A 144,179-nucleotide genomic window follows, 5' to 3' on the forward strand; every position below is an offset into this window, starting at 1 on the left:
AAGCACGTGTACTCAACTAGTCATCAGAAAATACAATTAGGGGGGTATAACACCTCAAACCCACCACTGAAGCTACATCCCTGGACGCAACGCAAATCGCTGTGCAGGGCCGGGCTGGCTACCGGGCATTTTGGTGTGCTGCCGAGCTGGGGGCTAATTTCGTTTATGGGGACCTGCGTGTGCTGATCAAAATTCAATTTGCTTTTTTTTATTTCAAAGGGCACGCAGGTCCCCATCAACGAAATCTACGAATGTTAAATATTTCCAAATGTAACCGTTTGAAATTTTGTGGATATTTAACCTAGAAAAATTATAGTGTCTACTCTCAGGTCATATTATATAAACGATGTGTGTGTGCACTACCTGTGCATACTTGTGGCCAAATTAAAAGAAGAACAACAAAATATGATATTACAGGTAATTGGGTGTGGGGTGGGGGAAAACTAGATTTGGATTGAACTGCGACTCTGTTTAGGAAAATGATAAGTCATTCGAAAGTGGTAATGACGGAAATCACAATATATCAGTCAGGCAGAGACTTAGGTGACTGCAAGAGACTGAAAAAAAAAATAATGGGGACGGAACAGCTTGCTGAAAAAGATGGGCCCCTCGTTCTAGCCGTCCAATGGCGCAACCAGGCCGAGGCTGATTTACTGGCTCCTCTTGAGGATGTGGCAGGATCCGAGACCAGGCAATGATGAGGGCACTCATACAGCTGGCGGAGCTTCCTTCAAAACATAGACTTTGCCTCGCTGGCATGCCCCGCTAGGCACATGCGGGGCTCTCCCCCCCCCCACTCCAAAGTACAATGCACGGTCATGAGTGAGTGAGGGACCAAGAAGAGCAGGTTGGTTGTGTTAAGAAGCAGGTGTAAGTCCCAGAGATGGGCCGGAAGGGTCTTCTGAGAGTTTCATTGACCAATACCAGCGCATGGGAAGGGACACGTGTTTACTCCCAATCTTGGAATCGATAATACCATTGGTGACGCAGGGTACTACAAGCAAATATAGACATAATGAGCACTGCCAACCTATATGGCCTGCTACTAACATTGTATAAATAAATGGGATATATCTATCGATTGTATTTTGTGGTGGCTGACTCCGGCAAAACTTGGATGATGACACAAACTTGTGGTACAAAACTGCAGTCATAGGCACAAATGAGTGGCTGGAGTGTAGTATTTGAATCTGAAAACATAGTATGATAACACCAGATCCCTAGATCAGTGTGCTTATCACATAGGATGGTATTGATTTTCTGTGGTGGACACCAGATGTCAGGAAGGAAAGAGAGAAGGTCATAATCAGAAGATGTCTGTTCTAGTAAGGTTCTGACCTTATCGTTCCTCCACCACCAAGACACAACCCCACAGGGACAAAAACTGGCAAGAGTACAATATGAAGTTCTAGGATCCAATGGAAGTTCCTGTCTCACAGTTGCCACCACCTAGACAGCAAGCAAGGTAAACGGGAAACATGTGGAGGCCGACATAATACATTACTGTCTGGTTTGTGAACTTGTGAAACTATACTGGAATTCTACCACAACAGGCGGCTCGGTAACACAGCTACCGGGTAATCCTCTATACAACTACTATTCACGGAAGTAGTGGGGGGCCCCAAAGTGGTAGCACAAGCAATTACCGCACCGACGCAGCAGGAAACAAGGTTGGGTTCCACAATGAAGGTACTAACTACAGTAGGTTAAAAAGTTGGTTCAATCAATTCTAGAATGCCAGACATGACAGAAAAGATAAGATCAGCCAGCGCTGATCTGAATGCCTTCCCCTCGAGGGTGGAAACTGTTGAGAAGACAGTTGGCTGTCCAGAAGACCGGACACTGTTGAGAAGACAGTTGGCTGTCTAGAGGACCACTTGAATACTGCGCAAGACTGGGGCCCTGAAATCTGGCAACTAAAACAAAATGTCATAGACATGGAAGATATGGTAAGGGAAGATAATGTGTTATTTAATGGAATTTCAGAAAAAATGGAGAATATAGATGAGGAAACTTTCCTAATGAAAACACTACCAACGCTGTTGAACATTTACTTTTCGCCACCTCTCAGATTTCACTGAGTCCACAGGATCCGTCCCAGAGACCTAACCAATTGCCATACTACACAGCCTAGGCCTACCATAGCTTGTTTCCTGAGGCACAAGCAGGTATGCGAAGTAATCTAGGCGGCACGCCTGGGTGGCCCACTATTATTGAATGGTACAAAAATATAGATCACTGTAGACCTGTCCTAGGAAACCAGCATGAAAAGGAAAGTGTTTCTTAACCAATGCCCTAAACTACAATGTTGGGACATAAAATATGGCCTGGAACATGCCAGGATGTTCACAAAGGACAACCACTTAAGAGACTATACAGATCCAGAGGACCTGAAGTGTTTTTGAACAGCCTGGACTTCACCCCCATGAAGACTACAAAAACAGTGCCTACCCCTACAGGTTTGCAAGACTCACCTCAATGTCAGAAAGGGAACAGCAACCTGAAAGACCAACGGTGAGATCATCCTTGAAGCATCCTGAGTGAGATAGGTTGATCAAGATTGTTACAGTCATTACGCATGACTCAGAAATGGATAAGTCAAGATCACCCCTTAAACCAATGACAGACACGATACCGAACAATAAACAGTGAACATTACCAACTTAGAATCTCCTGTACCAGAGAAAAGTTATTCATCTGTATCCCTCTCTATACCCTCAGTCTAGAATATGCCAAGTACTTGCTCTTTCACTCCTTCTCTTTCTCTCTTTATTTACCTCTCTCTTTCATCTTCAGGACTTTTCTTTCATTTTTCTCATTCTCAAGGAGACAAATACGATGGCTGTAACTCCAGAGGATCTTCCTGTCTTGCCTGGAAGAGGGAAAGTAGTGTAATGTGTTCCAGTCAGGGCCAGCTTTAGAGCTGGTGGCGCCCAGTGTGACAATCACTTTTGATGCCCCCTGACAGCCTCTTCGGATTCTCTGATGACCACTGGGCAAAAATGCCCCTCATCTCTCCAATCATAAAATTGCTAAACACAGTGCTCCCCTGAGGTCAGTGGCAAGTGCAGCCGCACCAGTCGCACTGCCCTAAAGCCGGCCCTGGTTCCAGCAGGGAGTCAATGAGAACCTGCAATTGTTTCTGTCATTTTATTTATTTATTTATTTTACACATTTATTAAGCGCACTGTTACCGAGAAGGTGTCCTGGCGCTAGTTGACCGCTAGAGTGCATAACAAAGTGGATTAGTGTATGAATAGCCAGGTTTTCAGGGCCCTTCTGAAGGGCAGCAGGTTGGATATCTATCTAAGGGCCAGTGGGAGAGCGTTCCAGGCCCTAGCTGCCCCCAGGGAGAAACTCCTTCCCCCCCAGCGAGCCTTCCTGACTCTAGGGACTAGGATCAGTCCTTGGTCAGAGGACCTAAGTGTCCTTGTCAGCTTGTACCATTGAAAGAGTGCGGACATGCAGTGAGGGCCCACACCCTTCAATGCTTTGAAAACTACACAAAGCGTCTTAAAGGCTATTCTTTTTCACACTGGTAGCCAGTAAAGCTTTACCAGATCTTGTGCTACCGAGGAGAATTTAGACGTTCCCGTAATCAGACGGGCCGCTGCATTTTGTAAGATTTGTAGTTTGTTTAGTAGCTCCTGTTGGGCATTTAGAAGCAGGCTGTTGCAATAGTCTAGACGGGATATTGCCAATCCTGTTACCACGGTCTTTCTGAATACTTCAGGGATAAAGGGCAGCACCTTACGTATGGTTTTCAGGATATAATGGATGGATGAGGACAGAGCATTAACTTGGGGCCTGAAGGAGAGTGTGTCATCCATCAGAACCCCCAGATTTTTCACCTTCGTAACTGGAGAGGGTGGTGACCCCATTTCATCTAGCCACCATCTTGGGGACCAAAAGTTGTCTTTGGCCCCAAATAGCAGTATTTACGTCTTCGCTGAGTTCAACTTAAGACAGTTTTCGGCCATCCAGGTACTCACCTCACGCATGCATTCCCTGAACCTGTCCGCTGTGTCATCCACTCCACCCGGTAGCAGAGACACTACAATCTGAGTGTCATCTGCGTAAGATGTTACGTTAAAGCCGAAGGATCTTATAACTGGCGCCACGGTGGAGACGATTTTGGAAAAAGGGGTGGTGATGGACAGAGTTTCTGAATGATGCAGAATACTCTTACCCAGTCAAGAGATCAGGGCTTGATCCATCACCGTTTTTTAGCTCACTGCACCATCCCAGCTCAGAACCTGGCTACATGCAAATGAGTCTGTTCCTGTCCCAGTGCATGATGGGAACAGGGCAAACCAAACTACCAAGCCAATTCTTATACTGGGAAGGAAACAAGCTTCCGGGGACCGGTTTCTGGCATTTCAGCCGTCGTCGGCCCGGCTTGCTTGAATCCTGATGGTGCAATGAGCAAGGGACTCACGTCTGAGTATACCCTCCCACACTTAGTGTGGACAAAATCGATTTTGGAAAAGGGGGTGGTGATGGACAGAGTTTCTGAATGATGCAGAATACTCTTACCCAGTCAAGAGATCAGGGCTTGATCCATCACTGTTTTTTAGCTCACTGCACCATCCCAGCTCAGAACCTGGCTACATGCAAATTAGTCTGTTCCTGTCCCAGTGCATGATGGGAACAGGTCAAACCAAACTACCAAGCCAATTCTTATACTGGGAAGGAAACAAGCTTCCGGGGACCGGTTTCTGGCATTTCAGCCGTCGTTGGCCCGGCTTGCTTGAATCCTGATGGTGCAATGAGCAAGGGACTCATGTCTGAGTATACCCTCCCACACTTAGTGTGGACAAAATCGATTTTGGAAAAGGGGGTGGTGATGGACAGAGTTTCTGAATGATGCAGAATACTCTTACCCAGTCAAGAGACCAGGGCTTGATCCATCACCGTTTTTTAGCTCACTGCACCATCCCAGCTCAGAACCTGGCTACATGCAAATTAGTCTGTTCCTGTCCCAGTGCATGATGGGAACAGGGCAAACCAAACTACCAAGCCAATTCTTATACTGGGAGGGAAACAAGCTTCCAGGGACCGGTTTCTGGCATATCAGCCGTCGTCGGCCCGGCTTGCTTGAATCCTGATGGTGCAATGAGCAAGGGACTCACGTCTGAGTATACCCTCCCACACTTAGTGTGGACAAAATCGATTTAGGAAACGTGGAGACGTACACGTTAAAAAGGGTCGGGCTCAGGGACGAGCCTTGAGGGACTCCACAGGGGAGTACAAAAGGGGCTGACTCAAAGTCTCCCATGGCCACCACCTGAGTTCTGTTGGCAGGGAAGGCCTGCAAGATCTTACACACTAGCTTTACACAAATTCATGCTCTCCTTACATTTTGGAACCTGAGACTTTTCTGAACTTTATTATATGACCGCCCTGTTTTTCCATTTTTGGGCCAAGTCTGTCACTATCCCCCTTCCCTTCATGGTTGACATTTCATGCCCCGCTTCATTCCAAACACTTGACCATGAGAATAGATACGTACCTTTTCAGGCAAATTGAGAATTAACACTGCAACTGTAGATGACCCTCGGGCGGCCATAATGGAAATGCAGTGATGAATAGGAAGGAAAGCACATCCACAATTGGGTATGGCTGTAACCCAAACCAGATATACAAATAGCATGGCTGGACAACCCTTATACCTTGACATTGACACTTAGACTTGGGTCTTAAGATCCTCTCCCTCACCCTCGTTTACTGAATGGCACACTCCTGCCCAAGGCCTCCAGTGCAAATTCATAGTTTTTATATGATTCGACTGAGAAAAGTTTTGGCTCGGGCAGGGCCGGACTGACTACCGGGCATTTTGGTGTGCTGCCAAGCTGGGGGCTAATTTCATTGATGGTGACCTGCGTGTGCTGAACAAAATGTGGTTTTCTTTTTTTAGTTCAGAGGGCACTCAGGTCCCCATCAACAAAATCAGCCCCCACAGCAGAGAAATTAGCCCCCAGCTTTGCAGCACACAAAAATGCCCGGTAGCCAGTCTGGTGCTGGGCTCGGGTGCCTCAAGTGACTGCAGATCTCTGCATTCTGAGGTTCGAGCCCGCAAAACAAAGGCAGTTAAGAGGTTAGGAGGTTTTTCTCTTCGCCTCTACCAATTTATCTTCCACTCCCATTTATATTAATATCCTGCATCACCACACCAAATATGCCCTCACTCAGTGGCATAACACAGGCCCCAGCGGAATGGGGGTCTCCAAGCTCCCATGGCCCCCAAGCTCCAGGGGCCCCCCTTAGCACAGTGCTCTGGCCAGAGAGCTCCTGATTGAGTCCGGAGGGGCCCCTCCACGTACCTTGCAGGGTAGTCCTCTCAACTTTCGTTACGCCAGTGCCCTCGCTCACACCTCAGATCTTTATTCCCCCATCTCTACTCTCTGTTTCATTTAACCACTCAAATGCACACAGCTTCCTCAGTGACCTACTGGCATTTGTGGAAACCTCTGGCCAAGATTAGTCTGACATTCGAGTTCATGAAAGAAAAACCCTTTTACCTCGTGATTTCTGACAGGATATGCTTTACTCTTTTACCCGCTGTACATAAATAACGTCTGCCATCTTGCCCTTATTACGTACAGCCACCACCATGACATCCTTCCCAGTTACACTTGCCTCATTAAATGTAAATGGTAGGTCTAGCTCACTGAAACACAAAACGGTCTTTACATACCTAGCATTCAAGCACACGGATTTTGCCCTGTTGCAAGAGACTCGCCTATATGGGATAAAATGAGAGGAACTCAAAAGAGATTGAATAGGTAGGGTCATATGCAGGAGCTGCATGGGCAGATCTAATAAAGATGCGCCAACTCACAACTCTGTGGCAATTCTAATACAACAGTCACAACCCTGTACACGTTTTAAAACATGGGCGAATGTAGAGGGCCGCTATATATTTGTTAAATTATGTATGAGCAATAACATCATCACAGCAGCTCCATTTATGCCCCAAATGGTGTAAAGCTCCTGTTTCTTGCTAAGATATCCAGAGTTCTTATGGCATTTAGTGGTAACTCATTGGTGATGGATGGAGAATGGAATTAGCCCAAGGCCTGTCCTAGACAGATCTGGTATGGTGGATACAGTGAATAATAATGGCAGAGCTGTGAAGGGAGATGAGAAATCAGTACATGGTTCCCTAGACATTTGATGCCTTATACATGCCACCCACAAAAACAACACTTTTCTCTTATACTCTCATGGTAAGTATTCCAGAATTGACTACTTTTTGATCTCATAATCTTTTACACTCTGAGTATTTCTGTTGGACCTGACATCCCTGGCATGGTTTTCCTCCACATTATTGCCTTCTATCCTCCTGTTTCTACTGGCTTTGCTTTTGCTGACTTTAAGAGTCTGCGCACTTTACTACTGCTAACCAGCGCCAAAGTGCTTGTGCTCCCTCCTTTAAACATGGTAAAAATTCGCTTACACCCAATTGGCATATTCAATTTACTTGTAAGTCCCTAGTACAGAGGTACTACATTTGCCCAGGGTCTGTAAATGAAATACAACTATTGGGCCTGCAGCACTTGTTGTGCGTGCCACTTAAGTAGCATTTTAAACATGTCTCTGGCCTGCCTTGCAGCCTGTATACAGTTTTAAACTGCCATTTCATGCTTGCAAAATAATTTTTTGTCAGGCCTAAACCTTCCTTTTTAATACTTAAAGTCACCTCTAGGGTAGGCCCTAAACAGCCCAGACAGTGGGTGTGGTGTATTTAAACATTCAGCATGTACTTTTGAGTTTTACATGTCCTGGCAATGAAAAACAATCACATTCATTTTCACTACTGCAAGGCCTACCTTGAATTTGAATTTAAAAATATTTATTAAGCGCAACATTCACTAGCAGTTTCTTGGCGCTGTGGAGGGCAGGGTAACAATGGGGAAGAGTGACTACCATACCAGACGACTGGTGGACCTGAAGAAAAGTGAGAGCATATCACAAAGGAAAGGCCTGTTTGAAAAGAAAAGTTTTGAGGTCTTTCCGAAAAGGAAGGTAGTGTGTTGCCAGTCTTAGGTGGTCCGGTAAAGAGTTCCAAAAGGTGGGTGCCAGCGTGGAAAAGTTCGACCCACCCCACTTCTTGCGCTTAAAGCGGGGGACCACCAACAAGGACTGAGACGAAGAGCGAAGCTCTCGAGTGGGGATATACTCCCTAATCATAGAAGAAATGAAGGCGGGAGCCAAGCCCCGCCGTGAGTGAACCTTTCCCATAGGATAACCTTAGGTTACAATATTACATCTAATAAGTGATACCTTTCAATAGGGGGCAAGTAGGAATGTCGACTCTGGTGTCTAAAGAATTATAATTCAAACCCCTCTTTAATGCTAAAGTCACTTTTTAAGATCCTACCACGCTTGCACATCATGACGCCTCTTCCTGGGCACACTCACAAAGGTTTTGACACTAGTATTGTGTACTCGCAGACCAGCCAGGGCCAGGTCAGGTAGGCAAGAAATTCCAAACACTTCCAGAGGTGGAAACTCCAAACACCTCTAGGGGTGGAAACCTCTAGAACCTTCTCCTACTTCAAAGCTGGCACCAGGTATAAATGTTGGACCCTCAACCTCAACTCTTCAGTACCCCTCTGGACCTGTGGAAGACTCAGGAAGACGGTTGCGTTGCTCGGCAAGAAGAACTGCTACTCTGCTGCCCTGCTGCCTGAGTGTGAACTAGACATGCTTCTTGAACCTACGACCACCAGAGTAACTCCAACCGATAGTTGACTGACCTCATGATCAGTGCCTCAAGGACAGCAAGCCTCCACCCTCCTTAAACCCAGTACTTTGCTGCCCTGTGATTTCTACCCCCCAAGTGGGGTCACCCTAGTCCTGGACCCTTGGAAGTGGGCTGGAAGGTACTATGTTTGCCCAACTGTGGTCCTAGAAGAACTGACATAGCGTGATGCATCGCCTCGCAGCTCCGCATCAGAGCCACCACTGCAAGACGCATCGCTGAGCTCTTCAGGACCGCTGCTGCATGATGCCTCCTCAGCACAGGACCTCAAACCACAGTCTTGTCACTCCTCGGAACCACTGCTGCGCAACATATGATCCACATGGGATCTTGCAATGCTCTGCAACCCAGATTTGAGGTACTTTGTACAGAGAGTTTAACCTGGTCCATGTATCTGGCCACACTCCATTGTGGTCAGCCTGAACTTGTGACTTTGTCCCAATCCAGCACGACCAGATAACCACAGTTAGCTTGGGCTTCTAGTCACTGTTTTCCCTTAAATCTTTAAAATTGCACATCTCTGGTTCTACTGATTAGATTTTTGTCATTTTGGTCTCAAATAATGTGTTAAATTTTACCCTATATTTATAAATTGGAGAGTCATTTTTCTTGGGTAGTGAGTATGCTTTACTTCGGTTTGAAGTGCTGTGTAAATACTTTACACATCGCCTCTAAGCTAAGCCTGACTGCACAGGCTAATTTGGAGTTTGCTTGTGTTTCACTCTGACAAGAATTGTATTTGATGCTTGAGAAGGATTTCACCCCACTCAACCAGTAATCGAAATTTCGACAATTACGATGTGACATTTTAGTGGTGTCCCATGCCCCAGTCTAAATACTCATATAACATGACCTGCAACGTTCGGTACACAAACCATGGTGACTAAACATTACCCGATACATACTATCAACATAAAGGGTTTCTCTGAAGGCCCATGTAATGTCATACCTGAGAGACAATGCAGACTCCATTGTTTCCGTTCATGTCCTATAGTTGGGAGGGAGGAGGCATTTAGGAGGCAGATTATATGGGATGCAACCACTGCAAATAAACATAAGCAAAAAAGACAAATAACATTTGGGAAGGATATTACACTACTAATTAGGAAGTTCATGGAGACACCCTCAAGTCCTGATAGACAACTCCTAGAACAGGCAGAATTATTGCTGTATTATTTATATATATCAAAAGCCAAATGCGCTCAGCACCATCTACAAGTGGCAGCTCAGTTACGACAAAGAGAGATGTCAATGACTATCCCTGCCACATCCAATTAACAGGATGACCTAAAATACCTCCAACAGGAGATAGTGAATACTTTAGCAGCCTACTATTGAACCCTAAAGACTTCAGAAGTCATAAAAAATATAGAGGGAGAAAATTGATTGTTTCAGAATCTTCATCTCCCACTATTTACACCCGAAGGGCATAAACTCTTAGATGGGGAGTTAACCACAGAGGAGATAGCTTTAGCCATTTCTGAGTTCCCACACCACAAGGCTCCAGGGGTAGATGACTTCCCTAGAGAATTTTAGAAATGATGTAGAGGAGATATTGCAAAGATCGTGTACAATATCTTCATGGAAGCAGAGGCTAGGGCTTGATTTATTCATAAATATATGAATTTTGAGGAGTGAAAGGACTGTGCCCTGAAAGTCCACACAGAGCTTTGAAGGAGACTAGCCTCCTCATTGGCAACAACAGATGAGTAATTATTTTTGCAATCTAACATAGAACAAAGGCAGCTCAAGGGTATTGGAGTGCTTTGCGTGAGTGCCAGTTATATTACACAAGTCAGATTCATTTTTGTAGGCACATAGAGATGAAGTACTTTGCCCAAGAGTCCAAGATGTTGAGCCAATGCTGAGACTTGTACCTGGTTTCCCAATTTCAAAGTTGGCAGCTCTGACCTTAAGGCCACATCATCTCCCATAAGAGCAGCTTATTGGATCGGAGAATCTAGAGCAATGTAAAAGTAGTCATTCCGTCGTATACCTAGTATCCGGCAAGTGGCCATGGTCTGAAGACTCTGCAAGCATCGAAGAAACACATAGCCACAAGATGACATCTTGATGACCTTGCAGTCAGAACTGACAATTAGAGCCTTCGATTAGCAAAGAGGACCCAACCAATGCCGGACATGAAGAAGGGAATGTACAATGTCAGTCAGTCAGTCAAACCACTTTATTCGATTAATTAAAATCATACAAAGTAAAAACATACAGTTATTTTTTTTATATATATATATTTTTTTTTTAAACACGATTATTTACAAATACTAAGATCAAAGAGACACCATATTTTAAAAAGACCCAAATGATCATCCTCCATTGTAAAAAGCCCCCCATCACAGATAGGAAAAACATAATTCATGGATCACTTGAAGCTATATTTCTAACATAATTCATATTGTCATGATACTAGGGAATCTCTTTTCCCTTGACCTCACCGCAGCAACCAGGAAACTGGCAATATTAAAAATGGACCATACATCATCAAGCAATTGGAGATATAATAAAGCTGGTTTTACAAGTTGAAATCCTTTTCCTCTAAAAGAGGAACTATAAATCGCCGTCGGATGGAATCATAAAAGCCACAAAACATGATGACATGCAATGTGTCCTGAATAGAACAATCATCGAATGTACAATGGAAGAGCCAAAGCACCACCTGTTTTGGGATGTAGGGGCTTTCATAAGCAAAACTGACTGAATGTTGTTATATAGTTCTTTGCCCTGATTCAACCATAGAAATCACCCATCCCATGAACTGTGTGCAACCTGCACCAGAGACAGGTGTATGGGTTGGCATGTGGAGAAGTCTGTCCTTAACAATGTGATGCGCAGATACATTTTTCACCGATCATCAAGTAAGCTTGGGTCTAAATCAATGATTCACAATACATCATTGATAACTTGAAAAACTGGTCATTTGGTTTTGGATATTAACACTGCAGATGGTGGTTTGCCTGAAAGATGAGTGGTTGGATTACACCATAAACTACCTAGTTGCTGCAAATGGATAGACGACCATCATCAGTGAGTGGATCCTGACAAAAACCAGCCCAATCCACAGACTTGTGACAGACTACACAAAAACTGACAGGCTAGAGGAAGAACTGGTGAATACCGAAAAGAATACGCATTCCAACATGACCTTTCCAGTGCGGAGCTGGAGGGGGAGGGTGTTCCAGGCTTTGGTAGCGAGGTGGGAGAAGGAGCGTGCTCAGGGGCATCTGCGGAGAAAACGAGGTGTCTGAATGAGGGCGAGGTGTGTGGAGTGGAGGTTTCTGGTAGGTAGGTAGAAGATCAGGTAGGCTGATCTTGAGTAGTTGAGGGCTTTGTAGGCATGGGTCATGAGCTTAAAATGGCATTTCTTCTGGACAGGGAGCCAATGGAAGTCTTTTAGGTGCTGGGTGATGTGTATCCTCTTGGGCAGGTTGAGGATTAGTCTGGCTGCTGCGTTCTGGATTGTCTGGAGTCTTTGCATGAGTTCAGTGGTGATGCTGACATAGAGTGCGTTGCGTAGTCAGGTCCGTTGGTGATGAGGGCCTGCATCACAGTTTTCCTTGTGCTGATGGAGAACCATCTGAAGAGTTTGAAGAGCATGCAGATCGTGTGGAAGCAGCCTGAGGAGACAGTGTTGACCTGATGTTTCATGGAGAGTTTGCTATCCAGAATGATGGTGAGGTTGCGGGTGTGGTCTTTCGGCATGGGGGTAGGTCCAAGCTCCGGCATGGGGGTAGGTCCAAGCTCCGCTGGCCACAAGGAGTCGTTCCAAAGGGTGGTATTTCTGCCAAAGATCAGAACTTCCATTTAGAAAAGATCCTTCTTGTTTAACTATTATTCCTAAAGTTTATAGACCTCTAGGCATATTTTCACGTATTTTGCATATTTGTTTTGTAGATTTGAACAGTTTCTAAAAATGCACTTGCCCCTGCCAGACCCGGTTTATATTATGTGGAATCATCAAGTTGACCTGCATGGAATCTGTTCAAAATGGCTTCAGCTTTGGGAAACTTCTCCTGGCACTTCACATTTTTCCATCATGCCCCTTCAATTGTTTTAAAACTTCCAACCCCCCTGCCTCTATCTCTTTTTGCATGCTTCTGATATGTTTTGGTGTTAAATTGATAGCGGGTCTCAAGGCATGTTGTAATATTGTTACTCCCAAATAAATACTTGTAAGTACAATTACTGTGGAGGATGTACCAATTTCATTTATCTAAAGGCTGTTTTGAGATAGCAAATCTACTACAGCCTGAAATAAGTTAAAGCCGAATACATAGGAATATGCTTGCTGACTTTTGATTTTTCCTCAATGAATGATTGTAAATGCAACTTCATATTTTTGCAAAAAATAAAAACCCTGATCTGGAAAAGATGACATGCTTCTCAACCGCAGTTGGTTACTATCTTTTGAGACAATGTAAGCCTGTGCAATTGGAATACAGCAGCCTAATGTAAATACTGGTAAACAGTAGGTGTATTATCCTTGCAAGATGACATGTTTGATCATTTGATATATCTGAAAAGAAAAACCCAGCATGTTTTGTATACAAAACAAGTATGCTCCCCTTCCTTGTACTTTTTATTTGCAAACAGATTTAGCAGTCCATGATTTTGCATTTTTTTGTGGAGAGGGATTATTAATACACTTTAAATCATTCTAGAGTCCCATTGAATAGAACAATCACCAGGCATTTTAAAGAGCTATGCAAAACAAGTGTTTCATAATATTATTATTACATTGCGGAGAAGTTTCACTGGGGCAGTCACAGGTTCGGGATGGGGATGGACGTTTTAAGGTTTTAACTGTACCCTATAATGCTTCACTGTATCTAGACATGTTTGTATATTTTTAATCTCGTAGGGTTAAGACTTTCCTAACTAGCCTTCCATCTATTCGAGCAGTTCTTCTATAGACTTCACCCTCCTCTGAGAAAAAATTCGGGCTAGTGATATTAGATCCTATTGTGAAAAGTATAACTATGTGGTATGCATTATATACTTCACGTTCCCAAATCCAACAAGCACATGCCATGACATGATGTATTCCAAGCCCCCAGCCTATGAACTGGCACAATATATTCTTTGCACCCCAACCGCTATGAGACAATACTTCAAACTGAAACATTGCTGATGACATCAGGTTAGGAAAATTTGACACCAGTATGTCGGTGCGTTGTTGTCACCAGAAGAGAAGTTGTGATCCAAAGCCTTAGTGACAATTAGTGGGCATAAACCTAAGTTCTACAAGGATTTTCGACTTTGTGTAAATTCACAAAAGCCCACCTTATTATGCATTGAAGGAAATCTGCACAAACTGTACACTCCTTTGCAAAGGCTTCTGACATTAAAATCACACTCCATTGGAAAGTTAAACTTTTTTGGGGATCCCCCTGTACTTCCATCCCCATGGAATTTGTAGTTGGCCCCTTTCCTTTTCCACCCTGGAAAGATGCTTACTCCTCCCTTTAGCTATGTGTGCACGAGCACGACCTTAAAAACTTGTGTTTATTACAGGTATTTTGAAGCACCACCACTACCACAGGCCTTTTCCTCCCATGACCTTTCCCATAGTATTGCTGAAAATGTTTAAAAGTGCCATATGTGAGGATAATCTCCACAGAGCCTGGTTCAGGCAGATTCAAAAAGAAGTCAGAAATGTACTGCTCAAGGGTTGCACCTATGAGCAAATTTCTGACTTCCTTGAAAATCACAAAGAATCCCAGGAGAACTGCTAGGAAGCTGTAACAATTGTAGCTTCCCGAGAGTACCCACAATCGCAAAAACTTACACATTTGGATACATATTGAGTGGACATTTCAGAATGCATACTTTTAACATATCAGTGCATTTACCCTGAGAAACTTTCATTTTTGATTTGCCACCAAGAAAGTATTTATCCCCGAAGAGAAATGGCATACTTTTATGGGCCCATTGGGTGGGTGGGTGGGGGGGGGGGGGGGGGCGAGGGGGGGGGGGATTACCTTTCATTTCGAGTTCTGAAAACATATTTGCTCCTACCCACAGTAGGAATACATCTGTACCTCTTTTCAGCATGGGAAACCACCTGCAATTGTCTGTGAAGGACCACAGTTGAGCAGGCTGATTTATCAGCCTACATACCACCCAAATACTCCCTTTTGAAGAGACTTACTCTAACTTAGTTTAGTTTGTATATTATGGGCATATTCAAGTTTTGAGAATCACAAGATTGAATTTTCACTTCTAAGTGATGCTCTTCGTGCATTTAAATCTCACTTGGGGAAGCAAATCGCTTTGTGGATCGTGCCCTCTGTGAATAAGGATCTTGGAATCTATGTCCCAAGATGTTTTTATGCTCCTAAATTGGGCTTGAGTGTGAACAAATATTTGTGAATCAGTCTTAAATGGTAAGCTATGAAAACAGAAGACCAGAATACTACTTGCAATCTTCCCACTCGGCCCTGTCTCGCTTTCCTTACTGGCATCAAGTAGAGAGCTTGTAAAATGGTACCCCGGAGAAGAGTAGTGAAAAAAGTAACTGAAAAGTAGCAGTTTCATTGTCGATGGCAATGATTCCCAAATGTTTTCGACCCATGTCTCCCTTGACCCGTTGGCCATTGCCCGTGGCTCCCCACTGTTACTTTTTTTGGAGGGTAGGGTGGATGTAAGCAAGGCTTCTGGAGTACTTGCGTTTCTCTCCCTGAAAATAATTGGGATGAAGCTGACGAAGGTATTATATTCATATACGCAGGATGTTTTGTATTATTAAGGCGGTGTGTTTAATTTAAAAATTCCTAGTTACACTCCTTTGCCCATGCCTTTTTTAGAGTAATAGCTCAAACTTTTTTATCACACTTACAATGCTAGATAACACCCATATGCATGTACATTCCTTTGCCAGTGCGTCTGCGCCTGAAAAATATTTGCATGCACTTCCATTTCTACCCATGTCATACGTGTCAACATACATGTCTCAGCAGGGATACTGACGATTTTTTTAATGACAAACAGCTTTATTTTTGCTGCCTCCTCCCTAAAATTGGCTACAAATCAATGCAAGTTAAATAAATTCCTCTGATTATTTTTTTTAAACGTCCCTCTTTCTTGCTTCCAAATGTCGTCATTATGCCGTATATGGTGTTTCACTTCCCTGTACTCAAGGAGAGAGCAGGCCTGTCTGGAAATATGTGTGTGCTGAAACAAATGTGTACTGGAAGTACCTATGATTCAAGTACAAATGTCAATACTTAATGATACTTAGTGTGTTTAATAGACAGGACAACTGTACTTTCCTGATAACTTACATTGGTGTAAAATACATTTAGAAAAAAATGAAACTATTAACTATTAACCAAATATTTCAGGCACCTTCCGCTTAATTTGGGTGTGTTGGAACGTGTGGATTCAGTGAAATATGGAGGTCATCTCCTTTGAGATGCCAGCAATTAAGCACTACACTTACAGCTTTAGGCATGTCACTTACAAATCATCAACATCATACTGTTAAGTCTAATTCGTTTAACTGAAATCAACAGACCCTTCAACATTAAATGCATGAAAGTACTTGGTGCGTGGCTCCCCTGGCTAGATTTGACAGCTCCCCAGGGAGCCAAAGCACACAGGTTGTGAACCACAGGTCTATGGCAATGTCGAAGAACTCCTGTTACTACAGGTCACCAGCTCTTAGATAAACACTGTCTAATTGCTTAATGAGATGAGTGCTTTATGGGAGTAACATTCTTTACCCAATTATACACATTAGTAAAGCGCCTGCAGCAATCACTGAGCCCACAATGACCATGCCTTTGCAATGCAAAAAAGCACTGGTACTTACGTGAGAGGGTTGCTGGTCTTATGATCTTTTCTCTCTGGGAAGGCGCCCGAACACCTCTACGATTGACAGTCAGTGAGAGTGGAATAAAGGATACAAATGTAAAACGGCCACGAACCTTGCATTCAGATAGGATACAGTGAGACAGGCAACCAGTCATTCTGCAGTCTGTGGTGATGTTTTTATGGCACTTTGGATTACAACTTTATTGAATTAGTGAAACAATAACTAACATGAATTTTATTTAGGATTGCGTAACGGGTATTCCAACCGAAAGAGCTAGATAGGCAATTCTGGAAACCATATAGGGCGAGAATTTCGCCAAGAAAGGAAAAACATCAGCGCTCGCTGGGCAACTACTGACATCTGCTGGTCATAATAAATAACTGCTCCGGCAATGTTGGTCATTGTTAAGTAAGTGCTCTTCAGTTCTGAATTATTCTTTAAAACGCGTTTCTCTTCTCGGGCATTGGATTTTGGATAATGTAGCATCATTTTTGGAAAAACAATATAATCTCCGACGACAGTGAATTGCCCACCGGTGATGTTAGGTGGAAACGTCCCCTCAGAATCTCATTTTAAGTCAGTCTGAATCTCAAATGCTAAATCATTTGCCGATCCCAAACCTTCTGGTCTTGCGAATCATAGCTATGGTTCGCACGATCATAAGGTTTAGGATCGGCGAATGCTTTTTTGAAATGTACTTAAACTATTCCAATTCCTAAGTGTGATTCGAAATTGTATGTGTCAAGGGTTTACAACTGCATTTAAGTTACTGACTCTGCCAAGGAGGTCGTAACAGTTGCACAAATGGCAAAGCTGATTTTGCTGGAGCGTTAGACAGCTTCCCCTGTGGGAACCATGTCATGCGTGCTCTGGAGCAGGTACTGCCTCCTCCTCCCGTGTTCCCAGATGGGATTTTATTTTTAAAGCTGTACCGGTTCCTTTAAGGGACACAAGTAGGTTTAAACAAGGTTTTTCATCCATGAATTCAAACACAAGGTTGGTGGGCCACTGTTCCTTGGAGCCCACCACCCCTGTAATTGTAGCTAATCACAGGAGGACACAAATATCGACCTACCTCCCTCATTACCTCCTCGTCCAGTCTTCCTCGCCACAGTAATCACATATGAGCCTCCGGCTCCACACAGAACTCCAAGTACAAAAACAGCGTTCTAGTCTCCCTCTCCCTCCTCCAAGATGGCCCCCAGTGGCTTCCAGCCAATCCCATAAAGGGACACAGAATCACCAACACGACCTGAAGAACCAAGCCGCAGACATGAAGCCACCACCAGGGCCGGGAGGGAAGGGAAACTATACTGTGGCGAGGAAGACATGGACTCGGAGTAATGAAGATTACCGGTAAGTAACCGGGGCATTATTATTCATTAGGTAAATCATTCTGCGACCCTTGTGACTGGCCATTATTCATTGCGACCTATTATTGCACTATTTACAAATTTGGCACAACATTTGTGATAACTCTTTTCATACATCTGCCCCTTCGATCTGGTGCTTGCAAACTGCCCTGTTTGCAGCAGCCGTGGGGCCTAACTCAAAGAATGCACCCTACTTAAACTCGTATTTGGCAGTGGATACATGTTTTCCAAGGAATCTGTATTGCATAAGAATATTAAACTAGCCACAGTGTTGGGAGAAGGGTACCAAGCCTGCCTGAAGGGACCTGTGTATTATCCATGTAAGTTGCTTTTTGTGCACATATTATAAATGTATTTACCGTGCAAAAAAAAAAGCAAGAAAGAATTTTCTCTTGAGTCTATTCCTGATTGTGCCAAATGTTGGGGTTGCCAAATACTAAGCCTGTCCATTCCTGATTCGACCTTATATGTTTTTCTGCAACAACCTTACACTTCTGTCTCTATCTCATTCTTGCAGGTCTTTTGCCAACCCTGATTTCTCCCTTTGTTATGTTTTTCTATCTTTCCCTCCTCCTTCCCCTTTCTTTTTTCATTTTTCTCTATTACTCTGGGTAGAGTTCTAATGATGAAAAGTCCTGGTCCCCAAAAATGGCCTGCAACCACAAGCACAAATTAAGCACTGCATGTTTGTCTCAAGGCACGTTACTTCAAGCCATTTGATAACTCAGTTCATTCATTCTGCCTACTCGCTAGCTGAAATATAAAAATATGATGTTTGGAGGGCGAGTGTGTGAATCTGAGGTGTTCTAAAATCTCTACGTGTACCCAATTAAAAAAGTTAGTGCATTGAGTTGAAGGTTGTGGGGTCTTATCCAAGGAAGGACACTTCATATCTTTGGTTTCATCAATGTATAAAGCCACAGCCGTTAGCCATAGCATTACAAGAATACAGGCCTAAGTTAGATTTTTAGCAATTTACTGACAGCAAAGCCAGTCAATTTCACTAGTTAATAGCCCTCACTAAAATCAGGGGTCCATGCTTCAGACAAGTGTCCATAATGGGAATAAAGGGCCATAAGTAACAATAGCTCCAAGGTCAGTATTGCTAGTTACACATAAATGATAGGTCTCTCTCTCTCTCTCTCTCTCTCTCTCTCTCTCTCTCTCTCTTTCTCTCTCTCTCTCCATAGTTGTATTTTGTGACAGCTGAAGTAGAGGGCTTATTGATACTATTCTTGGAATCTGACTGACTGTCTGAATGAACTAATGTGTATCAAAATTATCAAAAGTGTGGTACAGTCAATAATAAGAATTTTGGGCCACAATGGTTACAATGTTCACACCATCTGTTACTGAATGCATTGTTATTTTGAGAACCAATCTATCCACTCGTAGGTCAGTTCACAAAAATACGGAATTGTAGTGGGTCACACTTTGTTCTACCTCACTAATATTAATGGGGTAGGTGACAAATTGTAACCCACAAAAATTCGTTATCATCACAGGGATAGAGTTCTGCTGACTTTGATTGCTTTTAAATAAAACATTATGGGCCAGATGTAGGTGGCCATTTACCGACCGGTAAATGGTCATTTGTGATGTAGGGGCACTTTTTACAGATTCGGTACATTTACCGAATCGGTAAATTTACCGAATCAGTAAAATACCGAATCAGTATTTTTACCGATTCGGTAACTGGCAGATGTAGGTGGGACTCTTCTGAGTCCTACAGGCCTTACAGAATCGGTATTTTACCACCCAATCCAATTGGGTGGTAAAATACCGAATCCAGGTGTGCATGCACATGTGTGCATGCACACCTATGCCATGTGACAGACAGACATGCCCTTAGGGCATGTCTGTGTGCCACATGGCTCACGTGCCTGAATTCGGGGTGCTAGAGGGTGTCAAAGTGACACCCCCTGCACCCTTGCAACATTCGGTATTTACTGATTCGGTAAATACCGATTTGGTAATGCCCATTGATTCCTATGGGCTTGAATGCCCATAGGAATCAATTGGCATTACCGAATCGGTATTTACCAATTCGGTAAATACCGATTCTTACAGAATCGGTAATTCAATTACCGATTTTCCCTACATCTCCCCCCTTCTATTTTACCGATTCATAAATACCGAATCGGTAAAATTCGGTATTTATGAATCGGTAAAATATACTTACCTACATCTGGCCCTAAATTTTTTTTAAATGCAGCTTGTGGTAATGGGATGTGTTAAAAAATGAAAAGTTTCACAAACCTTTCTGAGGAGTAAGCAGAGGTCCCATGGACCACTGCCTACCCCTAAAAATGTTTTATTAAACATTCCCCAAGGGACCCGTTCCCATTTGCAAATGGTTTACCACCTCCTTTGTGTAGTCAGTAAAATATGAATGTTTTGCAACCGGATGTCTGTCACAAAATATTTGTACATGCCATAAGGAATCAGTATTTAGAAGGGACGCCCTAACAATGCTCCTTCCAAATACTGATTTACTATGGTTTTCGAAACCCATTTAGTGATTCAGAAAAGCCTTTCAGAATCATTAAATGGGCAACTTAGTGCATTTAAAATAAGGGTTTAGCATTCACAAACACTCTGATTTACCGAATCAGAGGATTTGCGAATGCTAAAACCGTTGGACATCTGGTGGTTGATTTTTTTAAAGTTTAATATTGGTGCAGGTATTCTGCTTGGTACAAAACTATGCTTGGGATCATAGGCCATCATCATGTAGAGTCTGAGTCATCATACCACCTCAGTATCTACGAGCCAGAGTCTGACTAACTATAGTGCTTCACTGGTCCTCCTAACCTTACCAGAGAAAAAAGTGAATTGGCACCCCAGGGCACAACATACTCGATCCTCTCAGGGATCGTGGTAACAGGACACACCCTTTCGCTCTCTCACTCCTTCTTTTTTTTTATCCTCATTCACCACCAACCTCATTTCACTTTGCACTCAAGATGTCTGTACCCTTACTCAGCATGGTGAGAAATGTAGGCGATTGGAAGTGGAGACCTCAGAGAAGACCCTCCTACAGGTAGCATGACTTGCTTGGGTGCCAATGAAAACCAGATGAGATAACTCTTCCGCAAAGCTCCAGGAGTTTGATGACAATCATCGTAATGCTTCCAGGGGAAACTGGGAGTACCGTCTTAGCCCGACGAGTGTTGAGGCGGCATAATCATAGGACTCAGAAAAAAAAATAGCCTATCAGCTCTGAGCCTAGTCTGAGTTGCAGCAAGTCCCAGAATGCTGTCTTCTTCCTGCTGCAAGATCCAGCTAGGTCCAACTTAGAGACCACCAGCACTGAAGTCAGCCAATCTGAGAAGGAAAGGGGATTGGATTCTGTCCATCCTTTGCAGATTTGGCTCCTGGCTAGCAGGATAGCATAGAAAAGCAATGGACAACCCAAAGTGCTCATCGAGAAATTGCTAACACTGTCCCAAAAGGTAGTCAAGGCAGGGCATTCTTTAAACATGTGAATATCTGTAGCTAGAGCTAAACCACATTTCTTGAAGCTAACTGTTGGGCCTATGCTGAGGTAGGGGAGCTTTTGGGGGGAGAAATAAATCCTGTGAAAGGTAAACTGGTGGTTCTTTTTCAGCCAAGCTGGTTTGACTACCTCGTGGAGGATCTTGCAAGAATTCTGCCATAAATAGTCGCAATTTTGTGCAGGTAGGGAACCCCCCACGATTCCTCGGCCAGTTTAAATTGACTGTCTACAGACTCGATTATGGCTTGATACCTAAAGGAAACCTCCTTCCTCCCAGGTGGCTTAGACAAAAGCTGATGTTCTAAATAATTGCAGCTCCCTAGTGGGTTTTTATGATTTAATTGTAATTGGGCCCAACTCTTCAACTGAAGATATTTAAACCTTGAAAGGCCTACTCCAACTTTATCTTGAAGTTGTCCCCATGAAACAAGAATGCCATCAGAGGTCAGGTCCCCCCAGACCTTAAACCCAGCTTCTCTCAAAGGTACTGCCAGTCTATCCCTCAGGCACTCTGAGGCACCAGGAGAATCTCAGAGGGGGCCAAGCTTAAAAAATAACTAAGCACAGCCGTACCCCTGAGTTTAGCCCAAGTTTTGGCAAGCCCCTGGAGGACCTTCAGCTTAACCTTTTAAAAAAACTTTGGGTCTCCAAATTTAAACAGAAATCCCTCCACAGGCAATCATCATCATCATCATTAATCTTTATTCGGATATGCATTATCCATAAAAGTGCAAACATTACTCATAATCACATGCATTGTCCATCATCATTAAAATATAAAAATAAAACTCATCAATAAAACTAGTCAATTAAAATATTACTAAATTATCCATATCTTCGATATCATCTTCGATGCTAAAGTGACAATGTGCAAAGTGCAATTTCACGAAAGAGCAGCTAAGAATGGGCAAGTCATTAAATCTCAAAAAGGTTACAATTAGCAGCATTGAATAAGAGTGCAAGTGTGCATAGTGCAAAATATAGATAAAAACAATACAAAGTCCAAAAGTACATATGGTACAACCTAATCCAGCAATCATCAATTCATAGAGGAACGTGAGCAGATGGCCATTTTCAAGAAAGTGCACACTCGATATGTTATGTCATCGTCTTTAAGCTGGAGAATAATTTTGTATGCAACCTTAAAATCTGTTATTCCCTTTGCCCTGAAAAACGATATCAATAACTGCATACTATAATTTTGAGCAAAAGAACAAAAAATGTAACAAAGACTGTTTCCCTAAGTTGCCACATGGGCACACCAGATTCTCAATATTAGGTTGATAACCTAGGGGGAAGCACAACAGATACTTTATTGAGCCCGATCTAAGACGAAAAAGAAGACTTTGCTCCCAGCGAGTAATGTCCTTTAGAGATAACTAATAGGAGAGCATAAAGGGGATCCGCCCTCGCCTGTCATTAAAATATATTGTTTCACAGACGCTTTGGCGGATTCCTGAGCATATCTCGCATCCCCGTAATATTTATATAAAACTTTACGGATAGTCTTTCCATCAATTCCATATAGTTGCTCAGGATTATTAAAAATATGGCCAAGATTGACCGCAGTCAGATTTGCCCGTACTTGGGCCAGCCAAGGGATATCACCACCCTTATCACATTTTAGGCAATCAGCCAGAATCTCCCTTGTTAATGCGGTGCTGGATTTTTCCAAACCTTTAACCAAAACAAGACAGGGCGGGACCTAATGTATTCCTCCAGATATGGTATTCTTAACTCATTATGGCATACAAAGGTGGACGATGAAATTGGTAGGCCCAAAAGTCTCCTACAAAATCTATTTTCTTCAGCCTGGACACTTTTCAAATTTATATGGCCCCAAATTTCAGCCCCATAGGTCATGATTGGTACACGTTGTGTCCTATGGATTTTAAGTAGGGACAGTACCACCTCAATTCTTTTCGGTTGGGGGAAATTTATTACTGAATTTATGGCTCTTAAAAATGTAGTCCGTCGATAAGCCAAATGTGGTGTCCAGGACCCATTATCAGAGAATTGTAAACCCAAATAAGGGAAAGTGCAAGTGCATATCAAAGAATCAGGGCCCAAGGTAATAGTATTAATAGAACGTTTCTTAGGGCCACAACACATTAAAAAAGATTTCTTAAAATTTGTGCAAAGGTTCAAATTATTCATAAAAACTACAAATCCCCTGACTAAAATTCTCAAGGCATTAGGTGTACGATCCATTAAAACAGCATCATCTGCATATAGTAAGGCGGGCAGATTGTTACCATTAATTATGGGGACATCAGTGGTTTGGTTAGACAGGACATTATGAAGTTCATTAATATATAAAATAAATAAGAGTGGGGCGAGAACGCACCCTTGTCTAACGCCTCTCCCAACTACTATGTCTCCTGACCTTGCCCATCCATACTTATCCTTACCCGGGCCCTTAGGTCCCTGTGCAGATATGCTAAAAAATACACCAAATCTTTATCTAACCCATAATCTAAAAGGCATTGCCAAAGCCTGCATCTATTGACAAAATCAAAAGCAGATGAAAGGTCCATAAATGCCAGGTAAAGAGGACTGTGTCGAGCGATGGTGTCAGGGGCGGCTGGTGACATTTTAAAGTGGTGGGGCGTAAACTAATTTGCATATTGCACCGCAGCGATTGAGCGCAGCGAGCGAGCCCGAACCACCTTGCATCCATCCATACATCATTCATGCATCCACCCATCTATCCACCCACCCACCATCCATACATCATTCATGCATCCACCCATCCATCCATCATGCATCCACCCATCATGCATGCATGCATCCATACATCATTCATACATCCACCCATACATCCACCCACCCATCCTGCATCCATACATCATTCATGCACCCACCCATCCATCCATCATGCATCCACCCATCATGCATGCATCCACCCATCCATCCATCCACCCACCCACCCTGCATACATCATTCATTCATGCATCCACCCATCCATCCATCATGCATCCACCCATCATGCATGCATGCATCCGTACATCATTCATACATCCACCCATACATCCACCCACCCATCCTGCATCCATACATCATTCATGCACCCACCCATCCATCCATCATGCATCCATCCATCATGCATCCACCCATCATGCAAGCATCCATCCATACATCATTCAGGCATCCATCCATCCATCCATCCAACAAGTCCCCCAAAACAACTGACTTAGGGGGACTTGATTTAGTTTTCAGGCACGTAAATAACATTCCTGTAAAGATTGTAAAAACATCTAGAAGTTTGTTCAACTGAACACACTCTAGGACGCTGAATCCATCACACTGAGATTCTGTCACGATAAGGAAGACCCTCCGGCGATTCCAATACAAGAACTTCACGAAGTGTAAACACAGCACACATTACTTCTGCAGTAGTTATTTTTGAAAACATTACGGCAGGATTAAAATAATGGATCTGGTGGCAGAGTAGATAACTTCAAAATGTTTCTGCCGTGTTCCTTTCAGTCACCACAAATGTGTAGAGAGTCACGGCCGGCATGAATCCGGGTGGTACGCGCGAATGGGGGGGGGGGGGGTGGGATGTGGGGGGGTGTATTTAATTACATTTTTACAAACAAATAAACTTACCAGGGTGAGAAATCTCCTCTGCCGGTCCCGCCGCGCATCCCGTCTCCGAGTCCTCTCATGGCAAGTGGCAAATCATGAGACTGGATGTGACTCAAGGGCAGCTACTCACCTGTATCCTGCCTGTTGACAGGGCATGGGGCGGCCATACGTCACCGCCCGTGCCGGATCCTATCTTCAGGCTCCTGTACTACATTAGGCATGCGCAGCATGCCTAATGTAATGTCAATGGAGGGGGGGGGGCTGAAATTAAGAGCGCCCCTTGCAGATGCGCAGTCGGAGTCTGCTGGACTCCTGCTGCTCTCGCCTGGTGCACGTTTGTAGTGGAATGACCACTGACTGTGCTCATGCGCAGTTGAATCTGTGAAGCAGCTGCCAGCACAGGCAGGAAATGTAAACAGACGAATTTCGTCTGCCGTCTGTTTACATTTCCTGCTGTCCGTGGGCAGTTTTGCTTCTTGAATCTGCCTAGTGGGGCGCTGCCCCGACGCCCCTATGGACCAGCCGCCCCTGGATGGTGTATTTCACTATGATTAAATTGAGATTCAAACACTGTTCCACAGTACCTAGGTGACTACGAAAACCCAGATGGCATTTATTTATTATATTTTCATCCTCTGCCCAAGTTCTGATCTTGTTAAATAGAACTCTCCCCAATATTTTAAGAGTGTTAATGATTAGCGAAATGGGTCTATAACAACTTGGGTTAGATCTATCTCCTTTTTGAAAAATGGGGATAATTACAGATGTGGACCATGTATTTAAGATTTTTGTTATCATTAAGTTATTAAAAAAGTTAAGTAGCAAAGGAGCCCAGAACTCTGGCCTGGATTTTATTAGGTCAATGGGCAGCCCGTCCGGGCTTGGGGTTTATTTCCCGCACTCTGGAATATTGACTCCTCGACCTCAGTCAAAGACATTTGAATTTGAGTAGGCATAACATTTTCCAAAGTGTCTTCACATTGGGGTGAGGAAGCATATATTTTCGAGAAATGTGCGACCCACGCTTCACTAGTTATATTGCAGCTTAGATGCGTAGATGTATTCCCAAAGGCTCTCAAGGACTTAGTGGCTGACCAGAAGTTGTTTGTATTATTAAGTTTAGCAGCACAGGCCAGGTTATTCCAATACTCTTTCAAGACCACGTCTCGCCTTAATTTTAATACACTTTTATAATTGTGCCTTAAGGTTCTGACAAGAGTAGGATCTCTAGGGGAAACTGATAAAGCTGCACTGAGATCCCTATTAGCCCTAGAGCAGATGTTGTCAAACAACCTGGGGTCCGATTTGGGTAGGGCTCCGGGTCTGGAGATCAGTTCTTTAATGCATGCACATAATAGAGTAAAAGCAGAAACTGCCTCTGGGTTGGGGTCAGCCAAAGTGAGACAAGTCTCACAGATGGATGGATATGTTTTTACCATCTTCTGGAAGACCTCCCTGCAATCCATACCTTTCCATTTAACTCTTAAACTATCAGTTGAGAGTTCTATGTTTCCCGCTCCCAATTCCCTTCTAGTGTTGGGTCGCGGGGCTACCCTTACCGAGACTAAAAGGGGATTATGGTCTCCAAAAGTGGATGCCCTGACTTCTGCCTCAACTAAGTAGTCTTCTAATGATGGAGATATGAAGACATACTAATCATGGGGGAAGGGATCACTTGTCCTGCATAGCCAGGGTATGCAGAAGGAATCCGGGGTGTCTCCGGTAAAAAACCCTCATGAGGTTCTGTAAATTCTGTCTTGTCCTGTGAGGTTATTGTTCCGTCACGATTTTGGTGATGTTGTACCGCATCTAGTAAGTACGGCTAATATGGAGTGAATTTGTCACGTTAACTAGCGAGTTCATTACGCATTCAGAGACTTCATCTCGAATACGGGTTCCATTTTGTCCGTGCCTTCATTTTGTGTTGCCATCACGTAGGCCGATGAATGTGATCGAACGAATAAAGCGGCCTGGCCTTTTCATGCACGCATACATTAACTGGGTTCTTCTTGACTCTAAGGTGAACTGTAAGGATCTGAGCGCTTCACCTGGAACTGACCCTGCTAAGCCAATTTTGGGGCGACTTCAGCGGTACCGGACCAAGCACGAAGATTGTGAGGAGCTTCGTGAGGAAATTCTGGAGGAGGGCCCCCACTTCAGTGATCCCTGCATGTCGACTGTGGACCGAAGGTTTTTACTGCGAGGCTTCCCCCTTTCCGACGGCTATGAAGGACTGCTGCCCCGACTGTCGCCCTGTCTTGGACCCTCTTGTGACGATTTGTAAGGCGAGACGTTAGACGGTCTTCTGGTGGCGTGACAGACATTTTGGTTAAGTACAAGTGGGTCGCTCCCACAACTTTGTTTGGTTTCTTGGTTTTGATTTGGTTATTACAATTACCAAAGCTAAGGGGCTCGTATATTTGCGGGTATATCGTTTATTTTTTGATAACCCCTTGAAGTTTTAAGCTAGATTAGTGAGCTATAAGATGCCTGGTCTTAGCAAATTTAGGAAATGGTTTTGTTGTAGTTGTAACAGAGATTCCCGATTGGAGGACTCGTGTCCGATACCTCCGGTTGGAACTCCAACTTATGAGCTCTATTCAAAGCATGGCATGGGTCCAATTACATTTAATGAAGTTTGGATCCGCTATACGAAGAAAGATGGTGTCTTACGATGGCCCCAACATGGTAGTTTCGAATCAGAGGTTTAAGATAACCTAGAAGTTACACTATTTAAGAAGAAAGCCCGGCCGGCGATGCTTGACTCTTTCCGCCTCTGGCGTAAGGAAGCCAAACAGCGAGAAATTAAGCAAGCTAAGAGAGATATGAAAGAAAAGAATATATCGATACTACAAGCTGCATTGGCAGTTTAAGGAAGATGAAGAAGATCGTGTGATTGAGGTGTCAGATAGACAACATTGCATGGCCATTGGCAAATGTTATCTGGCTTTGCCACCTCTTCTTCCGAATGCGACAAATGACCCTGAAAAGGATCCTTTGATATCGCATTTGTTGAGATTACCACCTCCTTATGTGCAGAGTGCTACGGCACATCGGCAACCCCCAGTTGTTCAATCCCCTGTTGTTGTCCAGCCACCAGCTCTTCCCCAGGTGGTTCTTCCTCCATTGGTGCAGCCTCCTCTAGGGCCATCAGCTTTGCTAACTGTTCTGCCTCAAACTCCTTTGCCTTACTCTCCTTTAACTTCGACTTCCATTGCTACTGACCCTACGTCTCTGTCACCTCAAAACACTTTGTCTCCTGTCCTCATGTCAACTTCTTCTCCTTCTGCTCGACACGAAGACTGAGACTGTCACTGGCCTTTTGTCTCCTTTCTTTGGGTCATTGAGTATGACCCCTGTTTCTGCACGTAAACAAACACGTAGTCAGCTTCCTGGTCCCGAAGAACAGGCAGTGTTGGATCTCCTTGCTCGTAGATGAGTTTCGAATGCCTCCAAGTATAGTCCACAAATGGTTATGGATGTTTTCCTACAGTGGGAGGCACCAACACAGAGGTATGTTTTTGATGTTATGTGTACTTTCCTTTGTGAAGAATGGGCAGATAATGAATTGGGTTCAATTCCATTGGAATTACTTAATGTTCAGTCTGAATTTGCTAAAGGGACGATAGTGAGTCCCGATGTTGATGTTGATGTTGTGAAGCAGTACCCGATGAGAGAAGTTCCCACTGTATGGAGAGAGGAAGTTGTGGCTAATGTTAATCAGGGAATTGCGGCTGTACCGGCTCATTTTCAGCGAGCATGGGTACATGTCCCTTGGAAGAGAGCTGAGGTCCTGGCTCTTAAGCAGACTTTGCCTGACCCCCGTAAAAATCCTGCTGGTTATTACAAGGAGTTGTCTCAGACAGTTGATGTGTGTGTTATGAATTTAGCTGACATGGATATGTTGTTGGCTAATGTATTTCCTCAAACTTTGTGGGCGAAGAACCGTACGAGGATCATGCGGCAGAGTTAGGAGATACGTAGGTTAATATTGTTGCTGCGGATGGTCGACAGGTAGGAGGTGCCAAACCTGAACCCTTAGTTGCAGAATTACCTGGTAGGATTATTAATTTAATGAAAACAGTGATGCCTCCTCTGCGGGTGAATTGGGACAAGTTAGCAGCATGCAAACAAAAGAAAGACAAGAGTGTGTCTGATTTCTTCACCAGGTTTGAGGAAACATTCATTGATCACAGTGGTCAGGACATGAGTACAGAAGGTGGTCAAAGGTTATTCGTAGATACGTTTGTTTTTAATTTGCTCCCTGAGCTTTCTAATAAGGTAAAGGACCCTGAGAGTTCATGGGCTGTTTCTTCCTCGGCCCAGATATTGGCTACTGCACAATACTACAAGAATGGAGATAAAGATGAGAAGGATAAAGTAGAGAAGAAGACTAAAGAATTGAAGACAAAGGTTCTTTTACAGCAGGCGTATCCGCCTCGCCTTAATCAGCGTCAGCAACCTTCCCAGTTTCAGCAGCTCCCACAGTTTCAGAGATTGTTGCAGAAGCCTGAGTCTTTTCCTCTGCGACTTCCGCTAGGCCCTAATCAGTGCGGCTAAGAGTTCTATCATGCACTCTAAACTCCCTGGCGCACCTTTGTCTGGCTTCACAAATGTCTCGGTAGGATTTTCTGGCGCCCCAGTTCATAATCCGGTCTCTTGTCCTTTGCCTCTTTCTATTGGGCCATGTGAATTGGAAGCACCCCTTATTCTAATGACAGGTTGCGGTGAGAATTTGTTGGGTCTGGATTTGTTGAAAAGATTGTATGCGACATTACATTGTTCTCCTTCGGGAGTCCATCTTACGTTGGGTAAGAGAGTGATCTCTCTGATGTATTTGTCTAAAGATCGGCTTCCACAGGAATTGTGTTCACTCCTTATTACTCTCTGGGTTACAGGTCCCAATGATGTTGGCCTCTTGCAGATTCCACCCTATGTTGTTACCCTCAAGTCGAATGCTAAGCTACCTCGCATTCCCCAATACAAGATCTCTAGTGATGGTGAAAGAGCTCTTTTAGCGATTATCTATGATTTGGTTGAAAAAGGTGTAATTGAAGAAACGAGAGGTAATGTGTGTAATAGTCCTGTTCTGCCTGTCCTTAAGCATACTGACTCTTCTCAGCCACCTGTGTATCGGTTTGTGATCGACCTTCGAGGGGTCAACAAGATTGTTGTACCACAGTTTCTTGTTGTCCCGAACATTACTGCGTTCTTGACTATGATTCCTGCCTCAGCTGCTTGGTTTTCTGTTATCGATCTGAAGAACGCTTTCTTTAGTATTCCGATTGCTGAAGAAAGTAGGGATATTTTTGGCTTCTCTTTAGGAGGCCGAAGTTTCAGGTTTAAGCGCGCTCCTCAAGGTTATTGTGAAAGTCCCTCCATCTATAGTCAGGTTTTGAAAACTCAGCTTGATGCTTTTGTCTTGCCTTCTGGTGCTACTCTTATACAGTATGTTGATGATCTGTTGGTTGCTGCTGATGATGAAGAGATTTGTAAAGCAGTTACGCTTTCTTTATTGCGACATTTGTCTGACCTTCACCATAAAGTATCACCTTCGAAGTTGCAGTATTGCCGCCAAGAAGTGACCTACTTAGGTTATCTCTTGTCGAAGGAGGGAAGACGATTGACCCCAGAGCGTATTCAAGCAATTGCTCAAATGACTGTACATCCACACAGAGTAAGGTGCATGCCTTCTCAGGTATCACCTCGTATTGTAGACAGTGGATTCCGAATTTTTCTTTGTTAGCGAAACCTTTGTTGGCACTTACTCTTAAGGACACACCAAACCCTCTTCGGTGGTCTGATGAATGTCAGAAGAGTTTTTCTGAGTTGCGTGATGCATTGTGTCCTGCTCCGGTGTTGGGTACTCCGGACTACAGTAAACCTTTTACACTTTATGTGCAGGTTGTGCATTGTCAGTGTTGACGCAACAATTTGGAGACAAGCAGCGCCCATGTGCGTATTTTTCAGCTACTTTTGATCCGGTAGCTAGGGCGATGCCTAGTTGTCTAAGAGCTACAGCGGCAGCGGCTGTTTCTATCCGACAGTCTGCTGGTTTGGTATTGGATAATACATTGATTGTGATGGTCCCACATGCAGTGGATACCTTATTGAATAAAACAAAGACTCAATATCTTACTAGTGCGCGTTTGTCAGGTTATGAGTTGACGCTTTTGGCTAGTCATGTGCACATTAAGCGGTGCAACACATTGAATCCAGCTACATTGTTCCCGATTTCCGTGGAGACAGATGCTCAGGACAGCATGATTGTTTTCTCCGGACAGAGGAGGAAACGAAGGGTAGAGGTGATCTGAAAGATACTCCTCTTTCGAATCCAGATGGTACCTTATGGGTAGATGGTTCATGCTTTAAGCTTCCGAATGGTGATACGACTGCAGCAATTGCGGTTACGACTTTGAACACGATTGTTGAAACTGCACGTATTGCACAGAATTCAGCTCAAGCAGCAGAGTTGATTGCACTGACGAGAGTGTGTGTGTTGTCGAAAGGAAAGAGAGTGAATGTGTATACTGATAGCCAATATGCATTTGGCGTGGCTCATAGTTTTAGACGTTTGTGGAGAGAGAGAGGATTTCTTACTTCCCATGGTACGAAAATTCAGCATGGACAATTAGTGAATGAACTTCTTGAGTCACTTACTTTGCCGACACAAGTTGCGATAGTGAAGTGCAGCGCACATAGGAAAGTTACGGATGATGTTGTTTGTGGCAACGCGTTTGCGGATGAAGTAGCGAGAGAAACGGCTAAAGAAGTGACGAGTCGTATGTATGTTGCAGGTCCTGCCAGATGGGTTACGGCAGTAGGAATGTGTAAAGACACAATAGAAAGTGTGAAATCAATTCAGGCAGAAGCTACTGAGAAAGAATTGAGTGTGTGGAGAGAGACTACGGGAATGTTGGATTCGACTGGCTGTTGGATTGAGTTGTCAGGACACCAGCGATGGTTGTTGCCTGATGCGTATGTGCTTCCAGTGGTTACGATGGATTGGCTCACATCAGTTCAAAAGGGATATTTAAGTTGTTGGCTCCGGTATGGCAGAATGCTGGAATTCCTAAATGTGCTGAGAATTTGGTTAGAAACTGCATGATTTGCTTGATGCATAATCCTGGCAAGGGAACCCCAACTCCAGCGGGTCATTTTGCTCCTCCAACATATCCGTTTGAGGTGCTACAGTTAGCCTTTATTCACATGGAAAGATGCAAAACCTGAAGTATGTCCTTGTGGTTGTTTGTGCCTTTTCCAGATGGATAGAGGCCTACCCCCTCAAGGATAATACTGCTTTATCTACAGCCAAGGGTTTGCTCAAAGAGTTTTTCCCTAGGTATGGTTTGTCGAGAATGGTATGGAGTGACAACGGAAGTGAACTTGTAGGTCAAATTATGAAGAAAGTGTGTGCGGGTTTGGGCATCAAACAGAAATTCCACGCTGCGAATCACCCCCAGTCAGCTGGCCTGGTCGAGTGCTGCAATGGCACTCTTAAACTTAAATTGGCCAAGATACAGGCAAGCACTGGCCTTTCATGGCCTGATGCTTTACCGTTGGCACTTTTGTCTACAAGAACGACAGTACATTCTGGTGTGGGACTTAGCCCATACGAAATCGTTTTTGGACGCCCGGCAAATGTCTGGGGTGTGCCGAGGCAGAATAAATATAGTGACATCGAGTACCCCATGTTGGTTGATTACTTACATGACTTGACTGCTAAATTGCTTGTTCTTCACCAACAGGTCTATGATACCTTACCTCCAGCTTCTGTGGATGCAGTTTACTCGATTCAACCTGGCGAGTGGACCTTGGTGAGAAACTTACAAAGGACCAAGAATCTGGAACCGAGGTGGACAGGTCCATACCAGGTGTTATTGTCAACCCGGACTGCCGTGAAAGTGTGTGGCAAGAAAAATTGGGTGCACGGCACCCATTTGAGACTTGACACTACGTAACCAGAGACACTTTTCTAGGATCAGACGGTGCCTGGTAAAGAACGCTATAATCTGCAGACTAGAATGGACAAATAAAATTTGAATCTTTTTGAGAATTATACTCTTTCAGACAAGAAACTTTTTGTTCTATTTTTCTTTTTCGAGCTACCATCCGAGCTCAGCTGCAGGGTCACGGTATAAAGTTATTAAGGGATGAAACTGCGTATTTACAAAAGGTCTGCGGTTCTAGGGATGTCTAGGACGCCTGGACGCACACTTAAGTGAAGAAGGAAAATTGCCGTGAGCAGCACGTTAGAGGATGGAGTTTTTGTAACTGAAAGAGTTGTTGAGAAAATGGATTTTAAGACAAGATTCTATACATTAATACGTAGCAAATGTTTTATCATATTGTGTTCTTTAATGTTTTTAAGTATCACATTAGCTTGTGTGGGTTGGATTGTTTACGCTACACAACAGAAATCTGCACCCACCTCCCAACCTATGCTTTCCTCTACTACTGTTTCTTTGCACCAATTTTATACATTGCCTGAGCATGAATAGACAAGGAGGTCAGAATTTGTCAACAATTTGTTTATACAGCTGTTGCATCAGCATCAGTTGGTAGTAAATACCACTAATTGCTGGGTCTGTGGTCTTATGCCTCATACGACAGATAGAGGTATGCCCTATCTGGTTTTGCCTTTTTCTTTCAATAGGTCTGTATGGGCTTTTCAGACTATGTTCATTTATGCAAATGAGGTATATCCCTTACGTTCCGTGAAAGACAATCCGAGTAATAATGCCTTGATAAAGGGAATAGTAGATATGATTCGAGATATTGATGCATATAATACTATCCCGAAGCATGAGGTGCAGGCTTACGTTGGTTGGAACGTGACTGGATACAGTACCAGCTTGACAGAGAAGGAGAGACGAAAAAGGTCTCCCCTGATTTGGATTGTACCCCATCGAGGCCACTTTTGTTTGTAAGGTAGTGGTCGGAATCCGAGACCTCAGCTAGGTAAGAGTGTGTGTGCTTAAACCTATGTCTATTCATCTCAGACTTCTCCTCCATTTGTACCAGCTAAAGGCACATATTTTGTTTGTCACGACAGAGCCTAAAGATGGTTGCCGCCTGATTTTTTGGGAACTTGTTATGTAGCATTTTTGCTTCCCCCTACATACACTACTACTTCGGACTATCATAGGACAAGATTTGGTAGAGGTGTCTTCGATCAGGAAGATACCGCAGCACAGGAAGTAGGAGACTTTTTCAAGGGTTTCCTTCCGTTTTGGGGTCCTATGGCTAATAGTAGGAACATCCGACAACTTACAAGAGTGGTTGAGGCCACTATAAATGAAACTGAAGGTGCCCTTAGTAATGTTACCGCTGAGCTTCAAGCGGATCGCCTTATGACGTTGCAGAATCATATGGTTTTAGACGTCATACTTGCAGATTGAGGAGGGGTATGCAAATTGATCCAATCTAGTTGCTGTGTTTTCATACCAGATAACGCCCCTACAGTATACCAAGCCATCTCTAGACCGCATAAGATTTCTGAGTCTATTCATGTGGACGAAGGAGAATGGTCGGTGACTGGATGGTTTTCGGGACTACTGTCTAAATGGGGATGGAAGATTCTGACATTCCTTGATATGGTTTTAGCTATCCTGTTCTCCTGTTGTCTTTGCATCCAGTGTGGTCCCACCATATGTAGTCTTTGTGCTACCTTGTGTGTGCGGAGACCTGTCTCGAGAGAAGTAGAGAGTAGTAGGATGATGCTCCAGCAACACCTTGATGATCTGATGAATATTGACATAGACCTAGATTCAGGCTAACATGAGTTTGGGTTATTGCCTATGTAATGGCAAAAGGAGGGTCTGAGGTTCTGTAAATTCTGTCTTGTCCTGTGAGGTTATGGTTCCGGCACGAATTTGGTGATGTTGTACCGCATCTAGTAAGTACGGCTAATATGGAGTGAATTTGTCTCGTTAACTAGCGAGTTCATTATGTATTCAGAGACTTCATCTCGAATACGGGTTCCATTTTGTCCGTGCCTCCATTTTGTGTTGCCATCACGTAGGCCGATGAATGTGATCGAACGAATAAAGCGGCCTGGCCTTTTCATGCACGTATACATTAACTGGGTTCTTCTTGACTCTAAGGTGAACTGTAAGGATCTGACCCCTTCACCTGGAACTGACCCTGCTAAGCCAATTTCCCTGGTTGATCGTTGTCTGAGATTGCCAATCAAAGTTCAGGACATCGTTAACTTTTAGTTTCTTTACACATGCCTTATCTTGCTCGTTATCTGTCATTATTTCCTTTCTATGTTTCTTCATTACATGCATTGTGCTTTCAATTATGGGTTTGTCCGGCTTGTGGAGATTGAATTGATCTAATTTGGTATATATGCTGAAATGTCCCTGTGGAAAAATTTACGTAGGACAGACCGAACGAAAAATCAAAACTAGACTTAATAAACACAAATCTAATATTAGAACAAAACAAATCAAATCTATAGTGGCCCAACACTTCATTGAAGGAGGACACAATATCAGCCAGATTAGATTCTGTGTTCTTGAAAACGTTGCGAAGATGGAAGGAAAAGACAATCATAACTCTCTATTACAGAGAGAGAACTATTGGATTTCACTATTGTCCAGCATGAAACCACATGGTCTCAATGACCGTATGGAATACAGTTGTTATTTATGAACTTTTTTCCTTTGTCCGAAATGTGGCATAGTTTTAGTATCTGAATATTTCACTTTACGTGTCTAGCATAAGTATAATATTTCTCTTTATTCTTTTACCCCATCATGTGGTTATATATTTTGATTATCGGTATTATTTTCCATATATGTTGGCAGACCATTTTCAGATTGTTACTCTTCTTTGCACCTCAGTTTGATTAATCGACCACCAACACTTTTTTCTATTAGCCACACTTATGGAGTCCGTTATTTATTTTCATGCCCTCACACTGATCTTCACGTCCTCACATCCGTATTTATGGCTTGTTTACACTTCCGGGGCAAACTCATGCAACTTCCGGGTCACTCGCGAGCAAACGCTTCAACGAACTATGCGGTAAGCTAATCTCTGCTTTTATAACTGGCACATCTTTTCACTTAGCGCTTACGCATGCATTCTGATTAGATCACACAAACACGGGATTTAATTGCACACTGTCTGTAACTCGGAACCAGTTTATATGCCGGTCCGCGTGAACATTCACCATTTAAATACCTCACTCGTTGATTGTACAGTACCAGTTTCACTTGGTTTGTTTCACTTTGTGTTTAGATAATAACCTCTTGACGCTTTCAAAATAACGTCCCGCCTATCCTCATTTATATCTCGGGGAGCACCATTTCCACCGTTTGACTTTATATCCATGCACCTTTGTAACTTCTAGTTTTCACTAATTCCTCATAAGAGAGTGCTAAAGCAACATTCCTCGTTTTTTCTTTAGAAATATCCCCGGATGAAGGCATTATATGCCGAAATGCATTGGGAATTACAAGATGACATAATGGATATGTGATTTAAGAATGAACTATTCATATGTATTACAAAGAAATCTTGTGAAATACAACGAGATCATTGAATAAACAACATACAGCGAACAAAAGTATATGTTTCCAACCGTTACTTTAAAAGGATAAACCTTCATATTTGAAGGCATCAACGGAGCCTGGGGGACATATTCCACGCTAATGGATATGCTACCTACCTTATTATTGATTACACTCCCTGTCAGAGAGTGATACTCCAGAGCACCGAACAACCTAACAAACAAGGAACAACACGTGTAGTGCGCCCCACCAATACCCTTTTGTGAGATTGAATTTGGGACATTCCTAATAATTAACTTGTGGGTTGGGACAATGTAAATTGAGATTTTTGCTATGTGATGCTGCGTGGTAAAATGCATCTTATTGGTCAGAACTTTGTACAGTGGGTGTGCATTTATAATGTGAATATTGGGCATAAAAAGAGACGCATCGCCTTACAAAAATGAGCAGTCTCCTGAGAATTTACACCTTGATGTATTTCTAGGATCACTGTTACTAGCTGCAGCTAATAAATTTGGTCTTTGACGCCACCCAGAAGTATTCCGTGTCCCTGTATACCAAGACAGGTGAACCCGAAGACTTTGGGCGTGCCCCTGGCACCGCTGGGTTTAAAACCCGGTTCTTCACTCATGCACGTGTTTGTAAAGTCGTGGTAGCGGTATATGTTGGTTCTCCGCTCTTCATACACGTGTGTGCATAATCATAGGGTTAGTTTTGTTATGCGACCTCCACCAGGAGGTTCTTACCCATGGTTAAAAACAGTAGTGATCTAGTGATGTGGGTAGTGCTCGTCTAAAATACCCGGACAGCCAGATGTTATGCTTTATTGGGTCTGGATTCGGGTAGCCTAAGAGGGGATGTTGATGGACGGAGCATCTGAATCAATCAAACACTCACACCCAGTCAAAAGATCTGGGTTTAATCCATCACCGTTCTTTAGCCCACTCTCCCACCTCAGTTCAGACATGGCTATATGCAAATAAGTCTGACCCTGTGCCTCATGGGAACAGTCCAGCCCGAACTGCCAAGCCATGTCTTCCCTGGACCGGAAACAAGCTTCCGAGGACCGGTTTCTGGCATTCCAGCCGTCTTCAGCCCGGCTTGCTTGAATCCAGTGGCAAAGTGAGCAAGGGACTCTCGTCTGAGCATACCCTGCCACACATATGGTGGCCAAAAGCGGTACAAAAGGGTGTGGTGATGGACAGAGCATCTGAATTAATCAAACACTCACACCCAGTCAAAAGATCTGTGTTTAATCCATCACCGTTCTTTAGCCCACTCTGCCACCCCAGTTCAGATATGGCTATATGCAAATCAGTCTGACCCTGTGCCTCGTGGTTACAGTCTAGCCCGAACTGAAAAGGCATGTCTTCACTGGACCGGAAACATGCTTTCGAGGACCGGTTTCTGGCATTCCAGCCATCTTCAGCCTGGCTTACTTGAATCCAGTGGCAAAGTGAGCAAGGGACTCACGTCTGAGCATACCCTGCCACACTTATGGCGGCCAAAAGTGGTACAAAAGGGGGTGGTGATGGACAAAGCATCTGAATCAATCAAACACTCACACCCAGTCAAAGGATCTGTGTTTAATCCATCACCGTTCTTTAGCCCACTCTGCCACCCCAGTTCAGACATGGCTACATGCAAATCAGTCTGACCCTGTGCATCATGGGAACAGTCCAGCCCGAACTGCCAAGCCATGTCTTCCCTGGACCGGAAACAAGCTTCCAAGGAGCGGTTTCTGGCATTCCAGCCGTCTTCAGCCCGGCTTGCTTGAATCCAGTGGCAAAGTGAGCAAGGGACTCACGTCTGAGCATACCCTGCCACACTTATGGCGGCCAAAAGCGGTACAAACAGGGGTGGTCATGGACGGAGCATCTGAATCAATCAAACACTCACACCCAGTCAAAAGATCTGGGTATAATCCATCACCGTTCTTTAGCCCACTCTGCCACCCCAGTTCAGACATGGCTATATGCAAATCAGTCTGACCCTGTGCCTCATGGGAACAGTCCAGCCTGAACTGCAAAGCCATGTCTTCCCTGGACCGGTAACAAGCTTTCCGAGGACCGGTTTCTGGCATTTCAGCCGTCTTCAGCCCGGCTTGCTTGAATCCAGTAGCAAAGTGAGCAAGGGACTCACGTCTGAGCATACCCTGCCACACTTATGGCGGCCAAAAGCGGTACAAAAGGGGGTGGTGATGGACAGAGCATCTGAATCAATCAAACACTCACACCCAGTCAAAAGATCTGGGTTTAATCCATCACCGTTCTTTAGCCCACTCTGCCACCCCAGTTCAGACATGGCTATATGCAAATCAGTCTGACCCTGTGCCTCATGGGAACAGTCCAGCCCGAACTGCCAAGCCATGTCTTCCCTGGACCGGAAACAAGCTTCAGAGGACCGGTTTCTGCCATTCCAGCCGTCTTCAGCCCGGCTTGCTTGAATCCAGTGGCAAAGTGAGCAAGGGACTCACGTCTGTGCATACCCTGCCACACTTATGGCGGCCAAAAGCAGTACAAAAGGGGGTGGTGATGGACGGAGCATCTGAATCAATCAAACACTCACACCCAGTCAAAAGATCTGGGTTTAATCCATCTCCGTTCTTTAGCCCACTCTGCCACCCCAGTTCAGACAAAAGTAGACCATATGGATGATTATTATAGATCATTCAATTAACAGTGAGACTATTATTAAAAATGTTCTGATGTTTCTGTGTGGGTATGGTGCTGCCCATCTCATTCAGTGGTGTTACCACTGCTGCAGGTGGTATACACCACTGAATGAGATGGGCAGCACTTTTCTCTGTTAACAAATGTATGCAAATAAGCTCGAAAAAAGACTTTCGTTCAAAAACCAAGTCTCTTTACAGTTTTCATTGCAGCTCAAATTAAAAGAATGATCTTGATTTTCTTTTGTTTGAGCACAGCATGTTCATAGTTATTTGTAACTCTAATTAGATCATTAACCACCGCATACTCGCATTAGTTGAGTGAGTCTGCTTTTAGTGGCTATTACAGAATGTTCCATAAGAAAATACCCTGTAGCGAATGATAGCTACTTCCGGGTTACGGTGGCAGAGTCAGCACATGCGACGCTCGAGGACAGGAGCTAAAGGGACCAGAGAAGTTCTTCCATCTGGCCTTATCAACTCGGAATCGCAAGTATAAACAAACTAATGTTCCTTTACTAATCTTTATAGTTTAGCCCCCTCGACCCCCTACAAACCCGAAGGAAGTGTGGAATTTTCACACAGAAGGCATGTTTTCTAATGGCTGCCCTTACCAATAATTGCGCCACGAACTTAGCGCACACTGTGATGATAACGCTTCCGCATGTTCTCGCTGGCTCAGTCACGGTACCTTAAGTGCACACATGTCCATTTCCTGAGGAGGGCACTCAAGTGATCACGTTAGTTTTAACGATTCATTGGCATGCTTTAATATACGGCCAAAACACCTCGCAATGAGACTATTTTATGCATGTCTCACTTTGTGGAGAAAGAGAGAGTTGACATTGCCATTTACTATGGGGTCTGTAAAGTATTGCCATCTTTTAGTTGCCACAAAATCAATCATGATTTTGGAACGAATGTAGTAAATCACTATCTTGATTGTGTCCCCCCCTACCCTTACCCTTGTATTATGTTTTTTATGTTTGTATATTTTACAGGTACATTGTGACCACATTGAAAAGAAACAGGTTGAAAATTCCCTTTTTCTCACACTGTTTGCAATAAGACAATTGATTGTTGTAAACTCTTGTTTTTTCACTAATCACAGTTGGTCCTGAAGAAAGCCCATAAGTCCTAACCTGGCAGAACGGGCTGAAACATGTCGGCCATTTTTAATTAATGACTACTACTGCGTTAGAATACCTAACATATTCACAGAACACACGTTTATCAACATCCCCTCTTGGGCTACCCGAATCCAGACCCAATAAAGCATAACATCTGGCTGTCCGGGTATTTTAGACGATCACTACCCACATCACTAGATCACTACTGTTTTTAACCATGGGTAAGAACCTCCTGGTGGAGGTTGCATAACAAAACTAACCCTATGATTATTCACACACATGTATGAAGAGCGTAGAACCAACATATACCGCTACCACGACTTTACAAACACAGTGCATGAGGGTTTTTTACCAGAGACACCCCAGATTCCTTCTGCATACCCTGGTTATGCAGGACAAGTGATCCCTTCCCCCATGATTAGTTGAGCTTAAAAAAAAAGGAAACTGAAGGGATCAGAATTTCCTCCTCTCCCATTTGATTGTTAGATATGAAGACATAATCTATAGTTGAGGCTCGTCCTCAACCTCTATAGGTGGGTGGTGGATTGTCGTTAGAATTTACTGGTGCAATATCCATCACGTTTAAAAGACTGCTACTTGGTAGGTGGTCTATTAGCTCATATCCTCTCTTACATGGGTTGGATGAAATAAGCTGGGAAGAACTCCCAATAATTCCTTCTCCTATCTTAGCATTAAAATCACCCCCAGACATATCCCTGCCAGTTTGTACTTTCCCAGTGAGTTATCCAAATCCTGAATAAAGTAAAAAAGGTGAACAAAATTAACATTTGGTATAGTTGTGAAATCATTACTATAAAAATTAATGAAGCAAATAGAGGCCCCGTGTATAGATCAGAACTTGAAAGTTAACATTCTCGGTGGGAATTAATTTTACTCTGCCACCTGAAGCGATGCTGACCCATATTGATAAACCACCTGAAGGTCTGCCATGTTTAGGATTAGGGGGTATAATATTAAAACACTCATACCCTTCGAAATATAGCTCTTTAGTTGCCCAGGTTTCTTGAAACATAAGGATGTCAAATTTATTTATAATATTTGCCCATTCTTCTATGTTTAATTTTGAGGCCAGGCCTGCCACATTCCAGCTCAGCACCCTTAATATTGAGTCAGAATAATCAATTAATGGGGTCGTTTCCACCCCGGGGCTGGAATTAGAAGTCTCCATGGTTACCGTGTAGGCCTATCCAGTAGATTGAGTTTTGGGTAAAGGTCAATTGAGGGTGTCTAAGTCAGAAAAAGCCGAAAATCTATTTGCCGACTGATAAAGAGGGCTAAGGAGTGGACACTATATAGGTGGTGGTTTATAGAAGAAACCAAGGGGTAATGCGCAGATGTTTGTAGAGAAAAAGCAGTTGGTCTCTTTAACTGCTAATATGGATCCAACGGTCCTAGGCCGGGAAATATTAATAACAATGAAGTCACCCCTAATGGTTTTCGCTGCAGGTCCCACCCAGCCTACCCTTCGTACCATTAGGATTTCATGTATATCAGACCTCCTTTACCTTTTGGGTTTAGCCATCCAGTCCACACATTTATTCCGCAATTGTTCCCAGGACTCTGATTTATTTTTCTCTAGTGTGGCTACCCCTGCAAGAGTTAGCACATATGGGCAAGATGCTGGGGGTAAATTTAAAGCATCCTTGTTTGGTTCTGCATGCCCCCTGGTACCAGTATCAGCAGTACTCATGCTAACTGTCGAACCAACTTGGAGATCATCAGAGTTTACATTTTGGATGTTGATAGATCGAGTATGTAACTTAGGTGCTAGGGGGTTTCTCGTTTTACTATTAGGATCGAGGGGGACAAGCAACGACTTTACAGTTTGGGGCACTTGTACCAGTTGCACTTTCTGAGGTGGATTTTCCTGGATGCTAGCCTGTCGAGGTGGCTGATTGTGTTCCCTACAGGGAGATGTTACCTTAATAGTTAGGGATTCCAGGCGGTCTAATCGCTTCCATAACTTATCAACACTTTTATCCACAAGCCCTTTAACACGTTCATACAATGTGTCAACAATAATACCTATAGCAGTATCCCCAAGTGTGAAGTTAGAAAAAGCAGTCTGCGTGGACTCCATATGAGTGGAATTACTTTGGGTATCCACAGCAACTAAGTCAGTAAGTTGGCTCCCCAGAGCATGGCAAGAAACTTCCCTCCGCTCTGATGCTAACCTGCATTTTTAAGAGCATACGCAAATGAGTGAGTTGAAAGGCCCAAGCATAGAACTGAAGATCTCGCAGGGCAAGGCCTCTTTTCTCTCTCCTCCGCCTCAGCTTTTTCCAAGCTATTCTTGTTGATTTGTACGCCCAGACAAAAGAATTTATATCCCGCTGTAGCTTGTCTATAGCAGATTGTTCGAAGTGAAGGGGAATCCAATTAAAGAGAAAGGTGACCTTGGGGAGTATCGACATCTTGACTAGATTGCCTCCCCAAGAATGGATAAAGGAAGTTGAGCCCAGGATTTCATCAACCTCTAGCACTCCCTAGCCACTATAGTTAGGTTGGTCTCAGCAATCTTTGTAATATCTTGCACAATGTTGATCCCCAGATATCTCATCCTAGAACTAATCTGGTGCTGATGCTGGGTCCCCCCAGGGTTCCAAACCATGATTTCTGTCTTCACGGCATTGATCTCATAACCTGAGACAAGACCAAAATCTTGTGCCATGCTAATAACGGCTGGAAATATTGTTAACAGGTTGGCCAAAAAGACGGGGACAAGCAACGACTTTACAGTTTGGGGCACTTGTACCAGTTGCACATTCTGAGGTAGATTTTCCTGGATGCTAACCTGTCGAGGTGGCTGATTGTGTTCCCTACAGGGAGATGTTACCTTAATAGTTAGGGATTCCAGGCGGTCTAATCGCTTCCATAACTTATCAAAACTTTTATCCACAAGCCCTTTAACATGTTCATACAATGTGTCAACAATAATATCTATAGCAGTATCCCCAAGTGTGTAGTTAGAAAACGCAGTCTGTGTGGACTCCATCTGAGTGGAATTACTTTGGGTATCCACAGCAACTAAGTCAGTAAGTTGGCTCCCCACTCCGGTGCTAACCGGCATTTTTAAGAGCGTACGCGAATGTGTGAGTTGAAAGGCCCAAACATAGAATTGAAGATCTGGCAGGGCAAGGCCTCTTTTCTCTCTCCTCCGCCTCAGCTTTTTCCAAGCTATTCTTGTTGATTTTTACGCCCAAACAAAAGAATTTATATCCCGCTGTAGCTTGTCTATAGCAGATTTTTCGAAGTGAAGGGGAATCCAATTAAAGAGAAAGGTGACCTTGGGGAGTATCGACATCTTGACTAGATTGACTCACCCAAGAATGGATAAAGGAAGTTGAGCCCAGGATTTCATCAACCTCTAGCACTCCCTAGCCACTATAGTTAGGTTGGTCTCAGCAATCTTTGTAATATCTTGCACAATGTTGATCCTCAGATATCTCATCCCGGAACTAATCTGGTGCTGATGCTGGGCCCCCCCACGGTTCCAAACCATGATTTCTGTCTTCACGGCATTGATCTCATAACCTGAGACAAGACCAAAATCTTGTGCCCGGCTAATAACGGCTGGAAATGTTGTTAACAGGTTGGCCGAAAAGACTAAAATGTCATCAGCATACAGGGCGACCTTCCTCTCCCACTCCCCATACTTAAAAGACTGAATGTTAGGATCGTCCCTTATCCGTTGGGCAAATGGCTTGATGTATTGACCAAAGAGGAGAGGGAGAGTGGGCAGCCCTGCCTGATCCCCCTCAAGATCTGAAAAGAATCAGTGATATTACCATTAACAAAAAGTCAGGCTGTAGGTTCCTGGTATATCAACTGAACTGTTCAACAGAACTTTTTCCCTAGGTTAAATTTCCCAATACTTCTGTCAGGTAGGCCCAATTTACCCTGTTGAACGCCTTGGTGGCATCTAAGGGCATAGCCACTAATGAAAGTGAATATGTAGAGGCCAAATCAATCGCCCCAATAAGGTCATAAATAAGGTCTGATAATTGCTACCCCTTGACAAAGCCCTTCTGATCCAGATGGAGAATATCACCCGCCACAAGTCCCAATCTGGCAGCTAAAAGTGAAGCGAAGATTTTATAGTCTGCATTCAAAAGTGAAATGGGCCTATATGACCCACAACTTGTTGGATTTTTCCCAGGTTTCAACATTTAAATGATTTTGGCGTCATTCCATGAGACTGGGAGCTATAAGCCTTCCTGTAGTATCTGATTAAAGAGCTTTGTCAAGGTGGGAACAATCATATCACTCATTAATTTACAGAGTTCGGCAGGGAGCCCATCGGGTCCTGCAGCTTTTCCGTTCTTGCAGAGTGATATAGCTACCTTAACCTCATCTTGGGTAAATTCTCGATCTAAATGATCCTGCTGTTCAGAATTCAAGGAGGGGAGACAGATGCTATCCAGCCAGCTCTTAACATTAGAAATATCCACCAATTTGTCCTCTCTGTAAATGTCTTGGAAAAATACCTGAAATGCATCACGGATTTCCTCATCCGAAAAGAGAGTAGCATCCCCACTAGTAATTTCTTTGATCTGGTTTCTTGCCTGGTCTGTTTTAGTTTTCCACGCAAGGAGTTTTCCTGCCCCTTCTCCATACTCGAAATGTGCAATTTTGCTTGCCTCCCATCTTTTGGATGAGCCTAGTATGCAAAATGTTCACCAACTGACCCTTCAGTTGATTAAAATTGAGCTGACATTCTTGCTGGGCATCAGGAGAAGCCTGGCGGCTTAGATCGACTGCCGCTGCCTTCAGCTTCACTTCAATTAATGAGATCTCCTCTTTATATCTTTTATTTCTGTAGCTCAACCTACTTGTAATTTGAACCAGCAGGAAAGTCTTTAAGGATTTCCATACAACTGATATTGAGGCAGAGTCTAAAATCACCCTCAGAAAATATTCATTTTCCTGGGATAAGAAGGAGAACTCCTTTTCCTCCAGAAGTAAGGTTCGGTCAAAGGACCATGACCTGGTGGGACTAGGTAGCGGGCACTCCTAATCCAGCGAGATGCCAGAATGATCTGAGAGATGAGATGCCAAATAAGAATTTTTTTTAACTGTGCCTTTTAAAGATTGACTTATCAGCACATAATCTATTCTTGATTTGTGCTGATACTTGTAATTTCTGTAAGAGACTCCCAACTGATGGCCTGATCTTTCCCTCCAGATATCAGAGAGAGTGAATTGCTTCATCGTCCCCAATATGAAATCCCGGGATTTAGAGGGGACCACAGCTCTATTGTTTGGTGACTTATCTAGTAGAGGATTTGATACAGTATTAAAATCACCTGCTAGAACTACTGGTTCAGGAAAATCCAGCAAATGAGAAAAATAGTCTTAAGAAAAGAGGGATCATCTTGGTTGGGTCCATATTAGCTGACCAAGGGAAACTGTATCCCCAGAATAATTGCTTTCACAATGACCCATCTGCCTCATGGGTCAACTAGCAATTTAATTAATAAAAACGAATTTCGTAGCGTGCCCTGCATCACAAAATGTGATGCAGCGCGCGCTACGAAATTCGTTTTATTAATAAATTGTTTACTTACCTCCAATTATCCATATGCCGATTTTTAGCACCCCCCACCCTGCCCCTCCCCCGCCCCGCCTCTCTGCCCCACCGCAACTCCACGGGCCACGGCTGGTCCCCTGAGGACCGCTTCCCGTATGCCAGTGGCTTACCACCCATTTGAAATGGGTGGTAAACTGCGAGTGTTTTGCGGCCTCAAATGTGGCCGCAAAACAATCTTACATTGCAGTGGGACTCGCCATTAGGAAGGGATGCCCTTGACACACCCCTTCCTAATAGCAAGTCACAAACCCTATTTTGCAACTCGGTAATAGGTTACTGACTCGCAAAAAGGGCAGACCTTTTTTGCGGTTGAAAACAGGCCGTTTTTCCATTTATGACCACAAAAACAAAATCGTACATCCGGGCCATAATGTATACCCAGCATCTTGAATGTTGGAAATGATGAGGAATGCCGTAACCCCAGTCTGATCATCTCCTTTCTTTTCCTAGGGTCTCGGGATGGTGGCCGCTAGCATCCCTGGGGGAACTGAAAATGGTATGGGTAAGTATGAGTAAGGATTGTCTATCTTTTCTTTAAACTAATGGGAAAGGAAACCAGTCAACAGCCACCCGTTAAAAAACGAGGGAAAGGGCTCCCATCTCAAAGGGATACCGAGGTTATGCTCCTGGTTCAGTGTATAAGGCTCTCTTACCTTAAAACCTTACTGGCAAGCAATACGGGAGGGATGTTCACCGCACCTTTCTCACTAGTCTGGCATTCATGAGTGTCACAACAAACATTAGAAACCCACTAAGTGTAGATGACGGCTAGCTTATAAATTATAACCACTATGAAGAAAGAATATAGTGCCAGAAAATAGAAATAGATGTACAAAATAGGACCCGGGAATTGTAATGCCCCAGGAGGCTGCGCTCGATTCACTCACCCAAGTAGCCACAACTCTCCTGAGATGTGGCGGCTAGCAGCCGAAAGCTGTCAGTATCCACCAGTACTCAGTCCATTCATCCAGGTCTTCCTTGGTCTCTTTCACGTCTCCTTGATCTCCTGTCACTGGTTCCTTGAGGCTTGCAGGGGTTTGGCCATGTGTGGTCATCTCAGGGCAGCGGCGCTGGTTTCCTTTCTTCGACGTTTCTCATTTTGGTCAGCGTCTTCCTGGTTGAAAGGGAATGCCCACTCCAAGTACTTATTCCTTTTTAATGGCCCTGTCTCCTCCATGTGCTCCTGTAAAGCTGAGTCCACCTTCACCTTTGCATATGGGAGGTGCAGCATCATCCTCTCCTCCCCTCTGACATTTTGGTTTCTTTTCTTTTGCAGGTGGTGCATATCGGACGTGTCCACACTCCCTATTCCAGGCAAGTATCCAGAGCAGATGGACCCCTCGCCACAGCGCCTTACTTGTAAGTCCCTAGTATTTGGTACCAGGGGTACCTAGGGCCTGTAGGTAGTGATGTCTCTCATGCACTACATCACCGGTTGTGCCTCCACGAGTACAACAAGGTAAAATATGGCTCCCAGTCTGCCACCTGCAGACTGGAAGGACAGTTTAAAACTGCTAACTCGACTTTGTCATTTAAAGTGATGGCAAATCCCAAAACTCCCTTTTTAATGTATGTTTATCTCCCTTATGGCAGCCCTAAAGAGCCCTAAAGTAGAGTGCTGTATGATAAAGTGTGTAACCTTTGATCAGAATGAGAGAGTGCAGACTGCGCATGTGAGTACGCAGGACAAACACCTGTAGGGGGGATGAAGGTACGGTGTCTGCAGGGCTTGCTGCACAGGTGGCATGCAGTGACCAGCAGTGCTGAGAGGAGGGAGTACTGGGGAGTTCTCTAGTAAATTCACAAATTGAGGAAAAAGATTGGATATGTATTTTTCTTGATGTGAGGGGGCATGGCCTACCTGTGGCGATGGAGGTGATTGTTGATATTGTAAAGCTGTTGACATTGATGCTAGTTTCTTGTTGTGTATCAATGAAAACAATAAAAAACCTTTTTGTAAAGTGGAACCTTTACTTTCACATGTCACAGTAGTAAAAACCTCAAATTGTCTTCTTTATGTGGAAATGTTAGTGGCCCCATCAGCAAGTATAGAGTTACAGCCTGGCAGCCCAGCCTTGTTAACTTCTGAACGGGACTACTAAGGTTGGTACTGTTTGATATCAAAAGTATCAGTGCTTTAAATCCAATTTAATAGTTAAATCAAATTTAATGTCACTGATGGGCAAAGTGCAACATTAGAAGTTGCCACTTTAGTTGCCAAAGGTTTGTAGTGTCCCTTTACTGATGTGCATGTGAATGTCCTGCAGATAGCTTTCTGTCCTCCTGGAGAGACGTGCTAACGTCTCCCAGGAAAGGACACAATAGGGGCCTGCATAGGAGAGATATACTAGCTACCTCCTGCAGGAAGCGATATGGGTGCCTCCCCATAAGGTGAGCCTCAAAGGAAACGCCGTCCTTGAAGGGCAAATGGGTAAGCCTTAGATGAAAGGTTCTCTAATGTTTAGGCAGACAAGCTGGCACTGGGGACAGGAAAGAAGCCAGTTTTCAAACCAGATTTTCCATATGTGTGTAACCCCCTGGTAGCCACACCTCTGGGTTTATGCTAGTGGGCTCTGAGTGTTGAGAGAGAGGGTTTGCCATGTTGGGAGTGGACAGAATGGTGCATCCTGAGATAGCCACATGCCACATATCCCAGTAAGTGGTCATCAGGAGGGAGGAGACCTGGTAGCCCATTCGCTACCAATCACATACTACCCTGAGGGTATTTCTTTAGATAAATAGAGCATATTTGGCACCAAGGACCCAGATAACAGACAACTTGGAAGAAGGACCAAAAAAGGACTGCCCTGCTGCACCGAGGGACCAGCAAAGAGAGACTGCGCTGAAGAAGACTGCACCTGCTGCACCTCATGACTAGCGAAGAGAGGGATCATGCCTACTATGTCATGAGCCCAGTGTAGTCAAGAGAGCTCCAAGTACCAGCTGACTGCCCTCCTGTTTGCAGTACAAGGACACAACAGCTGAAGAAGCCTAATGTGGCAAGTATATAGCCCTATGTCTTTTAACAGCTACCACTGCCTCTGTCCAGCATTGTGGGCCAAGAACCAACACAGAGTTGCATCCGAGTTCACTGAGCCTAAGAGTGCTGTCAAGGTGTCGCTGGGACCCTCAGAAGGAGAGTTATTGGCCCAGGAAGGATTGGCCTGTGATCACAATAAGGGGTGACTGGTTTTCCAGTGGTGACTGAACTTCAGCCAGGCTGGAGAGGGCTTCATGAGTCCTTGACCCTGCAACCAGGACCCTCTCACCATCTCGTGGACTGAGGAGCCCCTTTAGAAAGAACCCTGTCAACCGTATCCTATACACAGCATCTTTACATCATTTGCAGCATCCTTCATCCCTTGCATCAGGACCACTCCATAAGAATCCATTGCAACCCAGATATGGTATCTAGAACTGCTGAAGGAGTGCTTGTTCTGTGAAGGTAACTCTTCTTAGGGACCTTGCTGTCCCCCTGACTAGCTCCCTGTCGGAGTTGGTCACCTCAAGTACTTCTAACCAACTGCATTAACACTTACCTACGTTTTCTTTGAAAAAGTTTCTAAGTGTCCAATTTGTTTGACTTTTCCATGGCTTGTTCGCAGTTGAGTGAAATTGCTTACATGTATTATCACTTGTAAAACCATATCTCCTGAACCCTTTGGTGGATCTTTTTCATTCTAGTGCCTAAATTCTTATAAAAATGCAGTCTATTTTTATAAAAAATGATGCTGGATTTCTTGAGTGTTGTGTCGACTTCTTCAATTTGTTTGATGCTGTTTGAATTCTTTGCACTTGTTCCTTTGTATAAGCCTTGCCACTCAGTGCTGCAGCTGAGGGTTTTACCGACGAAACCTACAGGACCAAAAGGGGTTGGTAAGTGTATTACATGGGGACGTCACATAACCACACAATATAATGTACCCCTTATCCTCACACAGTGCAAACAGAGATAGTGCAACTTATTATAGCTAATTAGCTGCCCCAGAGTACGTTTTCATTGTAACTGTTAGAATTAAACTAAATTAAGTGGTACCTTAAGAGCTTTGTAGTCAAGATGTAACTATTTGTGATGTAGATTTAATTTAACACAAACACATGTAACTTAGATGTGATTGGAATTGTTAAAGAATAAACAACAAAAACGTTATATTTTTTTCCAACCTATTTGGGTGGCCATAGCTCTCTATTGTATGTCAATCAAGTGATAATTTTAGAAAGGTGCCTGGGGAGTTCTCGCCCTTCTGCACTTTTGCCCAGTTTTTGGACAAAGTAAACTATACCACACTAAACTTGTTTGGTATGTGTAATTTAATATCTTTTTGACTTTTCCGATTCCCAATTTGATATGTATTAGATTTATTACGTATATTCTTGCTTTACGGTACTGGAATTTTCAGTAGGTACTAAAATAGGTTACCTTTTAACTCCTGTTGCTCTTTCTTCTTTCGATTAAGTGACTGATTCTTTGATCAGAAACATGGATTTTGCTATTGTATATGGTATTTATTACTCAGCTATTGTCTCCTACAAGCCACATTTTAGCGTGGCTTATGTGTCTGTCCCTATTGTGGATTGTTGAGATTCATGGTTATATTATTGACATTTTGTGTGTATATAAACTGTGATTGTTTGTAATTGTGTTATAAATACATATATATTCACTGAAAAAAACAAAGGTTAAAGTAATGTTATAGTTAGGTGAAATGTTCACTAACAACATCATGTTTTAAACTCTACAAACTACAGAAATTCAGCTGTTATAGTTATAGTTTAAGCTACCTCAAGTAACTATAACTTGTGCCCTGAGATAAGAATAAGTCTCACCTCGCCTTGCACAGTTTTTGTCATCAATAATTTAATTGTAAATGTTGCAGTGATATTATCAATGATGTCATAGAAGATGTCATAAGTGATGTAATATGTGGGGTAATTAGCAGTGCATGGAAAGGGTGTGAGTTATAGTTACCTTATGGCACGAGTTATAGTTACATGTATATTTGCTCATATTTGACTGACCTTTTTGTAGCTTCATATAAACCAGAATTGATGTACTATTGTCACCAGAATCCTTTCCCTTCAAATATAACACGGAAGCACAACATCAATGATGGTTTTGAAGTATAGCAGTGTTTTGGAGATATGTTGAAACTATCACATGATGATCTAAATTGATAGATTCCAGATCGAATATTCCCCATGGACTACAACAACTACATTTTCTGGATGTAACTTTAATACCTGAACATAACTAATTGTGCACTGCACTGTAGAATAAACTCACTAATAAGAAGTATTCATTGTGTTTCTTAAGATATTATTCAATGATTCTCAAGGACAGTCTGCAGTTGTAGCAATTAGCAATTCCTATCTAGAAATCCTCCGGGTTACACCCCTCTAATCATTTCTACTATGATCTTACCCCTGGTTGAACTATCCCGTGTCCCAAGAAGCATCCTACAATTTTTTAAGTCCCTCTTTCTTTACCCTTATCTTCAATTTTTTCCAAGAGACTCTGGCCCCACCAGTAGCCCAAAAGAACCTTGGTGCCCAAAGTTTTTTAAAAAAGGTCAGTTTGAAAGTTTTAAAAACCTCACTAGGCTTGCGGTGTAGAGCTAAGAAGATACTGGGTATCAGTTAATGCTCAGATTTTTCACGAGTCTGCGACTCCCTGGGTATTGCAATGTGCATGTTGGATGTCCTGAGTGATCCCCTACAGAAGACTGGGATAGCAACCTGGGTAGAATTGCTTACAGCTCAGGGGCAATTATCGTAGGAGATACTAATGGCAAGGACTGGGGGCTCCCTCTCTAGATTTAAATACCTGCAACTCTCCTCATGGTATGTAAGCGTTAAGCAGGAGTTTGGCGGAGACTGGGAAACAGTCACTCATGCAAGAAACTCATCCTATTAATAATGAAGTATCCATATGGTATTGGAAGTTTTTGGACGCCAATGATAACGCTTTGGAGTCTTCGTATGTGGTTCGGGAGTGGTTGATTCCAGAGGTCAGTTTTCTGCATCTGTGGTCAGGATCTTTAAAATTGTTGTGCACTATGGTTAAGCAGGCTAATAAGGAACCATTTCTTTACTCTCAGTAGAAATTATTGAGCTCCACAAAGGCGAGCTAACTTTGTACAGAACTCAATTGATAGATGTAGACGATGCGGCCACCCCAAAGCAAACAACGAACAAATGTTTGCCACCTACTTCTTGATTACCAGTACTGGGACATTTTGTGTAATCTTATTTCAGAGATTTGGGGAGTTAAAATTGAGTTGAATTCGGTGCTGGTGTTGTTGGGAGTGGACACTGTTTCTTTCTGCATTCCTGGGAGAACACAGAGATGTTTGATGTTTTATTTTGTGCTGTTGGCCAGACAGGAGATATGTAAATGTTGGTTAGATCCAACACCTCCTTCCCCAGAAGATTAGCTCAAGGCCATACATCAGATCTGTGGGATGGATTTGGAGATTACCTCAGAAGAAGGGGGGCAAGGCTATTTGGGCTGATTTCTTGAGAAGGAGTGGCGGGGTGTTGGCCCCGGAAAGTCGATCTGTCCTATAATTTGATCTAACAGGAAATTGGTATGGGTGTATTAGCCCAGTTTGGAGTGGTGGGGCCACCGCATGTGCATCAGGTTTAAGAATGATCTTCCCCACTTAACTGTTCACCTGAGATGGCAGGAGCTTTGGTGGTATGAAATAGCAATTTAAAATGTTTTAGGCATAACTGTTTTAAAGAGAAACTCATTTCAGAAATTAGAGCTTCTGTACAACAAATGAGGTATTTGGGCCATCTAAAGGCTTGGGTCAGAAAGGCAATGAAGAAAGACTTGTTCTACAATAGGCAGGCCATATTTAATCTATGTGCCAAGACTAATAAGACTGGTGATTAATTATTGGTTTGTGTTACTGCCAATTAGACAGGACACCATGATGGTTTAATGATTGCCCACCTACTTTTTACCTTCAAATACAGAAAGAATCCGAGAGAGTATTTTGCAAGGGCTAGGAAAGCACAATGTTCACCAAACACTGTATCAGAAGCAGCAAGCCTTTAACACAGTGCTTGGCCACTTTATATGCAAGAACTGCACTGTTTGAGAACGGATCAAAACTTTAACATTTGGAACCAGTAAATATGTCCATGAAAGCAATACAATTTATAGCTCCCAAAATGTTATCAATGCAGTAATGTGGTTTTGCAACATAATATACGCAATGAAGGCTACAAAAGAGATCTGAAGCAAGGTAAGCCAGTGTCTTTCCAGAACTGGTCGTCAGACCCCAAAAGACCTCTTCTTCAGCCTTTTTATTTTCCCTCCCTTCTTCAACATTATCTAGCTTCAATCAGAATCCAGTTATAAAAAGGCGATTTTCAAGGTTCTGCAATGGCCATGCAGTCATTGGTATGACATGGATCAATCACCCCTTTCCTGAATTTCCTGACACATGCCACACATGCAAAGATCTCCTAAACTAGGACCAGGGCAGTACAACACTAGCTATCACACTGGCAGGCATAAAGAGCAGCACAACTCAAAACCACAGGTCTACAACCAATGTTTGAAAGTTAAAATTACTAAGTGTAAACATGTGGCAAATATCTATTCCGGTCAGGGGGTTCCCTTGGGTTGGACTTCACTTGTACATTGCCTCAGTCTAGATTTGACCATTTTTGGTGGCCCAGGCCCTTATTATGTACAGGGCCTACTGCTAGTCTGCCCTATTACAATTAATGCGCTGTCCCAGAACTGGTAATTACTCTTGGCTGCACTGGGGACGGTGCATTGGTGAAACATGGACCAGCTGTTTGAAGCAACTGTGCTGTTTTATTGTGCAGGCAGCAACACAACCTGTTTTATAAAGGGGGGCAGCATCTATAATACGGTACAAGCTCAAGGGCAAAGTGTTCCCTCATTTGCATGGCCCCACCAACATATAAATGAGGAAACACCCCCTTAGGATCACACTGGTGCTACATATGTGCTGGCAACATCTGTATTACAGAAAGGGCTGCACAAGCATCTGCAACTTCTTCTGTAATAACATAGTACCACTGGAGCGCTGAAAGCAGGCCCACATGCTAGTTACATCTCTGTGAACTTACTATAATATGGCCTCTGGTATTTTTCCACTCAGGAAACTGGTTGGCAGTATCATAATTCCTGCATATTAGACCAGACCAACTCTGCAACACTAGGAGAATGCAGGCGGGGATTGGGTGCATTGATATGGGACAAGAGGAAAAGGCATATCATGCATGCATAGGTTGACATAACATAAGCTGTATGTCCTGGACTATGCTCATAATAATAGTGAATAAATACTATATCTGGCATAGTAGTACTGGTTCAATGCAGGGTAAGGCAGATGCTTTGGCATCAGAGTATCCCACAAAGTTGGAGCAGGGTGGGTAGAAGAAGCAAGACTGGCCCCAAAAGCAGGCATCATATGCTAGTTGCACTCTCTTATGCTAAGGAATTGCAAACCTAACCCTGGAGTAGTCCCAAATCCGTATTACATCCATCACATGGTTCAACATAAGCCCATTAGATCTAGCGTATTGTAGTTTAGTTCCTATAGTCCCAATAGGCTCTGCACATTGGAATAATATATCCTATAGATGTAACGTAGGACTTAGGTCGACTAGGTCTCTATCGAATATATTAGACTTAATTGTGAGTGCCAGCTAGCTCAGAGGTCACGAGAAACTTTCTTGAATAAACAAGAAGGGATTAGTTTCTGACAACCGCATAAACATGACAACTTTGTTTCCCCAAGATAAAATGTATCTTCAGAGTCATGGAAACAATAGATAGATATTTCACTCAGTCATTCGTGCATGCTTCGTTTTACCAGAAGTGCAGAGAAATAGAGAGATGGACGTTTTCAATAAAAGTATTTATTGAACAGTCTTCTTTCTCATGCAGAAGAAATGAACTGCTACAATCGTAATACTGGCTGTAAAGTATAATTCATACAGCAAGAAGAGTATAAAAAATAATACTGTAAAAGCATGGTATGGTTTCTAAGCCAAAAAAATACATACATAAATAAATAAAGACTAAAAGCACTCAACTGGTGCTTCTAAAATACGCATACCTGTTGTTCCTAACCTCTAGTACGAGGGAAGGAGTAAGTGTGGTGTAGTATAAGTTTAGTATTATTTTGCCAAGAATCTATCCAAGATTTCTCTTAGGGTCTAATCAGCTCCGTACCTTGGTTTAGAATGAAGGAGGTCTGGTATCTCTTTGTCTTCGATTTCCTAACACCCCGCGAGGGGAGCTTGGAAACACTGGAGCTGGATTTCTTGGCAAGAGAAAAGACAGCGTCTCTCTCAGTTCGTCAGCTGGAGGGTCGGCTTCCTTTGGCACTTGCTGTAGCGAGATGCGTCGGGCAAGTAGATAGTCGAACTGCTCCAAACCACCGTGTGTTTGCTAGGGCAAGTGTGGGCATTTTTATACCTTGAAGGTGCCAAGTTTGACGTAAAGGTGGACATAATAACGTCATCAAAGAGTCGCAGTTCTTTGAAAACTCCATGAGTTCTTGGACAAATCAATATTCAAGCAAGGGGAAGTCCCTAACTGCTGAAGCCGAGTTTTCCAAGAAATCGTTGTGGCTTTTCGGAACTAGTGGAAGTATCCATGCCTGTATTTGGACTGCATGGGCTTGGGCTGTGTCTAAATAGGGTTATGATGTCTATGCCTATATAAGGACAAGGTGGTTTATACCTATATAAGGGCATAAATTCAGAAAATTACACTAGGGCCCTAAAATGCTATACAACACCCCCTCCATTTCATTATGTTCGACATTACCAAATTCAAGCACTAAAAAATATCTAAAGCATGTGTTAACAATCCAACCCAAAAATACATAAAAATGCATTAGAAATGGTTGTACACAAAAAATGAGCATTGGTACTGTATGCATTTGTAAGCATTGATTTCATTTTAAGCATATACTATTATAGTGGTAATGCTAACTGAATGAATCACATTTATGAAATGGCTCTTAAAGACAGAAGAAAAAATGTAGAGACCATCCCATAGCAGAATACATAACTGGTTTGGTTTGTGGATAAGGTCAATATTGTTACTAGGAAGTATTCAAAAAAATCTTGTCCTCTTAAGAATAGTTCTACTTTAAGTAGATTACTTTGTGCCAAAGTTAAGTTTTTGAAAAAGTCAAATCAAATCGTAGAAATTTTTGTTTTGAAAAACGAAGGTCGAATTCAAAGTTGATAGAACGCTGTGTGCTAATTTCAAAAGTTATTCTCGGGTTCAGGAGAAAACATGAAATCTTCTAAGCTGGCAAAGAAATCATCTACCACAGTAGGTGAAAGTTGAACCACTTCATCAAGTAAATCAATCGTACACAGATGAGAAGCATCGCCTTCAGCGTCAGTCGCATTAGCAATGTTCGCAGAAGATGGTACCTGTGTGCCTGTTGATCCACGTATCTCACCTTCAGCTGGAATTGCTGGTGAGACCTCAATGAATGCCATCATCAGGATTGGTAGCCGCTGGGGACAACACAATGCATGAGCCATTACCAAACCAAGCAAAGCGTCAACATCCGTTGGCAGTGCTGATGGAAGTGTCAGACAAATATCCAACACGCATTCCTCTCCACAAAGCAGGCATCGTAGAACAGGTAAGATGCAATCTTGCCAGATTGGTCTGAATGATAGGAACCACGTGGTATTCAGATCTCTCAAATGAGCCAAGCCAAGAATCTGTGTTATGCGCTCACGATACTTCATTGCCAGAAGAATGTTCTCCATGGTAATCTGGGTATCACTGGTGACTGGACTTGCCATATCGGAGCAGAAAGAACAAAAATAGTATCCTTGCTACGAGTCCCAAAATGAGAGGCAGGCCGCCAAACACAGAGTGCACGAAGTTTGGAAAAATGCCTAGGACTGCTTCAAAGGGTGCTAACAGTCCCGAAAAAAATCATCTTAAATGCATGTACAATACCACTGGTATCAGACATGTTTAAGATACGACCTAACATTTCTGCGAAATGTATGGGACAGTTTGTTGATAATAGGGCATGTATCTCTGCAGAGGACCTTGCAACTTGCAGATCATACGTCTCTTTGGACGAGCTCAGTGGCACAGTTTTTTGTAAAGGAATGGCTTTCATTCTGCTTAAAGTACCAATCCGTATAGAAGACATGTTCAGTGAAGGCCATAGCAGCGACTCCCCGTCTGTCTTAGTTTTAGGAAACAATACTTGCATACAGCAGGTGACCCTGGCTGACACACTAACAAGATAGGCTATTCCTGGCATCATTCCACAACAGCTGTGATCATTCAACATTATGTAGCTCCCATTGGATAGCTGCCTCAAAAATTGGATCTATCACTGCTGCTGGAGAACCTTGCAGGTGGTAGGATAAGTTGGTCGAAGAACCATCGCAGGCTCCATGTAAATTAATACTCTGACATAAAAGTGTACCGCTCAGTGTGTTTTTGCAATTTTACCACTAATAAATACCTCCTTTTCCCCACTTCAACATTTGTGTGTGTATGGTAAATCCCACGTCGACTTTATGTATTCTGTACCCAACCTTTCTTACAGGCCTGCTGGTATGTGTTTCAAGCAATACCGAAACTGGAAAATTGTCACTGGCATCGTGATGGTGCCATGTATTAGCCAATCTATGGCGGGTTTATCAGAAATGGTTAATGGTAATCGCTCCAGTTTTTCTATGCTCAGCACCATATAGTCTGCTCCCCTTTGTGCCAAAGAGATTTGTTTATCTGTAAGGTTAAACCCAGCAAACAATGACGTGGTGTTGATTAGACGCCAAGGCGCATAGCCTGAACGAAGATTTTGTAACGTCCAGCCTAGCAACATTATAGAACGCAATTGAGACTGTCCATGTTGTAACATGAGCAAGTCCTGTTCCATTATGTCTATGGCAGAGGATACAATGCTGTCCAAAGAATACATTCTGTATGACTGAGTCGTTAACCCATTGTCAACTACAGAGAGAGCTTTCTCTAAATGAATACAATCAATTTCTCGTATTTGTTCTTCAGTTTCCATTTGCGTGACTTTCCATGCTTCATTATAAGCAGCATAAATACAGGCATATATGAAACGTTTATGACGTGGTTTACAAGGTCCTAGTAAGAAGTCTCTTAAATCAACGCCATCTTTAAGTAAAGTGAAGTGTTGGTACTGCAGATTTTTATAGCCACTCAAGGCACAGTTTTCCTACACTGTATGTTGTTATTATGCCTGGATGTTGTCTCTGGACATATCTTGGATCTGGCCTAGTTACTGTAAACCCTTGTGTCTTATTCAGGTGTGGTATCGGGTTCTCCAGGCCTACATACTCCGCAGAAGACCCTCTACACCATAAGAACTGTTGGCACGGAAACTAGAAAATATAAAAGACAAGTTTATTAAGACCCCATGGGGTGGTGGTACATTCCTACAGCACCCTTCGGCAATGCAAGAAGTATCACACCGAACATCGGTGTAAGTCCTTCTTTTATACAGTTTTACAAACATTAAAAGGTGGGCAGTACATGGTTACAGAGTTTTAAGCACATATATGGTCATTTTTGGAACACAGCCAACTCATGGGAGGGGTTACAACACCACTGGTCAGTTTGGCGGAACATTCCTAAGTGATGACTGGTCAATCGGAACTGCGCATGTGCAGGCTTGACCGTTACTAAAAATAGCCTGTTGCTGGGCAAACTCAAGTGGTCAGTGGTACGGACAAAGGACTAAAGGGCACGCTGACCACGAGGCGACTCATTCTCTAAAATGGCCGCCGTAACATACAAAAAGGCGTTTACAAGTAAGGCCAAGATAAGGGAAATAACGTGTAGCGAAGCTTAACGCTAACCCAGTCATTGTCAAATTACGACAGACGACCCTTTTAGCGTTTAGCTGAAGCTACCTCATAATGGACATAATCAGGATACTCATCTTCTATATCGATGGACATAATCTGGGCCACTTCTTTATGAAGCATTAATTCATTTTGGGCAAAAGCTCGCCTAGATGGAATACAACCTGATAAACACATAGAACATAATGCAGGGCCACATTGTATACATAAACATAAGAAGAATAATACCCCAATTATTATACATAAGATCGTCAGTAGCTTCCAACCCCATGTGCTAAGCATTGACCAGAACCACCCCGAAAAGGTCCATGTACAATTATCCGGATGTATTTCAGCAGCAATTTTATGTAATTTGGATATGGCGTCATATACAGATGGTGAATTGTCTGGCACGTAAACACAGCAACTACTTCCGATAATGCGGCATGCCCCCCCTCGATCGGCTAGAACTACATCTAGAACCATCCGGTTCTGAAGCGTTCCAATTCTAGATATTTGAAGTTCCTCAGTTATATTTCCCAATGCAAAAGCAGTATCATTGGCAACAGCTTCAACAACACAAGTTAGTCGTCGTATTTTCCGACTGTTTAGAGCAGCTCCCACAAAAGAAAACAAACCCAAATTGAAATCTACATATTGTTGCAATGCGGTATCGGTCTGGTCTATGTATTCAAGGACTACTGCTCTTTTGACTCTGTTCAGTACAAAGTCGTGGTACAAAACATAATCATTATGATACATTGGCGGGGCAATGAATACAGGGGGCAATACAAAAGAGATGTAGCAGTTCCTAGCCATCCTAACGGGAGACGATGATAACCTTTATTGCCACATATGAAGTATGTATTTCGGGAGGCTACAAATGAAATGCCATTCGGGCTATCAAAGGTAAGTGTGGTGTTACATTCACTTCTGCCAACTGGGATTGTACCTTTATTACGTATACAGAGATCAGCCTTTGTATCAATGACATTAATAACATGAGAATTGGACATGTTAATATTTCGTTGATTGCTGTAAATTCGAGGTGCAGATACATTATCGGGGCGGTACTCTTCCCATTCGAACCTAGTACCCTCAGCTTGTGGATAGCCGTCCCGATCATTGAAACATATTTTATTTAAACGGAAGAGTAGCCCCCCTTTTGTTGGCCAGCGCAAAGTGAACAGGAGAGTGTACCAGGCATTGCAAGACCCATTGTGGGAAAACGGGAGTGGGATAAGCGGTGTGCCTCCTTTCTTTTGATGTCCAGGCAACATCCCACATACCCAACAGTTAGAAGTGTTCGTCATATTGTGGGTGTGATGCAAGATTTGAATGAAGCTATTGTTCAAGTAAGTCTGTCGGTGCCGTTCTTCATGATATGGTAAGGTGAAATGAAAATGTTCAGATGGAGCCGGGGTAGTCGGCAGCAAATGTTCTTGCACAGGTACCACAAGTTCTACTACCCAGGCTATCACAGCTATTACCACAATTGTCAACACAAATAGTACAGCACCAAGGATTCTTTTTTCTCGTGCTGCAGAAGATGCCATAGTTCAAAAAGTTCACAATGTCTCAAAATGTACAACTAAAAAAATAAAAATGTGAGCGCTGAGCTCCGAGGTAGCCGTTGTTTTCTTCTCCGGGGTCAAGACGGGTGTCGCTACTCTTGGCAGAACTGATCCCCCCCCTTGAGATTTCCGGCTTCCATTTCACAAACCTGGAGCGGTAACTCAACCAGTCTCGCACCAAAAAAAAATTCTTCTTATCGTGGTCGCAGATTGTATCTTTGTCGTCCAGAAACAGTGTGGTCCGGGAAGGCTCCCTCCGATTCGGCAGACGTCACAGCTGGGCTCTTTTCCTCGTCCAAGATATCTCTGTAGTCAGATAGCACAGTAGGATTCACCAGGTCTGGAGAGACACGGCGGCAGTGAGTAGAGTGCACCCACCGCTTCCTGTTGGTCACTCGCACAGCCGTTCGAGTTGCAAGCAATACCTGCTCGGGGCCACGCCACCTCGGTTCCAAGCTGTTCGTCCTCTCAAACGAGCGGACCATAACGTAATCACCAGGACGAAGATTGTGAGCCTCACCAATGGAGTTGTCAGGGAGCGCTTCTCGAACCTGTTGATGAATAGAAAGTAAATCATTTGTTAATCGTGCCAAATAATCGTTCATCATTATACAAGGCACATCATGTAACAATCGAGGCTTAGGAACTCCCCATATATTCATCGGCCTTCCAAACACCACTTCATAAGGTGTGAGGCCAGTTCGAGAGTGGGGCACTGATCTGATAGAGAGTAATGCTAAAGGCAAGGCATCCGGCCACTTCAAAGACGTGGATGCCACAATCTTAGCCAACTTTAGTTTTAAAGTAGCATTGTACCGTTCAACAAGACCTGCTGACTGAGGATGGAACACAGCATGAAACTTCTGCTGGATTCCCAATCCCTTCAACACGTACTCCACAATTTTCCCAACAAAATGGGGACCATTATCGCTCCACAAAAATTAGCAAACGCCATATCGAGGGAAGTACTCTTTGAGCAAAACCTTAGCTGTTGTCAAAGCTGTATTATCCTTCGTGGGGAAGGCCTCAACCCATTTGCTAAAGGCACACACCACCACTAAGACATACTTAAGGTTATTGCAACGCTCAAGCTGGATGTAATCCATTTGTAGTACCTCGAATGGTGCAGAAGGTGGAACGAACCCTCCTTTCGGAGTATGCGTCCCTTTTGCAGGATTGTGCTGTAAACATATCAAACCGGTCTGCACTACTCTCTTGGCCGTGTTAGCAATCTCAGGATGCTCCCAAACTCGTGTTAGCAATCGAGTAATTGCAAGAGCTTCAACATGTGCCAACCCATGTGTCATCTGGACCATCGCTTGCAAGTAAGCTGCAGGCAATTTCCATCGTTCCATATCTTTGCTCCTCCAACAACCCTCATCATCCAGTACTCCCTCTGCTGCCCAAGTCACAAGTTCTGCTTCAGTCGCTGATTTCTGAATGTCTAGTATCTCTGCTCTAGCATCATGCCATCGCTCGGCCTGCGACTTCACTACATACATTGGGGAGTCATTTCGTGACATAGCCGTTTGTCTTGCTATACTGTCTGCAAAGGCATTACCTTGTCCCACTTTGTCAATGACCTTTTTATGTGCACTGCATTTGATTATCGCCACTTTCTTTGGACAAAGTAACGCGTTTAGGAGATCACGCACTAACTCTCCGTGCATAATGTGTACTCCATGCGAAGTCAAAAACCCACGCTCTCTCCAGAGTAGGCCAAAGTCATGCGCTACTCCGAAGGCGTACCGGCTGTCTGTGTAGATATTCACACATAGGCCAGCACTCAGTTCGCAGGCTCTTGTCAAAGCTATCAGCTCCGCTGCTTGGGCCAATTTCTGTGGTATTCGTGCTGTTTCTACCACCGTCTTAAGTGTCGTGATCGCATATGCTGCAGAAGTTGTGCCATCTGGCAGCCTCAAACACGATCCATCAACCCACAGTTCCCCATCCACATCTGGAAGTGGCATATCCTGTAAGTCGACACAACCCTTTGTTTGTTCCTCGGTCAGGAAAACACAATCATGGTGTTCTTCCTCCTGGCCCTCAGCAACCGGATACGGCAATAAAGTGGCAGGGTTCAGGGTAGCGCATCTTTTTAGTGTGATATGTGGCGCCAGAAGTGTAAGCTCATATCCTGTTAAACGTGCGCTTGTAAGATACTGTGTTTTCATTTGATTTAGCAGGGCATCCACTGCATGGGGAACTAGCACCAACAGTTTGTGCAACAAAACTATTCCCTCATTCTGCCGTATAGCTACTGCTGTTGCTGCAACTGCTCGAAAACACCCAGGTAACCCTCGTGCTACAGGATCAAGAATGGCTGAGAAGTAGTGGAGAAGTGTGGCTCAGGGGTTAGAGGCGGCAGACCCGGAAGCTGAGGTCGGCCCTGGACCAGGGTTCAATTCCCCGCCTCGGCGGGTCTTGGGCTCAAAAATTCCACGGACTCGATAATTCTCGCTCCGGTGCCTTCTCGACTCACGGGTTCACACTCTGCGACTCTGGGCAATAGCTTGCTTAATCTCCACAACGGCCCCTCGCGGCGGGATGCCTGGCTTTCACCTTGTGGATACCCTGCCGGGGTTATCTCACAGGGGAATACCAGGACGGGTTCCCTAAGCAAGCGCCGGGAAACCCTTTGTGGGTAGCTGTGCGCTATATAAGCTCAAATACATTTACATTTACAAGTACGCACATGGCCTCTGCTTATCCCCGTGTGTCTGCACTAATACTGATAATGCGCACCCATCTTTCTCGTGCACGTACAACGTGAAAATCTTTGTGTAATCTGGTGTACCTAACACGGGTGCAGAGCAAAGGGCCTGTCTCAGTTGTTCAAAAGCATTTTGACATTCATCTGTCCTTTCAAGGGGCATTGGTGTAGTTTTGGACAGTAACGCTAACAAAGGTTTGATAATGTGCGAAAACCCCATTATCCACTGTCTACAAAAGGATGTTAGTCCTATGAAGGCGCGTACATCTCTCTGAGTGCGGGGGACTGGTGTATCTAAAATCGCTTGAATTCGATCATATGTTAATGCACGCCCCTCCTTAGACAAAAGATGACCGAGGTAGGTCACCTTGGGTTTACAGTATTGTAGCTTTTTCTTAGAAACTTTATGATTATTCTGAGCCAAAAAGGAGAGCAAGGCAAGAGTACTCTCCTCACATTGTGCATAGGTATCTGCAGCCAATAGGAGGTCATCAACATATTGAATAAGGGCTACTCCAGATTGCAATTCAAATGAATCGAGCTGTCTTTTTAAAGCCTGGCTATAAATGCTAGGGCTCTCTGTGTAACCTTGAGGAACACGACAAAATCTATACGATTTATTATTTAACGTGAAGCCAAATAGGTATCTGCTGTCAGGATGGATGGGAATGGAAAAGAACGCGTTTTTAAGGGTACTGGGGAATGACAATTTTGTTTATTTCTCTCAAATCAATAATAAATCGATAGACTTTGTCGTCAGTGTCTTTTTAAGGATCGGAAGAATAGGGCTGTTACAGACATTGTAAGGAACTTCCTCCACTACTCCTGCAATAATCAAATCCTGAACGATGTGCGTCAGGGCAATTTCACCTTCTCTGGATATCTTGTACTGCGGTACACGTGGCAAAGATACTCCCTCCTTAACAGTAATTCGAATAGGCGGGATGAGCATCTGTCCCACATCCGTATCTGATGTCGCCCATAACGTGTGTGGGAGAGAGGCTAATGCTTCAATTTCCTGCATGGTACAAAGTCTGCCTGAATCTGGGTAATTGTCATTCAAAATAACCCGCACTCCTTCCGGACCAGGAGTCGGGGAGATTAGTGTTCTTTGCCGCGTTCAATACTTTGGTTAGGAGGGGGGACCAGAGGTCAGGTAGAAGTTTATAGAGGTCCATTGGGACCGCGTCGGGTCCTGGTGCCTTTCCTGTTTTAGCCATCTTTATTGCTTTTGTTGTTTCATTCAATGTGAAGTGAATGGCTATTGGGTAATTCACGGGGGGAAGAGAATTCTGGGCGGTGAGATCTACAGATGTATCCTCACCAAATACTCCCGAAAAATGTTGTACCCAGTCCTGTGCGTTTATTGCTACATCCAGGGACGGATCATCATTGTTGTCTCTTAAGAAGGGGTTTTTTACTATCTCCCAGAAGGCTGAGCTGTCTTTTAAGGAGCTACTTTTCAGTAGTTGTATCCAGAGATTTGTTTTGAGATCCTTTTTTCTTTTCCTGATTGCTAGCTTATATATTTTTCGTAGATTTATTACTTCTTGTCTGTTTCTGTCTTTTTTTGTTAGTGCCCTCTTTAATTCCGAGTAGGCTTTGGTGCATTCTGTGTCGAACCATCCCGTTCTTGTTGCTTTATTAGGTTTTTAAGGTTTAATTAGTTCATTCCTTATATTCAGTACGATCTCTTCGTAGTTAGCCATGATTTCTGGTGAAGATGTCGAGGGATCTAGGCACTTGTCTATTTGATTTTTACACGTATTAATTATTCGTGTGTTGACGACTTGCTGGTCTATTTTACTCCATTTGAGCGTATATCCGTTTAATCTATCCAGTGTTAGAGCATCCTGATTAAGCAAACCAAAGTTGACCTTGTCTTTTTCCGTTCGGTAGATCAGTTCTTGATAGGTCAGTCTTATTGGAAAATGGTCACTAAGTACATTGTTAAGCACCTCGAAGGTCTTGATGCGTGAGGCTTTGTTGGTAGATATTAGAATATAGTCAATTAAAGTTTCAAGACCTCTTCCATGAAAGGTGGGGGTAAATTGAATTGTAGGGGTTATTAGCAGGTTTGCGAACCCAATATCTAGTTCGGCCATAATTGCCTGCATGTTATTGCCTTCAGTAGTATGGGAGAAGTGGGTAAGGCAGTGTCCTTGTTCGTCTGGGGTCCCGCAGATGAAGGTGTTAATTTCCTTGCATATGTGAAGGTTGAAATCTCCACCCTAGATTATTGTGTGAGATACCTTAGCGTGCTTTATTATGAGATCGTTGGTCTGGTTCAGAATTTCGTTTAGGGCATTGGACAGCTCCATCGAATTCATATTGTTATAAAAGTTTATGATGGTGTAAACCTCACGGTTATTTCCTTGAAGGTTGGTAATTTGAAAATTCTGATGAGTTACTGTAAAAGTTGTTTCAGGACAAGGCCAGAGGTTGGAAACTTAGACTGTTAGACCTCCTTTACTTCTCCCCGAGTTTGATCTTATTGCTTGAGAGAAGAATGTTTTATACCCCAGTAAGTGGATGGGTTGTTAAGCCATGTCTCCTGGAGACAGATTACATCGTTCGAGTTAATTAGGTCAAGGAAACTTTTTTCTGCACATTTGGTCGCTAGTCCTGCAACGTTCCAGAAGAGCACCCTCTTGTCCGTCTTCTCCGGGGCTGCAGTGGGTGTCAAATTTTCAGCGATAATTTCATCGTATTGGATGGATTGCAGATCAGATGTCGTATTTAATACAGGTGCCTGCAATTTTTGTGATGCTTGTATTGTTGATGATGGACTCGTATGAACCTTGAATGGACATTTTAATTCATGTGTCATGTTTGCCTTGATTTGGGGCTTTTGCCTCCCAGTTTGTTCAATTGACCTAGTTTTTAGCGTAAGGTATTCCTTATTGGGTAGATTGCTTGAGGGAGGACTTACTGCGTTGTTTGGTGGAGGACTGTTTTCCCAAATGAAAGTCTTGTCATTAGACTGTGGTGATGGTCAGTCGACCATCTCTAGGCAACTGTAGGTGTTAAAAGTTGGAATACCGGCCCATGCTTCCCTCTGTGGTAAATAGTGAGCCCTCCTGCCGTAGGTGTTCCATTCGTTACGATCTTTTTGGTCATACCCCCATTCTCCTTGGAATCTACTCCTTTGATTGTTTCCAAAGCCCCATTCGCCCTGGTTCCTGCCACTTTGCTCGTGCTGATTTCAGGACCAATTTGATGGCCAGTTTAAGTCCTCTGCGTGATGACCTTGTCGAGGGTAAAAGAAAGATAAGCGTTTGGTGTTAATTCCACCACTGCCTTCCAATGAGTCCCAGGAGCATATATAGTCCACAGCACGGGGATTTTCTAGGTTGACTATAATGCAATCACCTGGGATCGTTTTTGGTTGATGACCTATCCATGGGACCCTTCTAACCGTGGTAATTCTGGTAATATTACTGGGATGATTAGGTCTGTTGATGTTCAGCCAGTACCGGGTTTTGTTTAACAGAGACCAGGTTGGTTCGTCTGTGTCATTGTTTAATTCTGGGACCCCTGTTAGAATGACTACAAAGGGGGCGGCCTCAGGGGGGAGGTTTGCTGGCTTGGTCCATCTCTTTTTTGATCGTTCTGGTTTATTAAATTGCCTTTGCGTACGATCGGGATGGGGGGCTGAAGAAGCTGGTAGTCTAGGAGACGCGATTACTGGGGGGCTTTAGCTGAGGGAGCACTTGCTGAAGGTTGGTTTTGACTGTCTAATGGTGTTTAGGAGGTTCTTGACGAGGCTTAGTTTTGATTGATGAGGTGGAATTTTGTGAATTTTTCTCTGGTTGGCCTGTTTTTGTGTTTGGAATGTTTGCTGCAATTGAGTTATTGGCTAGTTGCTTTGAGTTGTTTGCGGAACTAGCATTTCCAGTTGGGGCTTTGGGCCCTGCCTATGTTGATGGAGCTAAAAGACTTGAGTTTGTGGGCTTTTTTGAAAGAGCGATTAATACCGCTACTTGTTTTTCTAACAGTTCTAAGCTTTTTTGAATGGGTTGTAGCTGATACTTGACTATTTCCGCTATTTCTTTTGTCAGAGTGGATAGAGTCTTATCGTTAATCAAATTTTTGACTTGCATTGATGCTGATTTTTTATGATGAGTTTGGTTAGTTTTAGTTTCATTATTGTGGTCTTCTATTGTAAGTACGTCTGTATTAATGTTACTGCTATGTACTGTAACTGCTGTGGTGTTGATATTGTTTGAGCTCTGAGGTTTATTTTTATCACGGAAATCTGATGGTAAGTGGGATTCTGAGATCACGTCTATTTTTGCGTGATTTCCTGGCTGAGTTTCATTGCACGTTGGGTGTTTTGAGATTGCTCCTTCCCTTATCCCTCTGGTTTTACTCTGTATAGGATCGATTTGAGGTGGCTGAGGACTTGCAAAGATGTCAGGGGTTTGTTCAAGTCCCTGAGACAGTTGTGAGTCAGACAATTGTAGGGATACTGACAGATCAACAGTGTTTGGAATTACTTGAATGTCAGCTTGTGAGTCCAATGTAGTGATATTGTTATGAGGTTGCGCACTAGGTATTCGTGCTTGTGCAAGCAGGCCCATTGATGAGCGTCTTGCTTGCTCAAGTTCATATGAAACACGTCTGTCTATCAGCATGACAGTTTGATCTATTGTTTGGTTCACCTTGGTGATGAATTGATCTATGGGACCTGTAGAAGTCGTCATATTTTTCAGTGTTTTACTCCTGGAACCTCTTGTAGACATTATATTTGAATTGACCAGATATGTTGTTGAAGGTGGATTATTCTTAGAAGAGAGAAGTAAGTACCAGGCGGTTCCTCCCCAAAAAGCGCGTATGGATTGTATATTCGTATTACCTGGTGGCAGATGTTAGGGGAGTGGGCCCAGCCCAGTCTCCTCCGGTCTGTGACGGGCTAGGACGGGCCCACCCTTGGCCCAGGCTTCGCCCAGCGTCCCGCTCGCATCCCGCGAGAGGGAACAGTGATGCCCTTTATGCGCCTCCTGGCGCAGCGTGCTGGGGGTGTGGCTGGAGACCTCGAGGGCTGCCGGGAGTTGTAGGCAGCCCCTCGCCTCGCTCCACTCGGCGGCCCCGCTGTAGGTGTTGAGAAACAGCAGGACGGCGGGAGGGAGACGGTGGGGGGGGTCTCAACAGCCTGAAGATGTATTTGTTGAGGGGAGCCTTCCCCTATCGGCGCGAAGCAGCTCTGGGTAGCAGAATACAGGTATGGGCAAAAACAGCGTGTCACTGCTCCATGTAGCAGTGACGCCCTTTATGCGCCTCCTGGCGCGGCGTGCTGGGGGTGTGGCTGGAGACCTCGAGGGCTGCCGGGAGTTGTAGGCAGCCCCTCGCCTCGCTCCACTCGGCGGCCCCGCTGTAGGTGTTGAGAAACAGCAGGACGGCGGAAGGGAGACGGTGGGGGGGTCTCAACAGCCTGAAGATGTATTTGTTGAGGGGAGCCTTCCCCTATCGGCGCGAAGCAGCTCTGGGTAGCAGAATACAGGTGTGGGCAAAAACAGCGTGTCACTGCTCCATGTAGCAGTGACGCCCTTTATGCGCCTCCTGGCGCGGCGTGCTGGGGGTGTGGCTGGAGACCTCGAGGGCTGCCGGGAGTTGTAGGCAGCCCCTCGCCTCGCTCCACTCGGCGGCCCGCTGCAGGTGTTGAGAAACAGCAGGACGGCGGGAGGGAGACGGTGGGGGGGTCTCAACAGCCTGAAGATGTATTTGTTGAGAGGAGCCTTCCCCTATCGGCGCAATGCAGCTCTGGGTAGCAGAATACAGGTATGGGCAAAAACAGCGTGTCACTGCTCCATGTAGCAGTGACGCCCTTTATGCGCCTCCTGGCGCGGCGTGCTGGGGGTGTGGCTGGAGACCTCAAGGGCTGCCTGGAGTTGTAGGCAGTCCCTCGCCTCGCTCCACTCGGCGGCCCCGCTGTAGGTGTTGAGAAACAGCAGGACGGCGGGAGGGAGACGGTGGGGGGGTCTCAACAGCCTGAAGATGTATTTGTTGAGGGGAGCCTTCCCCTATCGGCGCGAAGCAGCTCTGGGTAGCAGAATACAGGTATGGGCAAAAACAGCTAACTCAAATCATAGTCATATTCATAGAACCACAGTAAGCGTCCGCAGACTACCTTACCAATCACAATTCTTACCCAAATCTCAAATATCCAGGTCCCAACTGCCAAGGTCTTTGATCGAATAAGCCAAACAGGCACTGTACAGCAGCGCAGACAAGCAGGATCTCAGTCGGGGACCGGCGCCACCTGGAAGGTCAGATCAGAAGGAAGGGAAGAAAACACAGTGGGTGCCAAGACTCGGGTCACTCAGTGGCAGCGTACGCGTCCATGGCGAGTTTCCAATCCTTCGTCACGACCTCTCCTTCGGGCATCCGAGTCGCCGATGAGTCCCTTCGTGGTCGCCAATTTGTGGTATCGGGTTCTCCAGGCCTACATACTCCGCAGAATACCCTCTACACCATAAGAACTGTTGGCACGGAAACTAGAAAATGTAAAAGACAAGTTTATTAAGACCCCATGGGGTGGTGGTACATTCCTACAGCACCCTTCGGCAATGCAAGAAGTATCACACCGAACATCGGTGTAAGTCCTTCTTTTACACAGTTTTACAAACATTAAAAGGTGGGCAGTACATGGTTACAGAGTTTTAAGCACATATATGGTCATTTTTGGAACACAGCCAACTCATGGGAGGGGTTACAACACCACTGGTCAGTTTGGCGGAACATTCCTAAGTGATGACTGGTCAATCGGAACTGCACATGTGCGGGCTTGACCGTTACTAAAAATAGCCTGTTGCTGGGCAAACTCAAGTGGTCAGTGGTACGTACAAAGGACTAAAGGGCACGCTGACCACGAGGCGACTCATTCTCTAAAATGGCCGCCGTAACATACAAAATGGCGTTTACAAGTAAGGCCAAGATAAGGGAAATAACGTGTAGCAAAGCTTAACGCTGACCCAGTCATTGTCAAATTACGACACAGGAATCTATCTTGACAGTTATTTGTGTCTGTGGGCTAGTTTAACCATTTCTTCCAATCAGGATTAGTCCTGTTCTGTTGTAAAATATATTTCATGTCTACCTCCTCATCTGTAGTTCCATTACTATTCGGAGTGGGCTTAGGTATGGACGTTTTGTTTAAGTCTTTTATCTTAGCCAGGCCAAGACAAGATGTCTGTTGAACAGTTTCATTTAAGAACATTATTTGTTCTAAGATGTTGCAGGCTCTGAATAAGGCTTCTAAACCTTGCACCTGCCAGTCTTTTGTGCCACAGACAGTTTTTGCCTCAATATTGTCGTTCCAAAAGTCAAAACCTAATGTGGACAATTGAGCATAAAAGGCCGTAGAATAAATTTGCTTAGTATTAGTCAACATACTTTTTATTCCTGTTTTATTAACATTTTTAAAGTAAAATGTTTCTGGATTTGTGACATTAAATCCTGAGAATTATGGACATTTTTCATAAAATGTTTTTGAGTTACCCTTTGGTGGCCTCGGACAATGTTCTCGTTAATTATAAGTAAAAACAGTTCTAGGGTTTTCAGATTTGTAAATAGTGATGCCGATAATTATTAAAACAATACATTTGTTCATAATCGGTTGAACCTTCTAAGTATTCATGTTTTGTCAATTTTGCTGACATTTCTAAGTCTGCCATCATGTTATTAACAGTCTCAAAGTCCCAATCATCAGAAAATGTGCTGGGTCAAACAAAATCACTTAAGGAAACCTTAAATTGGTGTGGAATCTTCAACAGCTCTACAGGACCATAAATGTCATAATCAGTTCTGTCCCATGCTATACCACCAGGTATAGGAACGGCTGTGATGTTCACTGATGACAGGTCTCTTTGTTCACGATGAGATGATTTGTGTGGCTTCAGGAGCAAGTTGATGTTCTTACTTGCTGTGTCCATTTTACTATATTTTCCATCTATCGGCTTTCTCAAACTTAAAACAAGAATGAGCCATAGTAGGAGAAAAAGTACACCTAACACAATCCAAAATTCAACCCAAAGTGAAAACAGATATGTATTTGCAAGCTGATGACAAAGTTCTGTTACTTGTTCCTTGAAAGTTTTATTTGCTGGTGTTGTTCCGGGCTCACTGGGATCCTCAGAAAATGTATCAAAATTGATGAAATAGCCAGAGGCAGTTCTGTCAATTGTTGGTATTGCATCCGGATTATTTGAAATCGCTGGAGCTGCTTGGTCCTTTGACATATCAGTATAGTCAGATGCTACATCATTGTAGACGGGAGTTTCTTGATGAACTATTATTTGGGTTTCAAGAGGCACAAGTTCCATGGCTTTGTTGCATAGTCTTTTTTTTCTTACTGCACATTTTTCAAAGGTGATGAGTCTCTCAGTTTGAACCTCTTGGATAAAAGTGAGATTTGGTCGTCTGGTATACCTTTGGAGTCCACTGGGCCTACTACTTATTATCGGCCACATGATGTGGTTTTACCAGGCCGATAGACACAAACTGGTTCTCCTTTCTTCCAGCAAGGGGCGGCAGTAACACTGTTCTTGATCCGTGGATTGCTAGCACAGGTAGTGGTTTTCTGTAAGAAGGCCCAAATTCCTTCTTATCCGCTATTTTTTCTCTGACCAGATCCCCAATCTTTGGAATCCAGACCGGTCTTGCTGGGACAGTTGGTTTTTCTTCAGTGATGGTTGGCTTCTGTAATGTTGCATAGACTTCTTCTTGTTTCATTTAAGTCCTGTAAAACAGCCAAACAGTCTTTGATATCAAAGAGGTTTTCTTCTACCACTGAAGTATGACGATCGAGGTCTTCGACAATCATTCTAGTACCAAAATGGATTTCACATGGAGTGATTCCACCAAGAGAATTTCTTGGCAGATTGTTGAGACTATGTTGGACGCTTATTAGATGTTTGACCCACCCATCACCCGAGCCTAATTCCCTTGCTGGTGTAGAGTGCTTTATGTCACATTTTTTTCTTTCCACAACTGAATTTCCCTCAGAATGGAATGGACTTGAGTATCGCAATACAACGCCCAGGCTGGCCATGGTCTCTTTGTAAGCTTTGGAGCTAAATGCAGGACCCTGGTCAGAATGTAGCGTGCCGATTGCGTATGTGCCGATAAAGACTCGCAAAAAACAGTTCGGGTGTCAGCTGAGCGCTGAGGCCACATCCAAATGAATCTTGTCCTAATAGTTGTTGGGACCGCATTCGTCCATAGTGACATCTGCGTGTAGAAAGTCTAGTGCTGTCTAACAATGGTGTCTGTACTGGGCTGGCTATACTGTAGTCAGGTATCTGGCGGCATTAAATGCTGTGATCTCTGTATCAGACATCGCAATTAATTGCAAATTCGTAAATGTGGGCATTCATCCCTGGTCACCAGTACATCTCTTTTAATTCTAGTCGAGATTTTGAGATCCCTTGATGTATCAGACCCTCTCCCATATGTGCTTCTTGTATCAAGGCACCTCTACGTTTCCTGTTTGAAATCACCCTATCCCCCACTCCAGGGATTCGAGCAAAAGGAACGGAGTTTACATCAATTATGTATGAATATTCGAGTGGATAGTTTAGAGGTAACGCTGCACCTCTGCCTTTGCTTGTGGCATTGACAGCTAGCATTGTTTCACCGGCTATTTTTGTTTTTGAACAAGGGATTGCAGCTACGGAAGCCGTTTGCACAGCTGCCTTCGCAGCTGCATCAGCCAATGAATTCCCTTCAACGTGAACGCCATCACACTGATGACTCAGTGTATGGATCACATGAGTCTTTTGTAGTTCTTTCTGTAATAGAACTACTTGTTCCCAAAGCAACTTATGCTTGATTGTGCCACCTTTTGTATCTCTGAAACCGTTTTGAACCCAGTTCTGCAAGTATTCATTGTAGGATTGGACGCAGTAATGCAAATCGCACACTATGAGTGTGGGGAATTCGCAATCAGTATTTCCAAGCACCATCTTGAAAGCTTGTAGTTCAGCTCGCTGAGCTGTACAGTCTCCTAGAGATTGAGTTTTTGTGACCATAGGTCGGAATTTACCATCGCTAGCAGCATGTATGATGGGACCCCCTCAAAAAGATAAGTTGTGGCCAAGGAACAGAGGGGAACAAAAAAACATCACTGTAAAGGGATTTGTTCCTTCAATGGCCATACATTTCAAATATTCGTATACATCCTACTTTTTCAAGCTTGGTGACACAATTATTCTAAAGAGTCTTTATTCAACAATTACTTTATTTTCATTTTATATAGTTTCTTCTTAGTAAAAATTATTTCATCAAAAGTGCATTTTTTTGGGAGAAAATATTTTTTTCTTAATACATGTAAGCAATTATAACAAAATAGACTATAGATATATACAAAATCAATAAACACAAATTATTTTAGAAAAACACCACCTGATATCATGCACACCAATTCAAAATACTAGCATTCTCACACCCATACCACAATCAAACCACAACAACAAGGAAAAAGGAAAAACGGAGTTATAATTGGCAAGATCTCAGTGCCAATTCTAGGGCCTCAAGATGCAATTACAGGCCCCTGCACCAGGTCCTTACCATCGCGCCAGCGACCTTTAACAGTCGCACGCGCTGCACTATAAGCTTGTTTTCCCCCAATTGCGGGCTGTGCTGATCCGTCTGTATAAATTATACATCCGTAATGTTCTAGAGGCAGAATCTCAGTGGGCATATGACATTCTTGTTCGTATTGTAGAAATTCTTGAGTTTTCAAGTAGGGGTTAAAAAGGTATTCACCGCCTGTTGCAGCAAGAAAATTAACCCATTGTATCCATCTTGGATGTAAAGCTTTTGCATTAGGAATGCTCGCTTTTGTCACTGCCTCTAAGGCAGGTACAGGCGTAACGACAATTATGCGTTTTCCCTGTGCAAGGGCTCTCTCTTTTACTACTGCAGTTTGAACCGCTGTCAGAATTTTTTCTATTGAAGTGAAATTAATTTCAGCTTGTGTGCACAAGTGTGATTTATAAGCTATTCGTACCTTTTCACCTTCATTAAAGGTAAGTATGTGAAGGGGGGCGTGGCCAAGCCAGCCAAGATGGTGGACGAACCTCCTTAGTGCTCCGGGTCGCTGCCCAGTAAATAATGCGGTAACGGTGCCTACAGCCAGTGGTTTATCTACCCATGAAGCCCTGCTGACAATAAGAACTTGCTGGCTCCTGGCGGACCCTCGGTGGGTGCTACACGGCATGATATCACCGCAAAACGGCTCCGGACCAGGCGCCCACGCCTGCTGACAAAATGGCGCTGTCTCCTGCCGACCCCTGACACAGCTATGATGGCCCTCTGAACAGGGAAGCGGGACCCCATCGGCGAAAGAGCACTGCCGATGCATGGTGGACACTCGGATCGGGCATAAATGACACTGCATGAGTGCCAGAGCAGCAAAACAGCGCCTGACCGGGAGCCGGAGTCCTCACGTAAGATGGCGGTGCCCAGTCTTGATCCCCGCACCTGAAGCACTGATCGTCTGTGCGGGCTGGATCCTACATCGGCAGCACCCAGGAGAGTCATCGGACCACGCCACGACCGTCCCACGACGGAGGATGAAGTAGACTGCACCTGGCCCGCGATCACCAATCCAAGATGGCGGTGCCCACCGGCCTCTGGGTCGGACACTAACCCCTGCCATGGCCTGCACCCCTGCCTACACGGATCTTTGTGTAGGGATGTCCTCTGAGCGCCCGGGAGAACTGTGGGATTGACACCATCTGCCAGCGTGACCCAGAGCCGGAATCCACCCCCTGCTGCAGTTCCGCCCGAGACGTCGCATGTTTGGCGGGTAAGCTTGTGCGGCGTGAGTGCCGGTGCGACCCCCCCCGCTAGCTGACACCTGTAGGTTGTGCCCAGAACGTGTGGCCGGGACACCAGCTTCCTGAGCGGAGGGGAGGAGGCACTTACTCTGTGGCGCCCCCCATTCCACCACTCCCAGACCCACCTCACCGGCAGCTGCATTCTGTGGAGGGACACGTGGCACTCATATAGGAGGGACAGTAATAACCGCAAGGAGCCCCCAACTCAGGGACCTTGGCTTTAGCTGCCCCCCTACATATGGTCATCAGTCGCGACACGAGCCCATAATCGCACTTATCTGAGGAGGAGCACGGGGCATTCTGCAGCAGGAGACCTGTGAAGGAACTGGGTAGGTCAGCACAGACTGCATTTCCAAATGGCAGAGCGGGTGAGTCCCTAACATCCGAGATCGTTCACAAGAGCTGTGGTAGCAGGCAGGCGGAGACTGCACCCCCCCACGAACCATGGGGCGACGACTCACCACCACGGTCTCGGCCCCAAAACCTAGAGGATCGCCCTCGCCGACCCCTTCAGGAACAACCCCATTGGAAGACTACACGCAATCGCAGGCCATGTCGGCCAAACTGGACAAAGTCCTGGCGGCAATAGAACTGTCCCGAGTAACTATGGAGAATAAGTTTGGGGACCTCGCCACAGACATTAACCTACTCCGGGATGATCAGAGGAAGCTCGTGGATCGGGTCACACAGGGGGAGCGGACGCTGCGGGAGTTGGAACCACAGGCGCAGATGCAGCAGGAGGCTGTCAAGGAGCTGCAGGTTAGAGTGCAGGCCCTGGAGCGCAAGACAGAAGATTTGGAGGGTCGCTCCAGACGTAGCAATATATGTATCCCTAATCTGCCGGAGGGAGTGGAGGGGTTGGACCCCGTACAGTACATGGAGACATGGATCGGCACATTTACCCGTGCACAAGATCTCTCACCCTTCTTCTCCATTGAACGGGCGCATAGGGTCCCAACCCGAAGACCTCGCCCGGGTGCCCAACCCCAACCATTCCTCCTGAAATTGCTTCACTATCGTGACAGGGATACAATACTACGGGCAGCCAGACACGCAAAGATGCTCAAAGTGGAGGATAAACAGGTGATGCTATTCCCGGACTACTCGCAAGCAGTACAACGAGAGCGCGCCACGTTCCTAGCAGTGAAACGCACTCTCCGCACCAATAACATTCAATATGCATTGCTGTTCCCGGCTTGCCTGAAGATCATCTACAAAGAGTCCACACACTTCTTCAATACCTCGGCGGAAGCAGGAGACTGCGTGGAACGACATATCGGAGATCTCACTGCCGCACCAACCTCACAGAACCACCAATCCCGTAGAGGGCGACGACGGCAGCCTAAACGAGTGGCCCTGACACAGCTCCACTGGCCCTCGGTTCCCACCACTAGAAACTCCCCTGGTCTGGAACAGATAATCGCGGAACGTAGGAGGGCTCTGCAGGTGGCAGCGGAGGCCAAGCACATGGGCGAGGGCTCGGACGAAGATAGAGGCCCACACATCTTCTCATCTGAGGAAGAACTCAGCGAGACACATACCTCCCGTGAGGGATCCTTAACGCCACCCCTGGTGACCCCGCAAACGGCGGACACTCTGATATGACGGATTGCGACTGAACGACTGGCTCCAAACAGAACGCCTCAGGTTGGCAGGGCTTCTGCAGTACCACTGGTTAGTCATGAGCTGCGACCACGGCGACAGGCATCATCCCCTTTTTTGCAGCTTGACATGGGCGGCGACGGCACCGATCACCGGTGGTGATGCGCTAACACCCCCCACTGTAACGAACTAGAGACACTGCAAGATGCACAGTTTGGACGTATTGTCTTGTACAATAGGCCCTGTTAGTTGGGACGGTTCCCCGAATACAGTTACAATGTTTCCCTTGATACCCTACTTTTCTATGTTCCTCGGGGGGACACTGACGAGGATGAAGCGAATGATAGGGCGGGTGAGGACACGGATGGGAAGAACAGAGACGATAACTAACGACACTCATGACAGCGAGGGTTCCTAACACTGACTTTACTCTTTTTACACTGAATGTACGGGGTATGCACACGGCAAGTAAGCGATACGCAGTGTATGCCTACATAAAAAGACAACAGGCACACATAGCTCTCCTACAGGAGACCCACCTGACAGCGGCGGAGGTTGCGCGTCTTCAAAGAAAGTGGAGGGCTACGTTATGCGCCACAGGGTACTCAGCGTTCGCTAGAGGAGCGCTAGTATGGATTAGGCCAGGCACCCCCTTTCAGGAGCAAGTGCGTTACGCAGACAAAGAAGGCCGATTTGCGATGATAGGGGGTCTGCTGGATGGACAATCGGTGCAGATAGGTAGCATATACGCCCCGAATGTAGAGCAGGCCACCTTCTGGGACCGTCTCACGGGAACACTATCCCAACACACACTTCTCCCATGGATCCTAGGCGGGGACTGCAACTGCGTCTTGGACACTAGTCTAGATAGGTCCCGCCCCCCGCCGGCACATTCACCGATCTATAAACAGACCTCTTTAAAAGGTGGGTGGAACAATGGTCACTTGTAGATGTGTGGAGGGCGCGCCATGCTGACACCAGGCTTTACTCCTTCCACTCGGTTCCTCATGACTTATGCGTCCGTCTGGACCGCTTCTTATGCTCCACGATCATACTCCCCAAAGTACGGCACACAGATTATCTGGGTAGGGTCCTTTCGGACCATGACGCACATATCCTGACCATTACATGGAAACCGCCTCACCCCCCTATACCCACATGGAAACTGCCACGTGAGTGCCTCACGGATCAGGTGTTCAAACAAGAACATGGAGACCATATTCGTGATCACTTTACATTGAACAGGGGAACAGCTTCCTCGAGATCACTGCAATGGGATGCGCATAAGGTAGTAGCAAGAGGGCACTGCATACAGATGGTAGTGGGAGTGCGCAAAACACTTGAGGGAGTGCTACACACCGCAGAACAGACCCTAGCAACTCTCACCAAAAAGGAGGACACGGGGAGGCCACCATTGAGCAACTGGCCGAGGCAAAGACGGCCTATGCTGCGGCCCTGAGGGACCTCCGTAAGTATAACTTCCGGTTATATGCCGCCAGGATGCACCGTGAGGGCAACAGGGGAGGAACACTCTTGGCGTGGCTGGCCAAACAAGACCTGGAAATAAAACCGATTACCCAAATTAGGGATCAGGCGGGCAGACTCCGACAGTTGCAATCTGACATACTAACAGTTTTTCACACCTATTACGCCTCGGTTTATCGCTCATCGTGCCAGGAGGATCCACACGCGGTTGACGCATTCATACACCCACTGACACTTCCGCAGATCCCATCGGCGGATCAAAAACAGCTAGATAACAAGGTGACGGCCGCATCGGTCAAGCAAGCGATTTGAGAGTTGGCCCGTAACAAGGCCCCGGGTGTGGACGGCTTTCCTCTTGAATATTATAGCGCATTCTCGGTCCAATTGGCCCCACATATGGTTACCATGTACAACGAGTCCCTCGACAGGGGTGAGCTGCCAGGATCCTTGAGGGAGTCGGTGATAGTTACATTCCTGAAGCCACATAGAGACCCCACTGCCCCCTCTTCTTACAGACCCATTACACTCCTTAATGCGGACTGCAAGGTATTGGGCAAAATACTGGCTGATAGAGTGGCTCAAATATTGCCCCCGCTGGTCCACCCAGATCAGTGTGGTTTTGTGCCGCGGCGTAACACGCCGCAGAACATACGCCGATTATTCCATGTACAGGACACCACGGGAGGCCGGTTGCCCAATGCTGCTTGCCTAATATTAGACCTTGAAAAGGCGCTTGACACCCTGCTGTGGCCCTATTTATTCGCAGTCCTCCAGAAACTCAACATGGGACCGAGACTACTTGCATACATTAGACTCCTCTATACCAACCTTACCACCCGAGTCAGACTGGGCAAATACATCTCCCCGGGGTTTGCGGTGGAACGAGGGACCAGACAGGGGTGCCCGCTGTCTCCCATACTTTTTGTCCTGGCGGTGGAGCCCCTGGCGATACGCCTGAGACTAGAGGGTGCGAACTGGGGAATCCCGCTTGCAGACACAACACACTGTGTCTCGTTGTACACAGATGACCTCCTCCTAAACACTTGCAACGCCGCCCGAGACCTAACGAGTATCTGGGAAACGCTGGGAGATTTCATGAAGGCCTCAGGTCTCAAGGTGAATTGGGACAAATCCACGCTCTACCCGCTAAGTCCCCATTTAGCCCCATTCGAGGTACGGATTGGATCACAATCACTTGCATGGAATGGAGACGCCCCTAGATATCTGGGAGTACGCCTGTACCATACCCCGGAAGATCTGTATGAAGGGAACCACCGTAAGACGTTAGCGGGGCTTAGAACCGCGGTGGGGTTTTGGAAAACATTACTCCTTGCTCCAATAGGACGAGTGGCCATCGCGAAAATGATCATGGTCCCCCGCCTGCTATATCATTTCACTAATCTCCCGGTGATCCCGCCGCGCTCCTTTTTCAAAGAATTAGATCGACTTCTCACAGAGTTGATCTGGGGAGGCGGCAGACACAGAGCAGCATTAACAACACTCTATCTGCCCACGACAGAGGGAGGTCTGGGTGCCCCGGCCTTTGAGGCATACTTTTTGGCAGCACAATCACAGTGGCTCTCGTATTGGACGGCGGGGTAGCACATGGGGGAATCGGTCACTGCGGAGGGCCCTACGCCATCGCCAGCACTGCATAGACTGTTGCTTCATGGAACCAAACCGGTACGCTCCCGGCCGCGCCTGGTTTCCATAGCTCGCACCTGCATGATGAGAGTGCACCATCTGTCGAAGGACACGCCCCTCTATTCCCCCTACTGCCACTAGTGGGTTTCCCCAGAGGGGACGCATACTACACGGAGGGCTCCCTTCGCACCTGGACGGAACTAGCGGTTACAGAAATGGAGTCCATGTTTGAAGACGGGCACCTTAAGACATTTGCTCAAATGATGGAGCAGTACAACCTCCCACCCGGGTAGTTCCTGCTTCATAGACAGCTTGTAGACAGAAGTTGACGGTTTTGGAATCCCGACGTAGAGGAGCCCCCAGCACATCCAGCGATTCATACTATCTTACACATGGGGGTGGGTTGTCATCTAGTCACTTGGCTCCACAAAGCGGTACGTACACTGGTCCTCCCGACATTACAGCCGCTACGCCAGAAATGGGAGACAGACATAGGAGGGTGGTACACGACAAGGAATGGGACACTGCCTTAGAATACCCTAAGAAGGTCTTCAGAAATGCACAGTTTCAAAATATACAATTTAATATCCTTTACAGGGCGTACCTCACACCACATCATCTTCAACAATTCTACCCTGACATGCAATTTACATGCCCCCGCTGCCTCGCTCCTGCGGCGGACTTTAGACACATTTTCTGGGACTGCCCCACCATACAAGGGTACTGGGATAGAGTGCACCGAACACTGATGGACACGACCCAGGTCACAAATATGACAACATGGGAGGCTTGTGCTCTGGGGATATTCCGCAGAAAAAAAACTGAGAAGGTACAATACCGTTTTATGTCCCTAGCAATCCTGTTGGCGAAAAGGGGGATAGCCATGCACTGGAGATCCCCAACGGGCCCACCAGAGGCAGCCTGGATAGGCACGGTAAAAAAGTGGGGGAAGGCAGAGGAAGAAACACTTCGGGAGGAAGAACTGAAAGGGACCCATAAACGCCCTATTTCCTTAGAATGGGCGCACTTGCGACACACATTCACATACGAGACTGACCCCCCCGAGCTCCCACCTGATGGACAACCCCAAACTCAGCAATCCTCTTCGGCCCCACTCACTGCGAGACACATCTGAAGGCCACCAGACACCCAGGAGCATGCCTGTTCGGGAGCTGACCCTAGACTACGCCCTAGTTCACACCACATTCGGAACAGTATTTGTGTAGCTACTCCCCTCCTCATGCGTTCCGGCGCAGCACCTATGCCCCGTGGAGCTCCTACGCCTATCCGAACAACAGAAATCCGACAGAACCATAGTCAGAACCCCCCCGACACCCCACTTCCCCTGTTGCTGATTCCCCACAGTTGAGAATCGTTGAATAATAGACCGGCAGACAGCCCGGGCGCAGTTATATACTGAACACACACATAGCATTGATAGTTCCAAAGAGAATCGGAGATACACCTGCATCACTGGCCCCACCTAACATGCCTGTAGTGATACCTCACACCTGACTGAGAGTTACTATCGGAAAAGGATCAACAATGCGGTCAGAAATACATGCATCGCCGTTTACTGGCGGGTGACACACTGAAACCTCTCCGATACATCATGATGTCTCTACGACGAGTCACATACTGAGCACACAAGGCTTTGACACATGGAAAGAGAAAACCTGTGGTCACGAGACATGCAATTTTACCTATCTGATGTAAGACTGTGGTAATGTATTGCGATTATTGTCTGTTCTTCTTTTTGTTATGTGATGATTCAGACCCAATAAACAAATTTAAACAAAAAAAAAGGTAAGTACGTGAATCCGCATCTTCCTGTAATGATTCGGATCACAAGGTTGCTCATGTTTACGCGTGTCTGTAAATGTGTTGTTGCTAACATGCCTGTTTGCACTGAACGCAAAATTTCTGTGTGTTTTTGAGTCCAGTTAGTTGATTTGAATTCAGGTTGGATCAGTTCGTAGAGAGGTTTAACCCTTTCTGCGTAATTTAGAATGTAAATTCTTCGGAAATTCAGGAAGGCTAGAATTGACTGTAAGTTTTTCAGTGTTTTTGGAGGGTGGAACAGCGCACACTTTTCTAAAAAGTTTGCTGCCAGGCTTTTGCCTTCACTTGAAAGTTCGTATCCTAAGAATAGGACGTTGAGATGGGCAATACTTGATTTTTTAAAGTTGAATTTGTACCCTTCAGAGGCGAATCCAAGTATTATGGTGTTCACCCTGTTCAAGTGCCTGTCCAAGTCATCGTCTGTTAGATAGATGTCATCGACATAAGATAATGCCTCATCAACATACTTTTGTAATAACTCTGTTACTCTGGCTGAATATAACCCTGGACTATTCTTGAATCCCTGGGGGAGACGACAGAAGTGACGCTGTGTCCCCAAAATTGAGAAAGCGGTCAAGTACCTGCATTCAGGTGCAATGTTTTGACAGAAGAAATCGTTAGAAATATCTAATGTGGTTTTATATTTTTTGTGCACAATGTTATTCATTAGTGCTGCACTGTGTGCATTTTGTACTGCAAAGGTTTTGCAACAACAATTTAAATGTCTGTAGTCCAAAACCAGACGATATGTATTGTCTGGTTTGGAGACAGGAAACAAAGGATTGTTCATGGACGAGGTGCATGTTTCAATCAACCCTTGGTATTCAAGTTGATTGAGGATCTCCCTGACCTGTTTTTTAGCTTCTTGCTTAACTGGATACTGCCTCTGAGCAGTAGGTTGATTTTTTAACTGGATCTTAGGGTGAGGAGAGTCCTCATCCCATCCCACATGATTTTTATATAATGCTGGAGCCTGGGCTAAAGCCCGTTTTCTGGCATAGGTGTATTTTTTATGAATAGGAATATGATTTGAGAAGGTTGGCATAATGATCTCTTTGTCATGTGGGCACTTCCTGACAAATTCAGGGGGCCAGTGTTTTTCAGCAAGAAGGATGTCATAACTCTTAGACAGTTTTCCCCAAAAGAGTGCTCTTATTTTTCTAGTTATGTCCCCCTCTATCCGGAGTGTTACTTCATATAACTTATAAGGTACACTAACCCTGGCAGCAACAGTTTCAACTTGAATGTATTCATTCAAGTCCACTGTCTTTAGATGATCTTTCAGGATCTTGCGAGCTATGGTAACTTCTGCTTCGCTGTCCAGCATTGTCTGGGCCCACTCCCCGTTCTTGAGTTGTGTCCTCAAGATCCTCTGCATGTCTAATTTTTAGACCTGCTACCTTCTTCTTTGTGAATTGGGTTTCCTTATTTTTAGGAACGTGTTGATCGTCTTTGGACTTCATGCGTTCTTCCTTGTGTTCTGATCGTCCTCCTCTTTCCGATTTCTTTGAGGAAGTCTGAAAAGTACGAGAAGAACGTGTATCAGTATCTTGATATCTATCAGGTTTTCTCAAATTATTCCTGTTTCTGAAAGTTATACCCCTTATCAGAGGGCTCCTTTTGAGGAGACCTACCTCTGGATTGAGAACGCTTCTCTTTAGGAAGTGTCTGTCTAGTATTTTCCCACTTCTTTTTAGGAGTAGTGAGTGTGTTTTTAATAAAAAACTTTTTTCAGGATTTTCTGTTAGTTCGGGCTTCACTGGTTTCCCACCCAAACTATCTCTACCTAGTTCTTCATAGGATTTTTCTATTATTCTGGCCAGTTCATACGGTTGCTCAGTTACATCAAGTTCTTTTAGTTTTTGGCAGATTGCCACGGATGCTGCTTCTCCTTTAATATTAGCTAATATTATAGCTGAGACCTGTTTGAAATCCTTCAGTAACTTCATACCGAGATTTAAAGCAGGCTCTGCCCTGTATTCATTTTGAATCTGTTTCAGGATGTCTGGTATTACCGCCGTGGACGGAACACCATGTGTTTTTGTGTAGATTGCAGCAAAGACTGTACCCCAGGTGTCACAGTGCTCCAGGTGTGGTGCGATTCCCATTGGTAAACAGATTGTTAGAATCCTGTGTTTCTCATGAGGTCTACTATCGGGAAATACTGCCTCGATTTGAGTCATTTTTTGAGCTAACCAGAATGGAATTTGTTCCCTTTTTGTGGGTAATTTACAATGACCGATTGTATAGTCTGTGGTGTAATTTTGTTTGTGTTCCCCTGATGAGGGTGTGCTGTTGAATTCTTATAGCAGGTTGGATTGTTAGAGTCCGCATAACATATTGAACCAAATGTCTATATATTTTAAATTAATTGTTTTAGCTGAGCTAATAGTTCTTCACTTGGCATTCTTTCAATGTCAGGATGTGGTGTATAGCTGGCTAGTACCGGCCATGTTGCTCCTGGTCTACCGAGTGGACAGCCTGGTAATGTGATTTTGATGTTGTAGGGTGCCTTTAAACCAGAGCGCATGCTCTTGGTATGTTAATGGAATTTCATTATCCTCGTAAGGAGTTTATTCCGCTGGAGGTTCCTCTATCTTGTAGGAGTGAAACACATGTGTTCTTGGATTTGCTTCAGGGAAGATAATCCATGAATAGAATACCTCTGTCTGCCGATATTTGTGTGCCTCTATGACAAAAATTACCCTACCACCTCTTGATGATAGGCCATTTTGTATAAGCTTTATAGCGATGGTTTTCCGTACGTTTTCCGGGATGATTATAGCATCTGCAACGGTTTCTTGGAAACCTGTAAGGTTTAAACCCGGTTGGTTTGCATTTACTGCATCTCCACCGTTTTCTTCATCACTATTCAACATTTTGTTGACTGAAAGTTTGCAGAGCAAGTTTCAAGGAAACAAAGATAAGGTGCACAATATTTTGGAGCATTGTATCCTGCAACGTTGAACAAAACCAAAAACTAATACGTAGGATTTTCGTCCTACTCAGTTATGGCGGATATTTTATCCTTTAACCCACTCCCACAACAATTGGAGTATTTTATGAGAAAAAGGGGTCTCTGAAAAGCACGGCTGAGTTACTCTGGTATCTAGCGTTAAATTAGTGCCTTGTTGGGCGCCATGTAGTGTAGTTCCTATATTCCCAATAGGCTCTGCGCATTGGAATAATATATCCTATAGATGTGACGTAGGACTTAGGTCGACTAGGTCTCTATCGAATATATTAGACTTAATTGTGAGTGCCAGCTAGCTCAGAGGTCACTAGAAACTTTCTCGAATAAACAAGAAGGGTTTCGTTTCTGACAACCGCATAAACATGATAACTTTGTTTCCCCAAGATAAAACTTATCTTCAGAGTTGTGGAAACAATAGATAGATATTCCTCTCAGTCATTTGTGCATGCTTAATTTCACCAGAGGTGCAGAGAAATAGAGAGACGGGCGTTTTCAATAAAAGTATTTATTGAACAGTCTTCTTTCTCCTGCAGAAGAGATGAACTGCTACAATCATAATACTGGCTGTACAGTATAATGCATACAGCAAGAAGAGTGTTATAAAATAATACTGTAAAAGCATGGTATGGTTCCTAAGCCATAAAATACATACATAAATAAATAAAGACTAAAAGTACTCCACTGGTGCTTCTAAAATACGCCTACCCCGATGTACCTAACCTAAGTCTAGTACGAGGGAAGAAGTGGTGTAGCATAAGTTTAGTATTCTTTTGCCAAGAATCCATCCAAGATTTCTCCTAGGGTCTAATCAGCTCCGTACCTTGGTTTAGAATGAAGGAGGTCTGGTATCTCTGTGTCTTCGGACTCGATTTCCTAACACCCCGCGAGGGGAGCTTGGAAACACTGGAGCTGGATTTCTCAGCAAGAGAAAAGACAGCGTCTCTCTCAGTGGTTCAGCTGGAGGATCAGCTTCCTTCGGCACTTGCTGTAGAGTGATGCATCGGGCAAGTAGCTAGTCGAACTGCTCCAAACCACAGTGTGTTTGCTAGGGCAAGTGTGGGCATATTTATACCTTGAAGGTGCCGAATTGACGTAAAGGTAGACATAATACCGTCATCAAAGAGTCGCAGTTCTTTGACAACTCCATGAGTTCTTGGGCAAATCAATATTCAAGCAAGGGGAGGTCCCTAACTGCTGAAGCCGAGTATTCCAAGAAATCATTGTGGCTTTTCAGAACTAGTGGAAGTATCCATGCCAGTATTTGGACTGCATGGGCTATGTCTAAATATGGTTATGGTTACTATGCCTATATAAGGACAATGTGATTTATACCTATATAAGGGCATGAATCGGGAAAATTTCACTAGGGCCCTAAAATGCTATACAACAATATGCCCAGACATCATGTGACTAGGTACAGCTTCCTAAACACATTTACAATCTAACAGAGCTAGCACGTGGGTATTGCCCTAAGATGCACAATGCTGCATCATATACCCATGTCCTGATCCATTTGCCCCAGCACTCCCTCCTACACTAGGTGCACTCCTATAACATGCCTAGGTGCAACTTCACAATCCATTTACCACCTTTTTCCAGGCTCAATCATATGCTCAGCTACACCTTTTGTGTAAGGTGCAGCCTCATATGATATGTAGATTTGTCATTTTCCTTGTTCAGATTCATATACAAAGGTGCAATCATCATATTCTAGGTACGTACTCATCTGTTAAGCTACAGCCAACATTTGTCCATGTACTGTGCCTTATCTTCACATGCAGGTTCACATGTCCAGGTCCAACAGCATGGACCCATCTTTAGCCATCTTATGCCTGTGTACAGTAAGCGTCCATTAGAACGAAGCCGAAATTCTGCTGTGCCTACACAGCACTGGCAATAGAACAAACACGTCTTTAGTACGCATTTGTTCAGCACGCGAGCTGTTATAACGGCTTACTTTAGGGACGTCACATTGGTGGAATGGTGTAGGATTTAAAGTCCAACACCTTCCCTACTGTTGAACAGATTGGAGTTGCAATAGTAAATTAACCTATTCCAAAATCCAACGCCCCTTTAAAGCAAGTCGTTACGACGATTTGCGTGCTTAACGAATGCGTACTAAAGACTAGTTTGTTCTAATGACAGTGCTGTGAAGGCACAGCGTGATTCAGGGTACCAGAATACCATCATACATTCCCTGTGTACAGCTTAGCCTGACATTACAGTGACATCATATACCAGGTATTGTCATCATACCTGATGTGCAGCCTCATAGTGCTAGGTAATGCCTCATATTTCTAGGCAAAGCTATCCTTGTTTAATGCCCTCATTCATACTTGTTTTTGAAATAAAGAATGCAGTGATTATGAGTACAAAAAATCAGATCTATTCATAACCTTTCCAATCTTGTGTTAAAAGGGTGCTGTTTTTGAGCTAATGTATTAGGATTTCATGAGGTAATAATGGGGATAATGTGGAGTGAAATATCAGATCTTGTCAATGCGGTTTCACAGGACATTATCGCATTCTCACCTATTTATGCATGCTGGAATGTCTTCAGGAGGACCAGAGACTCAGTCTATTAACCGCTTGCTTTTAGCTGTTGGTTTATTTAGGAAAAATTACATTCCTTCAATGTATTAACTGAAGTGGTTGTCAGCCTCTGTTTGCTTGTTATGTATTCTTGTAGTTAAAAATATAACCCCCCTCCTTTTTCTCAGCCCCTGGTTGACAGATCAGTCAGAATGCATATAATACACATATACCACTCCGTGCCCAATGAATCTTCAAACATGCCACCAAAATCTCAGGCACCATCACCACCCTCAGCCCTGATGTTATCTACATTACAGAGATCTTGCTCAACCCCTTATCCATCCTTGACATCGCCACCACAAAGCCCAGCATCAACAAGATAATACACAGGGACTACACCAACAAACACCTAGGATGCATCGCTATCATCTACAAATATACCAACCTCTTCACCCCCACTGAAGACGACACTACACCCATCATGGAACACCTCAACTTCCAGCTTCAAACCGATGGCAGAACCATCATCAGAAGCACCCTCCCCTACAGACCCTCAGCACCATGCCTTGGATTCTGCAACACCATTCCCAATTTCATTGCGCCACTCACCATGACTCCAAGCACTACATCTACCTTGGGGACCTCAACTTCCACCTTGATGACACCAAAGATGCAAACACTTCCAACCTTCTGGAAAGCATGAGCAACATCAACTTCTCCCAACTGGTCACCAACCCCACACACATCGCAGGACACACTCCACCCGATCTTCGCAGCCAGCGACAGAGTCAAGTACATTCATGTCACTGAACTCACTTGGACCGGCCACGCAATCATTCACTTCACCATTACAGGATCCTCATAAAGCACCACCAACCTCCCAGCCCCCCCACCACAGATGGAACAAAGCGGCAGAGACCCAATGGACGGACTTCCTCTACACCACACCTCCTGACTCCACTACTAACCTTAAACAAGCCTTCAAGAACTTTTCTGCATGGATCACCAACTGTGCCAAGAAAGTTGCCCCTATCAAGCCTGTTATGACCAGTAGATAGCCCAAACAAGCCAGTTGGTATACACCAGAACTCAGGACAATGAAACGCAACTGTAAACAGCTAGAAAGATGGCGGATCAGCAAAGACCACACAGACCTAGCTACCTTCAAGTCAGCCCTCAACAGACACCACCAACGCCTGAAAGACATGAAAAGAGACACCCTGGCAGACCGCATCAAAGCCAGCTTCAACAACATCAAAGAACTTTTCAGCCTTTTCAGAGAGTTCTCCCCCCGACAGGCACCAAGAACACTATCTCACCTTCCCAGGAACTCTACGACTCCTTGGCACACTACTTCCACAACAATATATATACCATCTACAGAAACTTTGCACCCCCACCCACCGACTGCTACAACCTCTTCAGACCAATGGAAGCCTCCCATAACCACACGCCTGGAGAGAAACAACCTGCTGGGCACCTCACAATCCAGGTTCCACACCAGTCACAGCACAGAGACCGCCCTGATCGCTGCCACCAATGACAGCAGAACCCTCCTCAACTAAGAAGAAACAGCATTCCTGATCCTCATCGAACTCCCTGCAGCGTTCAACACCATATCCCACCATACCCTCATCAAGAGACTTCATCACACCGGGATCCAAGAAGATATCCTCAAATGGATTACATCCGTCCTCACATGACGAACACAGAGGATCTGCCTACCACCCTTCACCTAGGAACCCAAGAACCTCATTTGTGGTGTCCCTCAATGTTAATTATTCAGCCTCACCCTGTTCAACACCTGCATGACACCCCTGTCCAGCATCATTAAAACCCAAGGCCTCAACATCAGATAGATGTTGTTGTCATCGGTTTATAGGTGGAAAAGTACTGCTGAGTTCCTGAGGATTGTACAGAGGGGTTCGATGTAGACGTTGAAAATGGTTGGGGAGGGAATTGAACCTTGTGTGACCCCTTGTTGCAGACTGACTGGATCTGAGATGGCATCCCCAATTATTAGAATTCGGGAGCAGTTAGTTAGGTTACTGCCTATGTAATGTTCGCTTCTGTAATGTAATATAAATATAAGCTATGTATAAAATATATGCATTTTCTGTCTGTCTACACTGCTAATAAAAAAAAATTACCTCCCCACCAGGCCAAGTGGGCAGGGTATATGTAAATCACCCTGTAATCCACTCTCATTGGCTTGAATTCCAGAAATAGACAAATCGTCGATTATGGTGTATGTAAACTGCTCCACAGGCCACATCAGTAATTCTGGAGGTGGGCCACCACCTATTGCCATACAAGACCGCTGGCGATTTCTTAATATGTCCCACACTATTCTGCCACCCGTTTGGCCTTAAATCATTTCATTGCTTCTTTATTTCTTGAACGGTATGAACAACACTTACCACAACATTGGCCATGTTGGTTAAACTTTGCCTCAGCAAACATTTCATATGTCCAGTAGTATGTGGGACAAATCGTCCAAGACATCTATTAAACACTGCGTCCAGCCCTTACACCGACGCCTGAAGCTTTGTCTCTGTATATTTGGTTTGACTACACTGGTGTGGTTTGGATTTGTTGAACTGGCAAATCTGTTCAGTTTCTGAAAATTGAAATGAATGTTGATGTCAATGAAATTAAACAATCTCAGTTTATAATGCATACATCTATAAAGCAACAAAAAAATATATTAATGAGAACACCAAATGCAAGACAACAAATCAAGGGTTGAGCAATACAACCCAACCCTTGACATCTTGTCTTTTCAAAAAAGGTCTATCTCTATTTAAATTATTAACTTTAACAAAATATGGCAAGGTACAGCAGTTATCAGAAAAATGGCACATCTCTCTCTTAGACTAGCCATTTCTTAAAGCGGTGGGTGCCAACTACTCTTATGAAATTAACACTAGCTTGTCAGTAACCCTATGTCAGGATTGATGCATGCATATGCTACTTACATGGCAAATATACAGCTGCCTGAGCTCGTGTTATGACTTATCTAAAGCCATGGCAATTTCATTCGCAAGGATAATGTCTAGCTGTAATGCAACTTTTCTTATATATTTGGTTTAATATGATATGACACACAGCTGCCATTGCTGAAACTCTATTCAGCTAGACCTAACAATAACTGCATCAAAGGCCTTTTCATAATCATCCTGCGGGTTAATTGAGATCAGAGAGGCAATTATCCATTTACTTGTTTGTTTGATGTCAATTTAACGTGTTATTATTTTAAGTTGTAGCCACTCATAAAGCAGCAGTTTCCAGTTTTGTCACCATCGTGGCAGGTCTGGTTGGTAACAACTGAAACAGTGAAATATAAAATTTGCTGACACAAACAGTGCTCTGTGTAGCTGTTTCTCTCTTTCCTGTAATACAGTGGGCCACAATTAGTGTACACTCTTTAATATGGCCTCTAGGCTCCTACTGGGATGAAGTGGCGCATTCTTTATGAAAAACATGCACATAACATTGTCCTGTAGATTCAAAAAATTGAACTGAAAACACGTTTTTTCGGTATTAGTTTGTGATTGCAACACCTACGGAATGCCTTTCAGCATTAATGCAATGCTTACACATTAGTGTTGACAAAATAAGGAATTATATATATATCAAATAATTACTCTCCTCACTGATAAGATCACGCATCACAACAGAAATGTTCCCAGATTCGCTTGCATGTGAACAGGGTGTGCTTGTGTGATCCAAATAGGTTTTGTTTACATACTTTGAATGCGATTAATCTACTATACAGAAGTTGAGATACATTTTCTGCAAGGTTGCTTTAAATTAGGGACAAACCAGAGTGCGCCTCCCACATGTTTAATCCACTTGGAGGGATGGCGACCTAATTTTAAAAAAAAAGGCATATGGTAAAATGCACTAATCTTGCTTTGAGAGTGGCGTGGGAACCCCAGTGTTACAACCTCAATGTGTGCAGGTAAGGAAGGGTGATGGATATAAATTGTGCACTTAAACGTCGTGTTGGATCTCCATGGTGTTAAGCTCATTGGTTACTAATCTATGGCATTTAAACATGGCCGACCAAGGAAGAAACTCACAGCATGCACAACCAGTATAAGTCGAGCCCCGGGCGGTGCACATATTGAATTAAACTTTCAAGGGCACGTTTTCTCATACTTTATGAAAGGACTAGCTGACCCACAATTTATAGTACTGGGTCTTTACCAGTGCATTTTTTATGTTTCTAAGTACTCAAAATAACAGGTGTTACTAATACCGAATGGAGTGGTGCTTGACATATTACCTTGAAAGCATGAAAGGCTGTGTTGGCTCGGCTTGCATTCAAACTCACAACTTTCTGGTCAGCATCAAGCACTTAACTCACTGAGCTATGTCTTCACAACTGTAAAATCAAGGCGGCCTTTTAGAATGCTTAATAAATATGCACGCGCTCATTGCTGAAATGGGTTTTCATGCACATTAATCTGATGCGGTTCTTGGTGAATATTCAGAAAATCTGACTGGATTGTACTGTTTGGTAGGTCAACGTGCCTTCCATACCTACCAATGACGTCTGTCCTTTTGCACCCTCTGCAATCAGCACTAGCTCAGCAGTGCCGGATTAAACCCTGTGAAGACCCCTAGGCAGTGGAAATTTTGCCCCAACCCCCTCACAAGTTATCGCCTAATAACCAATGTACCAGATTTTTTACAAACTGCCAGTTGCCAGAAGATTAGCTTTTAAGAGACAAACTGTTGGGGCATATTTACAAACAAGTATCACCATGGGAACGTCCCTTTTTGCGAAGTTCCCATGGCGAAAGGGGCTTTGCCTTATTGACAAGGCAGCGTTAAGCCACTTAATGTGGCTTAACGCTGCCATGTAAATAAGGCACTCTTTCACGCTATGCTTAGCCTGAAAGGGGTGGGCGTTCCAAAGCAACACCCATTGATTTTGACACTGCCCCGTATTTGCAAGGGCAGAGTAAATAGGAGGCAGCGCCAAAATTAAGACCAGGGAATACCTGGTCTTAAGTTCCCGAATCGAGGAGAAATGCTTTATTTCTCCTCGTTTTCGCTTTTCCCATGTGTGCTGCCTTATGCAGCACACATGGAAAAAGCAAAAAGCCTTGGATTGTTTCTGTACAGGAAGGTCTCCCTTCCTGCACATAATCAATCTTAAAAAAAATACATTTTGTGACTTCCATGTGTGCTGCATTAAGCAGCGCACATTTATTTGATTTATTTGCAGAGTTGTATATAGCTCTGGCTGGACTCGGAGGTATCAGAGTGCTTTACATGAGGATTAGCGATATACAAAATTACATCAGTTACAGAAGCCTAGTTTCGCATAGGAAAAAACAGTGTTACACAGTAACAAGAGTTACTATAGCATAGAATACCATGTACACACGACTTAGGGGGAATAGAAGGTAGAGGGGATAAAAGTAAAAAGGGGTGGGAAAAGATCACAATCAGCGGCGACGCCGTCGTCGCACTCTATGTCATCAGACGTCACCATGGTGGCAAGTCGACATAGGAAATAGCGATGGGATCCACATCGATCAGCAGCACGGATGTCGCAGGCTGAAGAGACACCGACGCCAAAGGTGTGAACCCAGGAGGGCTGTGTACCGGCAACATGTTGAATCCGCTAACAAATTCAGGGGGTCACGCGGTGACCGAAGCTACAGGAAATGGTTCAGCTGGGACACTTCCTATTTCTTTGGGGCTGGAAAGCGCACCAGAGGGAGTCAGAGGGTCAAAGACCTGTTGAAGCAAAATCATTTTTTTAATCATTTGGTTGAAGCTTGCCCCAGCTCCAGGGTATTCAGGGCGCATTGAATCGCCTAAAAAGTCTGTAAAACTGGTAGGCTTGAGGGGACGTCCAACGGAGGCTAGGTACATTGCGTTTTCTGCGTCGTAACCCGACCAGTCTATCGGTTCATCCGAAAGCCACACCACGAGAAGGTTCATGCGACATTCCTTCAACGCCTTCGGATGGAGACGCTGGATGGAGCTGCAGTCGACGGAATCGTGGTGCTCTCCCAGACACCGTAAGCAGACATAGGGGCCGATTATGATTGCGGAAAAACCGCAGCGGACCCACCAAAGACCCACCGCCACATTAGGATGGCTGGTGGATCCTGGTTTCCGTCCGCAGCTTTTCCGCCGCGGTTGGCTTACAACCGCGGCGGAAAAGCTCTAATATGGTGGCGGTGTTTCTCAGACACCGTCCACCATATTAGGATGGGCTTCCAAAGATGCTTTTCCGCGGCGGGTTTTCCGCCGAGGAAAAGCATGTGTATCTTCACTGCGGGGGCCCGTTGCGGGCCCCCTAGGTGAAGGGGGGGGTGGGGGGTGCACATGGGGGGTACCTATGGTACCCCCCTGCATTTGTATACAGAAAACGGCAGGCACCGCGCGGTGCCTGCCGCTTTCTGCATACAAATTCATTGTATGCATTTTTAACATTGCGGCGGGTGCAGCTTGAAGCTGCACCCGCCGCAATGTTAAAGATATAGGATGTGACCGCCACCATGGCGGTCACATCCTAATCAGCACAGAGGGAACGCCGCTGCCCATGCGGACGTTCCCTCATACTCTGGGGTCGTGGACGGACTCAAGTCCGTCCGCGATCCTAATGACCCCCATAATGTGGATCCTTGATCGACATCTCTCTCACAAGAACAACAGAGCTTAAAAGGAGATGACATAGTTTTGGCACACTGTTCCTGAGGTATAAAAGGGGAAGGGGCCACTAACGGCCCGAAGTCCGCTCCGGATATGCGTTGCAAGCGCGGAAAAGAAGGAATTGGCGTCATTGCATCGGCAGAGGAGTTATAAGGACTCCGCTGACATCACAGACTGGGACGGAGTCGCTCGACACCTTCTGCTGGCGTGCAGACTTACTGTGGGAATTTTTTTTCTGTATCCAGTATGCCACCTGGGGAATAATATACAGTAAGGAATCTTCAGCTAGATGTCTCTATCAGGTAAATTACTCAGAAAGTTGCAGTTGAGTCACTTCTTCGGCAGCCACAAAATGCTGAAAAAAAGGAAGGGTAAAAGCTGAAGAACATGAACTGCATTTGTGTCCAGAGTAAGAACCTGGCACAGTGGATGGGCAAAGCTATAGTTTGCTGTTGCAAAATGCTACATTTCATTGGCAATTAAGATGCGCTCCATTGGTGGTCTCTTATACTGCTTGTTTGTATCGTCATCCCCAAAACTTTGTTATTATATTACTGAAACCACCTCACTTGTTCCTAATCAGGGTAGGATATTCATTATCCAGCCTTTCTCCGCAGAGATCTTTGCTTGTTACCCCTTGAGCCCCCATGGGTGACAAATTGTGATCTTACTCTTGAGACTCCATTTACAAATAATGCACTCTAACTTCTAAGATCTGTTAGACATAATGTGTCTTACTCCTGAGCTTCTGTGCTGCAGAATGCTCTTACCCCTAAGCTTCCCTGCTATATAATGCACTCTTACTCCCAAGCCCATGTGCTATTAGTCAAGACCAATAATGTGCTCTCTTACTTCTGGACTCAGGCAATTATTTAACATGCTAAGTAGTCACACTCTGTGCTCGCTTATGTCTAAATCTCAGCGTTACAGATTGTGCTGTCTTCAAAATTTATATAATGAGCTCTTTTCCTTTAGGCCTTCCTGTTCAACACTCCGTCCATGATCCCCTTTGGCTTTGCTTTGTTCGCCCTAAGTTGGCAGGGTATGCCCAGACATGGGTCCCTTGCTCACTTTGCCACTGGATTCAAGCTAGCGTGGCTGATGACCGCTGATTAGCCAAAAACCGGTCCCAGGATGCTTGTTTCCGGTCCAGGAAAGATATGGCTTGGCAGTTCGGGCTGGGCTGTTCCCATTAGGCACAGGGTCAGACTGATTAGCATATGGCCATGTCTGAACTGGGGTGGTAGAGTGAGCTAAAGAATGATGATGGATTAAACCCAGATCAGTTGACTGGGGGTGAGTGCTTGTAATGTTCAACACTCCGTCCATCATCGCCTTTGGTTTGGCTTTGTTCGCCCTAAGTTGGCAGGGTATGCCCAGACATGGGTCCATTGCTCACGTTGCCACTAGATTCAAGCTAGCCTGGCTGATTATCCAGAAACAGGTACCAGGGTGCTTGTTTCCGGTCCAGGGAAGACATGGATTGGCAGTTCGGGCTGGACTGTTCCCATGATGCACAGGGTCAGACTGATTTGCATATGGCTATATCTGAACTGGGGTGGCGTAGTGAGCTAAAGAATGATGATGGATTAAACCCAGATCAGTTGACTGGGGGTGAGTGCTTGCATTGTTCAACACTCTGTCCATCATTCCCTTTGGTTTTGCTTGTTCGCCCTAAGTTGGCAGGGTATGCCCAGACGTGGGTCCCTTGATCACTTTGTCACTGGTTTCAAGCTAGCCTGGCTGATGATGGCTGATTAGCCAGAAACCGGTCCCAGGATGCTTGTTTCCTGTCCAGGGAAGACGTGGCTTGGCAGTTCGGGCTGGACTGTTCCCATGAGGCACAGGGTCAGACTGATTTGCATATGGCCATGTCTGAACTGGGGTGGCGGAGTGAGCTAAAGAATGCTGATGGATTAAACCCAGGTCAGTTGACTGGGGGTGAGTGCTTGCATTGTTCAACACTCCATTCATCATTCCCTTTGGTTTTGCTTTGTTCGCCCTACGTTTGCAGGGTATGCCCAGACGTGGGTCCCTTGCTCACTTTGCCACTGGATTCAAGCTAGCCTGGCTGATGACGGCTGATTAGCCAGAAACCAGTCCCAGGATGTTATGTTATGTTATAGGTGGTTTTGTAGCGCGCTCAATTAGTCTGGATTATCCTGGCACTAATTTTGATTAGAACGAAGAGCCAAAGGGAGGGAATACCAGGCAGCTGCTGCTTTCACAGCAATGGATTGTCCTTCAAAGCCGGAGCGCTTGAAGCGTGGGACCGACAGCCGGTGTTGAGTGGCAGAACGCAGGGGACGATTAGGAAGATATAGAGAAAAACGTTTCCTCAGGTAAAGTGGGACCTGATCATCAATAGCTCTGTGGGCGAAAGTAAGGGTCTTAAATATGATCTGTTGAGACACTGGAAGCCAGTGCAGACTGCGCAGATGGTGTTGGACGCTAGTCATCCTAGAGATGTTAAAAAGGAGTCTGGCAGTCGCATTTTGGATTATCTGGAGACGATTAGTCAAGTACGCCGGGGTGTCACTGAACAGGGCATTAGCGTAGTCAAGGCGAGAGAGAATGAGCGCTCTCGCCACTGTTTCTCTTGCCGCTCTGGGAAGAAGAGGAAAACATTTGCGGAGAGCTTTAAGAGTGCCAAAGCAGCCGCAGGTGAGTTTCTTAATGTGTACCTCAAATTTTAAGTCTTCCCCAAACTACACCCCCAGATTTTTAGCCGGATTGCCCACGGAGCTAGGGAATGGAATGCCCGCAGGCCACAGGGATTATCTGAAATGTGAAGGGAACTGCCCATTGAGTAAAATTTCAGTTTTATCTTCATTACATTTTAGCTGGGCAGAAGCTAGCCAATTGAAGACTGAGGAGAGACAGGTCTGGGCGGAAGCAGTGTCCAGATCCGTAGCAGACCAGGTAAACAGCAGCTGCGTGTCATCGGCGTTTTTATTTTTGCACCCAGGATGCTTGTTTCGGGTCCAGGGAAGACATGGCTTGGCAGTTCGGGCTAGATTGTTCCCATGAGGCACAGGGTCAGACTGATTTGCAGATGGCCATGTCTGGGGTGGTGGAGTGAGCAAAAGAATGATGATGGATTAAACCCAGATCAGTTGAATGGGGTGAGTGCTTGCAATGTTCAACACTCCGTCCATCATCCCCTTTGATTTTGCTTTCGTGTAGCACAGTGCATTATTTAATTCAAGGTCAAAGTCCATGCACCTCATCTCAGGCATCTCCAACTCCTGAGCCATTCAGTCATGAGCGTGCTTTTACGCTAGGACCACCACTCACATGCTGTGACATTATTGATCACATTCTCAAGACTTATTGTTTGATCTGTAGTTCTAGTTTTCTTCTATAACTAGTCTTCCTCTCCACAGGATAAGCATGCTGGCTAGTCTCAAACATACACCACCTACTGCCCTGTTATGCGTTTTTCAATCGGGGTTGGAAGTGACACTGGCATTTAAAGATTGTTTATGTAGAGGAAGAGGGATCTTTCCCCTGCACACAGACACCCTTGCACTATGGTGCAAGGGTGCCTGTGTTGGTGCTACACTGCTAAGTGTAGCACCAGTGCAGAGGAAAACACAAGGCTCCACCATATTCTCGTAATTATGGTGCAGCCTTGCATTTCTGAAGTGGCGGAGTGAGGCATTAAGCCATGACAGCTAATGCCTCACTCCCCCTCTTCAGTTGTAAATATCCCCCAAACTGTTATGTGAAACTAATGTCTCTGGTTTATGTACTTTAAGTTGTTAGTAAGTGCATTACATTAATACAGTATTTTCTCTATAAAGTCTTCAATGTAAAGTTTTTGTTTCTTTGCGTTGATTCATTTTTTTGTCTATCTTTTGGAAACAATATTTAAGAAAACTTGATTGCAATTTTCTTTCAAGATAAAATCAATATTATTTTGATCCCTTGTCACGAGGCAGCTAATTTGCCTATTTGGTAATCCAGAACTGTAGCTCAGTTCTTTCTTTCTGCATCCGGGGCACCTGAGATTGCATTAATTGATATGCTTGGATAAATTCCCCCTCGATATGATGGCACAGAGCCGATACTTGTGTCGCCAGTCATTGATTATGGGGACGTTTAGTAACTGTGCTTGATTTTTTGCGGTCTGTAGTCATCATTTGGTATTGTGGTACTTGAGTGTTGGAATATCATTGTATCAATTAATGTGATACAGCAGATAAAGAACATCATTAAGCTCCTTTTTATAATGAAAGAATTCTAAGGTAACTTTCAATATAATTTTGTTATAGAGTATGGAGTGTTAAATGTCCTATAATACATGGTTTTGACACCACTCTCCACCTTAAACCTTTACCTGCCCTTCATCTTTTGTGCCATCTAACGAAAAAGCAAGAGGTCACTGATCAGATGAATAAAAATGACATCTGTAGGCAAGGGGGGCTTGGTGGGGGGGCAGCTGACTGGAGGGAGGTCCCCCCAGGACTCTTTGGGAGGGGCATGCGGGGGGGGGGTTTAGAGAGCAGGCTCACTTTGGGCTTCTTTTGGGCTGGTTTTGGGCTTTCCTATTTTCTACTGAGGGAGCCCAACTATAAATTCTGTTGGCTCCTCCTCCTGGCCACCATTTTAGGCTAGGTGACCTGGTGGCCGGGAGCTCAATTAGCTTAATAAAATTTTTTCCTTTGTGAGTGTAGGTTAGTGTTCTTTTGCTATATGTCGGGTGAAGACTATTGTGTGCTGGAGGCAATTCGCCTTTTGAGCGAGGCGGGACGCCTGGATCTTGTTTTGGGGGATGCAGCTGGGCCGCCGCGTCCTCAGCGGCAGGCCTCAGCTCGTGTCTCCGCGGTGGTTGCGGCTTGTCTGTCCCCGAAGAGGTCTCGCCGTGAGGCGGTAAGTGATAGGGGCCGCCCGCGCTCTAGGAGAGTGGTCCCCGGAACTGTGGTACCGTTGCAAGCAGGAGCAGATTTATCTAGTCAGGCTGGGGTGGGGGAGGGAGGGGCATCTGCTTCTCTTGTCCCCGTGGTGCCGCCGGTGCGTTCCCTTTCGGTTCTCGCTGGGAGGGGTAAGCGGGCCGGTAAGCGGGGAGGTAGGAAGCGCTCTGCCTCGGTTTCAATTCTCCCAACCGTTGAGCAGGCGGGAAACGCGCCGGCGGTTGGCGCGCATGCGCAGGTTGATCTTTTGGTGCCTCACGCGCATGAGGCCTTGATGTTACCAGCTACAGGGCCGGTTGGGCAATTTGCTGACCAGTCGACACTGGGGACACACGGTGCTGGTCAGGAGGTCGAATTGTTACCTTCACGTGATGGGGTTGAAGGAGTCCGTTTTTCTACGCCAGCTCGTGTTTCTAGTGTGCCTCGGTTTGGGGGCGGTAGCATTCATGATACGGTGGCATTTTCTGAGGGCGACTTGGCGCCCGTTAGCCCCCTGTTGTTTTCTCCTCCTGTGTCGACTCGTGGTGAGGTTTTTTCTGTTCTCAGTGGTTCTGCGGGGGAGTGGGCGCAGGTTGAAAGGAGGGCGAGGGATGTTTCACATGGATTGGAGGCTGATATTGGTGTGTTGGGTGCTGCTGCGTATAATCCTGAGTTAGGTGAGACTGGGCTTGGGCCTGCTCTTGGAGGTGATGTTTTTGGGTCTTTGCAGGGGAGTGGCAGTAAACAGGTAGGTGCCAGGTCTTGGGAGGGTCTGGATGTTTTTCCTTCCTGGGCAGAAGGAATTCGGGATGCGGGCGGAGTTCCACCTACTCAAGGTACTGACATGTTGAGTGGCTTTGGGGGCACTTTGAAGTTTCCGGGCCTGCCTGTGGGGGGTAGGCCTTCTGGGAGGGTTGAGAGGTCCATGTCGGATACGCGGCAGGGGGGGCATAGCGGGCAGGTTTTGGGTCCCGCGTCGAAGTTAGTTCAGGAACTGTTGGATTGGAGTAGCGATGGTGACGGCGTGGAGCCGTCTCCTCCTCAGCGAGTTTTGTCCGGTCGGCCTAAGGGGTCTGTTTCTGGGCAGGCTGGTCGCGCGCAATTCCAGGAGTCTGGGTCTTGTGTAGCTAGTGGTATTGATATGTTTGGAAGTTTTCGTAATAAGGGCCCCGGCACATCAGTCCAGCCTTTTTCTTCACAGGTTGGGGAGCATTGTGGACCGGCAGACTTGGTAGGGCGGAGTGCGGCCCAGTGGCACCGAGGAGAAGGGAGGGTGGAGCCTGGCGCGGCATACCCCGTACCGGCGAGGGATCCCGGCGCGGTCAACATAAGCAGGTCCGAAGCGACTTTGTTGGCCCCAACGTCTTTGGCTCAGGATTTCGGCACGGTCAGCAGAAGCAGGTCAGGCGCGACCTCGCTGGCCGCAATTTCTTTTTCCCAGGATTTCAGCGGGGTCGGCAGAAGCAGACCCGGCGCGTCCTTGCTGGCCCCAACGTCTTTTTCTCCAGTTCTCGGCGGGGTTGGCAGAAGCAGGACAGGCCCGTCCTCGCTGGCCCCAATGTCTGTGAGTCGCTCTAAAAGAGAGTTGTCATTGGACAAGGTGTCCAAAAGTGGTCAACATTTGGGGGAGTACAGACGGGTTCAGTCGGCTCCCCCGCCTCGTGTTTTGAGACAGGGCGGGTAAGGCCCATGTTGGTTTTCAAAATACGTCAGTGGTGGTTGCCCCTCCTAGAGTGGAGGAATCTATGGTGTTGGATTATGGTGAGGACAGCCCTGAGGAGGGCGAGTTACGTGCTGAGGGCACGGAGGGGGGGCATTTTCACGTTTCTGATACTGTTTTACAGGCGCCAGTGGTGGTGCGTCCGAAAACTGCAGTCTATAGACCTACTCGAGAGAGCGGCCCCTCGGTGAGGGTTCCTCGGACGGTCGACGATGTGGAGCATCTGGCCTGGAGAGTGCGGCCGGCTCAAGTTCCTTTACTAAAACCAGGTGAGCGTTCTGTGCCACGGGCCAAACCTACTATGGTGTCTGTGGGGACAGGTGGTGAACCGGTTTCTGAAGGCCTGGACCTTAAGCTACACAAGGGTCGTTATGTCAAAGATCAAGGGGTGGGTACGAGTGATGGGGGTCTGGGTTCCAAGGTGGATTCTAGCACTGGTACTGAGCCCATGGAGGTAGGTAAAGATCCCCCGCATAGTAAGGAGCTTAAGATAAAGAAATTACCTTACATGGGCGTTACGAAACCTTTGGGCGCTCATTTAATGTTAGCAACTAAGGAAAGGATTTGCAAGGGGGAGTACATTGAACTACTGAAGCTCTTACATAGGGAGGTTCGCTCCAAGGACGGGTCTAAGGAAGAGGAATACGAGCTGGCTAAGCGCCCAAAGGTTCCTTTGACGATAGAAAACTGGACAGCGGCATTTCTGATCTATGCTAGCGTGTACTGTGAAAAATTCCCTGAGCGCTGTGTTGCCATTTTTAAGTATATGGATGTGATCAGAAAGGCGCAGATTACTGGCAGTGGTTATGCCTGGTCACAGTATGATGAGGAATTCCGAGCACGGATGGCTTGGGATCCTGAGGCGAAATGGGGGGAGTTGGACAATGACTTGTGGCAACACACTATGGGTGCATCGGCTGGTGGTAAGACGATTTTTACAGCTAGCGGCTATCTGTTACTTTACCGGCCCTTTCAGGGGAAGCCCACCCGGGGAGGGGTGGGTGCAGCAGCGTCAGTGCAACCTGCCAATGGGACCTGCTGGGATTTTAACAGAGGTCACTGCCCAAGGGAATATTGTAAGTTCAGGCACGAATGCTCCCAATGTGGAAGAACGCATCCATTGGCCAGGTGTTGGGGGCCTCGCGTTACAGGAGGTCGGCAATGGTCACAGCAGCCTGCCAATGCCCCTGGTCCTGCACAGCAGCCTCAGCCTAACAGGGGGTGAAAGAGCGCTACAGGAGCTGGGCCCAAAGGCTCGTACTCCGGTTAAAATTCTTCAGCTAGCAGTGGCTCTGAGGGGTTATGGGAATGCCGAGGCTGGTAAGTTACTGCTGGATGGTTTTCAGGAAGGTTTTCGGCTTGGTTATACAGGGCCGCGGTTGCGGCGGTGGTCTAAAAATCTATTGTCAGCCGATGAACATCCTGCTGTAGTGCAAGACAAATTGGATAAAGAAGTGCGTGAGGGAAGGATGGCAGGTCCTTTTGATGATTGGCCCTTGGAGAATCTCATTGTGTCCCCCATTGGTGTAGTCCCTAAGAAGGAGTCTGGGCAATTTCGTCTAATTCAACACTTGTCATGGCCGGAGGGCTCTTCGGTTAATGACTTCATTGACGAAGAAGCTGCTTCAGTATTGTATTCCTCTGTGGATGTGGCCATGGCCCTGGTTGTGTCTGCTGGCTCTGATGCGGAAATGGCTAAATGCGATATAAAATCTGCATTTCGTTTGCTACCAGTACATCCCGGGGATTGGGACCTTTTGGGGTTTCAATTTAATGGGAATTGGTATGTAGATAAAGCTTTACCAATGGGCTGCTCCATCTCCTGTGCACTATTTGAGACTTTCAGCACTTTTCTCCAATGGTTTTTCACTAATTGTTCAGGTCACCAGTTAGTAACACATTACTTGGATGATTTCTTTTTTGTGGGCGCTCCCAACTCCCCGGCATGTCAGAATGCTTTGCGGACATTTCAGACTTTGATGGATTTCTTAGGTGTGCCTTTGGCACCGGAAAAGACAATGGGCCCCTGCGCGACCATGTCTTTTTTGGGTATTGAGATAGATTCTCATGTTATGGAAGCACGTTTACCTGTGGAGAAAAAGGCTAAAATGTTGGAACTCTTACATTCCATGCTGGTCAAGTCAAAAGTAACAGTCAAAGAGATTCAGGTGCTGTTGGGCCACCTTAATTTTGCCTGCAGAGTGGTCAGGGCAGGTAGAACTTTCTGTAGGCGTCTGGGTAGGGCTCTATCAGGGCACTATTTACCTCACCATCACGTTCGCTTATCAGCAGGGGTTAAGGAGGATTTGCGGATGTGGGTAGCCTTTTTACATTCCTTCAATGGCATTCCTCTGTACAGGGAAGAAGATTGGGTTTGGGATGTCCAAATTTTTTCTGACGCTGCAGGAAGTGATGGTTTCGGTCTTTATTGGCAGGGCAGGTGGTGTGCGGAGCAGTGGCCGGTTCAGTGGAGGAATGGAGGCAGGAGCATTGCATTTCTAGAACTGTTCCCGGTGGTTGTTGCTTTGGCTCTGTGGGGTCATGAGCTGGCTCACAAAAAAGTCCTGTTTCGTATCGATAATAAGGCTGTGGTGGACATTATCAATAGACAGTCGGCTAGGGATGCCCAGATTTTGAAGCTCTTGAGGGTTTTTGTGTTGGGGTGCTTGAAGTACGACATCAGTTTTAAGGCCTTGCACATTCCTGGTGTGGACAATGACATTGCGGATGCTTTGTCTCGTTCACAGTGGGAGAGATTCGATGGGCTAGCCTCGGAGGCAGACAGGACGCGGACCCCCATGCCAGATCATCTGTGAACGGTAGGCGAGACAGGGTCTTACAGTTGGTGGTAGGTTCCCTGGCAGTTTCTACTAGGACAGCATATGAATTAGCCTGGAAGGAGTTTTTGGAGTCTGGAGCTTGCTGGCGCGTGCCCGGTTGGAGACGTTCTGAGGATGTGGTACAGTTTATTCTTCACTTGATGGACAAAGGTCTGACCCGTGTTACAATTGCAGGAAAATTGGCTGGTATTGCGTTCATGGGCAAGTTATTTTGGGGCTATTCTCCTTCGGCAGGGGAGGTTGGTAAGCGCATGTTGGAGGGTTGGTCCAGGGAGCAGGGAAGGGAGCGGTTGGTCCGGCAACCTTTGTCATGGCAGACTTTGGCCTGGGTTTTGCAAGTATTGCCCTCTGTTTGTTTGGATGAGTTTGATGTTTGTCTTTTTTCGACTCTCATGGTGTGGATGTTTTTCGGTGCTTTTAGGGTGTCGGAATTGTTAGGATCTAAAGTTACTTTTGGGGTGGGGGGATGTTCAATTTTCTGAGACTGGATTGCACATTTGGTTGGCTCGCGCGAAAACTGATCAAAGGAACAAGGGGAAGGGTATTTGGCTGGAGGCGTCTTCTCCTCCGGAGACGTGCCCTTTGCGGTGGGCTAGGCGTTTGAGGGCTTGTTCGGGGGCGGCTGCTGAGTGTTCTGTTTTTCAACATTTGGATGGTTCCAGGGTGACTGAATACCAGCTGCGCATGGTGCTGCGTAAAGCTCTGCGTTTTCTTGGTTTGGATGAAAGTCGTTATGGTACTCATTCTTTCAGGATTGGGGCTGCAACGGAGGCTTATAATAGGGGTTGGTCGCAGCAGGATATTATGTCTTTAGGGCGCTGGTCTTCCGACTGCTTTCAGCGCTATGTGCGGACTGATCCTGGTGCTGCGCTTGCGACTGATGTCTCTCCTTAAAATTTGATGCTGCTTTTCTTTTTTCAGGTTCAGTGGCCGGCCCCCGTTCAGCTGTTATGACGATCTGGATTGTGGGGCATTCCTTCATAAGGCGTGCGGAAGATCAAGCTCGGAAGAGTTATTTTGGTCCTAAGCTTGGTTTTAACGACCGTTTGTTTAATGTTGTGTGGAAGGGAAAAGGGGGTATGATTTGGAGGGAACTTATTCCTGCTTTGAATTCATGGTTGGTAGGAGGTATTTGTCCGGATGTGTTGCTTTTACACCTCAGTGAAAATGATCTTTGTGGGGTCAAAGGGGTGGTCCTTCTACGGACTTTGAAGAAGGATCTCTCCCTCATAAAACAACAGTGGTCAGGATGCCATGTTTTGTGGACTGAATTGGTCCCCCGTAGAACTTGGAGGGGTGCGATTAAGCCTAGGGCAGTGGATAAAGCGCGCAGGAAGTTAAATTTAGAGGTTTCTCCTTTTTGCAGGGATTTAGGTTTTGGACGGGTGTCCCATAAGGACATTCGCTATGATGCTTTGGAGGTTTTTCGCAGTGATGGAGTTCATTTGTCTCTAATCGGGATGGACTTATATCTTTTGGAATTGAGGGAGGTACTTTCCAGGTGCTTGAAAATTCAGAATTTTCTTGGTTAGACCTTCGATGGTCACTTGTTTGGTTTTTGGGGGGCAGAAAGAGAGGGGTGTGATTATTCCCCCCCCCCCTCTTTTCTGGGTGGCGGAATTTGGGGGTTTTTTGCCAGCAGGAACATGAAGGTTGTTGGGTTTTGTGAAAATGGGGCTATGGCTGGAGAAGTTGAAATAGATGTTTCGTGGGGTGGTTACACTGTTTTGGTTAACGTAAGTTCTTGGTGGGCAATTTGGGAATGTGATGTTATGCTTTTGGGTTGGGATGATGTTTAAATGATTATGCAGGTTTTGTATTGGTTTGTATTGTAATTATGTTGTACAGGGTGGGGGCAGGGACTGTGACGTATTAGGGGAGGGCCTGACGTTTGGGGTTTGTAGTTAATTATTTAATTAGTGAGGTTTAGTTTTGTAAGGCGTTGGCCAGGGTTGAATTGTTGTAAATATGCACCTGTTTCAATAAAGCGGCCTTTTTCACACTCTCAATTTGTCTGGTGGTCTGCTCACCCCCCCACCCCTCCCTCCCAAGGGGGGCTTGGGGGGGGCAGCCGACCGGAGGGAGGTCCCCCCCCCCCCCGGGCTGTTTGGGAGGGGCATGTGGGGGGGGTTTAGAGAGCAGGCTCACTTTGGGCTTCTTTTTGGATGGTTTTGGGCTCTCCTATTTTCTACTGAGGGAGCCCAACTATAAATTCTGTTGGCTCCTCCTCCTGGCCACCATTTTAGGCTAGGTGACCTGGTGGCCAGGAGCTCAATTAGCTTAATACATTTTTTTCCCTCCCCCCCCCTTATCTTTCAATCCCCTTTTTCTAGCCTTAATTTATTTATTTCCTCTTTGGGGTTTTTATATTTATTTTATTATTTATTTTGGTCGTTTGCCGGAATAGGTGGATATGGGTTTTTATGTTGTAAATTGTCGCTTGGAACAGGCGCCGTGCGGAATTTGGGGTTTTTTTTGCCAGCAGGAACATGAAGGTTGTTGGGTTTTGTTAAAATGGGGCTATGGCTGGAGAAGTTGAAATAGATGTTTCGTGGGGTGGTTACACTGTTTTGGTTAACGTAAGTTCTTGGTGGGCAATTTGGGAATGTGATGTTATGCTTTTGGGTTGGGATGATGTTTAAATGATTATGCAGGTTTTGTATTGGTTTGTATTGTAATTATGTTGTACAGGGTGGGGGCGGGGACTGTGACGTATTAGGGGAGGGCCTGACGTTTGGGGTTTGTAGTTAATTATTTAATTAGTGAGGTTTAGTTTTGTAAGGCGTTGGCCAGGGTTGTATTGTTGTAAATATGCACCTGTTTCAATAAAGCGGCCTTTTCACACTCTCAATTTGTCTGGTGGTCTGCTCACTCCCCCCCACCCCTCCCTCCCAACTCGCTGTGCCCGAGCCACCGTGGAAACCAGCGGGCAGACACCATTAGCTCACCGGTGGAGATCGCAGACGACCAACAACAACCAAGTGAGGCAAAGATGGCAACCTGGCCAGTGAAGAACGGCACAGCTGCAATGGACTCTGCTTTCACTCCTGCTCCCTTTGGCGGGGACCCGAGGTGCGGGCGGCTTTGAGGAGGGGAATACAGCACAGCTGGTAGATTGGAGTGGTACCCTGACAGGGTACATAGGAGGCTGCTCCCACCCTTATAATTTGGGAATTCTCTGCCTGGAGGGGTAAGCTGCTGATCTCTTGTGATCTCAGAATGCTAGAGAGTCTGACTGCTCTTGCTGGCCTCGATCATCGAACCTCCACAGTGCAAGCAGGCCTGAGCTGATTGTTCTGGGGCGCAATTCCACCCTGCAGACACAGTACATTGCCACAAACACCTGTGCCGTGTGGTTGCCACAGTGCAAAAACAACAGCGCAATGGAACGGGACAAAGCCCAATCCCCGCGTGAGCATACAAAAATGAATACATTTACGGGTAAGCATGAGCGGATTTTGCGGATTGGCAATCCGCGAATTTTGCGGATTTGCGGATTCGCAATCCGCAAAATCCGTGAATTCCCGCGAATTTGCGGATTTTTTTTTTTTGTGTTCGCCCGTGTTTCTGCCAGTTCGCGAGGGTTTTTACAATTTCGCAATTTGCGAACTTACCTGTCGGGTCGCAAGTTTTGCGAACTTGTTGTTTCTACGTGTCCAGCCTGTTTGGGACACTCTTCTTCATCACTGCCACTCTCTGTCACCACTGCCACTCTCTGACTACTCATGCCACCCTCTGGCCCACCCATGCCACCCTCTGTTTCATCACCACACCCTCTGGTTGTCCAGTGTACATTATTTTCGGCAAAGCAAAGCACACCTTCCCTGCCTCAAGTGACCTGAATTAATTTGGGGCTGATTAATGTGTCACAGAATATTTTTTTAGCTGGCACCTGCTTCCTTAGTGCGCCCTGATTAGTGATCTTTTGCACTTGCTAAGTGCTTTCATTGTTGCAAAATTAGTTACAACACCTGCCCTGCCCCAACTGACAATAATGAATTAGGGGCTGATTAATGGATTTTAACTTCCAGCCTGGCTCCTGCTTGTCTCCCTTAGCTGTAATTCAGGACCTTTGTGGCATATGTGTAACTATTCTGAGGTTCAGAGCAGGGTCACATAATAGTTTCAACTGGCAACTGAACTCTGGAGGGGCCCCTCAGGAAGCACTACAGGAAATGGCTACTAATGATGTGCCTGAACTTTTGAACCTGGTAAGTAGTTACTTTCAGTTTTGCTAAGATCGTATTTCTGCAATTTTGCACTTATTCGCGGGGAGCGAACTCACGCGAACAGTGCGAGCAGCGCGAGCAAAATCCGCTGCTCGCGGATTTGCGGATTTTGCGGGAAATTCGCAAATCTCGCGGATTGCGGATTTCCCGAAAATCCGCAAAATCCGCGAGCGTAACGGATTTTCCGCCCATGCTTATTTACGGGGCCGACTGGGGACTCAAATGTTGCCGCAGGGGGGGGCAGGTCCATGGTAATCATTTAGGGATTGCTTGAGGTTGCAGCTGCGACCCCTGTCTTGCCGCTTGTGGCCTCTGGCGCTGCCTTTGCGACCCTTGGCCTCAGATGTGGCAAAATCAGTGCCTGCAACACAGGGGAGTATAATTTGCTGGAATTTGGCCCTATCTGGCCAGTAAGGTAAGTAAAAAATACTTTTAAATGTATATTTTATGTGTGGTTTCAGGCGAGTGTTGTTATCTGAGAGAGAGTGTGTGAATGTGTGTGTATGTGTAATCATGTGTGTGTGTGTGTTGTGTCAAAGTAAAAGTCAAATGGTGTGTGTTGTCACTTCTGCTACCTCTTGCATTTTGGTGAATTGATGCCCATTCACAGACCCTTCGTGTGCAAGAAGGAGGTGACACCTCAGTTATTGTGCAAGCTCTCCAAGTCGCCAAAACAGCATTTGAATCCAAGATTGATGATGTACGAGTGGATGAGGCTCTCCTGAGGCAGGCCTGCTGTAATACAGTGGAAACGGTGTCAAAGGCATGGTTTCTGAGCTGGAGGGCATGGTGCATGAGCTTTAACCCCTTCCATGCTCATGACGAGCTCAGCTCGTCATGAGGTAGCCTGGAGCTGTGCTCATGACGAGCTGAGCTTGTCATGACACCAGCAAAATGGCAATTCCCAGCACAGGAGGGGAATTGCCTTAGCAGCCATAGTGTTAAAAGGAGGTCTACCGGGGGCATGGCCAAGATGGCGACTGGGACGGAGGTCTAACTGCGGAGCTCCTCGCCCTGATCCCCTGTAACCCCCCACAATAGCCCCGACATTGCCCATTTGGCCCCTCTCACCTCCTGCCCGATGCGGCGCAGCCCGGAGTCCGGACTGAATACGGCGAAATAGCACTCCCCCGCCGCCATCGCCGGCTAGACCCGGAACGGGCCGAGGTGAGGGCTGGATACGAGTCGGGCCTGCTTCCACCCTGGGCCGACCGTCTCGCCTACGGCAATAGCAGCTGGTAATCGCGGCGAAGTCTCAGCATCAGAGGCCCCCCGGGGCACTGGGGGCCACCTGGGAGAGTACCTTCACCCCGCGGCTGCGATGACCCGTGGCCCGGGCGCCCTCTTCAAATCTAGCCCCCGGTCTGGGCCTCCATCCAGTGAGGATCGACGGAGGGCTGCTGGAGTGGACCCGAACTGAAATGCACCACACTGCCGGGTCGTTGCATCACCGCGACCAGCACGGGGCCGCCGCTGTCCGCGGGGCCGCGGGGAAACAGCAGAAAACAGTGATTGCACCCGAGGCGGACTGCGGCCCGGGTGCGCGGTACTCCGAACCCCGGCTTGGGCCTGCACTGCGCTAGGTGCCGGCCAGTGCACATCTCCTACCAGACCGGGAGACTGGTGGGCCGGCGCGGGTGGTGGGTGCCTGAGCACGTCGAGCACGACTGAACCCACGCTGGCCCTCATCTGGCCAGGCTCTTGGATACTATGGGGCGTCCCGCCTTAGGACGCCGACTCGAGGCCCCGGCTTGGGCCTACGCATCACATCCGCGGGTGGAACGACCTCCGGGGGCCCAGAGGGAAAAGACTTGCCCTCGCACCACCACCTGAGACAGCTGGGGATCGACCCGGGCCGCAGAACCTGAGCCCCGACCCGGCCGGACAGGGCCCGCTGCGGGGGGCCTGGAGGACGCCTGGAAGGCGCAAACTGGTAGCAGTGCAACGGCTGCACGCTCAGAGGTGAGGAGTGGGGGGAACTCGGGGGGCCTGGTGATCGTGCCCCCGGCTTGAGGAATATAGACACCTACTCACTACTGGACCCCTCCTCCACGCCCACTGGGGATTGCTTGAGGGGACTGAGTAAACAGTGAACGAATCCAAAGAGCGCCAAAAGGACGCGCTGCGGGGTCCCGTAGTAGGCCCCAGCGGCGGTGCCCTACCCCCACTCCCGCTGATACCTGGCGATCGGGGGGCACAAATCGAGCCCCCGGTGTGCACTCTGATACAGCCGGCTCCCACCTGCGCGCCGAGGCGCTTTGCTGAGGTGGATCAGGGGCTGTTGTGGCCTGAGGGGCCCCCACTGGTCAGAGTTTTGGGACAGTGCCAAGCGTCACACGCCTGTCCTGCTGAAAACAAAAGCGAGCTGCAGGACACCCGCGGACACGGCTCGCTAATATCTTGCCCAGCCACTTTCAGCTGTATCAACAACACAGAACACGAATCCGCAACCACCTTGAAGAGAGCGAGGGATGCTGCGCCCGCCCACTGCACTGACTTGGTGCCCTAGTGGGATATTATCAAGACCACTTGCGGCAGCGGGGCCAGGGGAGCGACCTTCGTGACAACGAACATTGGTGCAAGTCAACCCACACTACACGGACGGACCGATCACACCACAATGTCCAACACTAATCGCAGAGGGGGCCGACCAATTAATGAACTACTCATGAAAACGTCCACCAAAATCGAGAAATCCCAAATACCCACATCACCATCGGCATCGACGGCCACTCCAAACAGGGACGCTGAAGACGCCCCTATTACGAAGTCGTTTCTGGAAACCCTCTTCAATACGCTGCATGAAGACTTCCAGACTTTAAAACAGGAACTGGTGAGTGAGCAGAGGGAACTGCGCCGGGACCTGGACGGATTTTGGGAGAGAGTAGTGGCGGTGGAAGAATCTAACCAAGCACGCTGTGAAGATCTGGTACACCTCCAGCAAGAAGTTCTCCGTCTTCAAGAGCAGCAGGTGGGCCTCCAGGCTCACGCGGAGGACCTTGAAAACCGCTTTCGGCGGAACAACATAGGGGTTAGAGGAGTGCCATCGAAAGCGGAGGGGAACAGCGTCACAGAGTATCTCCAAGACCTATTCCGAGAGATCCTCAACGAACCTGCTGACTTTCCCATTCGCATTGACTGAGCGCACCGAGTGGGATTACCCCGCCGAGTTCCTGCCCCCCCTCCGGACATCTTAGCATTCCTCCCGGACTTTCCCCTGAAAGAGAGGATACTAAGGGAAGCACGTCGGACACAACCCATCCGCTTCCGAGACAGCCCTGTTGAACTCTTCCAGGATCTCTCAGCTATAACACTTCAAAAGCGCAAGAATTTCAAAGCAGTCATCATGTTTCTGAAGGAAAAAGGGGTGCCCTACTCCTGGGGCCACCCGTTTCCCCTGATCTTCAAATGGGAAGGTACCCTACAGCAACTCCGCTCGCTTCAAGACACCTGTGCCCTGCTGGGCCTTGAGCTGCCAGACGACACATCAGACGGGGACTCCACCCCGGGGTCTTCCCCAGCTAATCGGACACAACCCTCTGGAAGAGGCTTGCAACAAGTACGGAGACGCCGTACACCTAAAAATCACCTCCGCCCGGATCCGGGGACGATCGCCAAAGACAGAGCCGCAGCCAGCGAAGTAGTCGTTAAAGACACCGCCACTAAGTCCTAAGCTTGTCTCGGACAGGGAGCCATACTTGACGTACTCTTTTCAAGTGGGGGAGGGGCGGGGGGCCACATGGGTTGCCACTGCCACGGTCTCCTTTACCTTTTCAACCTGCAGGCCTGAATTGACTCTGGATAGGCCTGGGACTATGACTTTGGTTTGGGGGCTACAAGTTGGGTTTAGGGTGGGAAAGGGAGGAGGGTGTTGTTGGGTGGGGGGGACAGGGACTGTTCTGGGCTGGTGGAAGGACGGACAGTGTACCGCCTGGGGTGTTTTTAGGGTCCGGGGTGGGGAGCAGTTTTGCAGGGGGACAAGGGTGGGAGTGAGGGAGGGGACCAGTATGCCAAGGGACGTCGACAGATCTCATGTACTGTTGCGTGTTTATCTAGGGTCCTGATCGATACTGTGACCTTATGCCCCTATTCGGCTATAAATCCATTTTATTTCCTATATTGGCATAACCGTTCAAGTGCGATATTCAGAAAGTCATCTCTGACCTCACACGAACAGAGCCACGTTCAAGGATATCTCTCTCTGCCACTTCCTTTGCGACCAATTAGTGCAATGACAGAGCAGAAGTCACTATCTGATATTCCTAGATGAACACTCCGAGTTCTTCAACAAGATAAAAACTCAGCAAACTGGGAAATCCCCCTTGCTATGTTTTGATTAGTAATAGAACTCTAATGAGCAACTGATAGCTATCACTTCCTAGTGATATCTTTAATTGACGTCTTATGTCCAGCAAACTTGCGTCAAACCCGGCACCTGTCAGGTATAAATACTACCAACGTTGCCTTAAGCAATGAGAGCTGTTGTGCACCCTGTTGTGCATACCGTTGCTGTTGCCGAGCACTGTAGCACTCTGTCGCTGCAGCCTGCTATCCCTGTGGTGGTGAAGCTACTGATACCATTATCGCTGCTAAAGCACGAACGATGGTGCAGTACGCTTAGGAGCCGAACAGACGTCCCTCTGCGAAGAGCCTAGCAGATCCAGCTGCCCGCGGACGCTGTCCCCCGCCTCCTCCTCTCGACGCGCTGAAGAAGAGCCGCTGCCTTTCTCGTGCAGAGAAATCCAGCTCCGGCGTTTCCGGTTTACCCTCGCGGGTGACAGGGATATCGAGCTTCCCCTGAAGGAGATACCAAACCTCCATCATTCTATTCAGAGTTATGGTGCTGACTAAACCCTTAAATGAGAATTCTTGAAACAAACCTTGGCAAAACCAACTTAACTTAAAGCTACTTACTTACTCCCCTTCCACGTGTTAGGCTTAGGTCAGGCACACTGGGGTAGGCTTAGTTAGAAGCACCAGTTGAGTATTTTAGCCTATTGTATATATGACTGCATATATGTTTTATTACTTTTAAACCATTGTATGGCTAAGAAACCATATCAATGATTTTACAGTATTATTTCACAATACTTATCTTACTGTACGTACTTTTTATCATGACAAGTTTTGCAATTGTGGCAATACATTTCTCTTGTACGAGAAGAAAGACTGTTCAATAAATGTTAACCCTTTATTGACAAACGCCCGTCTCTCTATTCTCTACATCTCGTGAAAGTAAACTGCACTAGACTGACTGAGTGAAATACATGTCTATTGTTTCACACGACCCTAGAGATTGACTCTTGATCTGAGGAGCAAAGTTGTCATGTTGCACGGTTGTTGGAAAACTGAATCCCTTCTTGTCTGTGCCAAGGAAGCTGATCACTTCCCATGCAGAGAAGAAAGTTTCCAGTGACCTCTGAGCTAGTTGGTAACACACTCAATTAAGTTTAGCATAGTCAGCGGAGGCCTGGAATATCCGCAGTTCCACGTCGATACTACTGTTTATCTTATTCCAATGCGCAGGGCCTAGTGGGAAACTAGGAACTACACTACATGGCGCCCAACGTTTGGTAAGGCGATAAACTAACGCAAGACAGTAGAGTAACTCAGTCGTGCATATTTCACACAGACCCCTTTCTCCCGTAAATACTCCAATAGACGTCTGGAGTGGGTGAAAGGTTAACATCCGCCCGACCTTAGTAGGAAGAGATTCCTATGTAAAGCTCTGGTTTATTCAACGTTGAAGGATACAGTGTTCCAAAATATTGTGCACCTAATCTTTGTCTCCTTGGAGACCTACTCTGCAAACTTCGCATTTTAACAAATGTCGGTAGAAAATAACGGAACCTCTGGGGCCGCAGTAGATGCGACTCAGCAAGGTCCCGAACAAGCAGACCCGTATGCTATCGACATCCCGGTCCACTTAAGAAGATCTATAACTTTAAAACTTATAGAAAACGGACTGACACCTCAAGGTGGTACAGTAATTTTCGTGATAGAGGCTCACGAGTATCGGCAGACAGAGGTATTTTATTCATGGATAAACTTTCCAGCGGTAAACGCTAGAACAAAAGAGTTTCACTATTACAAAATAGAGAAACCTCCGGAAGAGTACGCTCCTTTCGAGGAGATTGAAATTCCACTTAAATTTCAAGAGCACCTGCTCTGGTTTAATGGCGCCCTAAAACACAATGATCACATAACTAGGCTCGGTCCTCTAGGTAGACCAGGAGCTACGTGGCCGGTTCTAGCCAGCTACACACCACATCCTGACATTGCAAGAATGTCTAAGGAAGAGCTGTTAGCACAGCTCAAAATACTAATAAAAATACATAGGCAATTAGTCCAATATGTAATGCGGACTGCAACAGTCCAGCCAGCTGTTAATTCACACCAGCTGACCCCTCACCAGGGGAACACAAATAAAATTACACCACAGAACATACAATCATGTCTTGGTAAAACACCTGTAAAACGGGAACAAATTCCTTTCTGGTTAGCACAGAAAATCACTCAAATAGAGGCAGTATTTCCTGATACTACCCCTATTGAGAAACACAGAATCTTGACCATCCGCCTTCCTATGGGAATCGCACCACACGTGGAGGACTGTGACACTTGGGGTACAGTCTTTGCTTCCATTTATACAAAAACACACGGTGTTCCGTCTATGGCGGTAATACCAGAAGTGCTAAAACAGATTCAAAATGAATTCGGTCCAGAGCCCGCTTTAAATCTAGGTATGAAATTACTGAAAGACTTCAAGCAGGTCTCGGCTATATTATTAGCCAACATGAAAGGAGAAGCAGCATCTGTGGCGATTCGCCAGAAGGTGAGGGAAACAGATATAAAAGATCCTCTTGAGCTTGCAAAAATCATAGAAAAATGCTATGAAGAATTAGTTAGAGACAGCTTGGGTGGGAAACCGGTAAAGCCCCAACTGCTCGAAAATCCTGAAAAATTATTTATTAAAAATAATTTAAACACTCCTAAAAAGAGCTGGGATGGAAATAAACAATCCACTCCCAAGGAAAAAGTTTTCCAGTCCAGAGGAAGGTCTCCTCGACGGAGGGAAAGAACTCCGACTCGAGAACGCCAGTCTCCCCAGAGGGAGCCCTCTGAGAAAAGATATAACCTTAGAAATAGGGATAATCTGAAAAAACCTGATAGATATCAAAGTATTGATACACGTCCCTCTCGATCTTCTCCACAGAATTCGGAAAGAAGAGGACGGTCAGACCCAGGAGAGCACACCAAGTCCAAAGACAAGGAACCTGCTCAAAATAAGAAATCTCAATTTCAGAAAAAGAAGGTAGCCAGTATTAGAGTAATCAACCATGCCGAGAATACTGAGGACACAGTTGAAAAACGGGGAGTGGGCATTGACAATGTTGGACAGTGCAGCAGAAATCAGTATAGCACGCAAGATCTTGATGAGTCATCTGGAGACAGTGGACACGAATGAATACATTCAGGTTGAAACTGCCGACACCAGACTTAGCGAGCCCCATAAAATATACGAAATAACATTGCGTATGGAGGGTGATAAGACTAGGAAAATTAAGGGTCTATTTTGGGATAAGCTCTCAAAAGGCTATGATATTCTGTTAGCTGAAAAAGATTGGCCCCCAGAGTTTGTCAGGGAGTGCCCTTGTGGCGAAGAAGTGATTATGCCTGCCTTCTCGAATCACATTCCGATTCACAAAAAATACACATATGCAAGGAAATGGGCAGTAGCCCAGGCACCTGCATTGTATAAAAATCATGTAGGATGGGATGAGGACTCTCCTCCTCACAAAATCCAACTAAAAAGTGAACCAACTGCCCAACGGCAGTATCCCATAAAGCGAGAAGCTAAAAAACAGGTCAGGGAGATCTTAGATCAACTTGAGTACCAGGGGGTGATTGAAACATGCACCTCTCAAATGAACAATCCTTTGTTTCCTGTCTCCAAGCCAGGCAATTCATATCGTCTAGTTTTGGACTACAGACATCTTAATACATGTTGTAAAACTTTTGCAGTACAAAACTCGCATAGTGCAGCCCTAATGAATAATATAGTTAGGAAAAAATATAAAACGACACTAGACATATCTAATGGTTTCTTTTGTCAAAATATTGCACCAGAAAGCAGATATTTGACCGCTTTCTCCGCATTTGGGTCGCAGAAAAAATTCTGTCGACTCCCACAAGGGTTCAAGAACAGCCCAGGACTATTCTCAGCTAGAGTAACAGAGTTACTACAAATATATGATGATGAGGCATTATCTTACATAGATGATATCTATCTCACAGACGACGACTTGGATACTCACTTGAAAAGAGTGAACACCATTATACTTGGGTTCGCAGCAGAGGGTTACAAATTCAACTTTAAAAAGTCTCGAATTGCCCATCTGACAGTACTATTCTTAGGGTACGAATTATCAAGTGAAGGGAAAAGCCTAGCGGACAACTTCTTAGAGAAGTGCGCTGTACTCCAAGCTCCAAAAACGCTGAAGAATTTACAATCCATTCTAGGTTTTCTGAATTTCGGAAGAACTTACATTCTAAATTACGCAGAGAGGGTTAAACCTCTCTACGAACTAATTAAACCTGATTTTAAACAAATCAATTGGACTCAAAAACACACAGATATTTTGAGATCACTGCAAACAGACATGTTAGCAAAAACAAAATTAGATACACGTGAAAACACACGTGATCTTGTAATCCGAGTCATTCCAGGAAGATGCGGATTCACATACCTAACCTCTAATGAGGGAGAAAAGGTACCAATTTCAATTAAATCTCACTTGTACACACAAGCAGTTGCGTGTTTATCTAGGGTCCTGATCGATACTGTGACCTTATGCCCCTATTCGGCTATAAATCCATTTTATTCCCTATATTGGCATAACCGTTCAAGTGCGATATTCAGAAAGTCATCTCTGACCTCACACGAACAGAGCCACGTTCAAGGATATCTCTCTCTGCCACTTCCTTTGCGACCAATTAGTGCAATGACAGAGCAGAAGTCACTATCTGATATTCCTAGATTAACACTCCGAGTTCTTCAACAAGATAAAAACTCAGCAAACTGGGAAATCCCCCTTGCTATGTTTTGATTAGTAATAGAACTCTAATGAGCAACTGATAGCTATCACTTCCTAGTGATATCTTTAATTGACGTCTTATGTCCAACAAACTTGCGTCAAACCCGGCACCTGTCAGGTATAAATACTACCAACGTTGCCTTAAGCAATGAGAGCTGTTGTGCACCCTGTTGTGCATACCGTTACTGTTGCCGAGCACTGTAGCACTCTGTCGCTGCAGCCTGCTATCCCTGTGGTGGTGAAGCTACTGATACCATTATCGCTGCTAAAGCGCGAACGATGGTGCAGTACGCTTAGGAGCCGAACAGACGTCCCTCTGCGAAGAGCCTAGCAGATCCAGCTGCCCGCGGACGCTGTCCCCCGCCTCCTCCTCTCGACGCGCTGAAGAAGAGCTGCTGCCTTTCTCGTGCAGAGAAATCCAGCTCCGGCGTTTCCGGTTTACCCTCGCGGGTGACAGGGATATCGAGCTTCCCCTGAAGGAGATACCAAACCTCCATCATTCTATTCAGAGGTATGGTGCTGACTAAACCCTTAAATGAGAATTCTTGAAACAAACCTTGGCAAAACCAACTTAACTTAAAGCTACTTACTTACTCCCCTTCCACGTGTTAGGCTTAGGTCAGGCACACTGGGGTAGGCTTAGTTAGAAGCACCAGTTGAGTATTTTAGCCTATTGTATATATGACTGCATATATGTTTTATTACTTTTAAACCATTGTATGGCTAAGAAACCATATCAATGATTTTACAGTATTATTTCACAATACTTATCTTACTGTACGTACTTTTTATCATGACAAGTTTTGCAATTGTGGCAATACATTTCTCTTGTACGAGAAGAAAGACTGTTCAATAAATGTTAACCCTTTATTGACAAACGCCCGTCTCTCTATTCTCTACATCTCGTGAAAGTAAACTGCACTAGACTGACTGAGTGAAATACATGTCTATTGTTTCACACGACCCTAGAGATTGACTCTTGATCTGAGGAGCAAAGTTGTCATGTTGCACGGTTGTTGGAAAACTGAATCCCTTCTTGTCTGTGCCAAGGAAGCTGATCACTTCCCATGCAGAGAAGAAAGTTTCCAGTGACCTCTGAGCTAGTTGGTAACACACCCAATTAAGTTTAGCATAGTCAGTGGAGGCCTGGAATATCCGCAGTTCCACGTCGATACTACTGTTTATGTTATTCCAATGCGCAGGGCCTAGTGGGAAACTAGGAACTACACTACAGTACTGACCACTGTTCACTGCACGCATTGATGGGTGTGATGCCACGCTTTGCCGAACCCGTGCCACTCCAAGATGTCTGATACACTTAAGGTATTATCTCTCAATGTAAAAGGCCTCAACAATCCAATAAAAAGAAGAGCTGTTGTTTCATATCTGGAACACTCAGGGGCAGGCATCTGCTTACTGCTAGAGACTCACCTCCTACCTAAAGACTGGCACAGGATGCGCTCCAGGGCCTTCCCTCAACAATTTTTTTTGTCACTCCCAACTAAAAAAGCAGGAGTGGCCATGTTCGTGTCCCGACACTTCCGGGGCCAGGTGGGAGAAATTAAAGGTCGCCTCCTAGCATGCACCCTCCTCATAGGGAATAGAACAATGACAATCGGCTCCATTTATGCTCCAAACACAGGCCAGGAAACATTTCCAAAAAACGCACTTTCGGAAGCACTACAGCCCTCTAACTCTCATCTGCTCATTGGGGGGGAGCTCAACCTAGTTATGGACACGAACAAAGATATGTTCGGACACCGGTATGGGGAGGCTATCTGAAGCGGGTGGGTTATGGCTACAGGAAAGGGGCCTGCTGGACCTTTGGAGGGCGATACACCCCAACACGGTACATTTCACATTCTACTCACATGTACACCGCACATACGCGCGCTTGGATCACTTCCTAGGCTCCTCAGAATTAACCACCCACATCACTGATATCTCGATTGTCCCAGCGGCCCTCTCTGACCACGACGCGGTAGAACTGACGCTTACTTTGCCCAAATCCACTCGCACCCCGGGTTCATGTCGGCTTAACGAGACCCTTTTGCAGAGACCGGCCGTCACCAAACAAATCCATAAATGCATTTCGGACTACCTCGCCACTAATGATAACTCCGCAACCTCGATATCGGCCCTCTGGGGAGCCCTGAAAGCTGTAGTTAGGGAGGAACTGATCGCAATAGCAGCTGCAGACGCCAAAATCCGCAAAGAAAAAAGGGATGATCTCACAACACAAGTAGCCGAGTTAGAAAGGGTTCATAGCCGCACTGGCGCTCTGAGAATCTGGCGACAGTTGAAGGCAACTAGGGCCCAACTGGCCAGCCTTGATACCGACAGAGCGGAATTCGCCGCCCTCAGACTCCGCCATTCTTACTACGTGGGAGGCAACCGCACCGGGCGCCTTCTAGCTAGTGCCCTAAAAGCCAAGATCCAGTGCTCTAAAATCACCACCCTCCTGGACGACTCCGGGGAGGCCCTCACCGAAGAGGCGCAGGTTGCGGACGCCTTCCGCTCGTTTTACGCTTCCCTATACAGCGAGGATAAAGTGCTGCCCGCCGACATCGACGCATACTTGCAATCAGCGGAAATCACACCACTGTCTCGAACGAACGCAGAGGCCTTAGACGCTCCTATTCGCCTGGATGAAGTCCTAGCAGCTATCTCCCGCCTGCGCCTGCTTAAATCACCAGGTCCTGACGGCTTTTCATCAGGTTTTTATAAACTCTTCGGCCAACTCTTAGCACCGGTACGCACAAGATTATTTAACTTGTTTGAAGGCCCGAGCTCCATACCCCCAGATATGTTTGCGGCGGAGATAGTGGTGCTGCCCAAACCGGGCAAAAGCCCAACACATTGCTCAGCGTTCCGTCGCATCTCGTTACTTAATCTAGATTTAAAACTGTTCACAGGGGTACTAGCGGCCCGTCTGGGCCCTTGTCTTCCGGGAATCCTCGAACCAGATCAATTGGGCTTTGTTCCGAACCGCCAATGCAGCGATAATACTGAACGACTCCTGCACCTTGTGGATAAGACCCACTTCCAAGACTCGGACTCGGCGCTGTTAGCTATCGACGCAGAGAAAGCGTTTGACCGAGTCAACTGGACCTACTTGCAAAAGGTCCTACAACGATATCAGTTGGGCAATCGCTTTCAAGCCTGGATAGGGAGATGCTACTACCACCTTCAAGCTCGGGTTCGCTTTGGAAGTCTTAAGTCGGACCCCTTCGAGATACAGCGAGGAACACGTCAGGGGTGCCCTCTTTCGCCCCTCCTAATCGCCCTTTACGTGGAGCCACTTGCGCAGAAAATCCGAGACAATCCTCGTATCGGCGGTATTACCTTCGGCCATGAACCTCACGTGGTGGCGTTGTATGCCGATGATATAATTGCTGCCCTTGACAAACCATCCCACTCTATACCTGCTTTCCTGGAGAGCTTTGGGGCAGTGTCCGGCTTCAAAATCAACCGGGGGAAATCCCTGATTCTGCCTCTGGGTAGTAACGCCCACCCTCGCACTCCGGCACCTGACTTTGGCTGCGATTTGCACACGTCTGCATAGCTCCCATATTTGGGAATCACTCTCACCTCCTCCACTGACGTGACAGCGTTCCTTAACTATAAAACACTTACCTCCCAGATTCGAGCCGATCTTGCACGTTGGTCGAAACAACCCCTTTCCTTATTGGGCCACATAGCGGCAGTGAAAATGTCAGCCTTACCTATGATTCTGTATGTCTTCCAGACTCTCCCGATCCCACCGCCACCCGGTGCACTGACTGACTTACAAGCTGCCTTCCACCAGTTCATCTGGGAAAAGAAACGCGCGCGCCTGCATAAACAAATAGCGCACAGAGCTGTAGATGTGGGTGGTCTCGGAATCCCCAACCTCCTGCAATATTTTCAGGCCTCACAACTCCGTTACTTGGTGGAATGGTATAGGCCAGAATCCGAGAAGAGGTGGTTGTTTCAAGATAGGGCGATGGCCCAAACATCACTATGGAAGATACCATTCCTCGCTCGCCAACACAGACCGCGATATCTTCTTCGGTCCCCCATCACGCGCACCATTATGAAAACTTGGGACACGGTGGCGGTCAAGAGAGGCTTAACGACTTTCCCTTCCCCACTCACTCCGATCATAGATAATCCGGAATTCCCACCGGGCAATAACCCTCGTGCCTTTCCACAATGGCGTGGAACGGACTGCCTCTCTGCCGGCTATTTCTTTGACTTGGAGGGCTTTCTCCCCCTCATCGATATTGTACAGGACTATGGGGTGACCAAACCTCACATGTTCCAGTACTTCCAACTCCGACACTGGCTTTCGAGTGCGGAATGCGCTCCCCTAGTAAGTCGGCAACTGACACCATTCGAGAAGTGGCTGGTCACGAAAAGATACGGACTGGCACCTCATCTCGGACCTTTACAAGATGCTATCACCCGCGGTCGGCCCAGGTAAGACGGCGGGACAGAAGCGCTGGGAATCGGAACTCGGCAGAGCATTGTCACCCAAGGAATGGGGCTTTATATACTACAGAACGGCACACACCACTCGTAACACTAATGCCAGAGAAGCGGCGGTGAAATTGGCCATATATTGTCACCTTACCCCGGTCAGACTCAATCGAGGCAATCCACTTCGAAGTGCGTTGTGCTGGAGGGGTTGCGGCGAGAAGGGCACCTTGACCCACCGCCTGTGGGATTGCCGCGCAATCCAAAATTACTGGAAGGCGGTCCTGGATGATATCGACTCCACCTTTCAAACTGAAATTCCACGCTTCCCCGCATATACCGTCTTGGGACTGCCCAACGCGCTTACATTTCCCCTGAGGTCCCCGTGCGGCAAACAGATGGGCATTGCCATGCAAGCAGCGTCACAACATATCCTGTCACTCTGGGGATCAACCACCACTCCTACTCACACTGGATGGCTGCATAAACTATGGTTCACGCTAGGCATGGAACGTATTCAAGCCACACTGACACACACAACAGATTAATTTCAGAAAGTTTGGCAGCCGCTTTTATCCCTTCTGTCCAAAGAATTTCACGAAATCACTTGCCCGAAATATCTTCGCATTCTACAGCTTACAGGACCACCACAAGATCCCCCATGAGCTCGAATGCCCTGCAGCATACAGCTCTAAACGTGTCATACCAGAGGTCCCGAGTAGAAGGCATACTGGTCGGGGTGGGGGGAGGGAAGGGATGTTGGGAAGAGGGATGGGGGTTTGGTTCCTTTTCTTGTTCTGGTCGGTTGACCCTTTTTACATGGCACCTTAGTCGCAGCACTGGCTCTACATATCTGTGTTGGCATATTGTTCTTGCTTACTTGATGACATTTAGAGAAGACGTACCTGTCTGTCTCGCTTGCTATATATGCCTGCTACTTAATTGCTGTTTTGAAATGCCTACTTTCGCTCTTAACACCAATAAAACAAATTTGAAATTAAAAGGAGGTCTCCTGATTGACTACAGCATCCAAAACTCTTCCATACCGTGCAGAGGATGCTAAAAATAGAGCCTGCCAAAGCAACCTCTGCTTCATAGGGTTACCTGAGGGGGCAGAGTATTCAGTGCCAGAAACTTTCATAGAGCAATAGATCCAATCATGAATGGATATCAGCCATTTGTCCAGATGTTTCATAATTGAACGTACCCCCCTAAGATCACTGAAATACTAGGTTTTCAAAATAGAGAAGCTATCCTGAGTGAGGCATTGCTTAAAAGGCAAGTGGTGTTCCCATCTGGACCTATTATGATCTTGTCAGATTATACACAGCAGGTACAACAATGGCGGAAGTCTTATTACCACGTTATGCAAAAGCTCTGTGCCAAGGACATGCCATACAAGCACCTCTATTTGTTCAAAAAATGTGTTATTCATGCCTCCAAATCACATTTTTTCGAGACACCTGAGACAACTTGGGACTGGGTCGCCGAGCAGTAACTGCTTACACTAGATCAAGTCCCACAATTACCTGCATCCTCCTCAGTAGAGATGCGGGGCTTGACGCTTGCCGGACTCAGGTGCTGCAGCAAATTTTGGAGGAGACGACAGGGGCCTCGCAAGTTTGAGGCCTCCTCAACTTCAATAGAGAGGGTGGGGGACTGAGTGGGGATATGGAGCCGGGTGCTTCATAGGCTTCCATGACATCCACTCATAACAAATGCTGCCTTAGTCTGCAGGGGTGAACATTGCTTGGTGACAACTCACCCTGATCATTAAACTGCAGCACACCAGCACCATAGTAGCATATGCACTTTTTCCATTGGAGGGGATGGGCAGGTGGCAGTGGGGTATATCCACTGCATATTTTCTGTTTGTTGGGTTGTTGTGTTCACACAACAGGTGTTTCATCACAAAGGGAAGTATATGGAGGGGGAGAGATGTGGCTTGGGGATTTGTTATCTTGGATTTGCTGTTTATTTTCTTTCAGGTTTATTACAGCTCAGAGTGATAGTTCAGGTTTCTGCACCTGCATGGTTGAAGTATTCTGACCGCCCGCCACACTACTGATAGAGATCTCATAGCGGTCAGCTGGCATTCTGTGGAAACACTGGGGTTAACCATACCCCACCGCCATATAGATTACCCAATCTATCATCTGTGCTTACACAGTTACGACTTGGACCATAAATGGATTGCTAAACTTTATTAAGAGGAGGGAAGGTATGCACTTTGTATGCCACCATGCATTGGCAATAGTGATGCTACAAGAAACCTACCTTATGGGCACTAGGCGCCTATTCCTGGCCAGGTGGGTGTATGACAGGGTATACCATTCAGGATACTCCAGAGGATCTCAGGGTGGCTATCGTACTTCAAAAGACAATGCCATTGGTGGTTTCCAAAGTATACTTCAACACCCTAGGGAGATACATGCTCCTTGAGAGATCTCTAGATGGCACCCACTGAAACCTTCTCAGAATTTACATCCACCCTCATCAATCAAATCCATGATGTCGGCCCTCAGAACCATAATTTCAAACCTAACAAATGGCACGACACGACAGTCCTTGAGGAGGACTTTAATGACACTATGGACACCGCTGACTAATCCATACTTCTGGGTAAAACAAAACTAATAGGGAGGGGACTGGCTAACTGGGTGAACGGCTTAGGACTATGCGACGCTTAGATAGTCTGGAATCTGGGGACTTGTGAAAACAGGCATACATCTGCAATTCACAGGTCTCTCTCTCATATCGATCTCCTTTTGTTCTCAGCCCCAGACGTCTTGCATGTTAGCCTCTCAGATTTTTACAAGATGCTGATATGGCACCTTATCACCTGTTTTCTTGCCGACCCCCACTTCCCTCCATTCCTTCCCAGCTAACTACAGGAGTTCCTTGAGATTATGTGGGAGACAGTGGACTCGCCCAGAATGATCTGAGCAGTCTGTAAAGCCACTTTGATGGAAATTACCCGTTCCCATTTTAGGGTCAAGGAGTGGGATATAACAAACTAGCCGCAAAACTGAGTCAGGTACGAGATGGTGACTACCCTATGATTACTTATTTGCCAATGCCACCAGACCCCCTCTGAACAGGAGGACCTGGAACAACATATAATGCTTAAGGAGGTTGGAGAGGCCCTACCTGATCATAACTTTGATAGGGCCCTCGGGCCCAACGGCTTCCTGGTTGAATATTACCACAAACTTCACTCTGCGATCCTAACTACTAATATGTAAATGTACACAGAGTCAATAGACAAGGGCCACTTCCCTCAGGAGACAGAACTATTGACTTTTGTGGTGCTTCCAAAACGGAACCATCCTCTGGATCGATGTTCATTGTAGGCCCAATTTTCCTTATAAACACAAAAGTAAAACTCTTCACTAAAGTACTAGCAGAGCGGCTCCTCCACGTCATGACACACATGGTCCATCCAGACTAGTGCGGTTTTATCCCACAGAATAGTATGTGCCATTGCATTCAAAGAGCACCTGACCCTGGCCCGATTTAAGTCCCTATGGGATCCTGCTGTGCTCCTCCTAATTGACTTTTAAAAGGCTTTTGACTCCTTGGATTGGGCATTTTTGGAGAAGGTATTACTCAAGATGGGATTTGAACCTCAATTTAGGTCATATATCCATATCTTATTCGCAACACCATAGCCCAAGTACATGTGAACTGTGTGATGTCCTCCAGATTTCTGATCTGCCCGTGGGCTCGGCATGGATGCCCTCCGCCACCCCCTTTTTGTTTTGGCCATGGAACGACTTGCGATATGGTTGTGGATGTAATGCAGTGCACAAATATAGCGGTTCAACTGGTGGTGGCATAGATCGACAGGGTTGCATTATATGTTGACGACATCCTTTTGTTTATGTCCCGACCCACCAAGACAGGATCACATGCTGGAGGCCTTTGGGATGGCATCTGGATTACACATCAATTGGGCCAAGTCCTTCTGGTTCCTCGGAAAGAGAGATCCGAGCAAAAACACTTGGTGACCAGGCCTTTCAATTTGCTGCCTGAGGTTCCAGTACCTGGGAGTGCACGTTGCTTGAGAACCCGAGTTAACGTGTAGCCCGAATCTTTGGACGCTTCTCCATAAGACCCAGGATGACATGAATTGATGGACTAAACGAAGGTGGCTAAAGTGGTGCACCAGATATGGTGGCATTGCGGTGAACTCAGTGGGACCTGAAGGTGACCCTTGAGACCCCCCATGGGGCAGGTCATCGCTGTACATGATGGCGCGATTGTAGGGGGTTTCATGGCAGGAACCGGATAGGTATATCTAAAGTGGGAGACTATGGAAACGTACCCAAATGACATCCTTTTAGGAACTTCAAACTGAGTTCCCATTGCATAGCTCCCAGTTCTACAAATATTTGCAGGTAAGGCACACCCTACTGGAAACCGAGGCGCTCTTGTTAATGTTCTTGAATGCAACCTGTTCGAGGTATGAGATGTTATGGGTAAAGGAGGGATATCCTAGATAGACATGGTGCTTGTAACCCATTCTCCTTACCTTATGTCAAGTCTAACCTAACATAACATAACAAGTTTATTTTTAAAGTGCACCCGTGGCTCTCAAGGTGCTGAATAACAGATGTTTATTTTTAGCCAACTCAATTGTACTCATTTTATCGACCTTAGATGGATGAACGGCTGAGTGGAACGCCGGTATTTGAACCTGTGACCATGAGGTCGAACACAGGCCCCTGCAGTGGATGCATTAGGACCCGGATCCCCCCAGCTTGGCCCCGCCCCCCCTAGTTGACACACCAACCCACAATTGAATCCTCAAAGCATTGAGTGGGTTATAAAAGGCCATGTTTAATTTCAACATATCATAAACATGACAAAAGCAAAGTAACATGCATAATCATCATCACAGGCACTTTTAATATTCATCTTCATAACTGCAAAATCATAAATGCAAAATCATAAATGCAAAATTATCTCATCGCCCCCCAGCACCAAGGGGCCTTCTGGCTCGCATCTCGCACTGAGCCTACCACGCCAGGTGCACCGCGCCTGCGTCAAAGAGAAGTGGGCCCCACCCTCTGATCCTTGTCCGCCAATTCCAGGGCCCACTCCCCGACCACCGGACTGCCCAGGGACCCAGGAGGCTCGTGATCTGTCGCCCTAGCCTCCCCAGCCGGTGGTCACATCTTCCCAGCGAAGAGCTTACCGTCTCCCCCCTCAGTGCTGGCCTATGGAGTACGTAAGGCAGTCCCTTGTGTTAGTCAATGTCACTGATCGCAGGTCTCTCTTCCGCCAAAAAACCACCCCCTCCAACTCCTAAGCAACAGGGATGGTGGGTGGGAATTTAAGTTTAAATTAAAAGGTAGGGGGTGGAAAAAGGAGTCGCCCGGCGAGGTCGTCAGCTGGGGTGGCAGAGGGCAAAGAGAGACAGAAGCCACGGTTCCTGACCCTAAATAGGGCAAAGGTCTCTGCCCCCCGACACCCCAGCCGGACCTACGTGTGCCTGACGACCCGGAAGTACTTGGGCGACCGAGTGCCGATTGGGCGACCGGCCGCCCATGATCACGTGACCGGGGGCGTGGCCCGGGGGGCCCGGGTCCTAAGGGCGCGCTTCATGATTTTCGCGCTTGGCATAGGACCCGGATCCCCCCAGCTTGGCCCCGCCCCCCCTAGTTGACACACCAACCCACAATTGAATCCTCAAAGCATTGAGTGGGTTATAAAAGGCCATGTTTCATTTCAACATATCATAAACATGACAAAAGCAAAGTAACATGCATAATCATCATCACAGACACTTTTAATATTCATCTTCATAACTGCAAAATCATAAATGCAAAATCATAAATGCAAAATTATCTCATCGCCCCCCAGCACCAAGGGGCCTTCTGGCTCGCATCTCGCACTGAGCCTACCACGCCAGGTGCACCGCGCCTGCGTCAAAGAGAAGTGGGCCCCACCCTCTGATCCTTGTCCGCCAATTCCAGGGCCCACTCCCCGACCACCGGACTGCCCAGGGACCCAGGAGGCTCGTGATCTGTCGCCCTAGCCTCCCCAGCCGGTGGTCACATCTTCCCAGCGAAGAGCTTACCGTCTCCCCCCTCAGTGCTGGCCTATGGAGTACGTAAGGCAGTCCCTTGTGTTAGTCAATGTCACTGATCGCAGGTCTCTCTTCCGCCACAAGGGTGGCCAAGGCCCTCAGGTCTGCCACCCTCCCCACCTGCGCTCTGTATAAATGACCAAAGTCCTTTTAGCCATGTGTCTGTGCCCAAGTCCGACAAATGCACTCCGTCGTTGTGGTACATAGCCTCTCCCGAGATCATCCGATGTGGAATATGACATAAGCGGCCCTTCACTGAGCACAACCTTGCCATCTCCCCGTTGAGTCGCCTTACTGACACATTCAAGGACCTTGTCCGAACTCCCGGGGCCCCATGTCCTGCGCGGTATCATCGCTGACCAAGCAATCCTGGCCGATGGGAAGATTTTCCCCAACCACGCAAACTCTGTCAGCAACGCCTCTTTGACTGCTAAGCGACCACGATCGACCATATCATTTCCTCCCAAGTGAATGATAATCCAGTCTGGGGACTTGTGCCCTTCTTGATCTCTTAACTCCTCCACGAGCCGCCTCAGGTGACGAATTTGCATGCCCCCGACGCCTTGCCACAGGAATTCCGTCCCGCCCAAGTCCGCCGGTTTCACCACTCGCCGTTGATGCAAACGCACCGTAGCGCGACGCACAAACGAGTGCCCCAACACCCACACCAGCTTCGCGGGCATACTAAGTTAGAGGAGAGAAATGGAAAAGTCAGGCACAAGTCACAGTCAATCATTGATCCATCATCACAACAATTCAGGCCTCACATATCTGCGATAGCAATCGGACGACCAGCGCCCCACTCTTTTAATCGCATCGCTCTGCAGGCCCGCCCCTGCGGCCAAGGTAGCTGCGCCAATCCTAAATGAATGAGACGAGTATCCTGCATCTCCCAGACCTAATCGCGCTAGCACCAGTCCCAGGACCGCCTTAAACTGAAACTGGGACAAACAGTCCCCGTTCTCATGAACAAACAAGGCCTGCCCGCTCCCAACTGGGCGCAGGGCCAAATACGCTCTCATCCGGGTTACCGGGCAGGCCGAAACCCCTGGCGCAGGACCCAGCCGAATGGTGACCCCTTTGCCCAATTGGTCGGTCTTAGATCTCCTTAAAGTCACTGCCAAACTACTTGAAGACAGGCAAATGTCCCTATGCTGGAGGCCCCCTTCCTGGTCAACTCTAGAGGACCCCACCACTTCACCCAGCCGGAATGCCCCATAAAAGGTTAGAGTGAAGGCCGCCCCCAGCAGGATGCCTTCGAAGGGGGTATCACAAACTAAAGGCAAAAGGTCCACCATAGCACATAAGGTCGGGATGTTCAAAGGCCTACGAGAATCCCGCCTAGGTCCCTCTAGTCTAGCCCAGCCCGCCACAGCTTTCCTGACTAAAAAAGAACAACCCGGGTCCCGAACCCCTGCCAGTTTTGCAAAGAAGCCTATTGCTGACAAGTTAGCCTTAACGAAAGAGACCGCCCTGCCCTGATCCCTTAACGTCTGTAGGTACCCATGAATAGCATCTGGAGCAAACAATTGAGGCAACCCAGCCTCATCCACAAACGACCTGTAGGAATTAAAATGCCTTTGGTAACATTTCCTGGTGCGATCGTTCAGGGAAGCACCTACCAGCCCCGCTAATGCGGGGCACCAATTGTCCACAGTGATGGTGGGAACTCTGTCATTCGCTCCTCTGCCTGCGGGTGGAACCTCCGGGAATCCTGCAACTTGGAACGAGACAAAGCATCAGCAGCATTGTTGTCAACTCCCGGTATATGCGCCGCCTTGAAAGTCAAGTTCAGCTTCAAGCATACCAACACCAGTTGTTTCAACAGTCTCAACACATGCACACAGGAGGCCCCCTGCCTGTTAATAGCCTCCACCACAGCCATGTTGTCCGACCAGAATACCACTGCCCTGTCTCTGAAGCGGTCGGCCCAAATTGTCACAGCTACAACTATAGGAAAGAGCTCTAGGAATGCTATGTTTTTTGTCAGGCCTGTCCTGTGCCACTCTGCTGGCAACTCCGCCCCACACCAGGCAGGACCTAAAATGGCCCCGAAACCGATGCTGTCAGCCGAATCAGTAAACAGGCCGAGTTCCGAGCTGGACACCGGTGGGGCAGGCCACACCACCCTGCCATTGAAATCGCTGAGAAAACTGCGCCACACCCTAAGATCTTCTTTTACCTCTGCCCTCAGCCTAACACGGTGGTGTTTGTGCGTTAACCCCCCCATCGACCTGGCTATGGATCTAGAGAAAGGGCGCCCCATGGGGATGATTCTTAGGGCAAAATTGAGCTGGCCAACAAGTACCTGGAGCTGGTGAAGAGTAACCTTAGGTCCCGCCAGGGTGGCGTCAATCGCTCGGGAAAAGGCCTGAACTTTGTCCAAAGGCAGCCTGCACTCCCCCGCCACCGTGTCAATTTCTATCCCCAGAAAGGACATGCACGTGGCCGGGCCCACAGTTTTTTCCGGGGCCAGGGGGACCCCAAACTCCCGAAACATCAACACCAGATCCTTGAGCGCTCTAGCGCACTCACCTGACTCTGCCGGACCCATCACCATGAAATCGTCTAGGTAATGCACCACATTGACACAACCTGTCCTGTGCGAAAAAAAACCATTGCAGCATGGAACTAAAGGTCTCAAAATACTTGCAAGACACAGCACAACCCATGGGCATGCACTTATCAAAGTAGAATTGCTGCTGAAACTGGAAACCCAATAGTTTGTAATCCTCGGGATGTACTGGCAACAGACGGAAGGCAGATTCAATATCAGTTTTTGCTAACATCGCCCCCCGCCCTAGTTCCCTCACCAGCTGCACAGCGGCATCAAAGGATGAGTAAGTCACAGAACACAAAGCTGGGTCAATGCAGTCATTCACAGAGAAACCTTTAGGAGCTGAGAGGTTGTGTATCATCCTAAACTGCCCAGGATCCTTCTTAGGCACTACTCCCAGGGGGGAACAAACATAACCTGCCAGTGGAGGAGCGGAGAAAGGGCCAGCGACCCTACCTAAGGCCACTTCCTTCTCTACCTTTGCTGCTACTATTGTTGGGTGCATTCTAGCTGACATGAGATTGTTGCATTGGTCAACAGGGGGAACGCCTAAGGCGGGAATGCGGAAACCTACAGAAAAACCATCAAACAAAACCTTGGCTGCTGCCCTATCTGGGTACTGATTGAGCCAATACATCAATTTCCCTATGTCTACAGGCGAAGGAAGCCTATTGCTGAGGAGGCTTGTGTTCCTTGTTCCCAGCCCCCCCGCGCTCTTTGAACTTCTTATTACATTTAGACTCTGGATGCGAGGAGTGACCACAATAGGAGCAGGCATGTCTGAATTTGCACTGCCCTGCGGGATAATTGCATGACTTTCTATTGAATGCCCAGCAAGCCCCTTTCTTTTCCCCTGGGCCACCCTGTGAGGTCCGAAATGGCTGCTTGGTGTGGTGCCCCCCACCATTAACGTTCTCAAGCCAGGCATTTATTTCCACCTGGTCCCAGCCAATACTCGGGTTCTCCTCTTTAGCCCACCGGAATTCCCTATCATAATCCAACCATGCTGATCCCCCATGAGTCGCATGCGCTTTCACAATTTTATTTGTGTAGAAAACCAATGGAATCGCTAACTCTGGCCTCTTCTCCAACACGACCGTCGTGTACACATGAAAACCAAAGAGCCAATTAGTAAGGGACTCCTCTACCCTTGGCCTCCTGTCTTTGGAGGCGCCCTCTTTTCCTTCCCTCTCCCTGAACTCCATGTCCCTCCTAGTAGGTCTGATGAGCGCAAATATATCCACATACGCCCCTTTCCAGATTTTTTCTTTCATTTCCGTGGACACATGTGTGGCTAACATTCCAGGTTGGGATAACACATTCCCGTGACACACCCCTGCCACTATCCCCGCCTCCCCGCCCTTGGCCGCCACCTCGCATGCCTTACCTCCCACAGGTATTGCCGCTATGGCTGGTGTCGCTCCTGTAGTCCCACTGGGCTTCGCGCTCCGCGCCTCTACTACAAGTGCCAACTGCCTCTGGATTTCTAACAGCGCCCCCTGTTCCACCGTCTGCCCTGATGCCCACGGGGCTGCTACCACTGTGCTGGGAGTCTGCCCCGCCGCCGGGGGTGCTAGCTGTCCCACTAGATTAGCTAAAGATGCTAAAAGCCCAGCCATCGGGTCCTGCGCGCCTGCTGCCGCCACCACTGGCTGAGGGGGGGGGGGGGGAGGTGCTGGTACCCCCAACACGGCCTGGTGAGGATTTACTGGGGCCAATGCTTTCAGTGCTTCCCTAATCTCTGCCAATGCTGAACCCACGGGGTCAGCTGGCGTTACTGCAGGTATTGGTGGTATGACTGGTATGAGGGGGGTAGGAATCACCTCTTCTAATGGAGTAGCAGGTATCTCCTCTAACGGAGGAGGGACGGGACCTACTGGTCTCTCGTCCTCAGCTACCCTGCCATGAGACTTTTTACGTGATGCACTCCCTTTACGCTTTTGCTGAGCTCTGGGCTTCTTCACTAAGGGGGGGAAAGCAGCCCTTGGTGGCACCCCCTCCCTACGCGGTCGCTCGCTAATGGTCTCCTGCTGAGGTTCATCCTGCGAGGCATCGCTATCGCTCGCGCTCTCCTGATCATTGCCCAGCTTAGCTAGTACTAGTTTTAGGAGTTGTGCAATTTCGGGATCCTTCCCCTTCCGTTTATGGCTGACCTTCTTGGGGGCCATCGCTCTCTGAGTGCGCCCCGGTGCCTACAACAATGCGGGTTTGCGCGGGAAACTGTGCCTCCGAGAGCTACAACTAATTTCCCCACTGCCGCTTTAACAAACAATGCAATTTTTTGCGCGGGAAACTGTCCAGCCAATTAATTTCCCCACTGTTGCCCCGCGCACCTAACCCGACTCCTGTGTAAATACAAACCCCCGCTCCCCAGGCTCCCCTCGCCGAGCCGCCCACGCTGCCACAAGGAACCCGGACCCCGGGAGGTGCGAGCGTCGGGGAATTTAAGTTTAAATTAAAAGGTAGGGGGTGGAAAAAGGAGTCGCCCGGCGAGGTCGTCAGCTGGGGTGGCAGAGGGCAAAGAGAGACAGAAGCCCTGGTTCCTGACCCTAAATAGGGCAAAGGTCTCCGCCCCCCGACACCCCAGCCGGACCTACGTGTGCCTGACGACCCGGAAGTACTTGGGCGACCGAGTGCCGATTGGCGACCGGCCGCCCATGATCACGTGACCGGGGGCGTGGCCCGGGGGGCCCGGGTCCTAAGGGCGCGCTTCATGATATTCGCGCTTGGCATAGTCCACTAAGCCACCAGACCCAGCGCCTGAAAGCATGGTGAAATGGATGGCTGGGCACCCTATAAAGCGACGACTAAAGAGAGGCATGTAAGATGCCACACTTCCTGGCGATTCCAGCACATTTGCTTAACACCTCACTGCTTATGTAAAGCCCACAAATTGCCTGCACCCACCTGCATCAGATACCCAGAACGTAATAGAGATTTCTATCACATGGTCAGGGGATACCACGTCGTTGCGCACTTCTTGTCAGAGATATTCTTGTCACTGTGAGACATTTTAGGTAAGCCATTGTAGAACTCTCCGATATTTCCATTATTGGGAATTCTGGATGGTGTTGGCAGTCTCTGGGGAGAACGAACATTAATGGGGCTCAGGACACTGATCGTTAAACCAGCTAGAGCAAAATCTTGGAAGTCTACCAAGGCCCCCTTGTGGAGTGGAGGGTGGGTATGGATTTGTTTGTGAAAAGGAAAGAGCCTATATATCCCACACAAGTATGCCATATACAAATATGGGGGAAACCGCTCGCTATCGCCTCAAAGCTGTCGCTAACATCAGTTAGCGACAGCTTTGAGGCGATAGCGAGCGGTTTTGGGCCCGCTTTGCATGTCAGCGATATTTATCGCTAATGACATGCAAAGTGGGCGTACCCAACCTGTTAGCGACTGGAAGCAGTCGCAAACATCGCTATCGCCAAGGCAAGGCAGGCGTAGCGATGGAAATATTGGCGCTAAATGCGAATATCTCCAAAAGCTAACGCCTGCTCATACCAGTTCTAAGCCATTATATTCAATGGGAGGTGGATATTATGGCTAAGACCCTATTGGCGTTAATGCATGAATATCGCTGTATTCTCAGCGATATTCACGCATTTCGCCGCTATCGCCGGATATTTTATCGCTTTAGAGATAAACCTTACTAATAGCACGTTATCTCTGCGATAATATCCGGCGATGCTTGGCAATAAAAAAAAACTCGCTAAGCCCATTTAGCGATAAATATCGCTAGTTGTTGGTAATATGCCCCTGAGTTCCTTCATAAGGTCATGAAACTCTGAGGTGACTTGGCAACATCCTTTTAATGTACACCCAATGGTACTTTATTTCTTATAATACATGGAAACACCATCACCATTTCAGCAAACCACTTAAACCCTTAATATCTCGCTCTTGCAAGATAATTGCAGGACAACACTTTTTTTTAGATCTGCACTGTGAAATTAAAAACACCAAAAAGCAGTTTGCAATTCTAGCAAAAAAAATTACAACCTTTTAATGTAAGTCAGCTTAAAAACGCCTGCGTCCCACAGTATATAGGAAACTGTAGAGTTTCTATTTTACATGTAATGACCTCTAGCATTAAAAAACGAAAAAATTTGCAATAAATATCTCCTTTCTGCTGATCACTTTTTCTCTTTAAGGAAAACATAATGAATGACATGAAACCCAGTTCCTGTTTTCCTTGTTTTTAACAGCTGTTATAATTATGCTCCCAAAACTGGGCATGTAACCAGCCTGCTGACTAAAGCAGCAGGTTGTATGATATCAGAACTCAACAGTAATAACTTACTACAATTGAGCAGGTACATCACTCGAAACATCTGAACTCAACAGGAATAAGGAAATAAGAGACAGGCTTTTATACAGGAATTGCAGGCTCCCGTCTATTATAACACTATCTGACATATGGTTGTGTTGTATGTGTTATTGCACTGGAATTTTGTAGAGCTGAAGTCACTTCCATTGTTTTCATCTGGCTATTTTGTTGCTATAGTTTTGCCAAGGGAATGTATGGGTTGAGATGGGTTAATACAATGTCAATGAATGTCATGATATATGCAGGCCCGACAATGTCAATGCCCGTCAATGCAATGTCAATGTCTGCCGACTAGGCCCCAGTAAAACCCATCTGTCCAAAGGATTGTGTTCCCCAGAAATACCACAATGCTAGATACCACATGTAGATAGAGACACTCAAGCAATCAGGACACGACAGGCAAACCACATGCCACATGTAGTGATCACATGCTCCTCATATCTGACATCTGGACACATACACACTGGCCCACACTAGCTCTCCCCAAGGTCGAAAGTCATCTGTGTCTTTATTGGTATATACTGTAAAATTGGATGGCCAAAACATTGCAGATCGAGAGATTTTGAGTAGAGATATTCTGTCCAGGCTCTCCCAACCTCAGTCTTTAATTAAACCAACTTGTTCCTGTTTTACCAAACGGCTCTTGTCTCCAGTTCAGTAAGATTTTATTGAATTTTAAGAAAGGAGCAGTACATAAAGACATACAAAAAAGTGAAGAAATTCATTAAAATACAAAGAAGCGAAAAAGAATAATCATAAAAATACAGTCATCAATAAAATGCATCGCATCATAACAAAATCTGTCATTCAAAGGAAAACAGAAGAAGGGAAAGGGAGGGGAAGGGAGGGGAAGGGAGAAGGGAATGGAAATGTACAATTCATAGCATAAATACTTAAATAAGTAGAGTTACAAATACTACATGAGCAATACAACAACAATAATTATACCTGTACATATGAATCTATAGGAGACCAAAAAGATTGAAAAGCCGAAGAATTATGATGAACACCTTGTAATGACAATTGTGCACCTCTTCTTGTAAAGACAATCCAGGACCACCAAGCATGGACTGAAAGAGAGGAAGCATCCTTCCAACAAAAGGTGATGGATTTTAACGCAGCTGATACAAGAAAATTAAATAATTTTGCTTCAATATCATCAAGGGGTACACTCAAAGCAACAGATTTACATATAACTAAATTATAAGAGGGTAAATCAGAAATAGGCAAAATTTTCTGTATCACGTTCCATACTTCAGACCAAAATTTCAAAATAGTCGGACAGTCAAATAACATATGACGTAAGGAACCAGGATGTAAATTGCAATGCCAGCATATATTAGATGGTAATAAGTGAGCTTTAAATAAACGCAATGGTGTCCATAAGGAATTAAATAAAATATAAGCATTAGTTTGATAAATAGATACTGGTAAACATCCAGAAATAGAAAGGGACCATATTAAAGACCAGGAATCATTTGGCAATGATAGAGATAACTCATTATTCCAGAAAGTAGAAATGGTATCAACATTGGAACCTAAGGATACAGTAAGTTTTTTATAAAATACAGACACCGCTTTAGAGGATAAAGAAACAGGGGGGAGAGCAATTCCGCCGCGCAGAGGAGCGCAGAGGATTAGCGGCACAGTACCTGGCTTGGAGAGTCTTCTGGGTCCCTAACGCTGCAGTCTCGCCGCGCCGCCTTGCAACACCCGGCGGCCAGCGGCTGGAGACTACAGCTCCCAGGGAGACTTGCGGCGACTTCCGGTTTGCAGGCGTAAGAGAAGGACGCTTCCTCCGCGTCGCGGGACGCGCGCGGGCGGAGCCCGGGCAGAGGGCGGGCCGTCTGAGGCCGTCAGAGGCAGGAGGAGGCTGGGCTGGGCCAGAGACCCTGTGAGTAATAATCTGTGCCTTATTTTCTACTCCGGAGTATCGTCGGATAAGGCTGTGGGACATTGCAGGCTTTATTCTTATTAAACTGATCATCTGTTTTCTGGTGTCACCATCAAAGCCGTTAAGTAACTCCGTTTCATCTACTACAATGTCAGGCACAAAGAAAGACAAGGTGGTAATGGGGACAGGCTCCATGAACAATTTCCTTGTTAAAATGGTGAACAAAATTAACGATGACAGAAGGGCATCTTTGGGCAAAGTTGCTTCCTTAGACCATGACCGCTCTCCAGAGAAAGCTACTACGTCGGAGGCACCTCCAGAGGGCGAAAATAGCACTGACTGTGTGTTAGGAGAACAAAACGTAGGTAACTCAGCTAGCGTAGTAGTAGCTTCAATCCACCAAGTCCCTGACACTATTATGCCTGATCCTATAATACTTGATAAATTATCTTCTGACTCGGAGGAAGAGGTGGAGGTATCAGAAGAAAGTAAAAGAGAGAGACCTGTTAGAACTTGTAGAAAGCTGCAAAGTAAGAGGGGGGGTAAGATCACCCACAGGAGAAGAGGGGACATTCACTTGCCCGATAGTCATATCTCCCCTAAAGCCAAATCGAACGCAGAGAGCAAAAAGGAATCTAGCATCAGCCTGAGCCCTGAGCAGTTTGGTTTGCTAATCAAAACCATAGAGGCCACTTTTGACCTAAAACTTAAGGATTCCATTGACTGCCTTGCGGCCAAATTGGATACCGCGAATGCGGAGATCAAAAGACTAGGAGGCCTATTGGATCAGCAGTTGGCCAATCTATCTAAGGCTAACCACCCACTCCCTTCCACTAGTTCAGTGAGCTCTGAGGTCATGGGGAAAAATGTTACTATAGCCTCTAACCCATCTCCTTTGATCCCCCAGGTCAACTGCATGGCTAACAACCTTACTGTCCCCCCAGCCACTGTTCCCTACCAGTAGACTCGGCGGTAGACCCGGCTAGGAGCCTCCAGAGATCAGGACTCTCATATAATACAAATGCCATACAAAATAGGCGCAACAATTTTATTAATTTGCCCCCGGACTGCGCCCCTTATGTCGTTGGGTTAGCCAATGTTCCGGTGCATACCCCTGGCTCTTCTGAGCCACAAGAGGAAGTTCATGATTCCCTCAAAAACAAAGTGGTGGCTTGGCTGAGTGCTAAATGTGGTTTCCCTACTAAATTTGCTGGAGATATTATCACGACCAGGAGAGTGAACTGGATTGGTCCCTCGAGGAAATCTTGTAGAGGGGATTGTGTGGTCGTGAACTTCAAATACCCACAACATGTGGCCACAGTCCTCCTACGGGCAGCATCTCTGATGGAGGACAGCAATGGAATTCAAGTGCGCCCGTTAGGGTATTTTTACAATCACGCCAATTTAGCCTCTCTGCCCAGACAAAGATTAAGTCCATTTACCCCGGTGGGGCCCAGATCGGCTCCACAAAGTTTGTTTCAAGGACGTGATAACCTCTTTACCTTTGGTCCCCCTATCACAACTCACAACAGATTCGACGCCCTCTCAGGTCTAGATCTTTGTGATTGACGGGGTGTTGGAGAAGGTACAGTAGTCGATGTCATAGTGGACTCAACACCACCGGTCCATGTACCTTCTTCGGCTTCGGATGGTATCAGTTTAGCAGAGATCACAAATGATAAAGGGGACACGGTCAGACTTTTATCCTGGAACATTGCTGGATTGCGGCCTAAAAAGGGAGACCCAAACTGGGAAAATTTCGTAAAGCGACACGATATCATTGCCATTCAAGAGACTTGGGATATGGAGTGTGATTACTGGTTGGACGGTTTTACTTCTTATTTTGTACCTGCTTTGCCTTCCCCCGCAGGCCGGAACAAAGGAGGTCTTTTGACGCTGGTTTCGGTGAACATCAAGGGCAAAATCACCCCGATTGATTGTGCCTCTCATAATTTCCTCGTATTAGAGATAATATTAGAGGATGGCTGCAAATTGCTTCTTGTTAATTGCTATAATGCACCGAAAGGTCACCCAGAAACTGTGCATTTTACATGGTTATTTGATTTCTTAAGTTTTTACAGAGACAAGCAATCCACTTTGTGCCGATTTATTTTAATGGGCGATTTTAATGTTCATCTGTGCTCACATTGTGCCCTAGGGGATGAAGATGGGCCTGATAGCGTGTCCTCCCCTCACTTAGAACATACACAGAAGGGTCTGGCGCTCGAAAATGTATTACGGGAAAATGAGCTGTATGAACCTGAATTTTACGATAAGAGTACACGGGTTGCTACCTACACGGGAAGGGCTAGCGACTCGATAATTGATTTTATCTTTGTTTCACGAGGTTTTTTGAATTATGTGATTTCATATAATGCAATTGCTATGCCTATGAGTGACCATAATCCTGTGGGGTTGGAGCTAGTGAATAGCTCCCTCTTGTTAAAATCAGCTGTTTCCCACCGGTCTATATTGCCCGTAAAGGATAAGGATCAGGGGAGAAGAATTAAGTGGGACATGGTTGTACCGGACAATTTTTTCTTAACCATATCCTCCTCAGTATCTGAAGAGCTAAATGTGTGTACCAACCCGTCAACTGGGAGCAAGGAGGTTATATCTTCCTTTGAAGGTATTTGCCGGTTTGTGTCCATTTGCCTCACAGCTAAAGGTCAGGGGAGCAAACATAAATCGGTGAAAGGCTGGTTTGATAAAAATTGTAGCAAAGCTCACAACCGCCTTAAGAAAGCCCTCAATACTCGCCCAAGGGACAAAGCGCTAGTGGCGCGACTAAGAAAGGAGTTCACCACGGCCACTAACATGCGTAAAAATGAACTAAAGAGCAAAGCCTGGGAAGATTTAATGGATAAAGCCACCCTAAAAAACAGCGCTGAATTCTGGTCAATTATTAACACCCCTTTACTATCAGGCGACCAAAACTCAGTGCTGGAACTAAATATATCAGAGGAGGATTGGCTTCGCCATTTTGAAAAAATTTATGATAGCAATAGGGAGATGGAACCTTTCACTATCCCCACTACTGAGATCCCCCTGGAGCCAGTGAGATTTGATACAATTGAGGTACTTAGAGCTATTGAGGATACAGCAGGACGCAAGGCCCCGGGCCCCGATGGAGTGCCGGCGGATATGTTTAGGGCTAACCCGCTGTTTTGGGCCAATATTTTAACGAAAGTTTTTAATGCCTCCGCCGCAGTGGGATTCCCTCAGACCTGGTCTCTAGCTACAATTGTGCCAATATTTAAAAAAGTATTTACAACAAGGGGTGGTGAGGGACAGAGTCTCTGAATTAAGCAGAAAGCTCTCACCCAGTCAAGAGATCAGGGCTAGATCCAACACCGTTTTTTAGCTCACTGCACCATCCCAGTTTCAGAACCTGGCTGTATGCAAATTAGTCTGTTCCTGTCCCAGTGCATGATGGGAACAGGGCAAACCAAACTACAAAAGCCAATTCTTACACTGGGAAGGAAACAAGCTCCCGGGGACCGGTTTCTGGCATTACAGCCGTCTTCGGCCCGGTTTGCTTGAATCCTGATGGTGCAATGAGCAAGGGTCTCACATCTGAGAATACCCTTCCACGCTTAGGGTGGACAAAAATATTTACAACAAGGGGTGGTGAGGGACAGAGTCTCTGAATTAAGCAGAAAGCTCTCACCCAGTCAAGAGATCAGGGCTAGATCCAACACCGTTTTTTAGTTCACTGCACCATCCCAGTTTCAGAAACTGGCTGTATGCAAATTAGTCTGTTCCTGTCCCAGTGCATGATGGGAACAGGGCAAACCAAACTACAAAAGCCAATTCTTACACTGGGAAGGAAACAAGCTCCCGGGGACCGGTTTCTGGCATTACAGCCGTCTTCGGCCCGGTTTGCTTGAATCCTGATGGTGCAATGAGCAAGGGTCTCACATCTGAGAATACCCTTCCACGCTTAGGGTGGACAAAAATATTTACAACAAGGGGTGGTGAGGGACAGAGTCTCTGAATTAAGCAGAAAGCTCTCACCCAGTCAAGAGATCAGGGCTAGATCCAACACCGTTTTTTAGCTCACTGCACCATCCCAGTTTCAGAACCTGGCTGTATGCAAATTAGTCTGTTCCTGTCCCAGTGCATGATGGGAACAGGGCAAACCAAACTACAAAAGCCAATTCTTACACTGGGAAGGAAACAAGCTCCCGGGGACCGGTTTCTGGCATTACAGCCGTCTTCGGCCCGGTTTGCTTGAATCCTGATGGTGCAATGAGCAAGGGTCTCACATCTGAGAATACCCTTCCACGCTTAGGGTGGACAAAAATATTTACAACAAGGGGTGGTGAGGGACAGAGTCTCTGAATTAAGCAGAAAGCTCTCACCCAGTCAAGAGATCAGGGCTAGATCCAACACCGTTTTTTAGCTCACTGCACCATCCCAGTTTCAGAACCTGGCTGTATGCAAATTAGTCTGTTCCTGTCCCAGTGCATGATGGGAACAGGGCAAACCAAACTACAAAAGCCAATTCTTACACTGGGAAGGAAACAAGCTCCCGGGGACCGGTTTCTGGCATTACAGCCGTCTTCGGCCCGGTTTGCTTGAATCCTGATGGTGCAATGAGCAAGGGTCTCACATCTGAGAATTCCCTTCCACGCTTAGGGTGGACAAAAATATTTACAACAAGGGGTGGTGAGGGACAGAGTCTCTGAATTAAGCAGAAAGCTCTCACCCAGTCAAGAGATCAGGGCTAGATCCAACACCGTTTTTTAGCTCACTGCACCATCCCAGTTTCAGAACCTGGCTGTATGCAAATTAGTCTGTTCCTGTCCCAGTGCATGATGGGAACAGGGCAAACCAAACTACAAAAGCCAATTCTTACACTGGGAAGGAAACAAGCTCCCGGGGACCGGTTTCTGGCATTACAGCCGTCTTCGGCCCGGTTTGCTTGAATCCTGATGGTGCAATGAGCAAGGGTCTCACATCTGAGAATACCCTTCCACGCTTAGGGTGGACAAAAATATTTACAACAAGGGGTGGTGAGGGACAGAGTCTCTGAATTAAGCAGAAAGCTCTCACCCAGTCAAGAGATCAGGGCTAGATCCAACCCCGTTTTTTAGCTCACTGCACCATCCCAGTTTCAGAACCTGGCTGTATGCAAATTAGTCTGTTCCTGTCCCAGTGCATGATGGGAACAGGGCAAACCAAACTACAAAAGCCAATTCTTACACTGGGAAGGAAACAAGCTCCCGGGGACCGGTTTCTGGCATTACAGCCGTCTTCGGCCCGGTTTGCTTGAATCCTGATGGTGCAATGAGCAAGGGTCTCACATCTGAGAATACCCTTCCACGCTTAGGGTGGACAAAAATATTTACAACAAGGGGTGGTGAGGGACAGAGTCTCTGAATTAAGCAGAAAGCTCTCACCCAGTCAAGAGATCAGGGCTAGATCCAACACCGTTTTTTAGCTCACTGCACCATCCCAGTTTTAGAACCTGGCTGTATGCAAATTAGTCTGTTCCTGTCCCAGTGCATGATGGGAACAGGGCAAACCAAACTACAAAAGCCAATTCTTACACTGGGAAGGAAACAAGCTCCCGGGGACCGGTTTCTGGCATTACAGCCGTCTTCGGCCCGGTTTGCTTGAATCCTGATGGTGCAATGAGCAAGGGTCTCACATCTGAGAATACCCTTCCACGCTTAGGGTGGACAAAAATATTTACAACAAGGGGTGGTGAGGGACAGAGTCTCTGAATTAAGCAGAAAGCTCTCACCCAGTCAAGAGATCAGGGCTAGATCCAACACCGTTTTTTAGCTCACTGCACCATCCCAGTTTCAGAACCTGGCTGTATGCAAATTAGTCTGTTCCTGTCCCAGTGCATGATGGGAACAGGGCAAACCAAACTACAAAATCCAATTCTTACACTGGGAAGGAAACAAGCTCCCGGGGACCGGTTTCTGGCATTACAGCCGTCTTCGGCCCGGTTTGCTTGAATCCTGATGGTGCAATGAGCAAGGGTCTCACATCTGAGAAAAAAGGGCAGAGAGGAGATCCTAAATGCTACAGACCAATATCGTTGCTGGACTCCTCGGTAAAAATCCTAGGAAAGGTTGTCCTAGCAAGAATATCCGCGTGGGACAAGGGGAACAACATTCTGTCTGAGGCACAATATGGATTTAGGTCAGGGAGGAGCACTGAGGATCAATGCCTCAATCTCCACCTCATAATTTCTAAATATACCAGAGCTAAAGGGGGAAGTATCTTCCTTGGCTTCATGGACTTGTCCACAGCTTTTGATCTCGTTAATAGATCTAAGCTGTGGGCAATGCTCCTGAAGTTGGTCCTCGATAGTTCCCTGGTATACTTTCTGGCTGAGCTCCACAAAGACCTGAGGGCCCGCATCAGAATGACCACTGACGGAAAGTGTACCGAGAGTTTTAGATCTACTAGAGGGGTCCGTCAGGGATGTATACTGGCGCCAATGCTGTTCACGTTATACGTGAACTTTTTGGAGGACGACCTAACGGCTGCCTCAAAGGATATCCCGAGCATGGGGGGTGCACCAATTCCGGTACTCCTTTATGCCGATGATGCGGTGCTAATAGCCAGGACCCCAGTTGCCCTGCAAAAGCTACTCGACTCCTTCTGCAACTTTATGTCCAGTCTTGACCTGGTGATTAACAAGAACAAATCACACACTATGTCAGTAGGTTGTGGTAAACTTAAAGAAAGAAACTTTTTTTGCGATGGAGAGGTGATTACATGTGTGAAAGTTTTTACCTATCTGGGAGTGATTTTTGACCAAAGGGGAACCTGGACACCGCAGTTAACAGCTAAAGCGAATGCGGTAAGAAGATCATATTCTGCAATCCTGGGGTTTACTAAGCGATTGGGGGGGAAACCAATCGAGGCTGTCCTGGCGGTTTCCAAAGCCAAGACAGCTGCGATCGCTAGGTACGGGGCTGCAGTCTGGGGTTACGTTAATTCTAAAAGCATACAGACAGAGGAAAACAAATTTCTGCGCTCTCTGTTGGGACTACCCCAGTCAACTGCCACTTATTCTTTACATCTCGAGTTGGGTTTGGGTTACATTTTAGACACAATCAATCTAGCCCCACTCCTGATGTGGATCAAGCTCTGGCTTAACCCGAACCTCAGCCTTAATCACAGGATAATCAAAGACTGTCTTACATTAGATCACAGGAGGGATATTCAGTGGCTGTCATATATTGAATCTATGGCCGCAATTTTGGGACGCCCTGAAATCTTTAATAGCCCAGAATCCCTGTGCAAAGCTGATCTGTTATGGGTGAAGACTAATTTCATCAGATTACGTACGGCGGAGCGTGAAGAGGATGAGTTATGTAAACCCTCTGTGAGGGCTCATGTAATGATAACCCCATCTTTTGAGTTGGCTCCTTACCTGTCAGTGGTCACTAATTCCTTTCATAGGTGGTTACTGTCTAAATTTCGTTTTAATCAAATTTACATGGTATTGTGGGACGAAAAAGACTGGTGTAAGCTCGAGGAGTCGTCCCCATGCAAATGTGATGGCTTCTCCTCTCAGGATAACGCCCATTTTCTGTTCTTCTGTTCTTTTTATCGCGAACCTCGTACCCGATATTTAAAAAGAATTCTGAAGGAGCTGGTTTTTACGCAGTACAAGCCTGCGTTGTTATATTTACAGATGATGCATTCCCCTGTAATCATGTATTGCACTGCCAGCTTTTTGGCTGCTTCTGTAAGATGTAAGAGATTAAGGTTAAGGTTGGAATCACAGTTAAGGACAGATACGTGAATTCATGTTTACTGTAGTGTAGAGTACAAACTGTAATGAACTGTGTGTAAATAATGCCTTTTTAACGTGTTTTTAAAATCCACCTACTGTTTAATACTGTTTTAATTGATTTTTAAGATATATGAATGTATGATATTTGCTATAGAATACTTTTATGATTTTAATTAATCGAATAAAGTGGACTTTGACTTGACTTGACTTGAACATAAAGCAGAAAATCAGCTGTCATTATTGAAGGGATGCCATTGGGGAAGGAATCTAAAATAGAATTACAGAGATATTGATATTTTGACAGATCGGATAAAGGCAGATTATATTTCGTTTGGAGTTGAATAAATGGAATAAATTAATCATCTTTGAAAACATCTCCAAGATAAAAAATACCTTTAGCAATCCAGGAAGACCAAAAGGAAATATTCCTATTTAATTTGAGCAAGGCACTATGCCACAAGGACAAATGTACTGTAGAGAGTAAGGGGGATTCAAAATTGGAATCTAAATCATTAAAAATTAATCTTGATGATTTAATTATGGA

General features: G+C 46.0%; 1 pseudogene; it reads right to left on the reverse strand.

The window, feature by feature from the left end:
* Positions 1–126,783: 126,783 nt before the first annotated feature.
* On the reverse strand, positions 126,784–130,418 carry LOC147727174 (uncharacterized; annotated as a pseudogene).
* Positions 130,419–144,179: the final 13,761 nt, after the last annotated feature.

The sequence above is a fragment of the Lissotriton vulgaris genome, chromosome 3_1, assembly GCF_964263255.1.
Source record: "Lissotriton vulgaris chromosome 3_1, aLisVul1.2, whole genome shotgun sequence".
NCBI classification, from domain to species: Eukaryota; Metazoa; Chordata; class Amphibia; order Caudata; family Salamandridae; genus Lissotriton; species Lissotriton vulgaris.